This window comes from Pipistrellus hanaki (genome assembly GCF_964339955.1).
Source record: "Pipistrellus hanaki genome assembly, chromosome: 12".
Taxonomy (NCBI): Eukaryota; Metazoa; Chordata; class Mammalia; order Chiroptera; family Vespertilionidae; genus Pipistrellus; species Pipistrellus hanaki.
The window spans coordinates 48,621,451-48,765,629 of NC_140514.1; the positions used below are offsets into that span (position 1 = coordinate 48,621,451).

Consider the following 144,179-nt stretch of genomic DNA (forward strand, 5'->3'; position numbering starts at 1 on the left):
ACTCAGGACTGGCCTCAGCTGGCCTGTCCTCTCCCCAGGCCCGGGCCCCTCCCAGGGCTGTGGCCTTCCTCTGGCCAGGCCCTCGGTGGGGACTCATTTCCTCCTCCTCGCCCGCCCCGCCCCGTGCTCTCCCCGGAGCCAGCACGGTCTCCGCCGCCTGGACGCTTCCTCGGAGGCAGGGCCGGCCTCGGCTTGGCAAGTGCCTCCTCGCTGCTGATGAGACTTAATGACCGTGGGGACTTGCTTTCCTCCTGGCCCGGGTGACAGGCGCCTCCTGGGGAGCTCAAGGACACAGGGCACCGCATTGTTCTCCGGGGAAGCCCAGCTGCCCGCTGCAACTGCTCCCGGTCTGTCAGCTGCCGCCCGCGTGCTCCTCCTTTGCTCTCCGGGGTCGTCCCACTTCCCACCCCGAGGGGCTTGTCCGGGTGCCCACCCTCGGGGATCGGAGCCCTTCCCCTCCCGGCGCTGCCGCCTCCAGCCGTTCTCCTTCGGGGTGGCCTTGCTGCGAAGTCCACCGACACCCTAGTCCCCGGGACTCGACCTATGGGCGCAGTTGGCACCGCCCATCCCACTCCCTGAGCCAGAGTTCAGCCCCCCTGGCCGCCCCCGCTGCTTGTGGGCATGCCCGGGGGCTCGGCCCTTGGGTCTCTGTCCTTCTCTCTCCTTCCTCACTCAGGGTGCCCTGCCCTCCGTAGGCTATTGATTTCCAAATGCATGTCTGCATCAGAGAGATGGCTGGATCCCACCCAGAGCACAGCCACATCCTTAGAAAGACCCCCAAGGCCTGCACCCCTTGCCCCGTCATCTCCCGGACCTGCTGCCTACTCCGGTCCCCTCTGTGGTTCACGGACACCCAGACCCAGCCTGCCTCTCGGCCTTCGCATCGGCTGTTCCCCCACCTGGAATGCTGTGTCCCCGTGAACTGTCCTCTCCTTCAGTTCTTTGATCAAATGCCACCTTTTCGGTGAGGTCTTCCCTGATGACTCTCCTTGAAATTGCAACCCCCACCCCACCCCTCTTTCTCTCTCTCTCCCTTCCTCGCTTTATTTTTCTCCATAGAACTCAGCACCCACTGACAGGCTATGCCTGTTAAGCACATCCATTTGTTCACTGAGTGTCTCCTTCCTCTGGGGTTTTGGGTTCGGTTCACGGTCTCCCTGGGGCCCAGCACAGCGCCCGGGCACACAGGGGTCGATCACAAATATCGGTTGAGCAAACGAATGGCTTCTTCCATCGATGTCCCTGAACGGTCGTTTCCATGTTCTGGTGTTTTTGTTTTTGCAGAGTAGATCCTGGAAGTCAGGCCGTTCTGTCAAATGGTCGTACAGAGTATTTTTAACTTTAATAAACAACTCTAGATTATTTCTCAAGATTATTTTTCCAAGAGGTTGTAGCAATTATGCCCATTTCCCCACTGGTGCTGGATGTCCCCGCACTTGAACTCGGGCCAGCGTGCTGCGGGAGGGGGGCTGGCTCTCATTGTTTCAGGGTTCATTTTCCTGACTAATTAGAGAAGGACGTGTTTCTTGTTTATGGACCGCTTGGATTCCTATTTCTGTGAGTGTGTGTTGGTCTTTTTTTGCTGGGGGACGGGGGGAGGGGGTGTGATAGGGGACACAGCTGATCTTCCCTTATGACTTTGTAGAGGGCATCTTCATTTTTTAAAAGCAAACCCCAGGTGGTTCTATGCACGGAGGCTCCGAAGCTGCCGCTCCAGGGCGAGCACACAGGTTTGCACTGCCTGGCCCGCCCTGGGGTCCTCGCCTGCTTTGGAACTAACGATGTTTTAATGTTATTTCCCCCTGTTGGCTCTCTGTGTTTTCTACAATAAACTGGTGTTCCTTAAGAAAGGAAAGATATTTAGAAACCATCACCAGAAAATCTTGGCGCTATCATGCTATGTGGAAAGAGCATTCACAATTAGGGGGCACGTTTTGATGACAGCTCCATCAAAAGGCTCTCTGGAAATAGAAACGCCAGCAGCGAATCAACCAAAGAGAAAAGGGGGGATTGTGGTAGTTCTTTCTCACGATGGGAGGCAGGCGGGGAAGGTGAGAGCGAAGCCCTATGGTAGGGGTGTCGAACTCAATCAGAGAAGGGGCCAAAATCTAAAATCCAGCCTAAATCGTGGGCCGAATGGTTTACTGAACAGTCATAAACTGACAATGTCATAAACTGACAGCGGAGTGCAGTGATGACAGCGCGGTGCGGGCCACATCGCAAGGCCTGGCGGGCTGGATTTGGCCCGCGGGCCTTGTGTCTGACACATGTGCCCTATGGGGAAGGATGAGCTGTTGGGACGATGGGACTCTGGTTACAACCCAGGCGTCACTAACCCATCACTCTGGGGGTCCTCAGCCCAGGCTCCGCCTTTCTCAGGACGCGATCAGAGCCGGCAGGCAAGGTGCCCCATCGCCCAGGGCAGCAGGCAGTGCTTCCCGGCAGCATCGCGGCTGTGCTGGGGCTGCAGTCAGGCCGCTCTCCTGCCCAGCCCTGTGCCTGGCCGGGGCATCTGGGTCTTTTGAACCCTAACTGGCTCCCATCACTTCCTGGATTCTCTCCTCCTCCTCCACCTTGGGGCTTGTTGGAACCAGGAGCACTGTCTTCAGCCCAGATGTGACTTTGTCCAGACCCTGCACATCTCCCCCCCCCCCCCCCCCCCCCCCCGAGCACCACACCTTGACCTCCTGGCCTGACTCTCTAGCCTGACTTCTGTTCTCATGAGTCCTGGCAGGACCGCCCCCCACGGTCCCAGCTGTGACTTCGTGCCATGAGGTTGTGGCACATCCTGACTGTCTCACCAGGCCCCTGGCCCTGCCCCTCCCACCTGCCCTGCTTTTGCCTGGCCTCACAGCTGACAGACTCACCAGCAAGACTCACTGTAGGATGCTCAGGGACTCCTCACCAACCCTCCTTCTCTAGCCCAGCTTGGGGAAGTGGGTTGATTGGAAAGGATAGGAAGAAGTATTTTAAAAAATAAATCTTTATTGTTCAGATTATTACAATTGTCCCTCTTTTTCCCCTCCCATAGCTCCCCTCCACCCGGTTCCCACCCCACCCTCTGCCCTTACCCCCCACCCCCCCCACACACACTGTCACACTGTCCTCATCCATAGGTGTACATTTTTGTCCAGTCTCTTCCCGCACCCCCACATCCCTTTCCCCCTGAGAATTGTCAGCCCACTCCCTTTCTATGCCCCTGATTCTATTATATTCACCAGTTTATTCTGTTCATCAGATATTTATTCACTTGGTTTTTAGATTCACTTGTTATAGATACGTATTTGTTGTTCATAATTTTTATCAGGAAGAAATATTTTTAAAGCTTTTTTTGTTTGGGGAAAAACATATGGAAAAGCGACCAGTAATTCAGGCACCTGGAGGAACCAGTACCCTTCCAGTCCCCGCTGCCTCCACACCCGCTGAGCTGTGTGTACATACATGGTCTTAAATGGGATCATGCTGTTACTCAGCTGTGTTTTTCACTCACCCATATGTCATGAGTATCTTAGAGGATGCCAGTGATGGGAAACATGTTTTTCGTCTCCTAGAATGTAAATTAAATCCCACAGGATTATTTTCCCTCCCGGCGTATCGTCATTTTTGCTTCTTCTGAGGCGGAAACTTTATTCATTCCCGATTTCTCTCCCCTACTAAGAGGTGACGGGTTTTCAGTGGGGTGTACAGCCACTACAATAAAGACAACATATCCTAGTCCTCTGTGGACTCTGTGGTCACATGCCTGCGTCCTAGCCACCAGGGTTCAAGCAGATTCAACCTGTACGCACTGTGGTGGTTTTATATAGGTCCACAGGTTCTTGGACGCCCTTTCTTTCATTGAAGATGAAGCCTAACTCCCTATTATACAGGATATATATTCCCTATGCTGTGCTTTATATCCACATGACTACTTGGTAATTGCCCGTTTGGGCTTCTTAATCCCTCCACCTTTTTACCAGCCCCCTAAACCTCTCCCCTTTGGCAACCATCAGCTTGTTCTCTGTGCCTATGAGCCTGTTTCTGTTTTGTTTGTTTGTTTGTTTTTTTCTTTAGATTCCACATGTAAGTGAAATCATATGGTATTTTGTCTTTTTCTGTCTGACTTATTTCACTTAGCATAACACCCTCTAGGTCCACTCATGACAGGTGTGAGGTGACATCTCCTTGTGATTTTAATTTGCATCTCTTTGATGATTCGTGACCTTGAGCATCTTTTCATGTCCATTGGCCATCTGTATGTCCTCATTAAAGAAATGTCTATTCAAGTCCTCTGCCCAATTTTAAATTGGATTGTTTGCCTTTTTGGTGTTAAGTTGTAAAAGCTCTTTAAATATTTTGGATATATCGGATGTACCATTGGCAAATATCTTCTTCCATTTGGCAGGTTGTCTTTTTATTTTGGTGATGGTTTCCTTTGCTGTGCAAAAACTTTTTAGTTTGACGTGGTCCCATTTGTTTATTTTATTTCCTCCATCCCCTTGCCCAAAGAGACATATAAACACACACACACACACACACACACACACACACACACACATAATTAATAGCAATGTTGGAGAGGTTACTGCCTGTTTTTTCCTAGGAGTTTTATGGTTTGGGGTCTTACATTTAAGTTTTTAATCCATTTTGCGTTTATTCTTGCATGTGGTATAAGAAAGTGGTCTAGTTTCATTGCTTTTGCACTTAACTTTCTAGTTTTCCCAACATCATTTATTGAAGAGACTGTCTTTATACTCACTGTATTTTCTTGCCTCTTTTGTCACAATTTAATTGACCATGTAGGCATGGATTTATTTCTGGGCTCTCTATTCTATTCAATTGATCTGTGTGCCTGTTTTTATGCCAGCACCAAGCCGTTTTGATTAATATAGCTTGTAGTATAGTTTGATATCAGGTAGTGTAATACCTCCCACTTTGTTCTTCTTTCTCAAGATTGTGTGGCTGTTCCGGGTCCTTTGTGGTGCCATACAAATTTTAGAATTATTTGTTCTAGTTTTGGGGAAAATGCCACTGGTATTTTTATAGGGATTGCATGGAATCTATAGACTGCTTTGTATAGAACAGACATCTTAAGAATGTTAATATTCCTATCCTCGAGCATGGATATGCTTCTATTTATTTTTATCTTCTTCATTTTCTTTTAATGTCAATTTTCTGAGTACAGGTCTTTAATCTCTTTGCTTAAATTTATTCCTAGATATTTTCTTTATGCAATTGTAAATGCAATTATTTACTTAATTTCTCTTTCTTTTTAAAAAATATATTTTTTTATTGATTTCAGATACAAAGAAAGGGAGAGATATAGAAACATCAATGATGAGAGCAAATCATTGATCTGCTGCCTCCTGCAAATCCCCTACTGTGAAAGAGCCCACAACCCAGACATGTCCCCTTGACTGGAATCGAACCCGGGACCCTTCAGTTTGCAGGCTGACTCTCTATCCACTGAGTCAAACCAGTTAGGGCTAATTTTTCTTTCTGCTAGTTTGATATCTGAAGATTCAATTGGTTTCTGAATATTAATTTTATGTCCTGTTACTTTCCTTGAATTCACCTATCAGTTCCAATAGTTTTTTTTTGTGTGGAATCTTCAGGGTTCTCTCTATATGGTATCATGTCATCTGCGAATAATGACAGTTTTACTTCTTCCTTTCCAATCTGGATGCGTTTTATTTCTTCTTCTTGTCTGATTGCTGTGGCTTGGATTTTCTAAGCATCCATATATTTAAATACCAAAGTCACTCTTACATCTAGAAGCTGTTCCCGATATGCCGGCTTCCAGGATGGGTGTGTCGCTGTTAGGAATGCATAAAAACCACCCCAGTCATCGCCACTGACATTTCTGCCTCTGTCTTTTTGGTTTGTGGTTTTCACTGATCCATTGCTTTTTATCGGAAATCCCTGGGGCCAGGAAGTTTTTAAGTTTTTTTTTGTGTTTATTTTTTTTAAGGGTGATTAGAAAAGGAATATAGTACTATGGTGTTTATTATATAACCCCCCACCATCAGGGTGAGTGGCTGGCGGTTCCCTTTAATAAAAAATATTGAGATAAATATTCATTCATGCGATGTATGGATAGTCCCAGGAAATGGGATAAACACAGCTTAAGATTAAGTGTCAGTTCAAGCCACCAAGTGAGTTCTGTTCAGGTCAGACTTAGCCCCCACATGACACACGTGCGTGGACACACATGGCTGGTCTCCGGAGCGTTGGGATTTGCAGAGAGAGCAGTGATTGCGAAGTGCAGGCTGAGTACGTTACCATGGCTTCGCCGTGTGAGGCCCAGGCCCTGGGACACGCAGAGGGCTCCGTGCTCAGCGTGTGGGTGACCCTGGGAGACCCTGACCAGTCTCTTGAGTGTGGGTTCCCTTGGGGCTCTCTTCCCGCCCTGAAACACTCCTCTCAAAGGACCTGGCTGTGCAGTCCCAAGCCCTGGAGAGCCTGCCTCCTCCCGCGGGGAAGACCTTGCCTGCAGCCCAGGCTGCTCAGTCTCCTGCCTCCAACTTGCTGGGCGGGCGCTGACGCTGGAGCCTCGGGGGCTGGATGGAGCCCCCCAGCCCCTCATACAGATGGGGGGGACTGAGGCCCAAAGCGGTGAGCTGTACGGACTCACAGCCAGAGCGGGAGCCAGACTGGGTGGCTTCAGACAGGGCCCTGTGCTGGGGGCCTGCTTGTTAGAAACCCTCCCGGTACCCATCCACCCAATAAAGTGTTCGCGGTTTCCAGCCCCCACTTTTTTCTTGGGGCGCAGCGGGAGGACCGGGTCACACAATCCACTCTCCCCCGCCTCCCAGGTCCCACTGACCTCGGCCCTGGGTGGGTGCCCCGCTCCCCGCCCCTCCCTGCCCCCCCGCTGGAGCCGGCCTGTGTATTGGGGGGACCCCCGCACCCCCGCTGGAGCCGGCCTGTGTGGGGGGACCCCCCCTCCACCATCCCCTCCCCGCGGGCGGCGGCCCCGTGCGGGCTGCTCTGCGGCGCCGGAGCCGAGCGCGGCAAACCACGCCGCACTGGACGCCATTCAAGCTTTTACAGGCCCTCAAATTGGGGCTGGAGCCGGAGAGGAAACACTAAAACCCTGTGTACACACTCCCGTCTGCGCGCGGCGCCGGGAGCCGGCGGCGGGGGACGCGTTCGCTGCTCCGGGCTCCGCGCCTCCGCCTGGCTCCGCTTTAGAGGCGGCGCCGAGGCCGCCCGGACCGGCGGGGGGCGGGGGGAGGGGGCACAGAGGCAGGCAGGGTCCCGGGGCCCCACAAACCACGTTCTGCAGGCCTAGCTCACCCCGCACCCCCTCCCCCCTCTGCACCCCGCACCCCTCCCCTCTCTGCACCCCACACTCTTCTCTCTCCACCCTGCAACCCTCCCCCCTCTGCACCCCGTACCCCCTACCCCCTCTGCACCCCGCACCCCCTCCCCTCTCTGCACCCCGCACCCCCTCCCCTCTCTGCACCCCGCACCCCCTCCCCTCTTTGCACCCTGCACCCCCTCCCCCCTCTGCACCCCTCACCCCTCCCCTCTCTGCACCCCGCACCTCTCCCCTCTCTGCACCCCGCACCTCTCCCCTCTCTGCACCCTGCACCCCCTCCCCCCTCTGCACCCCGCACCCTTCCCCCCTCTGCACCCTGCTCGCCCCGCAGCCAGATGCAGCCCACCCGCCCTCTGCAGCTCTGGGACGGTGGGCTCTGCGGATGGCCAGCCGCCTCCCAGGCTCCCTGTGAAGGTGGAGGAGATGCTGGCGGCAGGGACACAGCCCAGAGGCTGGCCGGGCATCCCCGCGCTCAGGGGCCGCTGCTCTCCCAGGAAGCAGCGGGAACAGCCGGGCACACGCTGAGTGCCGCACCCCCTGTAATCTCATCCTCACAGGAGCCTCCGAGACCAGACTGGAACCGCATGTTATGGGCGAGAAAGGAAAGCGACAGGGACCGGCTGGCTCATGCAGGGTCACACAGCCGGTGAGGGGCCGGGGGGTGGGCGCCCAGGCAGCGGTGTCAGAGTGGTGGGTGCATCGCTGGCGCTCGGAACTGCTGGCCACCTGTCTGTGCCCCACGGCGTCCTCAGCCTGTCACCGAGCTCCCACACCCAGCACCCAGCCCGCTTCCAGGTTCACTGGTGCCTAAGCACCTCCTGCCGCACCCCCCCACCCCGTACCCCCCTCCTTTGCATCTCCCTGGCTTCTGAACCCCCGTCCCCTACCCCCTCTTGGCCTTAGCTCGGCTCCTTCCCCGGGGCGGGCGTGTCTCCTGGCTGCCTGTGCCTTAGGCCCTTCTCGCCACCCCTCCTGACAGGCTCCTGTTTTCTCTGAGCTGTGCCTCCTCCCTGCTCCCAGTCTCCTAACTGCCTGACCTTGGGCCATCCGGGTCCGAGGATGTGTTTGTCCCTGAAGCTCTGGCCCAGTCTCTTGTGCAGGGCAGGGTCCCCCATGGGGAGAGTGTGTGTGGGGGGGATGAATTTGCACAGATGGCAAATCTAGGGGGCGGGGTGACATCTCTGGGTGAAGGGAGCAGAAGAGAGGCCAGGCCAGCTTGCCTTAAGGAGGTGGGGGACAAGGTGGGCATCAGCCCATGCCCCTGGCACCGCGGCCAGCCCAGGAAACAGCCAGGACGGTGAGATGTCGCCTTGGCTCCCCTGCTCAGGGGTGCTGGGGGGCTCTCTGAGCCCTGCCGCCGTCACCCCCTTAATGGTCCTGTCAACAGGGCCTCCGGGGCCCTGCTCAGTCTCAGGGAAGGACAGACACCCCACAGGGGTCTGAGCTCCCTCTGGCTGGGCTGCAAAGGGCGTCTGTTCTCCAGGCCTGCCCATGTCCTATATGACACCAACCTCAGCTCGAGCCTCGCCAGCCTATACTCCGCTGGGCAGATAGCGCCCCCACCCTGCTTCCCCAAACAGCCCGACCCCCAGTGCCCACATGCAGAGACCTGGCCGTGTTGTAGGAATCACATGGCCGTAGGAAACGGGGTCTGGGTTCGAGTTCTTGCATGCAGATCCATGAGGTCTTGGCAAGTTGCTTCGCTTTCCCCTTAGCCCACGGGGGCGATATTACCGACTTCTCTCCAGACCCAGTGACCGGAGGGCGTGAGAGGCCCCGGGACGCTGTTAGGGCTCAAGTGTTGCTTTCTCCGGTGGGAGTCGCACACTTGGGGTGACCCAGACCCTCGAGATCATCTGGGGGCTGGGCCGAGGGGATGGTCCAGTCATCGGCCCCCACTGTGAGGAGGGAGGAACTGACGACGGGAGGCCCATGTCTCCTGGTCTGGCCCCTGCAGGGCTCAGAGCTGACGGGGAGAGTGTTCTCAGCTTTGACCCCTAGGGGAGGGGTCCATGTTCCGGTAGAAGCTGCTTTGAGTCTGAGGTGCCACAGATGCCATGTGGGACACCCCGGACGCCAGGCAGAGCTGCACTGGTGCCCTGTGGGTGAAGACTGGTTTGTGACCACATGGGAGCCACTCCAGGGCCTTCCGAACAGGACAGGGTGCTGGGCGGGGTGAAGATCTGTGAGTGGGAGCCTCAGGGGATGCCTACAGGTTGGCGATGCCCACAGTTGGTGAGACCTGAGGGTCTGGGGATGGGCACCAGCTGCTGCTCCAGGTCGCTGTGCCTTCCGAGGCAGGGACGGGCTGCACGGTGTGGCAGTGCCCTCTGCTGGCCATGCTGGGCCAGCACAGGCTGCTCCTTAGCACTAGGAGCGTCTCCTGGGCCCTGGACTCCAGCAGAAGGGACCCTGGGAGACAGAAGGCTCATTTCCATTTTGCAGGTGAGAACACGGAGGGCCAGAGAAATGAAGGCAGCTGCTCAGCGTCCACCGCTTCTGGACGCTGAGCCATACCCGCCCCGCTGGGCTCTTCCTGCTCCGGAGAGACTCATGTCGTGGAGGGTAGCAGGACTCAGGCATGCTGGAAATAGCACTCCTCGTGACTTCATTAAAATCAGATTAGGTCTCACTCCACGCTGCAGGGCTGTGGGAATGCCTTCTCTCTTGCTGTTGGAGGCGGGAGTGGGACTCTCCCTGCCTGGGTCTGTGCAGGAGCTCAGGAGTCTTACCGAATGCCAGGAAATGTGTGTGTGTGTGTGTGTGTGTGTGAACTCCTCAGTATATCACGACCCTTGTGGAGCTCCATGCCCAAGCCTCAGGGGCTGTGCCACAGCTTTGCCAACACTGGCAGCCCAGGTCACTTCTCCTCTGATGCCCACACAGCCCAGCCCTGCCACCCCACGTCCTGCCCGCTCCCTGGGGGGCACTTCTCCCCAAACCACCTCTCCCCCCTCTTTCTCCTGTCCCCAGCCCCCAGTCTAACCCCCTTACACTGCTCGAGATGCTGGAAATAAAGCAGGAAAGTAGGTTGACTCGGGGGGAGGAAAATCAAGATCAAACAGCCGATGATTATCTTCGGGTACGTTCCTCCCCGTCTACACTCCGTGCTGGGAGGTGGGGCGGGGCAGGGTGTGCTGTGTCCTTGGTGTAACCTTCATGATGCCGCTAAAGCCAAAAGGACATGGCTTAGGCAGGAAGTAGGCTGGTTGAATCCAGTTGAAGAAACCTGGGTGGAAGGGGATGAGCATGCTGGCTGCCCAACTCAACCAATCAGATTTGAAAAAGACGTGAGACAGGAAGTTGGATAAGGAGCTAAATGCCCCGAGAGCGTGGGCTGCAAAGCCAACCTTATCTGGAAGGAGTGAATTTGGGGTTCCAGGTGATGATCTGGAGGGTGCCAGCGTGACCCTCTGGATTCTGCAGCTCCCAGATCCACAATCCTGTCTGGAAGCTCTGAGCAGTAAGTCTCCACTCGTGGCCATAAACCGCCAGCCTCGTGCCACCAGCGCCCTGAGGGGGGCGCCCTGGGCCTGCAGGACCTGGAGCATCTGCTGCTTCCAGGCCCTATCCTAACCGGGGGAAGTTCCGGTTTAAGTATGAAGATGGCAAAACAAACGAAGCCCCAAGGACCAAACTTTTATGTTAACAGTGTAGGCGTAGCCTACGTATAGTTTATCTTTGAACTATTGCAATAGTCAAGAGAATCTAACATATTTATGACTGACAGGCTAACCTGCTGCTTCCAGTTTAAATATGTAATAGGACTTAAAATTGTGGTTTCAAGTTGGAAGAGGGGAAAAAATTGACTCCATTTTTGTGTACATTAATGGGATTTTAGAGAAAACTAGTGCTTTCGTATATTTTATTTCTTAGGCTAGTAAGAATGTATTACTTGGAAATATTGTTATATCTTATTATAATCTTGTTAGGATCGTGTTTCCTTTGTTAGGCCACTGAAGTGCTTACAAAGGAAATGCACTGTATTAAATGTATAAACACAGCTCAAAGTGTTTAGGAGGATTTAATCAATTAAGTTTGCAAATGATTCTTAAAGGAAGCTGAGGGCCTTTAAGTTGAGTAAATAGGACACTAATCAAAGAAAACGGAGGGCCATTGTCCTTATCTTTCCATGTTTATAGACAAAATAACAGGATTTGTAAACTGACCGTAACAGCTTAAGGAAAACTCGGTTATTTCTAGTTTAATGAATGGAACATTCATTAAAAACCCAAGTAGGTAGTTCTTTCTGGACTGTCCTCAGACATAAAAAAAAACCCAAACAAACAACCAAACACAATTCACAGTGACAGCTGTTAATAAAACAGCTAACGTTTATGGAGTGCTTTACACTGACCGCCTCCTTCAGATAAGAGGCTCTGGGAGGTAGGAGCCTGCCCAGTCCACACCTCTAGGGAGCAGTGCAAGCTGGACTTGAGCTGGCGCCTGAGTCCCGAGGCTACACTGCTAACCAGTGTTGGATCCCTTTTAGGGTTTGGGCTTCTAGAGTCTGCCCTTGGGATTCCTGGAGAGCGGACCACAACTCCCCTGACGTTAGATCAGTCAGTGCTACGTTGTCAGCACACCCACCTGCCCAGTAACACCCCCCTGCCCCGTCCTCAACAGAACTGGGGGGCTCTTGCGTGCTTGGATCTGAACCCTAAAGTACCATTTGTGGGACTGCCACGTGTGTGTGTCTGGCAAACACTGAAATTCTGATATCCGCCAAGGCCTTGTGAGCAGGTGTGCATGTTCTCTTCCTCGTTGCATACATTAACCATTTTCCCGCCCTAGTCATGTACACAAGCAATGCGAATGGTGCCTGACGTAACAATACAGTTTCTGGGTAACAGAAAATTCAGGGTGGGGGGTGGGGGGGGCGTGGTGACTGGACTAGAAGAGGAATTCGCATGGCCCAGAGACAAGGCAGTGCCTAGTGGGGTGTGTCTAACATTTTGTGCAGAGGCAGTGTGCCCTCATTCGTAGGAGGTTGCTTCCTGCTAGGCAGACACATGGGGCACAGTGGTTTAGTCACTTGGAAGGTTCCATGTGGGTGGTTTGGATGTAGAGAGGTTAAAGGGGTGGACTGTGTTGGGTCATGTCTGTGTCTCCCACTTGCCTGTCTACACCGTCCTCTAGACTGTGGAGGTTGCAAGTTTGAAAACCATATTCCTAGACTGTTAAGTTCTGCCAGTGAGAGGGGACGGTTGGAGATTGGCAGGGGGTGATGGGGGAAGCTTTTGGGGGGAGGGTGGGGTATCTGGCAGCAGCCCTCTCTGTTGCAATGGCAGCAGGGCGGCAGCAGTGACCACAGCAGCCACAGCTGGTGAGTGTGGGCTCTCGGTAACTCTGCTTCCTGCAGGTGCTAAACTGTAGGCATCCTGACCTTCCACTCCTGTTCCGGCAGCAATTCCAGCTCCTTTACCACAAAGCTCTGTGTTGAATTCCCTCTGCTGGAGATGTTTGCAGTGGTTTCCGTTTGGTGCAGGGGAAACTGGCTGACGGATCGCATCCTCTGGTTTGCTTTTTGTGCCCAGTTCTTGGATTTCAAGAGAGACCCATCTTGCAGCATCTGTGCCAGGTCTGTCACGTCTGACTGCGGGGTACCGAGGGGTGTGCATTGACCACATTGCACCTGCCCCGTCCCCAGGGCTGGCACCCAGAGGGCCACCCCACATGCTGTGTTAAATATTCTCACACACGCCCCCCCCCCCACCCTCCCCTTCTAAACTGTGTGGGGATTTCTCTGCAATAAAAGTATACATTCAGGAGTGAAATTGCTTTTGCCAAAGATCACAGGTACGACCACTACATTTGACTAAGTACTGTGAGATTGTGTTCCTCAATGGCTGCACCTCCCCCCAATGTCATTCTCCATATGCCATTTTGTAACGATGTCTCCCACTTCACATAAGACAAAAAATATAAACCGTTTCAACTGTGGTAAATGAAGGTATGAACTATAGTCAATTTCTATTGAAACAACTCAAACCATTTGTATATATAAAAGCTTAACATGCAAAGTGTCCCCCTCAGAAGTTCCACTGACTGGAAGTTTGATCACTTGCTATGACATGCGCTGGCCACCAGGGGGAGGTGTGAAACAAAGGAAGGCCCCTGGCTGGCAGCCTGCAGTCGCTAGCCTCTAGGGACCCGTGCATGAATTTTGTGCAGTAGGCCCCAAGTGTTTAAGATAACAGCTTCTGGAATGAGACTGAAATCCCAGTGCTACTGTGCACTCGTTGTGTGACCTTGGGACCATTGTGTAATGTCCCTGTGCTTCAGCCTCCATTTAAAAATGGAGGTAATGATAGTACCTACCTCATTCGGATGTTATAAGAATTAATATTAATAAGAAATAAATGCACAAAAAGTGTTCAGGTGTTTCCTGGCATTTAGCAAGAAGCCAAGGAACACTGGCCCTGATTGTTGGACATTTAAGTAATTTCCTTTTACTGCTCTTTCTCAACAATGTTTCCATGAGGTTTATGCTTCTCTTGTTATTATTATTGTTGTTGTGGTAAAAGACACATAGTGTTAAGTTTACCTCTCAGGCTGGGGATTCCTACGGGGCAGGGGCTCGGCGGCAGTGCCAGCCTGCGCCCAGCAGCCTTTCACTCGGGACACCTGCTCTCCACAGAACCACAGGCCCGCCCAGGCCGTGTGATCAAGGCCAGAGGCTGGGCGGGCCCTTCCTATGAATTCCTGATTTCTGCAGATCCAACGTCCTTCCCAGGGTTCCCCTGGGGTTGATGAGACTCAGAGATCCAACCGCAGGTCGGGCAGGGGAGTACCTGTGCATCGAACCCCAGGCTCTGCCATTGTGTGTGGCCCTCTGCAATGATGCCACCTCTCCGGACCTGTGGCCTCGCCTGTGAGGTGAATGCTGGCATCCAGACTCATCAGCAGTGCTCCCCTTGGGGCCTCAGGTTTGTTACCTGTGAATCCGGGGACATCACGCACCTTTGCAGGGTGATCGTGAGGATTGGTGAGTTTGCAAATTGGTTGGCCCAGTGCCTGGTGGAGATTTTTATTCCGTTTCCATACTGCATGTTCGGTCTGCCTGACCCTATAAGTGCCCTGTGCATGTGACTGGTTGGCATCCCACCTGCACACTGAACGTAAGGCCCGCAGAGCCCCGCCTGCTTGTGTTCCAGAGTCCGCTGGAGTCTGTACATCCTCCGGGGAATGCCCTGTGGGGACACCAGGCTGCCTCTGTCCCTGGTCCTGAGGCTGAGGCCAAGCTCAGGTTCGGCTGCCAGCCGCTGGGAAGCCAATAAGCAAGAGACAAGGGCTGGTGGGAGGGAAGTAGGTTTCATCAAGAGCCGGCAGTCTGAGAAGATGGCAGGCGGACGTCACAAAGTTGGTCGTAGCAACTTGACCCCAGCAAGGGCTTTGTTGTTATTCCTCACCTGAAGACATCTTTGGATATTTTTTTCCATTGATTTTTAGAGAGAGTGGAAGAGAGAGAGAGAGAGAGAGAGAGAGAGAGAGAGAGAGAGAGAGAGAGGTGAGAGAGACACATCAATTGGTTGCCTCCTGCACACGTCCTGACGAACTGGGAATGGAACCTGCAGCCAGGTACGTGTAGGTGCCCTTGACTGGGAATCGAACTTGAGACCTTTTGGTGCCTGGCCGAGGCTCTGCCCATCCAGCCACACCCGGCCAGGCAGAGCCAGGGTTTTTATAACGAAGGAGGAGGAAGAAACAGAAACAGGCCAAAGCAATCAAAAGGAGGGGACTACGTGCAAACCAACACGGTCTGTTCAGATAACTGGTCGAAGGTCAGCAATTCTCCCAGAGCCGGAACGTCTGGAGGTCCAAGTCTGCTTCTTTTGAAGTTAGCTCCTAAAATTCTTACACAGGCTGTTTATCTGCAGTCATGCGTTAGTTAACTGGTCATTATTTACAGGAACAATGTTAAAAGAATGGTGAGTGGGTTACAAGGCCACAGACTCGTATCCCTGTAGGAACTTTTCTCCTCTCTCCCTCTCTCCATCCTATCTTTATGTTTCACCCTCGGAAGGCAACTTTTCCCTCGCCCACACACATGACGAAGATACTGCCTCTGCCCACTCCTCAGGGAACCCCAGAGCTGGCTACGCTTTTCCCTTTCTTTGTTACTCCCTTTGGCTCAAAAAAGCTATCGGGGGATTTCAGCTCCAACATGGAAAGGTCTTAGAACTCATTTCTCTCATCCTCACAAGGGGAGAGCCGAGCAGACTGACAGATGCAGAGGGCGGAAAGTCAGTCATTACATGCTCTGAACACTTTCTGCTCAAGCTCACACAGACCGCTCACCATGTCTGTGTCCCCACATTCGGATGGTGAAGCCCTAACCCAGTGCCCCTGTACTCGGAGGTGGGATCGCTAAGGAAGTAATGAAGGTTAATGAGGTCATAACACGGGGCCCTGATCTGATGCACTTTGTGTCCTCAGCATGGGGCGAGCACGTGAGCACAGGGCAAGCAGACGGCGCTCTGCAGGCCCAGGGAGGGCCCGCGCCAGACCCGTCCCCGCTGGCACTTTGACCCCGGACTTCCAGTCCCCGGAACTGTGAGAAAATACATTTCTTTTTTCTAAGCCACTAGACCTACGACATTTTGTTATAACAGCCCACGCAGGCTAAGACACCAAGACACATTCTGGGCAATGAAACACCATAACAAATGAAAAGAAAACAGATACCACACCCAGGGCAGTTTAAGGTGATAGTGGAATTGGAGAGAGCCAGGGAAAAGTGAGGTCTCCACTGACTCCAGGCCAATCTGCTTCTGCTGTTGACCCCACTTCAGGCAAGACTGGTCAGCGCACCTGGGGTGGGTATCCTCTGCAAACCTCTCTCTCTCTCTCTCTCTCTCTCTCTCTCTCTCTCTCTCTCTCTCTCTCTCTCCTCTCTCTCTCTCTAATGAATAGCTGACCCGGCCTCTGGGGCCCAGCCAAGGTGTGACCTGGTAACAGAGGAGGTGTCTGTAGCCAGGGACGAGGGGAAGTGGAAATGGGGCTCATGGTGGTCCTGGGAGGCATCAGAGTCTTTCCCCCGGCCTTGGGGGCCCCATGCTGGCAGGTGCACAGCCCTTTCTTGTGTTAAAGGGATGATGTTATCTCCACAGGCCTTCTGCACTTCGTGGAGTCTGCAGGCGAGCGTCCACTCAGCCTCAGAGTGAGCAACATCGGACCAGACTGGAGGACATTGCCAGGGTGGACCATTGGCAGATGTGCTGTGGCAGCTGCAGAGCTAACTGTCTTCAGTCTTTGAGGGCCCAGGACACGTTTTAGAAGGGGAGTCTGGTCCAGGCAGCAGGATGGATAGCTGGACCATCCTTGGGGTGAGTGGGGCACAAGGCTGGGAGGTTGGCTACAGCTGGATGCAAAGGGACCGCGCAGCCCTGCTGTTGGACCTGCAGCACCTACAGGCCGCACAGGGATTCCCTGGGTTCCCAGGAGGCTACGGAGCCGACGGAAGGATGAAGAAGCACATGGACAATCTTTTTATCAGCTCTATTGAGATAGAATTCACATACCATATACTTTCTTATCCATAGAGAGCGTACAATTCAGAGGAGTATTATTATAGAGTTGTGCATTCATTCATCACAACAATGAATTAGAACGTTTTCACCAATAAAAACAACAACACAAAACTCAGCACCTTTTAGCCATCACTCCCACTCTGTCCCTCACCTCCAGCCCTGGGAAGCATTCATCTACAATACTTTTCGTCTCTCTAGATTTGCCTATTGCAGACATTTCACATAAATGGAATCACACAACATATGGTCCTTTTTGACTGGTTTCTTTTACTTCACATATGTTAGTCCATGCTGCAGCAGTACTCCATTCTTCATGGCGATATAATGGTTCATTGCATGGATATGCCACATGTTCCTTACCTGCTCGTCACTTGATAGAACTTTGGTTGTTTCTGTGTTCTGGTTATCATGAATATCGCTGCTATCAACATTTGTACATAATTTTGTGTGGATGGACACGTTTTCATTTCTTTAGGGTATATAGTTGGAATAGAATTGCTGACCGCATGGTAATTCTCTGTTTAGTCATTTGAGAAACTGCCAGGTTATTTAAAAAACCAATGGCACCATTTTATATTCTGCAGCACAATGGCACCATTTCATATTCTGGCCAATCTGACCAAAAATAGGTATAGTTTTATAAATTATCTTTTACACAGCACGGTTATTGATATGTTGACTGTTGTCATTTTTTAAATATATATATATATTTTATTCATTTTCTTACAGAGAGGAAGGGACAGAGATAGAGAGCTAGAAACATCGATGAGAGAGAAACATCGACCAGCTGCCTCCTGCACACCCCCAATCTTAAACATTGAATAGAGAGTACCTCTGGATGAGAACCTGGGTGATTTTCTTTTTCATATTTTTGTCTTTCTGTGAGAATATAGGTTCAAATGTGTCTCCAGTGACATGTATGATTTTAACCACAAAGAAAACCCACCCGTAGTGTTTCTTCCTGACGGCAGGCCAAGGAGCTGGGGCTGAGGGTGGGCAGAAGGCGGCGGGGAAGTCAGCGTCCAGGCAGAGCGGGGCCTGCAGGGGCTGTGGAGCTCCAAGCCACCCAGGTAACAGGGGACAGGCTGGACGGAGGAGACCCTGGTGAGGAGACCCCCCTGGCCTGCCAGCAGATGGACGGACGGGACTGAGTCGTGGAGCCTGGGAGACGCTGCCCGCAGAGAGAGCTGCTCTGTGTCCACACCAGGCGGGGCCCAGCATCGCTGCCTTGGAGTCTGAGGCTGGCTAGTGGGTAGCAGGGGAGGAGGCCACGTCCTGAAGGCCGACACCTGCACTGGGGCTCCGGACAGAGGGGAGGCCCCCTGCAGGCCGGCCGGGGTATGACGATTAAAGGGGGCAGCACCAAAGCGGGTAGTTTGACCCACAGGAGTGGCTGACCTCTCAGGAAGAAATGGTAGCAAGCAGGGAAGAAAGAAGAAAACGGTGACCAAGGACAGAGGCTTGGGAGGAGGGAGGGAGCCCGGGAGAGGTGGCAGGCCGAGTGCAGGAAGGAAGGGAGCGCCCAGCAGCCAAGGGGGACCTGGGCCCCAGGACTGAGGCCGTCACGCCCCAGCACACTCCTGGGGGCACACTCCGCACGGACACTAGGTGGCACTGTGCCCACTCCTTTTAGCCTTGGCCGTTCTCTTTTTGTTAAAGAGAAAAACCCATGTGTGTGGAGGGAGGCCCTGAAGTGCCCTGTTTAACAGAGAGAAGCCGGAGAGGGGCATGGCTAGCCCCAGAGCACGTATGGGGGTCACAGGCCTACCCCCTCGCCTCCTGGTTCCCGTCTCAGGGCCTCTCTCCTGTCACCCCCAGAGACGAATTCAGAAAAATGCTGGCAGAATCCCGAAGGAAGGAAGCCTGGGGGTCCTGAGGCCCAGCAGACCGAGCCTCCCGCACCACCATGCTTCCGTCCTGCGCAGGGAATCACCTTCCTTTTCCCCACGCTCCCCCCACCGGCAGCCACGCGATGTTCCCCAGTGCAAGCCGGGCCAGAGCACTCCCCGTTCACCCCACAGTGGCTCCCCATGGTCTTTGCCCCATTGTTTCCCTGAGCCTGGCCTGGGGGCCGTCCCTCTGGAGGCCACCTGAGCGTCTGGCTCTTGGGGTTTGGCCTGAGGGTGAAACAAAGATAAGATGCCTTGACCGGTCCATGACTCAGAAATGACTCAGAAGAGAAATGCATTTGGGGAACAGACCAAGGACAGACACGCTTTGATTTTGCTGCTGCACCTGGACCTTGACCCCCACAGGGAGTTTTTCTCGGGACGCTGACCACTCTGTGGTCCCAGGAACGGGCTGAGCTGTGTGTAACAACATACACAATTAGTCACTTTTATCAGGCTTTGAGCTCCTGCAGACGCTACCCTCCCCTGTCCCTGTTACACCTGTAGCTGGCAGCTGCACATGGTATCTTCTCCCTCGTGGGTATAGAACCAGCCATCTGGCAAGGGGGCTCAGAGCAGGTTTTTATGGGAATAAACGCTCAGAGGTGAGTCAACCCTCTGCTTCGTGGGCTCAAGTGGTGACAGGCAGCCCGGGCCCCTTGGTTGTCTGGTTACAGCTCCATCCCCGGCCTCTCTAGCCCCTCTTACCGCCACAGTGCACTCCCCTTCACTCTCACACCTACCAGCCTCATGTTTACTTCTCTTCTCTACCCTGCCCTGCAGGCGGGAGGTAGGACGGGCCCATTTCGTTAGCAGCCTGTCCACCGGGGTCCAGCGGTGGCTCTCGGGACTAAGGACAGCCGCGCTGGCCGAGCAGGAGGGCAGCTGGTGCTGGTGTGACAGGACAGCGTCTTGGGGACAGCCCTACTGGGTACTGCGACGCGGCCACGTGTGTCTGTCGGGCACCGGGGGCAGAGCATCCGCGTTTGAACAAACGACGTTCGGAACAGAATGTCTGCCAGATGGCCAGGCAGAGCTACAGAGCGAGTCCTGCCCATGGGCTCTCATGTTAGCCTCCCGCCCACATTCGGAGACCTGGTGTGGCCTAATGCAGGGGTCGGCAAACTCATTTTTAAACTTAAACTTCTAACACCACTTCTTCAAAATAGACTCGCCCAGGCCGTGTGTGGTATTTTGTGGCCAAAGAGCCACATGTGGCTTGCAAGCCGCGGTTTGCCGACGACTGGTCTAATGTGTTTGCAAATAGAGCCCCCTGGGTGGAAGCTCAGTTCCAAGTTTTTGGGGAAAAAAATGAGCAGGTGGGCCCTGGCATGGCCTCTCTTCTGAGCTGGTCAGAGCTCTTCCAGCGTTGGGACCTACAGGCCCCTGAGCCAGACAATGACAGCAACGCTCCGGGACCCACCGAGCTGAGGGTGGACCAGCAGCCCAGTGTGGCGCCCCGTTTGCACACACAGCCGGATCACAGAACCAGCACTTCAGAACATGTCCCTCCCCTCCCTCTCCTACAAGGCAGCTGCATCAGTGCGCCAACCGAGGGTTGTTACTCAAAGAAGGTCACGTGCCTTTATTCACAAAGACGTCAAAAAGGCTAAATAAAGGGAAAATGACCTACACCAGCCTCTCTCCTTTCTATTTTATATCTCAATGCCGAATACTATTTTAAATCTTACATTTTTTTTCAGGAGTGTTTGACATTGGACGAAAGGAATTGGAGTCCCCCGTGTCTGCAGGAGGTTCTGACGCCGGGCAACTCGGAACACGGCGGTGGCCCCGGCCGCTGGCCAGCACCTGCCCGTGTAGCCCATCCCGCCGTCTTCCTGAGGAGGAAGGGTGCTTCTCGTCGGAGGGAAGCCGAATCCCTGTTCACACTCCCGCACGTGAGCAGAGATGGGATGGGCAGAGGGAAAGGAAGGGAGAAAGCCAGGGCGAGCTCTGGATGGAGGACAGTCTGGGGAAAATTCTGGAAGCTTTGAGGTTGCTCAGGCTGAGGGAAGTGGTCTCTCCTGAAAGTGACTCCAAAGGTCGCTGCATCAGCACTTTAAAAACACACAGAGCCATAGCAGGTTTGGCTCAGTGGATGGAGCATCAGCTTTCGGACTGAAGGGTCCTGGGTTCAATTCGGGTCAAGGGCACATGCCCAGGTTGTGGGCTCAGTCCCCAGGAGGGGTCACGCAGGAGGCAGCCAATCAATGATCCTCTCTCATCATTCATGTTTCTCTCTCTCTCTCTCAAAAAAATATATTTTTAAAATAAATAATAAAATAAACACACACACAACATAGGTCACCAGACATTAGCATATAAAGCAACGAGTTAGGGGGCTCTATAGTCCAAAGCCAACATCAGAACACTTGACCTGCTGATTGGACAGGGTAATTGGAACCGAGACTGCCCACCCCTTCCAGACGAGGGGTGCAGGCTAATGGGCGTGAACCCCAAAAGGAAATGCGTGTCTGTGAAGAAGAGGTTGCACCGGAGGGTTCCTCATTCCCTGTCCGTCTTCCGTGACCGGTGGTGGCCGTGTGGGGAGAGTAGGAGAGGTCAGCAAGAGGAGAGGGTGTCCCCCTGCCCCCTCCCTGCCCCGGGGCTCGCGGTGCACCCACCCCTGCTCTACACTCAGGCCAGGTCTGCAGGCAGGGCCGGGGGGCACGCGGCTGCTGTGACATTCCTCTCAGCCTTCTGTTTAGGACGGGACTCTTGGTTTAGGCGAGAACCGAGCTTTGCTTGTTCAGCGTCGTGTGTGTGTGTGTGTGTGTGTGTGTGTGTGTGTGTGTACGTGCACGCGCGTGTTGAATCTCCCTCATTCTTCATACTGAACGCTTCCCTGGAAGAGAAAGCAGCTCCAGAACAAAGCCTGTCAGAAGGTTTTTCGTCCACCACTATTTTATTTTATTTTTAAAAAATATATTTTATTGATTTTTACAGAGAGGAAGGAAGAGGGATAGAGAGCTAGAAACATCAATGAGAGAGACACATCGACCAGCTGCCTCCTGCACACCCCCTAATGGGGATGTGCCCACAACCGATGTACATGCCCTAAACCGGAATCGAACCCGGGACCTTTCAGTCTGCAGGCCGACGCTCTATCTACTGAGCCAAACCGGTTTCGGCAGTCCACCACTATTTTAAAGACAGGGCTGTGTACTTCAAAACGATCAGCTCTTAAGCATTCCCCTCTTTTAAAATCGGTTTTTATTGAATAAACTACGTGTAGCAAAAAACCAACAACAACTCAGACAAATATGTAGGTGCCACCGTGGTGTTATCTCGGTTTCCAAATGCCACACAGCAAACTCGCTGACTGCCTTGAACACAAAACAGAGGTTTGATGCGGGAGCTACCATTACAGTCTGAAACTCACCCTCCCTGGTACCGTGGCAGGTCTCTTGTGTTTGAGCACCCAATTCCAATGTGAGTGTGTGTGTGTGTGTGTGGGTGTGTCCACACCAAGCAATGCTCAGACACCATTGGGTGGTAGAGAATTCAGCTCAATTCTGACACCATCTATCCCGGATAGCATCAGCTTCCACAGGCTAAGGGCTCCATCCACCCCCCTATCAGATGCTAATTCCAAGGCCAGGCTTGTACTTCTGACCAATGGGCTGCCTCCAGCTCAGGATGCCAACCGCAAATCCAGGTTGTCACCCACACTCCTGACGGACTGCTCTCTATTGAGGTTCCCAAGATCCCCCCTTGGGTCCAGCTAATGTACTAATTGGAGATTGGCTCACAGAACCAGAGAAACACGTTACGAGGCCCCTGGCTTATTGTAAAAGGATGTGACTTGGGAACAGCCAGATGGAAGAGAAACAGGAGGCAAGGCAGAGGGCAGGGCACGGTCCTTCTATGTCTCTCCCATGCTCTGTGTTCCCGTGTCTCCATCACCAGCCAGAGCTCTCTGAACCCCGTCTTTTTAGGGACTTCGTTACATAGGCATGATACAATCATTGGCTGTTGGCAACCGATTCAACCTCCACCTCTTCTCCCCTCCCCAGAGGTCAGGGGTAGATTCTAGACCCAATCTAACACATGCTCGGTTCCACTGGCAACCAGCCCCCATCCTTGGAGGAGTTCCAAAAGTCATCATTAACATAGCAACAGACACCTTTATCACTCTCACTACTTAGGAAATTCCATGGTTTTGGGGTGCTCTGTGCCAGAAAAGGGAGGAAGACCAAATAAATATTTCTTATAAATTACAACACGGCAGGTCTTTAAAAAGATAAGGTACACATCTATTTTGGATACTTCAGCAATAAGTTTTTTCTTTCTCAAAATGTATGGATAATATATTCAGCCATTAAACAGGCCTGTTCCCCTTTTGGCATATTCTTTTAAAATATCATTTATATCACTAGGACAATTACACACAGGAAAAGTGGCTGAGTTCATTTATTGCTTTAGTTACCTGTATTCTGTTCCTCTTAACAAAAGACACTCTTCACCCAGTTTCTAAACTCAAGAGCTCCCCATGATAGTCAAGCTTAGACTATCAGCTGCCCATCCTTACCTTCCATTGAAGAGAGCCAATGAAATCAAAACATGTTTAATACTTACAACAGACGATGGCTTGCTATAAATTCTACAGATGGAAGAAAGCATAAAATCCTGTCAGTAGAGTTTATAACTTGGCTATGGATGTACTCTCAAATTCTCATTGCTGTAGGCCTGATGGTCAAGTTCTTCCCACCCCAAAGGAGCTTGCCTGACAGCCCATCTTGGGTCACGACTTTTGCATTTGACTATTGCTTTCATTGTTGTTGTTAATCCTCACCCGATGATATTTTTTTTTAAACATTGATTTTTAGACAGAGTGAAGGGAGGGTAGAGATACAGAGAAACATTGATGTGAGAGAAACACAGGGATTGGGTGCCTCTCACACAGGCCTGGACTAGGATTGGGGACAGAGCCTGCAACCGAGGTACGTGCCTGGAATCAAACCCAGGAACCTTCAGTTTGCAGGTCGACACTCTACCCACTGAGCCAAACTGGCCAGGGCCAACTGCTGTTCTTAATCGCCCTTAACTGGGCCTCGCTGCACCTGCTCCGTCCTCAGTCATCTGTCACATTCACATCACTGTTGGGGAATTTAGGGTGCTCTTTTCAAATCAAGGACCTAACTCATCGCTTTTAATATCCATTTCTCTTGGCACTGGTTTTCTTCAATCAGTCAAAAAACACAAGCCAGGGAGCAGGAGGTAGTGGAAACACTGCTCTTTCAGAAGCTGCTGATAGTGCACAGTGACTGGTATTGCTGCCAGGAGGCATCTATTGAAAAGTCAGCTTCTCTAATATTTACATTTTCTGAAGATTCCCTGCATTACATCCTCCTCACATCCTCATCGGCACAACAGCCACAGCGGCTCCACCGGCCACAGCGGCTCCACCGGCCAGGTCTTGGATGGCAGGCGACCTGACACCAATGCAGCGCTTGCCACCTCCCTTCTCCCCGACAGAAGGGACTTCATAAACATGTCTTCCTCTCCACCTGCCTTTGGACACCGCTCGCCGGGAAGTCGGCGTTTGAAAACGTTGGGACTGCATCTCAGAGCATGCCTCATCTCAGAGCATGCCGCTCATTCACTCCTGCTGCACCACAGCCGACCACTGTGATGCTCTTCTTGCTAAATGGGCTGAAATTTAATATTGCAAATTAGTCCAATCTAATCATTTCACTAATGAAGGTCAAACTACTCAGACTGTAATTTCCTTTAGGGGAACATTAATTTCTGGTCAATAAAATGTGAGTGTGTTTGCTTAATGAATAGTTCTTCCCAATATACTTCAGTCTTACATGGAGTGTCGGTTATAGGCAAATCCAGATAAATGCCATGTTGTTTTTTAAAAAAAATATATTTTTATTGATTTCAGAGAGGAAGGAAGAGGGGGAGAGAGACAGAAACACCAGTGATGAGAGAGAATCATTGGTTGGCTGCCTCCTGCATGACCCCCACTGGGGATTGAGTTTGCAACCCGGGCACGTGCCCTTGACTGGAATTGAACCTGGGGCCCTTGAGTCCACAGGCCGTGGCTCTATCCACGGAGCCAAACCAGCGAGGGCCAGATAAATGCCATGTTTTGAGAAGACAAATCTCAGATGCCTTGGGCAGTGGGAAAGGAGCGAATAGACCCAGAAGGCTGTGCCTCACCCTCCGGGGGCCTGTTTAGGAGAGGGGGGTGCTCTCTCTACCGGACCTGCTTCCCTTGTCGTCTGGGTCCTGAGCTGAGAGCTGAGTGTTGGTCATGGAGGGTCAGTGTCTGTGAACAGGGCATTGGTCACAGGGCAGAAAACATGGCCCTTTGAGGGAGGTTTTGCTGTGTGTGTGTGTGGGTGCGTGTGTGTGTGTGTGTGTGTGTGTGTGTGTGTGTGGTGTGAGTGTGTGTGTGTGTGAGTGCGTGTGTGTGTGGTGTGAGTGTGTGTGAGTGCATGTGTGTGTGTGAGTGCGCGTGCGCGTGCATGTGTGTATGTGTGTGTGTGTGTGGTGTGTGTGTGTGAGTGTGTGTGTGTGTGTGTGTGTGTGTGGTGTGTGTATGTGTGTGTGTGGTGTGTGTGTGTGTGTGTGTGGTGTGTATGTGTGTGTGTGTGTGAGAGTGCGCGTGTGTGTGTATGTGTGTGTGTGGTGTGAGTGTGAGTGCGTGTGTGGTGTGTGTGTGTGTGTGTGTGTGTGTGTGTGAAAACAAGCCCGGTGTCACGCGGCTCTTGCTCGCTAGTCAAGCATACTAACGGGAGCACTTCATGCTGAGGGGGATCCGGCTCACAGGTGCTGTCCCTTTTCCTCCTCCTCAGTGGACACAATGAAGTGTCCCAAGCAAAAGGTGAAACAATACCCCACATTCGGACGCTGCGAACCTGCCGAGGAGGAGACGGAGTCACCATTTCTCAATCTTCCTACCACGCTGGTCTGCAAATTTCTCGAGCCAGTCCCGCTGACATCACGTCCCAGAGCACTGGAGACAGAGGCTGCTAAGACAACGTGGTCCTTGGTTTTAGAAATCTTTAATCGCTGGGGAGACTAAGGTGTGGCCACTATTTTGCTGTTTCTCTTACAAGGAAGCCCGTCCACCCCACAAACGGACTGGACAGCTGACGGCTACGAGGAGCAGTCCAGCCCAAAGCTGGTTTGACAGTTTGACTGAGGGGTCCGACAGATGATGAGACACTCCCTCCCCCCAATTCTGTGGGAACAGACATTGTCAATGCCTTATGAATACATTGTTTGGAAATGAAAAAAAAATCAGTGGGGCACCCTAAAAGGAGCAAGGAAGCAGGCATGGTAACACCTAGAAAAATATGATGTTGTCTAGATCTCAATTTAGCTTTTGCCTAAAAACATGAGATATATCATTGGGAAGTACCCATCCCAGTGCCACAGCCGTTTCCTAAGGCCGGCCTAGGTTTCTGGAGAGACCATGCTTTCTACAGGAGGGGAAAACCCCCCCCAAAATAAAGGCAAAATAAAACCTAAAGTTCACTAATATTTTCTGTGGCTCAGAATTCCAGTAAGAAGTATGTCACGCCCTTGCTGGTGTGGCTTAGTTGGTTGGTGTCGTCCTGTGCACCGAAAATTCACTGGTTCGATTCCTGTTAAGGGCACGTGCCAGGTTGTGGGGTCGATCCCCAATGGGGGCCCATGCAGGAGGCAGCTGACCAGTTTTGCTCTTATCTTGATGTCTCTCTTCTCTTCCTCTCTCTCTAAAAAAAAAAAAAAAATCACACACAGAAAAGCTATCACAGGACAACTGTGGTCTGTCTCCCTGAGTCTCCATCTTCAAATCTCGAGTCAATTCAAAAGCATTTTCTCTTAAATAAACAGTGTCTTATATAGTGGAAAGCAAAATCCATGGGAAATGGTAAGACACAAATCGGAGAAACAGATTTTGTTGCGCCTGCCCAGAGCCCCGAGAGCCAGAGGGAATCGGCTGCAGTGCTATGACCTGGTTCTGACCCGCACCGGCTGGGAGGCGGCAGGAGGAAGACATGAGTGGGCGGGAGCCCATGCTGCTCTGGAGCTGCAGGCGCAGGTGAGAGACTCAAGAATGGAGATCTGAGGGAGAGGCAGCAGCAGAAGCCAGGAGAGGCAGGTGGATGCACAGGAGAGGCGGGCAGAGGTGCAGCAGCTCTCACACTAAGACTGGAGCAATTAAGACACAAGGGCTTCACAGGCCTGCTCTCTGGAGGAAGCCACGGCCCACCATCTCTCTGGAGAGCTCACAGCTGCCCAAGGCGAAGCCCCTTGCAGGAGAAGGCAGCCTTCACCCTCGGTCCCTTGGTCCCTCCATAGGGAGGTCTCCCTCTAGCAGCATCCAAAAAGGACATCTCTGGTAGATTATATATATATATATATATATATATATATATATATATATATATATGAGGCTCAGTGCACAAAATTCGTGCATGGAGGGGGTCCTTCACCCAGCCTGCACCCTGTCCAGTCTGGGACCCTTCGGGGGATGCCCAACTGCTGGTTTAGGCCTAATCCCACAGGCCTTATCAGCCCTAACGACTCTCTCCTGCTGGCCTGATCGCCCCTAACCACTCTGCCTTGGCCCCCACCACAGTGGCTTTGTTGGGAAGGATATCTGGAAGACATCTGGTCTATTCAGTCTAATTAGCATATTATCCTTTTATTTTATATATATATATATATATATATATATATATATATATATATATATATGAAAGCACTCAAATTAACTATACTGTGAGAACTCCTCAAAAACTTTTATTCTTTTTTTTTCTTTTGACCAGCACACTGCCTGGTACATACTGCCGGGCAGGCATTCAAAATTTTTAAAAAATAGGCAATTGCTAATACTGGGAGAATGTCACTTTAATGTTTCAGAAAACATATCATTCTTGGAAAGGGCTTGCTCTTTTACGACTTTGGAAAACAGAGGTTTTGTCCTAACTCTTGTAAGCCTCCCGGGATGGGCAGTGTAACACCTTAGTAGGGGTGTCGAACTCAATCAGAGAAGGGGCCAAAATCTAAAATCCAGCCTAAATCGCGGGCCAAATGGTTTACTGAACAGTCATAAACTGACAATGTCATAAACTGACAGCGGAGTGCAGTGATGACAGCGCGGTGCGGGCCACATTGCAAGGCCTGGCGGGCTGGATTTGGCCCGCGGGCCTTGTGTCTGACACATGTGCCTTAGAGGAACACAGAAGTGCTTTGGAAGGCGGTTAAAAACGCTCAAGAAATTCACAGTTGTCCTAATGGCAGGGAAGACGGTGGCCTCCGCAGCCCAGGGCTGATTCGCTGCGCGGACACGGGACATGTCTTCTGTGGCTCTCCCTGGCGGGACCCTCAGGACAGCCCCCTGCCCATCCCTGCAGGCCGCCTGGCGGGACCAGGCCAGAGCAGGTCCTCCCAGCAGGGCCTCTGACCTCGTCCCAGATGTCGGGGTAACAGAACCAGAACCAGGGATCAGGGCTCTCCTCAAAGGCCGACTCCCCTCTCCCTCCACTGACCTGGCATATTCCCTGTACGCTACACGTGGGCAGCGTTCTTAAACTATAGTAAAACGTCATTACACCCAGTTCTCTACAAAAAGTCTTTCCAATTCAATTCCCAAAATCAACTTACAAAATTTTGTGCAAAAACACCAACCTCAAATAAATACAGGAGGGGAAGGAGGGGGTAGCGGGAGGGGGAGGAGTGGGAAGAGCGAAACTGGTTTTTGTCTTTTAAATTAAAAGTTAAAAACACCAGCTGCATCTCAAAGTATTTGTAGGGGAAACGCCTCAGGGCCAAGAAAAGCGGCCCTCGGAGTCCGAGGAGCATTCCCAGTGAGGTGGTCTGTGTTCAGAACTCGCAGTGGATGCCGCCGCTGAGGTCCTTCACCACGCCCGCCTTGGCCAGCCGCAGCAGCAGCCTGGTCTCCGTGGTCACGTTGTGCATGGTCTGGAAGTTCATGGCCTCCATGCAGAGGTTGTCGAAGTAATGCAGAGGTGTTCTGGGTTGGCTGAGGTCATAGCCAAAGCCGGCCAAGCTGACTTCGTCACACAGGTGTGTGGCCAGGACAACGGCAATGACACCGACCGTGGGGACGTTCTGAAAAAGAAAGAAGACCCAACCGTCTGAGCACACTTCGCCGCTCCCCACGTGACACACATGCTGTGCCGGCAATGAAGGCCGCGATCTTAAACACCCCACCGATGTACAGAACACAGCACAGGCCAAGTAAACCAGAAGGTCTGGGCTGGGACCCAGGCATCACCTGAGAAGCACTGCTCTGGAGCTGATTTTATTTTCACCCCTAACGTGACCAGAAATGTCAATTCTCACCTCCGTGGCCCACAGTTAAAATGTAAAGAACTTTCCCTATCACAGTGCCTTCAACTGTCCTGCAGTTAGTTATGAATATCTGTGTATATAAAATAAAAGGCTAATATGATGAATACTTGACCATCTGACTGGTCACTATTAGCACACTGACCACCAGGGGGCAGACGCTCAACACAGGAGCTGCTGAGACGCAGTGACTTGGCAGCGGCCATTCTCGGTGGATGCACCCTGAAACCAGGGAGGAGGGAGCCTGATTCCTTCAGGGCCACGCGGTTCCACCTTCGGCTGTGGGTTATATTGTTGCTGGGGCTGTTGGCCCAAATCTGGTTTACTGCACACTGTGTTTGCCTTCCACACCCTGTACAATAGCAACTTAGCAGAGTGCCCTCTCACACTCCGGGACCCCTCGGGGGATGTGGGAGAGCCGGTTTTGGCCCGACCCCACCTGCTGGAGGGACCCCGCTCACTCCCCAGACGCCCTTCGAGCCACGGTGCCACCCCAGGTGTGGCTGGCCAGGGAGGGACCGTGGGAAGTTTGCTCCAAGGCGTGTCTGGCCCATCTCGCCCAGTCCCACCCCGCTGGCCACCGTCTAACTAATTTCCTTTCAAAGAGCACAAATCTGTGCACCAGGTCACTAGTCTAAAATAAGATCTCAGTGACCTAAGTGCTAATGTGCTGACTCTACTAAAGAGATGAGTCACCAGGGACGACCAATGAATACTGAGGAGCCCTGAGCAGTGAATAACAGATTCAGCTTCTCATCATGGCCTAGATTTCCCCACTGGAAGATGCATCTGTGGACACAGCTGAGCCTAAGGGAAATATGTACAGAGGTCACCCCTCAGATGCAGACAAGAATAGTTAAAAATAGCAACAACAACAACAACAAAAATACATACCTTATCTCGGCCCCAGAACCTGGACTGCGGCTCTGAATACTGAAGGATGTCAAAGGCAGTCTCTTTGATAATAACTGGATTCAAAATCCTGAAATGTTTTGGCTGTAATGGGATTTTTTCTGCCACCTGCTTCCAAAAGAAGAGTCGTACCCAAAATGGCTAAGGAAAGAAAGCAGGCGATCATTAGGGAGGTGTAACAGTCTTCCCTCCCTGGAGGGGAGAACGCATCCCCGATGACCAGGCCAAGCGTGGTTGTGACCCCTGGCGGGCAGGCGTTCTGTAGCAAAGTCACAGATCTCTGCAAAGTCTCTATCTTAACTCAAAAACTGACTCTAACCAACCTGTTTTGTTTGTTTGTTTTTATTACAAAGGCCTTTAGTTTATTCTCACCAGTGTTACTGGTGTCCTCATGGTCACATTTCCCAGTGCGCTCCTTCCTTGTAGTAGTTAATGTGCAATCTCACTTACAGGTGAGCCCAGAGAAGGGCAGGGGTGGGCACTCCACGTGGACACAGCAGCTGGCCTGTCCTATGGGAACAGGGCGGCCAGAGGCCTCTGGTCTTTTTTGCGTTGGTGATTCTCCATTCGGCTCTTTCCTGGCTGCCCGGGTGGGGGTGGGAACCATGCAGCTCAGAGCAGGGCTGGGGGGATGGGAAGGAGAGGGGAGGGGAGGGGAGGAAAAGCAGCAGGCCACCTGAAAGGGCAGGGTGGGTGGGCACAGGGGTGGCTCCCAGGGTAAGGCACAGCCCTGTCTTTGGCTCTCCTGGTGAGGAATTCCACCCCCTGCCCTAGGACCTGATTTTTGAAGGTGGCATTGGACAAGGAGAGAAACGACAGAACCAGCTCTTGTTTGCGGAGGTATAGCCTTTTTAGAATTGAAAGCCACCATTCTGCCCAGGGAAGACGAAGCCAACAGCGCCAATTCAAGGGTCTTAAGTGCTGTGAGTGCCCGCTCTGCCAAGCCCTCACCCAGGGTCTTCTCTCCACTTACTCTGTTTCCTCGTCCTGTGAAGTCTCTTGGTAACTAACTCATTTCGTACGTGCTTCATGTCCCAACTAGAACAACTTCTATTATATTCAGTAGAAAGCCCGGAAGACCATGACAACCTGCACGGAGTCAAGCTCCGGAGATACAGTCTCCACCACATGAAGCTTCTCTATGTCCCATTACTTGTGTGGACAGCTAGTTTGTGCACGTGACTATAAGGCACACACACTCCACGACAGCTGGCCTCTGAAGTTACTTTCATCATAACGGGTGGGACTACAAAGTATGTGATTGATGGCCGTAAAGACAAAGAACAAGACCAGGTGAGGCCGTCTCCCCCAGCCTGCCCCCCTGGAATGCTGGGAATTTACTCCTGTGACTTTACACCACCCATCAGAGCAGCTTGGGAGACGCTCCCTGAGAAGACTCCCCAGAGATTTTATGTACATCCTTTTGCATGTCCCCAGTAATGGTTTCCATTAATCCATGGAAACCTAATTTCTAGAAAAAGCCCAAAAGCTACGGAAGTTCCTGTCTCGTGAATCAATTGAGTCATCAACCTTGGTAATAACAATTTTTGTCCAAAGCTTGGTATTCCCATTAAGTAATGATCTTAATATCCAGCAAGGAGGGGTTCCCACAGAGGGAGTGGCTATTTAAAACACAAACAGGAGTATGCATTCCACCGTGTCTGCTTCAAAGTAAAAGTCTGCAGTCACAGTTAGAGACCCCAAGACACGCTCGCAGGCTGGGTTTCCAGGCTTACCAGGGTTTCGTTCTGCACCATTGCGTGGAGCCAGTTGAAGTCCACACTCTTAAATAAAACAGCGACAAACAAGTCAGTGGAATAATATTCCAAGTCAGACAGCGGGGCGCCCTCTGGGTAAGTCATCCTTATAGTTGTTTTATTTCCAACGTGCTCTGAGTACCCCTCAACCGGCGCGCTGTTTAACCTATATTATACAAAGGACAAGGTAAACAGACAAAGCAGGCCATTAGCTACCGTATCACACCACCAGAGAATTCCCTCCTCGCGTACCCCGCTCTCTTTTAGGACTGGGCCTTCGTAGTGGTTGGGGCCATGGTGTGCCTCCCAGCAGCCTCCCTGCCCCCATGCCTCCAGCCTTTCCAGGTGCTGGATGCATGCAGCTCTCCTAGCCCTGCAAGATGCCCTGTGAGGGGTGCCCCGAGCTCATCTCTGAATGTCAAGCAATTCGCTCTCATCCTGTCATATTCAGGCAATCCAAACATATATTTAGGGCTTTTTTCTGGGCAGTGATGTTTCCTTGAAAGTCTCCCATTGGGCTCAGATACGTGGCTCTTGCCAGAATTTCTAAAAGGTAATCAGAGAGGAAAACCTTGCTTGCAGCCTCCAAGCCTGGCTCCTGTCCTATTGTCTCCTGCCTTCAGTCAAATCCACATCCTACTCTTGACAAGTTTAATTAAGACACAACTTCCATCAGGCTCCTGGTTTTGCACATCCTTAAGATCGAGACAGTTCACTAAAGTGTGTCAGGAGCCTTAAAAACCATTCAAATATCACCAACCCAACAATTACAGGAATTCTTTGCATTATTTCCAAGGAAATAGTCAGAGATGTACATAAAGACACACACGAGAGCCGAAGCCGGTTTGGCTCAGTGGTAGAGCGTCGGTCTGTGGACTGAAAGGTCCCAGGTTTGATTCCGGTCAAGGGCATGTACGTTGGTTGCGGGCACATCCCCAGTAGGGGGTGTGCAAGAGGCAGCTGATCGATGTTTCTCTCTCATCGACGATTCTAGCTCTCTATCTCTCTCCCTTCCTCTCTGTAAAAAATCAATAAAATATATTAAAAAAAACAAGACACACACGAGAATGTGCAAAGCGTTTTCACAATAACAAGGAAACTGGAGACATTCTAAGTGTCCAACCATAGGAGGGTGCTAAGTAACGTACGATATGCTTGTTTAAAGGGACACTTGGTCAAGTTTGTTTCCCAAAGACACAGAACGACCTCAGAAACTATTCACCACACTGTGTTAAAAAAGCAAAACACTTCCTAAGAATATAAATGCACTCATCAGTACGTATGTAGAACAAAAGTGAAAAAAAAAATACAGCAAATTAATAGCGGTTGGTTTTTGTGCCACAAGTGGCGTTTTCTTCCTTATAGTTTCCTGTATTTTTAAATCTTCAAGAATAAACGTAATTTACTTTTATCATCAGAGAGCATCTTAACCAGCTATGCCAAGGATCCAGGCTGGCTCCTTATGGCCTGTTGTGTGTGGTTTCCACAGCAAGGCCAGCGGCCTGCAGGGCTCACCCACACCAGCCCAGCTCCCAGGCCAAGCACCCCACCCACTGAGTCTCCGGTCCTCCTGTCCTCGCCTGGCACAGCCTTCCTCCTTTGCTGGCTTATCTGAACCTCTCCATCCTCCTAAACCTCACCTCTTCTGGAAAGTGTTTTCCCAAACTGGGGTCAGTACCGCACAGTTGGGAGCATCGAATCACATCAGGTTTCTGTCTTGATTTCTTCAACAGTCAACCCCCCCGATGGCAGCAGGCGCGTGCAGGGGGCCCACAGCGGTGAGCTAGCTCTAGGGGAGGCAGGCCGGTCCCTAAACCAACGTACCTTATCACCACATCGAACTGGTTGAGGGCCGGGCCCAGCTCCAGTCCGTGGAGTATCCCGCCGCTTCCGATGACCACGCAGCGCCTGCAGCTCTTCGCTTTCAAGTGCTCAGGAAGGTCGTGCTCGGGCAAGAGTTCGAGGAGGCTCTGCACCTTCCCGGAGAACTGCCGGAACCCGAAGGGGGGGTCGTACTTGTACTCGGCCTCGCTCGCCCGGGGGCCCTTCTTCACGAAGGGCGGCAGGTCCGCGCTGTACCTGTGCTCAAACAGCTGCGCCATGGCCTTCCTGGCAAACCCGGGCCGGCACTCCCTCTGCAAGACTTGCTGCGCGTATTTCTGAGCTCTCTGCAATGGAATCACACCGATCCGCGTTCACAACACGGTCAGGCATCGGAAATACACACTTAGAGGCGACACTCCCCTTCTGATTGTTCTCTTTTAACACAGAGCATCTGCTTTTAAGAGTTAATTTATGTGAGAAACTTGAAGGAAAAACCTGGGAGGATCACCTGGTACGAGATAGACTTAACAAGAGTATCCTATCTAATAAAGAGAGAATATGCAAATTGACCATCACACCGTCACAAATTTGGCGGCGCCCAGTCCCCTCAGCCCTGTCAGAGTCCCTCAGTCTTTTCAGCCCAGCCCAGGGTAGGGGGGTGGCAGGTGCATGGTGCGGCTGGACCCACCCTTAGCCCCCCAGCCGTCCAAGGCCACCTGAGGCTCAGGTAACTAGGGCCGGCCAAGGCTTGCGCTGCCGGCAGTGGCAGCAGCAGAGGTGTGATGGGGGCGTCGCCTTCCCCTGATCTCCGGGTCACCTCCCACCCCTGAGGGCTCCCAGATTGTGAGAGGGGACAGGCCAGGCTGAGGGACCACCCCCTCCAGTGCATGAATTTTCATGCACTGGACCTCTAGTTTATTTCATAAATAAACTAGGGCCGGCCAATACAATTTATTGTTGTATATAGTTTTAAATGTTTGCTCCAGTTGTGTTTTTTCTCAAAGCAGGAAGGACCCTCCATCTCCTACCACCCGAAGCCTAACCCTATTCAAGTAAATTTGGGGGGATAGACATACTTTGAGGTGTTTAAGATTTCATATAAAATCCCATCACACCTTACCACATGGATGAAGCTTGAAGACATTATACCCAGTGAAATAAGCCAGTCACAAAAATGCAAATAGTGCATGATTCCACTATATAAGGTGTCTAACGTAGTCAAATGTATAAAGCAGAGTGGTGGTTGCCTGAGTCTGGGGGGAGGGGAAAGTGTGTTCCATGGGTAGTTCCAGCTTTATAGGATAAATCTGTTTCACAACGTGAGCTTCAGCTTTGTAAGATGAAAAAGTCCTAGAAATCTGTTTCACCTTGTGAATATGTACGTAGTGCTTAAAAAATGCCCAAGAAGGTAATGCTATGTTATGTGTTTCTTACCACAATTAAAATTTATTTCCATGTTTCAGGTCCGAATCTGTGCAGGGTGAGGAAACAGGCTTACCTATCAGTTGGGGCAATGAGCCTGGAAATCACTCTCAGTGTCACCAAGGAATAATGTCATGTCAACACAGAAGTAGCCGTGGTGTCATATACCATTTTCCCTGTAGATTAGCATTTTGCATCGACAAGGAACAACGATCTGATGCCAAGTGCACTAGCCCAGCTGGACCCACAAGGCCCGGAGACACTGCCCACGCCCACAGCCTTCCCCCTGGCTTAGTCCGGCCAAATGCCTCCTCGGGATCAATCGCTGGGCGGAGGTCCTCCCTTGTCAGAGAGCTTTTTGTTCTCAAGTCCACGCTCGCCTGCCTCGGCCCTGCCTTACCCGTCCCACCTCCAAACCACTTTCACGTGTGTGTGTGTGTGTGTGTGTGTGTGTGCATAGTCCTATGTTTTCTGGAATATTTTTAGGATTGAACATGTCCTTTGAACTATGACAATACTGGATTACATGGATTATTTATTGCTGTATATAGTTCAAATGTTTTCCCCAGCTACATTTTTTCTCAAAGTCTTATTATTTTTACTAGATTTTTGTATAACATGTTTTTGGCAAGGTGGTATTCCCCCCCCCCCCCCGCCCCCTCCCTAGTTATACTTGGCATACAGCATCATGCTAGTTTCAGCTATACAACACAGTGATTAGACATTTATATAACGTATGAAGCGACCCACCCAGTAAGTCTATACCCATCTGACACCATACAAAGTTATTACAATATTATTATGTGCCCTGAGCTGTACCTTACATTCCCCGTGACTATTTTTATAACTGCCACTTGTACTTATCAATCCCTTCACCTTTCACCAGCCCTGAAACTCCCTCCCATCTAACAACTGCCAATGTGTTCTTTGTATCCATGAGTTTGTTTCTATTTTGTGTGTTCACTTATTTATTTATTTATTTTTTAGGTTCCACAGGTAAGAGAAATCATGTTATTTGACTTGCTCTGTCTGACTTTTTTCATTCAGCATAATATCCTTTAGGTCCATTCATTCTGTCACAGATGGCAAGATTTCATTCTTTTTATGGCCCAGCCATATGCCATTGTATGTATGTATGGACCACATCTTTACCCAGTCATCTACTGATAGACACTTAGGTTGCTTCCATCTCTCGGTTATTGTGAATAGTGCTGCAATGAATAGAGGAGTACATACACCTTTTTGAATTAGTGGGAGAGGCAGGGAGAGAGAGGCTCTGGCCCTGGTTCTGACAAGGGAAACTCAGATGAGGCTGCAGACACTACGCATGATCACTGTGTCAGGTCACATCATGATGCCTGAGACACCTGGCAAGACTGGCACTAGCGTAGGCACTTTGTGGGCTCAAGGAAGCATAACCATAAGGGCAGAGCTGGCATAACCTGGGCTAATGATTACCTCCCAAACTCCAAAACCACAGCCTCTACAAACAGAGAGGAGCACACCAACACCGGGGAACAGGAGTCTGAACACGAATCAGGATCTTCATGAACAGCCAGTGGGAAAGCCCCAGAGGAACTGGTCCCTCCCGGAGCAGCCCCAGAACTGAGGACCAGTCCCCACCCCCACCTGCTCCCCAGCAGGGCCTCAATGCCCAGCCAGAGGGGGCAGGCCAGAGGGGCTGTGCATACCAGACGAGCTTGTCTCTAGACTCCGGGTCTGAAGGTTAGAAACAGCAATCTTTCGAGGAAAAAGTCTAGCTCCTCACTACAGAGCGACATGGCGAGCATCTGGTTTTACACGCTCCGGGACAGAGCGCCACGGAGACCCAGGGAAGCGGGTGACTGACGCGGGACTGGAAGGAGAGGCGGGTGTCCAGGCTACCTGTTGGGCGGCCGCCTTTTCTCTCCAGAAGCTTCGTTTGGAAAGAGTGACATTTCATTCTGTTTCCATGTTGGCCGAGTTCCATTGCAGGCTTCAAACGTAATCTTCTAGACGGCGAGCAGAGCACAAGGCCTAGCACTGTCTTCTGACCGGGCCCTGGCCTCCGTCACAGTGGGTGCCGTCATCAACCCCCGGCAACTAAATGCTCCCAATGCCAGCAGACAGGCCGAAAGCAACAGCAATTCTTTTTCTTCTTGTGTTTTAACTCTTCAGAGACACACAGCCAGCTCTGAGGAAGCCCCGAGGGGCAATTTCTTCTAACCAGGAACTCCTAGCCCCTCGCTTTTTCTTCCAAATTATAAAGCCTCGGAGGAGGAGAATCTCACCTTTCTCAGAGAGGATCACCTTGCGAGGATGTGACAGAGAGGAAGGCCCTCCCCTCTCTGCAGACAGCTCCCAAGGACACGGAAGGGTCTGGATTGCATGCACCGGGGTACGCAGAGCATGGGCGACCCTCAGAGATACAGGATCTCCCAGGCCCCTCGGGTCAAGGTGTGGGAATGAGGGCTTCAATTTTTAAGTTTTCCAGGGTCCTGGCCAGATAGCTCAGTTAGAGCACTGTCCTGATACACCAGAGGTGTGTGTTCGATTCCCGGTCAGGGTACACACAAGAATTAACCAGTGAATGCCTAAATAAGTGGAATACAAATCGATGTTTCTCACCCCCCCTCCCCAGCCTTCCTTTCTCTCTATAAAAGTCAATAAAGTTAACAACAAATACCATCTTCCAGGCTGAACTTGCTGGCTGCCCACAATTAAGAATACAGAGACAGCCGAAGCCGGTTTGGCTCAGTGGTAGAGCGTCGGTCTGCGGACTGAAAGGTCCCAGGTTCGATTCCAGTCAGGGGCATGTATATTGGTTGCGGGCACATCCCCGGTAGGGGGTGTGCAAGAGGCAGCTGGTCGATGTTTCTCTCTCATCAACATTTCTAGCCCTTCCTCTCTGTAAAAAACCAATAAAAAAAATATATATATATTTTTTAAAAAAGAGACAACTGGTAGTTACAAATGTCAATGCCTGATGATTTGCCAGGGAAAACCAGGGTGTTTTGGTCTCTGTGTTTTTTTTTAATCAAAGTATGTTGCTTTTTGTTTCATATCCCACATATAAGTGAGGCCAGGCCACAGTTGTCTTTCTCTGTTTGACTTATTTCACTTCACAAAATGCCCTCAAGGTTCATCCACACCGTTGCAAATGGCAGGGTTTCCTTCCTTCAGATGGCGGAGTAGTATTCCCTTGTATGTATACATACAACATCTTCCTCCAATCAAACCACAGTATGGTGGTTCCCAGAGGGGAGGGGAGGGCCATGTTGAAGAGGAAAGTGCAATTTCACCTCTCAACCATGCTTTCAAAGTGTCCGAGCATTCCTGCAGAGACCACTGTTAACAGCCTTTAAAAGAAAAAAACTAAAACCTAACAAAACAAAACCACAAGTAGCACACTGAGAGCCACCCCATCTTTAAATAGAAAAGAGAAAACCCACAACCTACATAGCGGCACACCTCCGTGTGACTGCAGGCCAGGCCCAGCGCAACAGGGGCAGCAGGGCCCAAACACTGCGAGCTGCTGAAGGTCATCCACTGAGCGAACAGGGCCCCCCTCAGGGCTTGGAGACCCCCTTCTGCTAACGCACGCCCATAATCGCTGAGATCTGTCCGATCGCTTTGGACTCACCCCCCCCTCCCCCCCCCCCCCGAGAGCCCGGGGGCAGGGCTGTCTTTGGGGGAGTTCTCATTGAACACCACCTCCCAGCCCTGAGAAAACCATGGCCGCACCAGCCGGCTTCCTCCACCGTTTCCTCTATTCGGTGTTTCTGTTCTTTGTTCAGTGATGCATGATTTCATATCAAATGTAGGAGCTGCTCAGAGTGTGGCATTTCAGGCCTTGCTCTCTGCACCTACCGCATTTCAGTCTCACATTCTGCTATTCCCACCCCGAATCCTCAGCCATTTCCAACTCTTGCCTGCCTCTCATTTGGAAGGCCCTGGGAGGCATCTGCCTGTTGCTCCCTCTGTGTGGGACGAAGCAGGACAAGCTGTGAGGACCACTGTGGCATTTCAACAGGGTCAACAATGCTAAAAAGCTACATTAAAAAAATCTCAATAGAATAAAACACACCCCTCTTTTCACCATGGTTACAGGGTGGCTTTACTTTTTACGTTAATGATTCCTGAACTGAGACTTTCACAAATGTGTGAATTATTTTTAAAATATATATATATTTTATTGATTTTTTTTACAGAGAGGAAGGGAGAGGGATAGAGAGGTAGAAACATTGATGAGAGAGAAACATCGATGAGCTGCCTCTTACACATCCCCTACTGGGGATGTGCCCGCAACCAAGGTCCATGCCCTTGACCTGAATCGAACCTGGGACTTTTCAGTCCGCAGGCTGACGCTCTATCCACTGAGCCAAACCAGTTCAGGCAATGTGTGAATTACTTAACTGCCCTCCTATGCCTCCCTTTCCCCACAAATTACAGGGGACTTTCCACTGTGGCCATTTCTGTATTATATGAATTTTGGGTGTTATTTTCATAATTGTAAAAAAGCAATCTTGAGAACTGGGTTGATGTGGTGGTCACGGTGGGCTGCCTCGGGGGTTTCCACACCTTCTCTGGGGAACTGCAGTTGTATTCACCCTTTCTCTACGCAGGCAGTGGGCTTGGGAGGCTGGCCCTGCCTATCAGGTACCTCCATCATCCTCATCAGTGATTGGTCAGGAACCCTCACTGGAGCCAATAAGGGCACGGTACTGGCAGCTATCAGAGTCTGTTACTGGCCCAGCAGTACATGTTGGCCCCATGAGCCTCAATGGAGGACTCATATTCCATGTTTCAGGAGGAATTTTCCTGTTTCTGTCTATTGGTAGACATGGAGAGTTGAACAGGAAGTATCTGTCCTAGTCCTCCAAGGAATTTTAAACTTTCCTGAAATTTCCTGTTGTTTAACTGTGGATTTTCTGTACAACGTGGAATTCAAAGATAAGAAAAAAACAAACTGTGGTTTAAGAAATATCTCCCTCTCCCTCCGGAGTTTAATATAGATAAGTACATATTAATTAGTGTAACACATTAGCACACAATCCCTATCTCTCAAGGGCTTGTTTGTTGAATGGTGAGGAAGACAAATAAATAGTCAAAATACCACAGCGGTGGCTCAGTTGGTTAACCCATCCTCCCATACACTAAAAGGTTGTGGGTTCGATTCCCAGTGAGGGTACATACCTAGGTTGCGGGTTTGATCCCAGTCAATGCACATGGGGCAACCAGTTAAGGTTTCTCTCTCACATCGATGTTTCTCTCATTCTCTCTCTCTCTGTCAAGTCAATAATAATAAGAAAAAGAACGTACATCCACACATTAGATTAGTGGGGCGTGCCTGCATGCAGAATGGCAGCGAAGGAGCTTTCCCAAGTGGCTGCTGCAGATGGCAGAGAGGCAGGCCCCGTGCTTGATGGCCGAGACCATCTCCTGGGCACCTGGTGGCCACCATGGCCAGGCAGGTACTGCTGGGCCAGAAGGTGGTGGTTGTGCACTGTGAGGGCATCAACCTTTCTGGCAATTTCTACAGTTGAAGTACCTGGCCCTGCCACTTCGAGCCCCCAGCCACATCTTCCATCAGACCGAGACTGTGTGGAGCCTGCTACTCTGCAAGACCCAGCAGGCCAGGCCGCCCTGCGAGCCTCCAGGGGTTTGACGGGATCCCGCCGCCTACAAGTAAAAGCGAGTGATGGTTCCCACTGCCCTCAACGCTGTGCTTCTGAAGCCCACACAGAGGGCTGCTGCCTGGGGTGCCTGGCTCACAAGGCTGGCGGTCACAGCTGCGCTGGAGGAGAAGAGGGAGAGGGCCAGGCCCGCGGCCAGGAGGAGAAGCAGCTCCTGAGGCTGCTGGAATGGGCCCAAAGGAATGTGAAGGGGAACTGACAGACACACAAAGGTCCTGGAGACCATGGACTCCTGGTCTGAGCCCCATTAAAAAGAAAGAGAAGTGGGGCAAGGAGACATCAACCTGGGGCAATGGGTGAGAGCACGGAGTTCCAGAGGGCAACCTTAGGTCATGATTCCTTTTCCTGATTTCCCAGAAACTACATATTTTCATAAACACCATCTCTGTTCTCAAATAACTTATGCTTTAGATGGGACAACAAAGGCTTACATAAATTATTGTAATGCCAGGTGGAGAGTGGCACGTTTCAGAGGAGCTTCAGGCACCGCTGAAGTCCAGGGGGAGGTCACTGAGCTGGGGACTAGCGGAGCCAGGCCAGGGAAAGCCCCAAGTCCTGAAACCGGCCCAGCGCGGCAGCCGGGCGCTGGCGCGCTGCCGAGAACCACAGGGTCTCAGGGCGAGAAAGAACCTAACGGCCCCTGGGCTACCCGCTGCCTGATAGCTGAGTCCTACCCACCGAACCTCCACCACAGCGATCCTGGCTTTGCTTAGAGACCTCCGGAGACTTGCCACAAAGGTGGCCCATTTATTCCACCTTCGGCCGCCTGGGACCGCCAGACCCTTTTCAGCTTGGCCGCCATCGCCTGGTCTGCAGCTCTGACACTGAGGCCACCCAGGCGGGGCAGCCCTCCATGGCCCAGCACTCTGGCTGCTGACAGTAGCTGCTATGTGGCCTGTACCAGGTCTTCTCTCCTTCAGGTCCCCATTCCTTCCGAGTCTCCTCTCTGGTCATTCACAGACGTTACTAAGATTCCTGGGGGGAGCCTTAGAGAGTGACGGCCATAATGTCCAGAGCACTCATGTGCACCCCACAGGGACAAGCAGACCCTCCCGGCCTATCACTGTAGCTCACGGGACACGGCTGTAGGCAGCCACGGCACATGTTGGTGCAGATGGTGCCGGCCTGGCACTAAAACCACCAAGCTGATTTTCACCCCACGTGTCCCTCCCCCACAGGCATCTTCCCCATCTTGTACGTATAAAGTGGTGTGCTAGAGCCTGGCACAAGAGAGCTCACCTTTCTCAGCTAATCCCTACTCAAGAGCAATTACCTTTGCAGCTGGTCAACAGTGTGCAGAAGGACGCACCGAGTGTGGAGAGTGCAGCTCACAGAAAGGGAAGTGCTCACAAATACGAGCATTTAGGCTTTTCCCAGGAGACAGACAGACGTCTAAAAACACTACCCGAGAGAGCTGCGGAGGGCCTTGGAGCAGAAAGGGACTTGGGGATGTCTGAAAGTCAGCCAGATCGGGAGGAGAGGGAAGGCCCGAGCAGTGGCTACTGGACACATCCTGCTCCAGCCAAGCACACGTGCTCATGCTGATGAAATGCTGAATCAGCGAACGTCCGAGGGCGGAAGCAGCGCGGACAGGAAGGCTCCGTGATCAGCAAGACCCCTGAGACACAGTGTCTGCATAGGCCAAGCTGTGTGTCTAACCACACTCTCTCCATTTACTTTGGTGTCTGCACCACTAAGAGTGTGAGGCACTCAGGATAGAGAGATTAAATCGGAACCATGGGAAGAAAAACCAGGATTAGAAGAGGAACGCGTGGATATTATCTAACTCACCTTGAAGGACCACCCTACCACACCGATGCTGTTCTCTACATTGCACAGCTAAGAACCCTGGGTCTCAGAACAATGCAGTGCCTTGCCCAAGGTCACCTTGCTCCTAAGTGACATTTACATTTGATTCTACGTCAGGAACTTCAGCTCTCTCCTCTCTGCCCCACACTGTCCACCTCTTCTGGCTTCTTCTCCTGGACTCCTGACCCAGGCAGAGCGCAGGGTCGTCGGGAGCTCAGACTCTGAAACGATACTGCTGGGGCCAAGCCCTGACTCCACCCCTTACTCGCCATGGTAACCGTGCACAGGTGACCGTCTCCTGTCCTCCTCGGCCTCAGCTGGGGGATGGGATTAATAACAGTGCCTATGTCCCAGGGCTGTTCAGAGGGCTAAATGAGTTTACATGACTAACGCACTTTTACAAGTTACACAGTGCACACTAAACTAGATGAGTTAACTAAACTAGATGAGTTAACTAAACTATAATAGATGTGAACTTGGGCAACCAGCTTAACCTCCCAGGCCTCATCTGTAAAATGGGGAGAATACAGAGAAATCTCCCAGGCACAGTAACTAACTACCACATGAAAAGCACCTAAGTATGCTTGGTTACCATCATGCTACCTTACTTAAAATCATCTCTTTTTTCATCCAAGGTTGGACGTTACTGGATAATTTAAGCACTCATATAATCAGGGAAATGAGCATTTAATAGGTCAACTGACTTAGAAAAATAAATTTAAGAAAAAATCTTGAAATACAATGTGAAATCATTAGAAAGAAGATGAAACACAGGAATGACAGAAGATCCTAAAATAAATCCTTCCCATTCTGTTTTAAGAATGTGACACTGACAGCACTGGAGCATGCTAACCACATGACAGGTGTCCTCAAGTTCAGTGAGTGGATTCCCCCTGACCCCGTGACCTCGGGCTAGGGCGCAGAGTCTGTTGTGCTTTAGGCTGGGTTGTCCCTGATTCTGGTTTTAGAGTGCTAAGACTAAGTGCTAAGTGTTTTCCCCTCTGTTTATAATTTTAATGAACATTTACTTATAATACGTTAGAGATGATACTACTGTTTAAATGTGTGTTTGGAAATGTTTTCATTTAAACCACACCAGTGGGATATCTAACCTTGACGCGGTCAGGATCCACATAATGCACTTTTTTCATATCACATTCTTCATTAATATAATTTATCTTGAGGATATAAAGGATCCACACTCCAAACACAAGAAGTATACACCTAGAAAAGAAAAACCAATTAGTTGTATGATGCAGTCACGTGACAAGCAAGAGTGATCATGGGAAATAAGTGAAAACCTAACCCAAATTCAGTTTGTCTGCTGTGCAGCGCCAAAGTATTGTCTTTACAGTTGACCTCAGGGTGACCCCTTAAGACACTACCTATTCCCTGAGAAGATAAATTAGTCATTTATCTGGACTTTGTTAAACTTTGCCAGGTTACTGAACATAACAAAACAAAATCAAATCAAGTAATAGATTTTTTATTCTTATTTTTTATTGACAGTGAGGTTCTAAGTAGGTCTCTCTCTCTCTCTCTATCTCTCTTTTAAACATTTTTATTGATTTCAGAGAGGAAGGAAGTGAGAGATAGAAACATCAATGCTGAGAGGGAACCATTGATCAGCTGCCTCCTGCATGCCCCCTACTGGGGATCAAGCCTGCAACTGGGGTATGTGCCCTGACAGGAAATCGTGCCATGACCTCTAGGCTTGATGGTTTTGTGTTGTTTTTAAAAAAAAGGGGAAAAGGGTGTTAAAAGCAGGCCCAGACCCCTCAGTACTGTAACTCCTGGTCATGAGCCTGTCTTGCCCACACTGGGAGGAGCACGGGGCGCAGGTCTAGTCTATTCTATTCACTGCCACATGGCCTGCACTCAACACAGTGCCAGGCATGTGCAGGCCTCAATAAATACTGGTTAAATGACTAAAACGAGAAGGAAAGTGGTATACAATAGTAAGTATTTATGAATGTACATTTCCTTTCCTCACCTTTTTAAATCTGTTCCTTCTAAATCAGTGAAGTGAGATGTGAAACCAGATTTCAGAGCTCTGTTTCTACAGTTAGACATGAAAAAGGGGGTAATTTTCAACTTGGTTCAGCTGCTACCGTACATATAAAACCAACAAGTTCCTCCTTTCACAATCCCAACACTTATTAGGATGTAAAGGTGACCTGGCTGAGACAGCTGCCATCCTTTTCATCATTCAATATTTAATGCTATTCAAATGCCTTTAGGGGTTTTTAATTAATCATATTTTAGATTAACTTAAATAGCTAAGGGAAAAAGCCCTCTTTTGTTATATAACGGCAGGAAGAGCTGTGCACGGTCAGAGCTGCCCTCGTGGGCATCCGAGCTCAGGTGCAGAGCCTGAGGGCCCTGGCGGGGCACTGCCCTCTTACCAAGTGCAGTCTGATGCACAAGAATCCAGGGCACCCGCACGGATGCGCTAATGAATGTGCCTTTAAGTGATCCTCTGACCAAGTGTGATCACGAGTAAAAGTCATCGGTAGGGCTCTTATTGAACGGTATTCCCAGTTCCACACAGCTGACCCAAATTGGGGGATCTTTTGGCCCGAGGGCTCATACTTACTTGAAAATGTCTTTTAACAACATGTTGGGTCTTCGCATCTTGTTCTGAGCTCGGGTGTACCATTGCAGGGAGGGTCTTGTGTAATCGCTTCTCAGTTTCGCACGGTGGTACTCGCTTGGCATCGCTGAGAAGAGGGGGGAAGAGAGCAGGAGGAGGGAGAAGAGGGACCGTTTAGGTGAATGATACTTTTAAAGAGCCTTCATGTGGCACATCCATACCAAGGACTGCTACTCAGTCATAAAAGGAGTGATCTACTGATACATGCAACAGCCTGGATGAATCTGGGAAGAATTATGCTGAGCCAAAGACTAAGAGGTCACATATTGTACGATTACGTTTATACAACGTTCTTGAAATGACAAAATTATAGAAATGGAGAACAGATTAGTGGTTGTCAGGAGTCATATAAGGAATGGTGGGTACGGCTATAAAAAGGCAACATGAAAATGTTCTGTAACTTTGTCTGTATCCCAGTTGTGATATGTACTATGGTTTTGCAAGATGCTACCAGTGGGGAAAACTGAGTAAAGATTACACAGGATCTAAAAAAAAAAAAAAAGCCCTATCCAGTTTGGCTAAGTGGATAGAGTAGGGGTGTCGAACTCAATAAGAGAAGGGGCCAAAATCTAAAATCCAGCCTAAATCGCGGGCCGAATGGTTTACTGAACAGTCATAAACTGACAATGTCATAAACTGACAGCGGAGTGCAGTGATGACAGCGTGGTGCGGGCCACATTGCAAGGCCTGGCGGGCTGGATTTGGCCCGAGGGCCTTGTGTTTGACACATGTGGGATAGAGCATCGGGCTCCAGACCAAAGGGTCCCAGGTTCAATTCCTGTCAAGGTCACATACCTTGGTTGTAGGCTCCTCCCCTGGTTGGGGTTTGTGCAGAAGGCAATCAATCAATGTGTTTATCTCACATCGATGTTTCCCTCTGTCTTTCCCTCTCTCCCACTCTCCCTAAAAATTAATGGAAAAATATGCTCAGGTGAGGATTAACTAAAAAAAAAAAAAAAATACACAGGATCTCACTCTATTATTTCTTACAATTGTATGTGCATCTACAATTATCCCTAAATAAAAAGTCTATTTTTTTTAACAAGCCTTTACCTTTTAGAGATACATGTGGAAATATCTATAATAATAAAAGCGTGATATGCTAATTAGACTGGAGAGCCAAACGACCTCTGGATGACCTTCCAGGCGAAGCCGGGATTGCAAGGGTGGGGGGCAGCCACTGCGGCTGCGAGGGCCGAGCCCCTTGCACGGATTTCGTGCATCGGGCCTCTAGTTTATAGATAAAAGAAGAGAAATGAGATTTGCTTCAAAAAAGTCAGGAAGGGGCTAAGCGTGTGGTGGGGAAACAAATGACACAAGACTAGCTTTACACTGGTTATTGTTGAAGCTGGATGATGGGTACACGAGCTCATATAAATCTCAATAACCTCCTACTTTTTAAAATCCTCACCAGAGGATTACCCCCCGACCACCCCCATTGATCTTTAGAGAGGGAGTGGAAGGGAGGAGAAGGGGGAGAGAGAAACATCGATATGAGAGACACACAGACTGTTTGCCTGCTGCAGGTACGTGCCCTTGACCAGGAATCGAACTGCAACCCTTTAGTCAGTGGGCCGACGCTCTAACTACTGAGAAACCGACTAGAGCTCTTACACTTAAAAAAAAATTTTTTTTATTCTTCTTTTTAGAGGAGAAGGAGAAGGGGAGGGGGAGGGGGGGAGAGAGAGGGAGAATTAGTGGAGCAACAAGAGAGAAGGGGCCTGGGTCCTTGGACAACCCCAACGGCAGAGCCGCCATTCCACTTTGGACTGCCTGCCTCGGGCTGGGACATGATGCAGAAATAAACTTCTGTCTTGTGCAAGCGATTGTTAGTTAAATGCAGTGACAGATCTCAACCTATCGCTATAATAAATTTATATATGGATTTAAGAAATGTCTTTACTATACTTAGTCTCTCAGCCAGGAGGAAGTTCTATCTCATTATTCACTTCATTTTCCCCATTGGGATTGTGCCATTTTGTTTGGGGGGAAAAATTATCAAACTGACATTCAAGTATTTATTTATTTTTATTAGTATAAACAATCTCACCCTCAAGACCAATTCTGTGTAGCATAGAGTGTAAGAATTTTCACAGATATGTATGATTCTACTTGAGCAATTTCAGAAAGATGGTGCCCAGGACTTCACTAGTAAATCCATGCTGAAGAACCTACTGAATTCTTTCTTAAAAAAAAAAAAAAAAAAAAAAAAAATATATATATATATATATATATATATATATATATATATATATATATATATATTATTGATTTTTTACAGAGAGGAAGGGAGAGGGAGACATCGATGAGAGAGAAACATCAATCAACTGCCTTTTGCACCTCTCCTTTCTCCCCCCTTGGATGTGCCCGCAACCAAGGTACATGCCCTTGACCGGAATCGAACCTGGGACCTTTGAGTCTGCAGGCCGACACTCTGTTATCCACTGAGTCAAACGGGTTAGGGCCTTCCTGAACTCTTAAATGAGAAGTTAGAGCTGAGACCCTGGAAGGCGGTCAAACGCTGCTACGTGTGGTTACGGACATTCATGCTCAGCCAAGTGGAGCTCCAGAGAGCGAGGCTGACGGTGGTTCCAGAAAGAGCCTGGCCTCCCCTGCTGCCCATGGTGGTGCCCTTGGCTCTGTGCTCTGCCCCTCGAGCTGTAAGCCTGTGAACGTGTCCCAGACCCGCTGGCCGGCGGGCGGCCGTGAGGCCATGCTGTGGCACGGACATCCCGGAGAAAGACTGGGAGACAAGAGGAAAGAAGCCGCCTTTCCACTCTCCGCACTCGCTGGCGCTTCGGACAGGGCAGCCACAGTAGCGGGCGAGGGGGCTGAAATGTGACTCCAGCAGGGTGGTGGGCACCTGGCACCCTCGGTTTCGACTGGACACAGTCAGGGCATGTCTGGGAGTTCTCTGATAAATGTGCGCGTCTGCCCAGGGTGGCAGCAGCTTTTCGATCGGGACTAACGCTGCCTCCTCACTTTGGCGTCTGTGTAATCAATGCCCAGCAGGAGAGCCCTCTCCGCCTCAAGTGTCTGCGTGGTTTCTGGTTTCCTGCTGGGCATGACTGGTACATCAGGTGATCCTCCTCTGCACTTTCAGGAAGTGACTCGAGCAAGGAAAGGAGGGGCTCCGGGGTGACAGGAGGGTCTGCAGTCCTGAACACAGTCCTCTTCTCACCATCACTGCCATGGGACACGCTAAAAAAGAGTTGTGGGTTTGGGGTTTGTTTTGCACGAGATCTGCAGCCTGACACTGGGCTCCGCCCCTCCACCACCAGCTGTGAAGCGCTGAGCAAGTGCCTGACTCTGGCAGCTCAGTTTCCTATCTGTGCAATGGGTGTAACATTACCCACCGCAGAGGGCTGACTGGGGAGCAGTGGAGGCGCATAACCGGCGCTACCTAAGTGCCGGCCGTGGCTATTGTTACCGTACAGGAGGGGAAGTTACAGGCAGCGCCCAGCTCTGTTTTTCACAACGCCTCTGGCAGGGCTTGAGGGCACTTGCCGTTCTGCAGGTACCCTCACTGCTGGCCACAGGCGTGGGTCCTCTCTCCAGTCCACTCCACTTCCTTTCCGGGATATCTCTGGAGAGGCGGCCTCCTCCGCGAGCCGCTCATGCACTCGGCCTAGGTCAGGCCTCGGTCAGGATCCTCTCTCCCCGCTCACCCCTTTCTAAATGCTTGGCTTCCTCCACCGGCCTCTTCTCCCCAGCGTCAACGCTGACGGCCTGAGTCCTGTCTTCCTTCACGCCGTCCGCACCACGCGTGGGAGGCCGGGACACGCTTCCTTCACGACCTACAATCTTCAACCCCCACGCGCACATCTTGTGACGACAGGGCCCCGGTTTCCATTCTCAGCACAGTGTTCTCTTTGTCCCACACTAGTCACTCAAGATTTAACCTTTTGCCTTTCACGCTCCTCCGCTCCAGGGAGTGCACCTCCAAATCCGTATCTCTAGGCAGACCCCTCCCCCCAGCTCAGACCTGCGTCTCTATCGCCCTGCCTACTCCCTTCATCTCAGGCCAAGCAGCACCCGGCACCTCCCTCCACCACTGCTGCACCTCCCCCTCAGCCATCCACGCCGAACACCCGCAGGTTAACCCCAGACTTCCCCCTTTCATCCCCAGCCCCAGTCACTCCCAGGGCCTCTCAGTCATGCCTTCTTGGACGTCCCATGCCCACTGACATCCCCCTAGTGGAGGCCACGTACCTGGCTCCCCACCTCAATGCTGTCCCCTCAAAGCCGCCTTTCTGAAATATAGTATCCGGTTGGTAGTTTCCAGCTCACCTCAGGCCCCAGGACGCCAGGTGACACGCCTGCCTGTCACACTCTAGCCTCAAAGTTACCGCTGGATCCTGGGCGCGCCCGATTGCCTCCGGGCCCTGGCACGTGGCCTGCAGCCCCCGGGGGAATCCCATCCACCATCTGCCTGGTGAGCTACTTTTCATCCTTAAACACCTTCCTCTGTGGAGACCGTTTATCTTATGCCACAGCTGTCTTGCCGGGCACTCGCGCGCTATCTGTGTACCACAGTGAACTGGAGCTTCTGTTCACATGTGGGGTCTCCTCTGTCTTTTCACCAGCTCCTGGAGGCTGAGCTGCCGGCCAGAACTTGGTTCGTCTTTGGATCTCCGATGTCTAGGACAGGGTGCAGCACCTGGCAGGCCCTAAGAAGCATCTCCCATTGAGTGGAATGTGTATTGCACGCCTTTTGCCTGTCACTGGATAGGATACCCACCCCCAAGTCCCCAAAATGTATTTTCTCAATTATACTTAAGATTAAGACTGAAAATTAAATGTTAAGGGAAATTATAATAGCGAAGAATAAAGCATGTGCTCTACTGAAACATCTAAAATACCCTACAAGAGCCGAAACCGGTTTGGCTCAGTGGATAGAGCGTCAGCCTGCGGACTGAAGGGTCCCAGGTTCGATTCCAGTCAAGGGCATGTACCTTGGTTGCGGGCACATCCCCTTTGGGGGGTGTGCGGGAGGCAGCTGACTGATGTTTCTCTTTCATTGATGTTTCCAACTCTCTATCCCTCTCTCTTCCTCTCTGTAAAAAAATCAATAAAATATATTTTAAGAAATAAAAAATAAAATAAAATACCCTGTAAGAAAGAATCTGTTGGTAAATTATGGTACAAACCATATGGAATATGTCACTGTCCCTAAAGCCTGGCTACACGAAGCTAGCATCTCAGGAATCATACATGTGAGCCTCTTCCACTCAGACTGCCAGGGTGACAGCCCCCACACCAGTGCTTCACGAACCACCTTTATGCAGAAGAGACCTGGGCTCAGAATTACACATGTCCACTTGCACATAAAAATGTAACCGGTTCTTCTTTGATGCTCGCACGCCTGAGGAAGACACAGTGCTTATCAAGGCCCGATGAAGACGGCTAAGGGCGAGGCCCCACCTTCCCGTCCAGGTGTAGCACGGGCACGAACATTTTCAAAATTAAGAATTAACTTTCGGTGCCCGACCGGCGTGGCTCAGTGGTTGATTATCAACCTATGAACCAGGAGGTTCGATTCCGGTCAGGGTACATGCCTGGGTTGTGGGCTCAATTCCCAGTGGTGGGGTGGGGTGAGGAGAGGGTGTATGTGCAGGAGGCAGCCAATCAATGATTCTCTCTCATCACTGATATTTCTATTTCCCTCCTCCTTTCCTTCTCTCTAAAATCAATAATATGTTTTAACACACAAAAAAAATAATTAACCATTCAAGACAAGAGTAGACACCACAAGGCGATACGATGAATTGCCAAATTCACTGCACACACCCTTACTAGTGCAAAGGTAGGCATGGCACTAACATTTGGGGGAGGAATAAGCCTACACATGGTGTCACTAAGCCTTGAAAACAATTGCTTCATTGGCTTGCTAGCTGCACTTAACCTGCCAAAGGCCACACACGACTAAGAAGCTGAGAACTCCAACCCTCAGCTACTCACCTCTACGGCCATGCCCTTCCACCTGTGGGTGCTTAGGAAAGGCAGGTCTCAGAACAGGTGGGTATACACATATGTGAAGGGATTTTTTGTTTGTTTTGCTTTTTAATAATGAAGGCATGCCAAGGTGCAGATCATTATAAACAAAAACGTGAAGTTGAGAAAACAGGGGCTGGGTAACTCTTTGTTGTAGGAGTTTGTCTGTGCATTATAGGATGTTTAGCAACATCCCTGACCTCCGCCCATGGGATACCATAGTATCTCTGGTCCTCCTCCTCGCCCAGTTGTGACAATCAAAAATGTTTCTAGATATTGAAAATGTCCCCCAGGGGAAAAAATCACCCTGACTTGACCCACTGGGATAAAGTCATCTATATTTATAAAAGGCTAATATGCAGAGTGTCCCTCGAGAGTTTGACCAGGAGACCGGGGGTTTGATTGACCACTATAACGTGTACTGACCACAGGGGGTTGTGTGAAATGAAGGAAGGCCTTGGCCAGCAGCCAGAAGGCCCCATTCAGCCCTGATAGCTGGCCAGGCCGGTGCACAAATTTCATGCACCAGGCCTCTATTGTATATATTAAAATCCCAACATTGCCGTATTTTTAAAGTATCAAAAGTGTGAAAACTAACAAAACCAGAGCCACTTTAAAAATGGACGTCCCAGAGAAACTGCTTCAAATCTTAAAATGTTAAAACTGGGCAAAATAACCTTGGGACTGGGCCTAAAGCAGCAAGGTATTCCAAACTACTGTTTTGACTAAGGGACCAAAGATCAAAGGCATTCTTTAGAATTAGCATCACTACACTAGCTAATCTACACCTACAGAAATTCCTTCTTTCTATTCTTTTAATTATTCCCCTTCCCTTTCTCATAAATACCTCTGGCCATCACCCAATCCAGTGTTTCCCAAAGTGCGGTACGTGTACCCCCAGGGGTACGGGAAGCGTTTGGTGGGGGTACGCGTTGCACCGGAGTTCGGTGGGGATATGCACTGCACCGTGCTTAGCTGCGCCTAATTCTACGTCCTCATGAGTACGAGGGGTACTCAGCATTACGAAAATTATAGAAGGGGGACACATATGTCAAAAGTTTGGGAAACACTGGTTCTGCCTGAATCAGCACTTCGGGAGTGAGTATTCCTTTGGATCTCAAATGAACGCTTGCTGCCTCTCATTTTGGCCTTCTACTTACAGGTTAACAAAGGTAATTAAACTTAATGCAAAAACTGAAGACCAAAGACTGTGGTTAAAACTTGATGATGCCTGAGCTTCAGTATCTAACCGGGGGCCAACAGACACGCACAGGCCTGCATTCGCACGCCACCTGCCAGGCAGAGTTCACAGGTGTGCGGTGTGTGAGGGGGGGGGTGGGGGGAGAGGATGACAACATCCCTGGATCCATGCAACTCAAGCAGGGCCCCTTTATCCCACTCCACTTCCACCCCCTACGGGGGGTGGGAGTGGAGGGTGCACTATTTCTCCCTGTTTCCACTGAGTAGGCAGTGTCTCATTCCTCTTTTAAGATGGTGGAATTTCACCCTTGATATCAAAATCATCAAGTGCTGGCAGAGCACTGGCTGAGACCACACCGTCAGTTCTGACACCTTATTCACCCACCAACACCTCCGCGGAGCTCTCAGCCAGTGATTCTGGCTGAGACCACACCCAGTCAGTTCGACACCTTATTCACCCACCAACGCCTCCGCGGAGCTCTCAGCCAGTGACTCTCCCGCCGGACCGCACACGAGAATCCCTGGGGGAGGCGGTGATGTGCTCAGATTCCCAGACTCATCCTCAGGACCTCCCACCTGGCAGGACCAGGTAAGGGCATGAAATGAGCAACGTGAGCAAGTTCCCCCTGAGTTATGTGGGTGCAGCCCTTGAGTAACCCTGCTCTCCAGCCAGCTCCTCGCAGCTGTACTCACCACAGATTTTAGCCTAAAGATTTTCAGATCCTACCTACCGTGCAACATCAAGAGGACCTGTAACTAAAAATAAGAGTGTTTCTCTGTGAACGCACAGTCTACGTTCCACTCATTTTGGCCGCCAACCAAGACGCAAGAAGCACCTCAATGATTCTGAGGCATGCTGTTTAAGTCTAACCAAGCAGTATTCCTCTAATGTGGAGAATACATCATTTACTAACATCCAGCTGCCTGCTTTTCACATGTTTAAAAGTGTGAAGGCACCCTGACCGGTGAGGCTCATGAGTTCGATACCCGATTGGGGTGTGTACAAGAAGCAAGTCATAGATGTAACTCTCTCACATCAATGTTTCTCTCTCCCTCTCTCAAATCATTTTTTTTTTAAAGTGTTAAGACCATTAATCCTGAGTCCTTGGAATAAAACACATTCTCCAAAACTAGACCATGCCCAGAACTGCAGACGGTATTGCTAAGATTTCACCGAAGTGGCCAAGATGTTAAGAAGATGGCAGCACCCTGTGCAGGGTCAAACCCAGAGCCATCTCCCCGCCCCCCCACACACCTTTCTTACGCTCTCTTCCTCCTCACTCCACTTCAGCCTCGCAGGCTTCCTACTGCTCCTCACACCAACATCCCCCCGTCCCCACCTCAGGCCTCCACCTGTCTCCTATGCCCCCCTCAGCACTTTGATCTCGGTCTTTGTTGAAAAGTCACCTTCCTTGGCCACCCTCTGTAAACAGCATCCCGTCCCCCAAGCCCTGTTACCCACTTCCCTTCTTTACTTCTGAGCACTCACTGCTGCTCGAACATCGGTGCCTCCTGTCTGTTCTCCCTGCTGGAAGATTCCTAGAGAAGGGGCCTAGAACAGCGCCTACCATGTAAAAAGCACTTGTTGAAGGAATGAACTGAAGAATGAATGAATGAATGAATGAATGCACTGACCTCTCTAGGGATGCCGATATCACAGCTCCTGGGTGTGTAGGGAGTGTCCACAGTATGCCCGGCCCATGGAGAGCAGGGACGCGGATCCTCTCACAAACAAGGATCACTGTGTGTGTGTTGAGGAAGGAGATGAATGAAATCAAATGACGGTCCCTCCCACCACCGTGAGGGTGGCAGCAGGAGCAACAGAACAACTGGATCCGTTGTTATTTCCTTTTTCTTTCCTTCCCAATTTATTTAGCAAGAAAGAGGAAGGGAGGGAGGGAAGGGAGGGAGGGAAGGGAGGAGGGAGGGACGGAAAAACATTGATTTGTTGTTTCATTTATTTATGTATTCACTGATTGTTTCTTGTATTGAAGGGGAAAATAAGACATGTGGGGGGGCTAGCTATCTGAATCTGTGCCAGTAACCTGCCTTCTGACGTACACCCTTGCTTGCCGATAAACGTACCCTCTTGCTTGCCCATAAACTCCATTCTTTTTTTTTTTTTTAATATATTTTATTGATTTTGTACAGAGAGGAAGGGAGAGAGATAGAGAATTAGAAACATCGATGAGAGAGAGTCATCAATCAGCTGCCTCTTGCACACCCCCTACTGGGGATATGCCCGCAACCAAGGCACATGCCCTTGACTGGAATCGAACCCCGGACCCCTCAGTCCCCAAGCCAACGCTCTATCCATTGAGCCAAACCGGTCTCGGCCATAAACTCCATTCTTATAAAAATTCCTTTTCTGTGATGCCTGTCCTGCCTTGCAAAACCTGTTTCCTGGCATACTCCCATTTTACAGAGGCCATAAACCACAAACCATACACAATCCCCGGAGGGGCTGGTGCCAGTGCTGGCATGCCTCTGGGGGTGGTCTCACTTCCCCATCCCAACTCTCGGGGAGGGTGGGGGTCTGCAAAGCCCACGAAGTACCCAGAAGCCTGACCTATATTTTGGGACCAAGGAACTCAGGGTATAAAGGGAAAGCTTCGTCCACATCCATCACTCAGGGTTTGGAGACCGACTGCCCTGAGTCACGGCACCAGCGCGATCTGCAGTAAAGGCAACTTTTCTGAGCTTTCTCTGAGTGCCCGGCTGATTAACTCTGAGTGCCTGGCAGCTTATCTGCAACAGTATGTGCTCCTGAAACCACAATGTGGGGTGTTCTGAGTCAGAATGTGTTGTCTTGAAAAACCGAAGAATGGGTTCGAGGACAAAAATGGCTAGCGGGGGCCAAGTTTATTGAGAGAAGCCAGTCCTGGAAAAGGCTCAGCTGGGGTCCAGGAGTAGCCAGTGTCCAGGGCTGCGGTTCCATGTTACAGCGGAGTGCAGTGCAGCATCCAAGTGAATTAAGGTTTATTAGTCCACGTCAGAGTCCCACTCGGCCATCAGCCATGTGGGCACAGGGGGCATCCCCCTCCGCAGGAGCCTGGAACCTAGCACACGGGGGCGAGAAAGCGTGTGTTTTTTTTAATATACATGCTTGCTAGCTTTTGATTGGTTCCTTCAAAAATAATTCTGCCTTCATAACATCATGCCTCGCTGCCTTGTGGCTGGTTATCTGCAAGCTGCTTGTCTTAGCAACACTTTCAAGTTCACAGCTCCCAAGCATGCCCTCCCTTCCCCGCCCAAATGGGTTGCCTTAGTAACTTTCACCAGCTGAGTCCTCCCATGGTCCCAACCCTGTCTACCCAGCTTCCTTCTGTTTCTCCCCCGGACCAAAGATGGAACCTACAACCTGGGCATATCAGGATGGCGCTCTAACCAACTGAGCTACCCATCCAGGGCATTATTTTCTTTTTTTAAGAGGAGAGGAAAGAGGAAATATACTCACTGTCCCGCTGTTGGCTAGTTGACTCGGGCCACGTCACCTCTGAAGATGTTTGCTCATCGTAAAGAGCAGGGCTGGGCGAGAACACTTTATTGCCCCTTCCTCCACTAAAATCGAGTCTCACGTACCTACTTTTCAAAGAGCAGGAAACATAAAACTTATCTTATTCAACGGATGCTAACACTTGGTGGTCATTTAGGAGTCAGAAACAGGAAGCTGGAAGAAGCAGAAGGAGATAGGTTTAAAACGATGAAAGGGAAGACACAGAGAGGAGAGAATGGGTGTGCGTGTACGTGTGCGTGTGCGTGTGTGTGTTTGTGTGTGTGAAGGATAGTGTGTGTGTGTGTGTGTGTGTGTGTGTGGGTGTGTGTGTGTGAAGGATAGGACTTCCTGGGAAAGAAGAGCTGGAAGGGAAAGAGAAAGGAGGAACAGAAACAGGGAACACCATGCTTACCATGTTCTGTTCCCCGGGGTGACAAATTCAGAGGAACTCCTCTTTGCAAATTCAGATTAGCAGACCCACCCACAACCAACCTCAGCCCCCAGTTTACAGCTACCCTCCTGAATCCAGGAACTGCCCCTGCCACCCCCCCTCCCCCACCGGAGAGATTCCAGCCAGAGCTCAGAAGGTTGCCCTCACCTCGATAAAAATGAACTGGGGGCTGGAACAGGATCCCTCACCCCATGCAGAACACAGTACCTGCAGGATTTCTACCACAACATACAACATGAGGGTCTGTCAGGCAGGAGAGGGGGCCATCTTTAACTGCCAATGCCAAGCTCTGGGCAAAACGCACCCGCTGGGGCCCGGGGCCGTATTTGCTGGCAAGGGCTCTTCAAAAGCACCTTGGTGTGGACGAATAAAAGGGGCTCTTTGGAAAGGAAACTCAAAGGTGATCTGATCATAAATTCCTAACTGGGCAGGTCATGGTGGTTAGTCACACCCCAGGCCTGTAAGTTCTTCAGTGGAAGGTTTTAAGCCAACCCAGCCCCATTGTTCCTGTGCGTCGAGGTTAACACGCCTTTGAAATATCAGAAGTAATAATCCCCTAAGGGGGTGTGAACCCTCAAGAGAGCATATGGTTTTATTAACTGTCCTGTAATCCAACGCCTGCCTTGCTTTCTCCAACTGTCCTTATGTCCCCTCCTTAATTTCAAATGCATAAAAGAAGCTGCAAAACTGTTACTCTCCAGAGCATTTGAGATCTTGCTTCCTGGCACGCATTGTCAGTTTGGCTCAAGTAAAGTCATAAAAATTCTCTACAGGTCTGGGCGTTTCTTACATTGACCCTGGTGGAGTACACTGAATTCATGCACCAACACCCTCAACTGCATCTGAACGTATTTTCAAAGTCACATCCTGCCTGGGACGCTGCTTTCACGGGACAGGTGTAGGCCTCGTCTAAACCAGGTCAGTGTGTGGCTCCGAGACGGCTGACCTGAGGACAACCAGCAGGAGTGACGTCTCGAACAGCAGCCACCGCCGCTGCCGCCGCCACAGGCAGCTGAAGGAAGAGACCTTCCTGCCAGTGACTGTCCACCTGCTTTCTACCGATGCCAGAGGAAGCAAAGCCCTCTGGAGGAGAGCTCAGGCTGTGGGAAATCACTTCAGAACCGACCACTGGAAGGGCAGGCTCTGCAGGGCCCTGATCCAGACTGGCCTCAGCACCATGACCCGGAGGCTTCTGAGCTTTTAAACTTCATTTTTTGACAAAACCTCACACTTACAGAAAGATTGCAAGAAGAATACAAGGAATTCCTTTAGTAGTATACCCTTTACTCAGACTCCCCAACTGTTAACGATCATCATATTTGCCCTGTTACCATGTTCTATACAGTACATAACCCACGTATTACTTTATTATTTTAAATATATATTTTATGAATTTTTAGAGAGAGAGGAAGGAAGAGGGGTAGAAAGATAGAAACATTGATGACAGAGAAACATCATCCATCAGCTGCCTCCTGCACGCCCCCTACTGGGGATCTAGCTCGCAATCCCAGCAAATGCTCTGACCAGGAATGGAACGGACGACCCTTAGGTTTCTGGGTCGACGCTCACCTGCTGAGCGACACCAGCCAGGTCACATATTACTTTTTCAACCATTTGAAAGTAAGCCGAAGACATGATACTTACACCTATGTATTTTAGCATTCCCTTATATGATAACCAAAGGCTATTGTTTTAGATAAAAATCGGGAAATTTCTTCTCCTTCAGGAGTGTTATCTACTCTAAAGACCTTACACAAATGGCCCTAGTAGTCCCCCAAACAGCCCGAGAGCGAAAGCAAGATCACATGTGGCATTCAGCAGTCACATTTTTTTCAGCTTCCTTTCATCTGAAACAGTTACTTTATCTTTCATGACATGGGCATTTTTTGAAAAGTACAGGTCAATTGTTTTGTGGAATGTCCCTCCTTTGAGGTTTGTCTGTTTCATCATGATTAGATTCGAGTTGCCCATTTGGGGCAGAAATAGCCCAGAAGTGATTCTGTGACCTTCTTGATACATTTTTCCCCAGGACACATGATGCTGATCTGGTGTTAAATTGGACCGATTGGTTAAAGTGGGGGTAAGGCCGGTCTCTGGGCTGTCCAAGTTGCAAAGTCCCTTTGTAAACTAATAAATAACTTGATGGGAGATACTTAGACTAAGCAAATATCCTGCTCCTCACCAAACCTACTTGTTGACCACCCACTGGTGGATTCTTGCCTGGATAAGGATAAAAATCTGTGTGAGGTCAAACAAGGTCAAACGTCGGGGGAATACAGGAATGGTCCCCGCGGCAGCTGATGAGCATGCGACACTCCTCCATCGACTTACTTCAAACAACTCCGGGTTGTGTCCACTTTTAGCTAAAGAGAAAAAACACACACCGCCTCTGGATTTGCTTGAGAGCAGCCACGAATATGCCAGTGTCTCTCACGGTGAGCCATGCCTGCTGGGAACTCAGCCCTTCAGTCCACAACGTGCCCAGTGGCTGCACAAAGGGCCACCTGAGAGCTGACCATCCTCGCACGGACGCCCCGGTCTCCAGGGGCAATGCTGAGGCGCAGCTCCGTGCCGGCTGGCCCGCTGCGGCAGGGCCCGGGGAGCTATATTTAAAAACAAAACCGCCAACTCTCCACCACCCTATACTGGGTCACCACCAAGTTTGGGAACTCCGATTTCGCTGATTCGAGAAACGTTTTTTAAAACTCGGTTATCACAAAGTTAGAAGCCAGAAATTAGGCAGAAGCAGAGAGAACACTTTGAAGTCTCACACTGGTTGTTAACACTACAGCCCGGTGATGTCCAGCTGGCATTCCAGTCCATCTTCCAGGGCCTGTTCTCTCTGCACATGCAAACTCTGTCAGGATGGAGATCATGCTGCCCCACCAGCCTTCTGCAGGCGGGTCTGCGCCGGGCAATGAAGGAAAAGGGTTTGAGTGCCTTGGTTCTCCCAAGCATGGTCTTTTTAAATTCATTCCGGAGGCAAAGGAGGGAAGTTATTCATAACGTGCAATGGCTGCCTTTGAGTCTCAGGGCTCAATTCTCTTGTAGAGCCCAAGTCTACAAGGGCTGGTCGGTACTGTTGTGTAACTGGATATTTACCCAGTAATCCATTAAGTAAGCATTTAACAAGCACTTTCCACACACAGGCCCTAGGAGAATAAAGATAAACAAGACACGGCTCCTTTCCTCTGTAAACGAAGAACCAGGCAGGGTTCTTCATTTACAGAGAATACCCCAAATACTGACTAAGGCCACGCTAGAGGCGCGGGTGCACCTGAGATGCCCCGGGCAAGGACGTGCCAGCTCCATCTCAGGACACCGGGGAGGCTTTGCTGGGAGGATGTGTAAGACTCCGGGCAGGGGTCTTCAAACGACGGCCCGCGGGCCACATGCAGCTCCCAGGGGAGTCTGATCCTGCCCGCCAGGTTTTTTGGGCAGTGAGCGCAGCCAAGGTGTTACAGTAGGAATTAGTAGTTCATATAGTCCGGCCCTCCAGCTCTCTGAGGGACCGTGATCTGGCCCCCACTTTAAAAAGTTTGAGGACCCCTGTGTAAGAGGGTCCTGGAGGGACGGAGATAGAAGAGGCATTCCTGACGGTAGGAAGGGCACACCCAATGCCCAGAGAGGCGTGCTCAGGCCAGATCACAGGGAGATCCACTAAGAAGGAACCAGGCCTCCAAACTGGCCCCAAAGGAGGCCCGGGGCGGCCGCGGTGGTGAGCTCACCCTAGGACAAAGGTGACAGAGGGAGAGGGTGGGCGAGAGGCTGCTGAGATCACCGCAGCCAGAGGAGGGCGGGGAGCGGAGCCAGAGCAGGGATGGCCGAAGGGGTACAGGAGACGTGCAGGAAGAAGATGCGCAGGACTTGGTGATGGAGCTGGCAGGGGCTGTTCTTATAGCACCAAGATCAGCTGCTTAATAACCAGTTCAGGCCACTAATGGGGGGTGGGGGAAAAAGAACATGCTAGAAGGCTCCACGTACTGCCACCATTCTGAGATGATTTAACCGCAGAGGAGGGGCCAGAGGAAAGAAGACATGACATTGAGGTAAACTGAGGAAACTGCTCATTGAACTGCCCCTCCTCTTGGGTCCTCCCAGCTCTAACACAAGGCCTTATATTACCGCTCTGGCCGTGGCCCCGTAACAGCAAATGGCATTCGCAGAGCATGCTGCACCCATGACAGCCACAAAGAGAGCCAAGCCTAGAAGCTACCTCTTTACGGAAAGATTTCACTCTTACTGGATGGGAAATACAAGCAGTCCGGCTGAATACATAATTCTCAGTGGGGGAAAGTGACTGTTAGCAGGATTAAGGATTAACAGAAGCCACTCTGGGACCCAATCCAAGCAGCCTCCAGCGCAGGGACCTTCCCCAAACCCTAGTCTAACGGGAAACACAGGGAACGAGATCATGGGGCAGAATGTATGCAAATTCTGAAACAGCCACGTGTGGGACTAGGAAGCGGTACTCCGCAGGGGTACCTGGCTCGGTGGACGGATGGCTACGGGAAGGGGGAGGATTGGACAGGCAGCTTATGCAGCCGTCTGGTTGCATGACTGAATAATCCTATTTTCCTATAGGAACGGAAGAACCAGACTGGTTATGTCAAACCCCAAATCAGCAAGTGGTAATGACCCGGCAAAGGGACGGACACCGGTCACGGGCAGCAACCTGGAGTTTGACAGGCCCTGGCAGCTGGGAGCCTGAAGGAGAGGGGACAGTCAGTAGAGAGAGGAGACAAAGGAAAGTACTGTTAGGGCCACTTCAAGCTCAGAACAAGTGGAACACGTTTGGATTCCTAAAACCAACCACATGTGTTTCGGTCTGTGGAAGGTACAGCAAAAACATCCAGCTTCCTTTTATACGGCAAATAGACAGCCCTTTTACTCTTTGCTCCAAACATTTGGACAAGCGGCACCTGGGCAGGCTCCCAAACAGGGCGGCACCTGGGCAGCTCCCAAACAGGGCGGCACCTGGGCAGCTCCCAAACAGCCATACCTTCCTGCCCAAACCCGGTTTTTAATCACGTGGGGAGCATGCACCTGGGGAGACAGAAAGAAGCAACACGGGCAGCCTCTTCTTCAAAAAGCTCTCACAACCCCATCTTTAAAAACTGGACAAGTAGATTTATGACCAATTGCCATTATTTTCATAGTATTTCTTCTTAACTTACTCTACGCTGGACATGAAGGCAGTGTCAGGAGAAGTTTTAGATTTGGGGTGCGTGTGTCTGTGTGTGTAGGAGGGGACTTAGAAAAGGCTCCGCCCAGGAAGGAAGGATAGGACTGAAGGGGGTGGGCGGGAGCGGCAGGTGCCCCCTGAGATGGGCAGCAGGCCCAGAGGATGAAAGCTCCCAGTGGAGCGTCCGCAGGTCTGGCCCAGGAGGACACAGGGCACCGAGAAAGGCTAGAAAAGGAAGCAGTGCAACGGCGGGAGGGGACTGTATCCCCACAGGAGCCGCCGGGGAAGGGAGAACTGAAGATGGAATTGGATTTTGGAGAGACTTCTCTCGAGGCTGGACCGGTGCGGAGAAGTCGTCTTGTGCGCTGAGATGAGTCAGGAGGTGTGCCTGCGAACGCAAGACCTGGACCAGGGAACACGCCATCTCCCCCACCTCAGCTCTACCCTCCCAAGGACCTCCACAGGAGCCTTTCTGGAGGAGGGGTAGAATGCACTAGATGCTAAGAAGATGGGACATATTTACTCATCTACCCCCTGCAGGCCAGACTGCCCCCGTCTGAATCCCAGCTCTCTCCTCCAGAGTTTCTTAAGCTTTCTGAACCTTGGTATCCTCATTTGTAACATCGGGGGTGACAACAGAACGAATGGCCTTTGTGAAAATTAAATGGACTGACACATATAACATGTCTAGAACAGGTGAGGATGAAGTGAGTCGGTGTTTACCCCTTTTCCTGTTCTGCCTATGTTTTGTAGCGTGTGCGTGTGTTGCGAGGGAGGGGTTGTTTAGTGTCAAGATTGTCCCAAAGAGCCCACTCTCTCTGCCAACCACAAAAACACTGCTAGGTTACCAGGACTCTAGAGCAGTGGTCGGCAAACTCATTAGTCAACAGAGCCAAATATCAACAGTACAACGATTGAAATTTCTTTTGAGAGCCACATTTTTTAAACTTAAACTACTAACGCTACTTCTTCAAAATAGACTCGCCCAGGCTGTGGTATTTTGGAGAAAAACCACACTCAAGGAACCAAAGAGCCACATGTGGCTTGAGAGCCGCAGTTTGCCGACCACAGCTCTAGAGTCACTGGGCAGATAACTGAATCCCACCGATGTTAGCTCTCACTCTTCCTTTATCAAGACAAATCAGCTCACTGTTTACTGGCGAAGGTTTAGAGCTGTGCTGTCTGCTAACCACATGTGGTCACTGAGTACTTCAAATATGGCCAGACCAAATTGAGATGTGCTCTACATAAGTGTAAGATACACACCAGTCAGGCTTTGAAGACGTAGTTGAACAGGAAATTGTAAAATAGCTCATTTAACAATTTTTATAACTTGAGTTGCAATATACTGAACATACTGAGTTAACTACAATATATTATTAAAATCAATTTCACCTGTTTGTGTTTTTTTTTAAATTGCTTCCTTCTCATCCATTGGATTTATTTTAGTTGCTATGTTCCTAACTTCTTACTTTAAGTGATTAGCTTGTTTTTTCCTTGCTAATATGAACAATTAATACTGCATATTTCTCTCTAAAACTGACTTAGTTGCATCTCAGTTTTTTTGTTTGTTTTGTTTGGTTGGTTGATTTTTCTTATTAATTCTCACCTGAGAACATTCAATTGATTTTTAGAGAGTGTGAGGGAGCGGAAGAGACACAGAGAGAAACATCAATGTGAGAGACAGATAGATTGGTTGCCTCCCGCCCTTGTCCTGTCCGGACCTAGCCTGTAACTGAGGTACACACCTCTGACTAGAATCGAACCCACGGCCCTTCAGTCTGAGGGCTCTATCCACTGAGCTAAACCAATCAGGGCTCCCACAGTTTTTTTAAGTCTACAATTCATCCAAAAGTTTTAACATCTATTTTCATTATTACTTCTCTATCTTTCAAATGTCAATACTTTCAAATTCAAATTTTTTAAAAGTTTAAAAATGATCTCTTAAAATTGTCATATAATTTAGTTGCATTGTGTTCAGAGAGAACTTTGTATAATACTGATTATTTTAAATATGTTAGAACTTACTTATTTTATGACCTGGTTATAAAATTGAAAGATTATACCTTCAATTTTTGTGAAAGTATAATCTTCCCTTGCTATCTCTCTCCCTCTCTCTTCCTCTCTGAAATAAATTAAAAAATATATTTTAAAAATTGACGTTTTTATCTTTCTGAAAAATTCAAACTTTAATTTACTTATTTATTTAAAAAATTTTAAATGTAGCTACTTGAAATTTTTAAATTATGTGTGTGGCTTGGGTTATATTTCCACTGGACAGCGCTGGTTAGGGAAGGATAAGCAAGAAGCCTGCACCAGCCACCAAATCCTGGATGACTAAGGAGTTTATTACTGAAAACGATAAGCCAAGAGGAGTGTATTGGCGGCCTTGATAAAGTTCAACACTCTGTTCTCCCTGCTGCCGCCCTCTAAATAGGAAATGAGAACAAGATGTGAAAAGCAGAATGGAGGTGAAGAACAGATAGAAGAGGATCAAAAAGCAGGAACAACGCAAGCAGATGCTGAGGAGAGAGGGCGGCCAGGGCAGAAGGAACACGCTGAGTGTGTAATAGAAAAACTGCTCCAGTTTAAATGTAACACAGGTAAGCCTGAATTATGAAAGTGACACCGAGTCTTAAAAACAGCCCTAACATTCAAAAGGCAGAACTCCTATTTCAGCAAGTAGTTTTCATCAATTTTCCTTCTTTGAATGAATTGAATCATATCATACAATACTTAACTACTATGATCCCAGATATTAAAAACTTAAAGGGGGAAATTCATGGGTATAGAAGTTGATGAACCATTGAATCACTTAATCCTGGCTATTTTTCCATGGCATGTAAGAGGAAAACAAAAATGTCTTATATGGCCCCAAATGACAAAACAAGAAATGGGCTTTTTCTTTCTTTCTTTTTTTTGAAAAAATATATTTTATTGATTTTTTACAGAGAGGAAGAGAGAGAGGGATAGAGAGAAACATCGATGAGAGAGAAACATCGATCAGCTGCCTTTTGCACATCCCCTACCGGGGATGTGCCCGCAACCAGGGTACATGCCCTTGACCGGAATCGAACCCGGGACCTTTCAGTCCGCAGGCCGATGCTCTATCCACTGAGCCAAACCGGTTTCGGCTGGGCTTTTTCTTTAGGGCAGAGATTTTCAACCTTTTTCATCTCAGGGCGCACACAAACTACTAAAATTCTGTGACACAAACAAAAACATTTTTTTTTTTGTCAATCTGATCCAAAAACATAATTTTCATTCACACCAGATGGCTATTATTGTGTTGGCTGTTGTACTTTTTAATTTGTCAGTCTAAGGGAAAAGAGGTCAGTGCCCCTGCCTAATCAGGAATTGCATGTTTTACAAAGCAGAAATGCAGAGGAGCAGGGAAGGCAGGCCAGGGAAGCAGAAACAAAGTGTAGAAAGCTGAATGTTATAAAAACAAGGGAGAAGGGGTTCCCGAGCAGCCTCTGCAGGAAGAGGCCAGGGAGCGGAGACAGAGAAAAGCAGTTTGGCCAGGAAGTTCTCGCCTGGAAGACACAGACTCTTGGAGTGAAGGGTCCCCACAGCTCAGCCTGTGCCGCCGCCTGACCCAGGGGGGACTGGGGCCTAGGAGTGACTGCACTTGCCGAGAACCTACAGGGCTCAGCCAGGTAGGAACTGATGTGATTCCCAATCCAAATCCTGCCTCAGGCATCTTGGTGAAAAGTGATGCTGCCATCATCATCTACTAGTGAGGAGCTACCAACGTATTTACCGAAAAACTGGGATAGAATAGCTTTATCTGTAGCTCTCGAAGCTGAGTAAGCACGCACCAAATTGCAATGCGCTCTACATGAGTGTAAGATACACACCAATCAGGGTGGAAGGGACAAAAGCTGTATCCATCCATACACGCGGGAGCCCCACGGATATGAAGCCTGAAAGGGCAGCCAGGTGATTCGCATCCTCTTTCACGTCCATTCACTTCCCAAGAGCCAACCTGCTTGGATAAACGTCCCTTCTTGCTGACAAATAGCCCAGCGAGGAAAGCAGGGGAGAACCGGAGGACGCAAACCAAAGAACAAAGGGTTTGTTCTTACTCTGCCTTAGAAAATATCTTTAAAGTTCAATACCAATCTGTTTTTGATAACAAGGGACGATTTGGTAGTTTGTGGCAAAATTACAGGCGTTTTCAAAATAAAGCCATGCATGTAAGTTTTTTTTTTAGAATGTCTGCCTGGCCGCCTCTCTTTCTCTCCTCCACAACCCCCTGCATGCCTTCTTACCTCCCCCGCTTCTTTCTGTGCCTGCAGGAGGAAACGGCTCCCCTTTATGAGCATGGCTCCCTGCGCCTCACCGGGGCAGCAGCGCTCAGGGAATGCGCAGACAGGCAGGAAGACCCAGCCATTTGGCTACAGCTCTCCCAGCTCGCAGCAGGCTCTCTGCCCAGCCAAGCACTGGTGGGGATTTCGGTGATCCCCAGCTCTACCAGGAGGGAAATAAACACACCTTCAAAGCTGTCAACCTGCAGGATATTGCAAGTGAAACCACAACCCTTCTTGAATCAGTGCCCTTCGCTGGTTCAACAGACAGGGATTCCTCTTCCACAGCTTCAGGACAGGCGTCCTTCTGAGGAAGAGGAACAGCAGTCACCAGCTCAGAGCAGAAGATGAGTCTCCTTCATCTTTATAACGCCAACACCCCGCACCGCACCGTGCTTGGCACAAAGAGCAGGCGACCCACAGGTGCCGGATAAAGCACGGCATGGGAAAACCATTTTCTCTTTTAAACAGAAGAGCAGAGGGTCCCACAGTACACGAATTGAGGCACGAGGGCATAACACTCGTCTTTCAAGTCGGCTGGTGATGCTGCAGCACCTTCTTCACTCCTAAACACATGTTGGGGTCAGAACCATGGGACCACGACCCTGGAAGTGACCTCGACCATGAGCAGGTCAAGCCTCCCAGCACAGCGCGGGAGACTGAGCCCCACAGGGACACAGATGTCGGCCAAGGTCACCCAGCTGGTGTGGGCTGGAGGTAGCACCCCCCCTCTCCCTATTCTCCCAGCTCCTCAAGAGATGCTCCCCGAAACCCTGGTGTCACTTACACACTTAAAAGGGCGCATCATCCATGCACACCCGGGTCAGCCCACTGCTTGCAGTTAGGAAGAAGCCAAATACCACCCGAACACGTCTCTGCCGCAGGGCTGGACGCAGGGTGGGGGCAGGAAAGGTCACTGGCGAATGTCTACCGCGGACATCACACACATTACGCCCTCCCGATGGGCGCAGAGGGTCGTTTCTCCGGGAGCTACTCGTTACCGTGTAAAAAGGGTCCGCCAAGCCCGTTCCCGGGGAAGCGAGTTAACCGGGCTCCGCCGGCTGGGAAGCTTCCAGCAATGCCCTAAGCGCCACCGAGCGGCTGCAGGACGCCGGGGAAAGGGCCACTGCGGCTGGACGGACTCCGCACCCCGGCCGCTCCCCCTGCGCCTCCCCAGCAGCGCCCCGCGGCCCGAGCCCCCGTCTCCCTCCGGGGGAGCCGTGCCCCGGGCCGGCGCTGTCCGCGGGGGCGGGGCCGCCAGACACGCCAGGCGGGGGCACAGAGGTATGGCCCCCGCCGCCCCCCGCCCGCGGGCCCCGCTGCGCCACGTACCTCGGCCGGCAGGTGCCGCCGCCGCCGCCTCGGTCCGCGCCCGCAGTGGCCGCCGCTCTCCGCCGCGGGCCGCCCCCGCGCGCATGCTAGGGAGCGGGCGCCGGCCCGCAGCCAGCCCCCGGCCCCGCGCGCCCGCCCGCCCCCGCCCCCGGCGCCGCGCTCGCGCCCATTCAGCCCGGACCGGCGCTCGCCGCGCGGATGCGGAGGAGGGGCGTGGGGGGCGGGGACGTGGGGAGGGGGATGAGCATCACGAGGGCCTCGGGAGCCAATCGGAAGGCGCGAAGGCTGCCGCGGCGGCCTCGCCCCCGGGACGCGCAGCCCCGCCCCCTGGCGCTGACTGGGGGAGCTGGGCGCCCCGGCTCGGCTCGGGATGCGCCCAGGGCGGTGGGCAGGCGGTCCTGCTGCCGCCTCTGATCTGCGCTGCGGCCAGAGGGCGGAAGGAAGTCCGTGCGCTCTAGCGGAGGAGCCAGTGAATGAAGGGGCTTTGCAGGGCCGCACCCCAGGCCGACGCCGGTCCTGAGCCTCCACGGCCCTCCAGCCCAGCCCGGGCTGCACCGGCACGTCTGGGAGCTTTTGGAGCAGCCTTCCCTGAATAGAATAACAGAGAGAGACGAGGCTGGTTATCCGCCAGCTTTACAGATGGGTGATGGAGGTCCAGAGAGCAAGAAGTGGGTCACCCTAAATCATTTAGAGCAGCCGCCTGGGTCAGTATGAGAACCCGAACTCGGAGCGCCCACTTCCATGCCTCCGGAGTCCCCTTGGATTCTAGACTTTAAATCAACATCAATATTAGTGAACCCTAGAATTCTGAAGTTTGAAAGAGTTTATAACGTTGGTAGGTTATTTCTGTAACTTCGTATTATGCGCCTGCGACATATTTGTGCCCCATGATTTGACTCTTCCGTGAAGTTGGTCTGCTTCCAGAATGTCCTTTTCATGATAATGAATTCAAAACATCGTGGCTAGGTGCCTGTAGTACCACTTCCTGTTTGAAAAGAAGATCCTAGACTTAGATCCAAATATATTTGCCTAAGCCCCAAGTCTTATTGCTAGGAGTTCTACACGATTTGCATAACTCCAAACAAGGTTTGAAGGTGTGTGTTCTTCCCCGGGGACAGGGGTGGGGGTTGGGGAAATGTATCCCTGGGTAACTGAGGTCACGAGGAAAGTCTCCGAAAGGAAAGGGTTGGAGGACTGCCTCCACACCTCTCAGAGAGCTTTTGTCGTAAAAATGCTTCTGGGTGATTCTAGGGTGAGGACACGAGCATTTTTTTTTTTTTTGTGGGGGGGGGGGGGAGCGCGGATAAAGGAAAGGCTGTCATGGAGATCTAATCCAGAAGGTTGGCCAAGGCTGGCCAGGCAGAGCAGCTGCCTGCGTCAGTGACAGCTGCGGGGAGAATGCTCAGCACCTCGCCCCTTCTCTTGGAGACCAGCCTGAGGCCTGCCTGCTTGGTGAGACACGTTACCTCTTTGCTTCAGCGACTCTTCCCCTTTTCTCCCAGTTTCTCCTTGTCCATAGAACTCGGCCCTGAAAACACTGACTGGCTGGGAGTCCCCAGCCCTCTAGCTTGGAAGGTGGTGTGATGAGGAAGAGGGGGAACTTCTAACTGATAGGACAGCTGTTTGGCTTCTCTTGTACCCACTCCCTCATCCAGCCCACTGACAGTTACTAGGGAAACAGGCTGACCCACTTGTGAATCAAGACAAGTCCTGACACAAAACATCCTTTTCACTGGCCACAGAGCCATCTTTAGCTACCGTTCCGGATTAAGACAGAGATTTCCCAAACAGTAGATTAGGATCAGCCACTAGATTTCAAAGCCTCACCTGGAATCTCTTCAAGTCAGTGGCTAGTGCTAGCAAGAAACTATAAATCCAGGCCAGGAACCAAGATTTTTAAATTCTTCAGTTCCTTATGCTCATCGTCACTTTGGCCATTCTTTTAGCAGGCATTTGGTTGCCCCCAGCATCCATGCCACCGCTCCCCAATTAGCTCTGTGAGTGGGGCTTAATTGGCCTAAGTCAGTGGTTCTCAGAATATGGTCCATGGACTTCCTCGTGGTCCCTGAGGACCTTCCAGGGAATCTCTGAAGTCAAAATTAGTTCATAATAATCTACTATTCTCAGTGATGGTTCAACAGCAAAGTTGTGAAAGCCAGTGCCTTCACAAATCAATTGCACCAATTGCACTAATATTCTCTACCACCACATACTCATGTGAAACACACGCAGTTTCTCTTAAAAACGTTCTTACTGATGCAGTAAAAACTATTAACTTTGGTAAAATCTCAGTTATTGAGCATGCATCTTTTTAATAAACGACAAAATGAAAGCTGCACACAAAACACTTTTGCTACAAATGGAAGTGTGATGATTATGTAAGAAGTGCTTATGGAATCATTTGAGTTGCAAGCTGAACTAGCTGTTTGTTTGATTTCCTGAAACACCATTTTTTACTTGAGAAGACATCTGACAAATTATGGTTATTCTTAACTTGGGTATTTGGTAGGTGTTTTCTTGGAAATGAACTAAGTGAGCCTGTCCGCTCAAGGAAAACAATTGATCATTGCCAAGGATGAAAAAAAAAAAAAAATCCCAGTTTTCAAAAGAAACTTAGAATTTTGGAAAATGAATATCATTATGAGTTAGACAGCTTCTCTTTCTGATGGTGAAATTAAGAGATGTGATTTTTGGATAGTGGATAATGTATAATGTGTCAACATTCGAAAGACTGGCATTTACTTGGCAAGTCAATGTTTTCCAAATGGCTAGTGCATGATGTTCCAAACTCATTTATTTTACATGTAAGTCAGACAATGGATTTTAATTTAACAAAATGAAAAGTTTGTAGATAAGGTTTCAGATCCACAGTGCGAGCAATCTTTATGAAATGACCTCTTGGAGAGTTTGGGGGTAGTATTAAAGAAGAATATCCACAGTTTTCTTAAAATGTTATTAACATACTCCTCCCTTTTCTATTTATACGTTTATGTGAAGCAGATTTTCTTCATGTACTTTAACCAAAACAATTTGCAATGGGTTGAATGCAGAAATAAATATGAAAATTCAGCTGTCTTCTATTAGCTCAGTCTAAAAGAGAATTTAATTTCTCTTTAAATATTTCTTTTTAATTTATTGATTTGAGAAAGAGAAGGAAGGAGAAAGAGACAGAGACAGAGACAGACTGATTTGGTGTTTCATTTATTTATACATTCATTGGTTGATTCTTGTATGTGCCCTGAGCAGAGATCAAGCCCCCAACCTTGGTCTATCCAGATGACACTGACCAACTGAGCTACCAGGCCAGGACAGGAATTGAATTTTAATTTGGCAAATATCAAAAGATAAAACTTCCATTACAAATTTTCTCTGGGATCCTCAGTAGTTTTTAGAAGTGTAAAGGGGTCTTGTGACCATAGTTTGAGACCTGCTGGTCTAAGCCACCCAGAGGCATCCCATCCTCCCTGCCTCTAGGATTGGTTCATGGGTGCCCATAGAAACCAGACTGGTCCAATCAGAGGGAACCTCAGGAATTATTGGATGGTGGGAGAGAGATGCTTTCATTTCCTGGTAGACTGGAGCCAGGCAGTAAATAGTCTCAGAAGCTGCTGATACGGCAGCAATTTTAAGTATTGGAAGAGGTTATCTTAGAAAGAGAATAATGTGTGGGAAGTAGGGAGAGAGGTTAGGAAGAAACCATTTCCTTTTTGACATTTTTGAGCCATCAGATCAAACCACCCCACAGCCCATTCATTCTACTGCTTCCTACACATTCCAGTTTTATGAGCCACTGAATTCCACTGAAGGTTAAACCAGTTAACCTCAGATGCCCCAACTGATGCATTGTGACCTGTTTGTGCATATTTCTACCTAAACCAAGTACCTAACGTCTCAGATAATATACTTTGTAGGGTTTACTCATTCAGCCTTTGTCATTAAAACACGAGTTAGCTTTTGAAGTAAAGTTGGAAGGCAGAACGGGGTCTTTGAGGAAAGACTAGCAGAGACAAGTAGGGTCAAAAGTGCTAACATTTTTGAAAGCAATAAGAAAGTGTGGCATATGATATTGAATAGCAAGATTATAGCAGATTTTATATATATATATATATTTAAAAAAAAATTTTTTTTCAGAGAGGAAGGGAGAGGGAGAGAGAGGTAGAAACATCAATGACTAGCTGAAACCGGTTTGGCTCAGTAGATAGAGCATCGGCCTGCAGACTGAAAGGTCCCAGGTTCGATTCCGGTCAAGGGCATGTACCTTAGTTGCCGGCACATCCCCAGTAGGGGGTGTGCAAGAGGCAGCTGATCAATGATTCTCTCTCATCAATGTTTCTAACTCTCTATCCCTCTCTCTTCCTCTCTGTAAAAAATCAATAATATATATATATATATATATATATATATATATATATATATATATATATATTTAAAAGAAACATCAATGATGAGAGAGAATCATTGATTGGCTGTTCCCTGCATGCCCCACACTGGGGATTGAGCCTGCAACCCAGACATGTGCCCTTGACCAGAATTGAAGCCGAGACCCTTCAGTCTGTAGACCGATGCTCTACCCACTGAGCCAAACCAGCTAGGGAAGCAGATTTTTTTTTTATTTCATTGCGTTTATGTATTTCTCAAATTGGACAACATAAGTATGTATTGCTTTTATTTTAAGGGAAAACTAGAACTATATTATTATTATTACTGGAGGCCCAGTGCACGACATTCGTGTGCTGGTGGGGAGGCGGGGGGGGGGGGGGAGGAGCTCCCTCAGCCTGGCCAAAATGGGGAGCAGGTGTAAGCCAGCAGGTGGACATCCCCCGAGGGGTCCTTAGCACTGTTGCAGAAGTAGGAGAGACTCCCGCCACCACCATTGCGCCACCAGCCATAAGCCCAGCTTCTGGCTGAGTGGTGCTCTCCCTATGATAGCACACTGACCACCATGGGACAGCTCCTGCATTGAGTCCCTGCCCCCTGGTGGTCAGCATGGACATAGTTACCAGTCGTTCTGCCTCTGATCAATTTGCATATTAGGGTTTTATTATATAGGATTATTATTGATTGATTTTAGAGAGAGAGAGATCAATTTGTTCCACTTATTTATGCATTCACTGGTTATTTCTTGTATCTTTCCTGATCAGAGATCAAACCCCTTGGCATAAGCAGGATAACGTTCTAACCAACTACTCAGGCTAGAGCTACCTGGCCAGGGCCTTTATTATTATTATTATGTATTATTATTATTAAATATTATTTTTCTAGATTTTAGGAAGGGAGAGGGAGAGAGAGAGAGAGAAAATCATCAATGACAAAGAGAATCATTGATTGGCTGTTTCCTACATGCCCCACACTGGGGATTGAGCCCACAATCCAGGTATGTGCCCTGATTGGGAATTGAACCGTGAACTCTTAGTTCATAGGTCAATGCTCAACCGCTGAGCCACGCTGGCTGGGCTATGTTATTATTTTTTAATAGCCCACTGAATGGGCTTAGAGAGCAGCTGGCTTGGGGATATGCCAAGAGAACTCTTAGGCTAAAATTGCTGGCAGGGAAGAAAGAAGACCTGTAAGGGATGCAGTGTGCTCAGAAAACTGAGTTCTTTCATTTACAGTTTGCCAAGAGCCAACCTCAAAGATTCAAGGGGATGAGCAGGAATCCCAAGGGTTAAGGAAGCATTAATTAAGCCTCAGTCAAATCAGCTGGAATATTTGCAATAAAAAAAAAGAGGATAGAGGCCAATGTGAAAATTATGTCAACACTGGAAAAGGCTTCAGATATAATATTAAGTGAAAACAAAAAAAGAGGACAGACATTATATGCAATCGTCTATCATGTGGTCAAACACTGGAAGAGAGCTTAAAGAAAAGGAAACCTGTGGTGTTAGGATGGTGGGATCATGAATAATCTTGCCTTCCTTTTTAAGAAATGGCCTTTCATGTTGTTATAATATTGGTTTTTTACAATAAATAAAAATGAGTGGAGTCAGTGGTTCAAATTTAAGTCTTGGAGTCCTCTCCAGATGGCCTGTTTCTTTACACCAGCCAAATGGCTCTCATCAGACACCCAAAAATAAAAATTAAAAAAAAAATGCTATGCCTTCCCTGGGACCTAGTATTTTCAAAGCTATTAGGGGTGGCACTGATGTGGCTATTTTATAGGTGGACAGAAGGAAAGGAAGGAAAGCAGTTGTAGCAGCCAAAATTGAGGATGTGTGTGAAGCAGGGGATCAGGGATCCCTGGCCCTCTACCATCACCTTATTGTCTGTCTTTTTCCCCTGGTGGGCTTCACCTTGAGTCCAACTCCTATTACCTTCCTGAGACGCAGTCTTTCCCCAGTCCCCAGGGCGGGGGGAGCACAGCTGCAGCAGCAGATCACAGACTGTCTGCTGCCCCGAAGCACAAAGGAAGTCAGTCCCTTGAGGTTTTTCTAGGAATGTTTCCTGTGAGCAATCACGGGAGAAGCAGGAGTAAAACAAACAAAGAAGGGAAAGAGGCAGGAACATCAGGGGAAGGCTTTCTGTTGGCAGCGGGCGGCTCCGATGGAAGAAACAGTCCCACGAAGACACAAAAAAGTATTTTTTGGGAGCTGTGGGACGCATCTTCAGACACGTAGAATCGGGCCCTCATTCTGTCTATTATATCAAATTGCAGAAACATTTGCCGAGTGCCTATTATGTGCCAGGTATTATGCTAAGTGCTTTACATAAATTAATCATTTTATCTTCAAAACACCCATTTGCGGTAGGATCTTCTCATCCCCAGATCTTTTCTAAGGAACAAGAGGCTTGGAAAAACTTAGGGAAATGAAGTGCACTGCCCAAGGTCTCATGGCTAAGAAAAAGCAAAGCTAGGATTTGAATCTATAGGCCATCAGACTCCAGAGCCCACCTAAGACATGGTCCTTGTCCCGAAGGACCAAATGGTCTAACTGGAGAGAAGGATATCTAAAAACTGATTAACAAATAAAACCAATAGCATGGTGAGATATAAGAGAAGAACTTTTAACAAAGAACCCTGGGAGCTTTAAGGGAAACATGGCTGGATATTCCTCAGAGTTCAAGGACACCTCAAGTCTGTGGAAATAAAATTTTTGACCAAGAACTGCAAGACAAACAAAAGCTTTATTTGTGGGTGTTTTGTTTTGTTATGTTTTGTTTTTAAGAATTGCAATCCAGGAGACACAGATTTGGGTAGAAACCTAACTTGTGCCAAAGGGAAAAGGGACACAGTTTAGAAAGACAAAAAAGAGGGGGGTTTTCAAAAAGGATTACAAGTTGCTTTGAAAGACCTGTGATTGGTGCTGACAAGTAAACTTATTGTATGTGATACCTGATTAATTGCTTATGTCTATTGCTAGGTGAAATTTTTATTTTTGAATAGAAAGTTCAATAACACAGAACCATTTGTATCGGAATGCACTCATTTGGTTTAGCGCAGTTCAAATGTTCACTTTTGACTTCCGGTCAAGATGGTGGAGTAGGTAAACTCTGTGGTTGCTTCTCCTATGACCACATCAAAATTAGAACCACTACCCTGGAGAAGCATCTGAACACTAGCTGGACAGAGCTCCTATAACTAAGGATATAAAGAATAAGCCACAAAAATCTCATTGAAGGGTGAAGACAGAAAATGAGCTGGTCCCACACCCATGTATAGTGGTTAAGAATCAGAGAGAACCCTAGCTGGTTTGGCTCAGTGGATAGAGTGTCGGCCCATCGACTGAAGGGTGCCTGGTTCAATTCTGATCAAGGGCTTGTACCACAGTTGCAGGCTTGATCCCTGGCCCTGGTCAGGGCACATACTGGAGGCAACCAACCAATTGGTGTTTCTCTCTCTCTGTCTTACGCTCTGTCTAAAAAATAATGGATGGAAAAATATCCTTGGGCAAGGATTAACAACAAAAAAAGAATCAGGAGGGATATCTCAGCTTCTGGTGTCCCCCCTGAGATCAAGGCGTCCCAGTCCCACAGCAGACTCCACAATTCAGACCACCACTGTATCTGGTTGGGTAAACCGGCGGGTATTCCGTCCAGGTGGGACGGAGGGCTGCTGGAGTCCCAGGCATTCCCTCTAAAGGGCTGAGCAAGGATCTAGTTGCTAATGGACTCACTTGCTTTGAACTCCAGGGCTGGGAGTAGCAGCTTGCAAAGGGCCAGGGACATACAAAAAGGAGCTGAATTGTCTGGCTTCTGGGTGAGGGCTGGAGGGACAGCTCTCTTCAGTTAAAGTGCCCGCAGGTGCCATTGTGCTCTTGTCCAGCTTTCACCCCTCTGAGCCTTCAGGCACAGGCCACACCAAATCAGAACTCTCCACTAATCTGCCTAATGCTACTCTCACCCCACCCAATTCACACACCTAGCTGGAACCTGTTTCAGAAGCTAACCCAGCCAGCCTTGGCTGTGCACTGATAATTTTCCTAAAATCTCTCAAAGGCCCACAGACTCCCAACAAGCAGCAGCTGGCTCAGAGTTCCCTTGCTAAATGCCCCCAAATTCAGCACTGGTGGAAGCCAGCCTTGGTTCACAGGATAACCACTTCCAGGTGCTTCCAAACCCAGCACAGACAGCTACCAACCATAGATTACTCTGTAGCTCCCACCAGGTGGTCTCAAGTAAGACACAGAGATAAGTTGACTTTAGCTTGCATTGGAGCTCCTCTTAAGAGTCTCCAGAACCAATACACTTGGTTGCTATCTTCAGAACTTAACAGAGTATCACCCAATTAGTGCCACAAATGACAAACCCAAGGGGTGGACTCCACAGACACCAGAAACCAGCTAAAGTAAATCTTGCTTCATGAGGTCATCCCTGGAATAACAGCTTGTCCCCTGTAGTCAAGGCTAGTCCTTATAGCCAGCCAGCCTGAGCATCAAACCACCCAGTGACATACCTACACCAATCAAGGCTCAGCTACAATGAGAGAGCATACGCAATGCACACAGGTAAACAGGGAGACTGTGCCTCTGGGCCCCACAGGATCCCTACTACATAAGGCCACTCTGCCAAGACCAAGAGATGTAGTTCTACCTAATAATAGAAACAAATACAGAGAGGTAGCCAAAATGAGGAGACAAAGAAACAAGTCACAAATGAAAAAAATAGGACAAAATTCCAGAAAAAGAACTAAACAAAATGGAGGCAAATAAATCACCATCAGCCAAGTTCAAAACACTGATTGTAAAGATGATCAAGGAACTTAGTGAGAACTTCAACAAAAAGATAATAAGCATAAAAAAAGAACATAAAAACCATAAAACAGAAATAAAGAATACAATAACTAAAGAGCACATTATGAAGAAATCAACATCAGGTTAAATGCAGCAGAGGATCAAAGAATTATTTGAGAAACAATGTAGCAGAAAACACCCAATTGGAGTAGCAAAAAGAAGAAAGAATTAAAAAACCACCACCAAAAATAAATAAATAAATAAATAAATAAATAAATTAATTAATTAATTAATTTTAAAAAAGCCCAGCACCATCACCACCAACAACAAATGAGGCTAGTTAAGGGACCTCTGGGAAAACACCAAACATAACAACCTTTTCATCATAGGGCACCAAAAGAAGAGAAGGAGCAAGGACAAGAACCTAGGTGAAGAAATAATGACTGAAAACTTCTCTTTATTAGGGAAGAAAACAGACACACCAGTCTAAGAAGCACAGAGAGTCCCAAATAAAATGAACTCAAAGAGGCCCACACCAAGACATACTGTAATTAAAATGCCAAAAGTCAAGGACAAAGAGAGAATCTTAATAGCAGCAAGAGAAAAGCAATTAGGAAGATGGTGACAACGCCTTGCAATACTAGCAGACAGCAGCTGTGTGTCCCTGAAGGATGCCCAGGACCAAACCAGAGATGGTCGGACCTACATCACCACCATTTGTCCATCAACCAGATCTGAAATATCATGGCTGACATGTACACATAAGAAACTGTTTGACATTGAAATTGGGACTCAAAAGAACTGTTGACCCAGAAAGGAATTCACTACAGACTGATTCATTTGCCTCTCAGCATAACCATTATGGCTTGTCTCAGTTTCGGTTCTTACAAGGGTATTTCTTGGATCACATGATCTCACACATCTAGGGGAAATAATGAACAACATAAACTGATGAACAAAAACAGACCCAGAGAAAGAGAAGCAGCGATCAGACTCTCAAACCTCAGAGGGAAGGTAGGGGAGGGTGGGGATAAGGGAAAAGATCAACCAAAGGACGTGTGTGCATGCATATGGGCCTAGCCAGTGGCCATGGACAACAGAGGGGTGGGGGCATATGGAGGGAGGGGTTTGGGATGGGAATGGGGGGATGAGGACAATTATGTGATACCATAATTAATAAAAAATGAAAATTTAAAAATAAATAAATAGATAAATAAATAAGGGAAAAGCAATTAGTTATCTACAAGGGAGCTCCTATAAAATTTGTCAGCTGACTTCTCAACAGAAATTTTGCAAGCCAGAAGGGATTGAATGAAATATTCAAAGATGAAAAGCAGACCTATAATTTAAAATTGATGGAAAAATAAAGAGCATCTCAAACAAGAAAAAACTAAAGGAATTTGTTGCCAACAAAGCAGTATTACAAGAAATGTTAAAAGATCTTCTTGAAAAAGAAAAAAAGATAAATATGAATAATAAAATTGCAATAACTACATATCTATTAACAATTATTTTATTTTAAATATATTTTTATTTATTTGATTGAGAAAAAAGGGAGAAGGATAGAGAGATAGAAACATTGATGAGAGAGAAACATTGATCAGCTCCCTCTAGCACGCCTCCTACCAGGGATCAAGCCTGCAACCCGGGCTGACTGGGAATCAAACTAGTGACCTCTTGGTTCACAGATCAATGTTCAACCACTGAGACACACCCACGAGCCTAACAATTATTTTAAATGCAAATGGGTTAAATACTCCAATTAAAAAACATATAGTGTTTGAAAGGATGAAAAAACAGGACCCTTATATATGCTGTCTATAAGAGACTCAATTCAAATGGAAGGACACACACAGACTGAAAGTAAAGGTACAGAAAAATATTTTTAATGCAAATGGAAATGGGGAGAAGGGAGCTGGGGTAGCAATACTTAGACAAAATAGAGTTTAAAACAAAGGCTATAAAAGAGATGAAGAAGGACACTACATAATGATAAAGTTATCAATCCAACAAGAGAAGATAATCCTTGGATCCAACATACAAACACCTAAATATATAAAGCAAATATTGATGGACATAAAAGTAATATAGTCATAGAAGAGGATATTAACATCCTATTGTCATTAGTGGATACAAAATCAATACAGAAACAGTGCCCTTAAATAACAAATTAGTCAAGTGGATTAAACTGATTTTTTAAAGAGCATTTCACGCCAAAGCAGCAGAATATACATTATTTTCAAGGGCACATGGCACATTTTCCAGGCTATCTCACATTTTTTAAAGGTAAAAACACAACAAAACATAAGTCTCAATGAATTTAAGATTGAAATCATATCAAACATTTCTTCGAACACAATGGAATGAAACTAGAAACTAATTACAAGGAAAAAATTGAAAAACAGACAAGCACTTGGAGGCTAATAACATGCTACTAAACAACAAATGGGTTAACAATGAGATCAAGGAAGAAACCAAAAGATACCTTGAGACAAATGAGAATGAAAACATAGTGATCCTAAATCTATAGGACGCAGCAAAAACAATCATAAGAGAGAAATTCGTAGCAATACAGGCCTACTCAAGAAACAAGAAAACTCTCAAATAAACAATAAAATCTTACACCTAAACCAACTAGAAAAAGGACAACAAAGAAAATCAAAAGAGAGTAGAAGGAAGGAAATAATAAAGATCATAACAGAAATAAACAAAATACAGTCTAAAAAGATAATACAAAAGGTAAGAAAACAAGAGCTGATTCTTTGAAAAAATAAATAAAATTAATAAACTTTTAACAAGATTCATCAAGAAAAAAAGTGAATTGACTCAAATAAGTAAAATTAGAAACACAAGAAGAAAAGTGGCAATGGACACTACAGAAATATAAAGGCTTATAAGAAAATACTATGATACAAACAACATCATGCCAACAAATGAGACATTTGGGAAGAAATAGATAAATTCCTAGAAACATATCTTCAAAGACTGAATCAAGAAGGAACAGAAAATCTGAACAGACCAATTACTGCTAATGAAATCAAATCAGTAATTTAAAAATAACTTTCAATAAACAAAAGTTGGGACCAGATGGATTCACAGGCAAATTCTACCAAGCATTCGAACAAGAATTAACACCTCTTTCTCAAACTATTCCAAAAATAATTGAAGAGAAGAGAAGGCTCACAAGCTCCTTTTACAAGCCCAGTGTTACCCTGATTCCAAAACCAGACAAAGACAATACAAAAAAAGAAAATGATAGGCCAATATTCCTGACAAACATAGATGCAAAAATCTTCAATAAAATATTAACAAACTGTATTCAGCAGTACATTAAAAAGATCAGACACCATGATCAAGTGAGATTTATTCTTGGGATGTGAGGTTAACTATTTGCAAATCAATTAATGTGATATACCAAATAAAGGATTAAAAAGAGCATATATTGATAGATGCAGAAATAGCACTTGACAAAATCAAGCATCCATTTATGATAAAAAACTCTTAGCAACTCTTGGCAAAGTGGAATAGAGGAAACATACCACAACATGATAAAGACCGTATGCATAATAAAGACCACAGCTAGCATCAGAGGCAACAGGAGTAGCTAAAAGCATTTTCTTTAAGATCAGAAACAAGACAGGATGTCCACTCTCACCCCTTTTATTCAACATAGCTTTGAAAGTCCTAGCCACTGCAATCAGGCCAAGTAAGTAAATAAATAAATAGATAACATCCAAATTGTAAAGAAGTAGTACTGTCATTATTTGCAGATTCCATAACACTATATAGAGAGAACCCTAAAGATTTTACCAAAAAAATTATTAGAACTGATAAATGAATTCGTTAAAGTATCATGATACAAAATTAATATTCAGGTTGGCTGTATTTTATGCACCAATAAAAAAAACTATCAAAAAGAAAAATTAAGAGAATAATCTCATTTATGATATCATCAAAAAGTAAAATAACTAGGAATAAATTTAACCAAGAAGGTAAAAGATCTGTACTTGAAAAATTATGACATTGAAGAAAGAAATTGGAGAAAATGCAAATAAATGGAAGCATACAGTATACCCTGCCCAAGGATAGGAAAATTTAACATCATTAAAATGTCCAGACATTTTATTTATTTATTTAACAGCCATCAAACTACCAATGGCATTTTTCATAAAATGAAAACAAATAATTCTATAATTTATGTGGAACCACAAAAGAATCCAAATGACCATAACAATATTGAGAAGAAAGAACAGAGTTGCCCTAGCTGATCTGGCTCAGTGGACAGAGCTATGGCCTGCATTCTGAAGGGACCCAGGTTCAGTTCTGGTCAAGGGCACCTTCCCAGATTGCAGCTTGATCCCCAGGAGGGGGTGTGTAGGAGGCAGCTGATCAATGATTCTCATCATTGATGTTTCTATCTCTCTCCCTCTCCCTTCCTTTCTGAAATCAATATATATACATATATACATATACATATACATATACATATACATATACATATACATATACATATACATATACATATATTTTTTTAAGAACAGAATTCGAGGTATCATACAAACTGATACAAAGTATACTATAAGGCTATAGTAATCAAAAGAGCACGTTACTGGCATAAAAACAGACGCATAAGTCAATGAAACAAAATAGCCCAGAAATAAATGCACACCTGCATGGCCAATTAATCTATGACAAAGATGGCAAGAATATACAATGGGGTAAAGACAATATTCAATGAATGTTATTGGGAAAACTAGACAGATACATGCAAAAAAAATGAAAGTAGGCCACCTTCTTATATCATATGCAAGAATAAACTAAATATGAATGAAAGGTTTAAATATAAAATCCCAAACCATAAAACTCCTAGAAGGAAACATAGGCAGTAAGCTTTCTGACATTGCTCTTAGTAGGTTTTTTGTTTGTGTTTTTTTTTTTTTTATATGTCTCCTTGGGCAAGTGAAACAAAAGAAGAAATAAACAAGTGGGACTACATCAAACTAAAAAGGTTTTGCATAGCAAAAGAAACCATCAATAAAACCAAATGATAACCTATCAAATGGGAGAAGATGTTCACCAAAGGTGTATCCAATAAAGGGTCAATATTCAAAATATATAAGAAGTTTATACTATTTAACACCAAGAAGAGGACCTGAATAGAAAATACTCCAGAGAACATGCAGATAGCCAATAGACATTTAAAAATATACTCAATGCTATTAGTCATCAGAGAAATTCAAATTAAAGCTATAATGAGGTATCACCTCTCACCTGCCAGAATGGCTATCATTAATAAATCAACAAATAAGTGTTGGTAAAAATTTGGAAAAAAGAGAACCCTTGTTCATTGTTGGCAAGATTGCAAATTGATGCAGCCACTGCAAAAAACTTTATGGAAGTTCCTTAAATAAATAAAAAATATTGGGTTATAATAAACCTCGGGTGTTTTCTATATATTTGGGTTAGGATTGAAAGATTAGCATGGGTTTGGTTGTTCCAAGTTTTCCACCTGGGATTCCCTGAGAGATAGATTTCATTTATTTTTCATTAAACACTAGGTTTTTGTTTTTTTGTTTTTTAACCTAGTCTGGAAATAGTATTTGGGAGTGGAAGAACATCTGCTTTACAGGATTGAGTGGTATTATAGCCTGAATTTCTCCGCATTAGAGTGAAAATGCAAGAAGTAACATGGTAGCTGCTTAATGCCCATTGAGTTGTAGACTCATGCTCATCGGAATCATACAAGAGAGTGTAGATACACATTTTCAAAGGGACAAAATCCCAGATTCTGCCTGAACCATTTATTTTTTTCAAAACAGATAAAGTTATTAGTAAGAGTCCAGATTGTATTTATGGGTATTCCCTTGTGGGATGGGGGAAACTTATGGATGAATCTGGCTACAGGAAGATCATATCAACTCTTTTTGAGGTTTGAGACTTTAAATCCAGCTTTACTAGCTAGGTTTACTAATTAAGTTTTGTAAGTTTTCAAGGCTTAAAGGCCAAGCCACTACTTCTGGTTTGATTATCTTGGGTGACTACCCAATTAAATTGGTGCTGTTGTATAATGGTTAGATGACAGTAGCAGAAGAGTGTTGAAGGGGAAATACGGTAGTCATTTTAGGAAGCAGACATAAAATTTGAGTTGTTTATTGGAAGATAGTATGTTTTCTCAAGAGTTTTGTTCAGGCAAAACTCAGATTATGACAGCAATATAATCAGTAAATGAGAGAAAAGTGGTCAAAAGGAAGACCAAGAGCAAGGGTTTCTGGGTGGAATCGTATATGACTGGCCTGGCCTGGGTCTAAGGAGAGCCATGGATATCAGACGCTGTCTGCTTTGATCCTGGAATGAGAACTAAAGTGTTGGTCTCAGGTTGTTTAGAGATATTTTAACTTAAGATCTGCAATAGGCTGAGATGACCATTCAGGTGTGACTGTCCTTTTTAAGTGAGAAATGTGAACGCATGGGTCAATACTCTTAAGTTTAGCAGCATAAGGTTTAGTATGTAGTGCCTGATGTGGCTTCTTCCATTGGGACCCAAGGACATCTTTATGGAGATGGTGTTTCCAGGAGACATTATTCTGGGATTGGAGATCATGATGTACATCTTCACCTCCTGGGAACATGCGATAGAATGATTGTTCCATGAGCTGTTAGTCTTAAGGGTCCTTATGAATTCACAGTAAATCAGGAGATCTGCTTTCAGCAGTGCAGGTTCACAGATTCCCTGATCCACTCTTATGGGTTTGCCAGTAATAATTTCAAATGGAGATGACCTATATTTGCCAAAGGGCGATCTAAGGTTGAGTAATACCAAGGGAAGAGCCTTAAGTCAAGGTAGATGAAAAGACTCCATGACCCAGCTGGTGTAGCTCAATGGTTGAACATAGACCCATGCACCAAGAGGTTGCTGGTTCAATGTCCAGTCGGGGCTCATGCTCGGGTTGTGGACATGATCCCCAGTGGGGGCTTGAAGGAGGCAGCTGATGGACGTTTCTCTCTTACTTTCCCTCTCCCTTCCTCTTTCTCTATCAAATCAATTAAAAAGGCATTAAAAAACAAAAGACTCCATGAGTTGTGCTAATTGAGTTTTTATTACCTCAGTCCATTCTACAAGATCAGAAGACTACGAATGATAAGCACAATGATCATGTTGTGCAATTGGCCGGATCTTACAAACAGATTGTACAATTTGTTCTGTGAAATGAGGTCCCCAGTCACCACTGAGCTCTGAGAAAAATCCCCCAAGGATGAGAAGGTCTTTTCTAGGAGTGTTTTACTCACTGCTGAGGCTGTGGCTCTGTGGCATGGGTGTGCTTCTACCCAATGAGAAAGCAAACAAATCATTACCAACATAGACTTGTACCCTTCAGAAATGGGGCTCCTGAACACATTCTATTTGCCAGACCTAAAAGGGTCCTAAAGGCAGGAGGAAATGCCCCATAGAGTTATGAATGAGCTTTCCAGGGTTGTGTTTTGGGCAGATTTGGCATTTTTTGTACACCTGGGAAGCTGTCTTTAGAGATGGCTTACAGTAAGTAGTATTGTTTTCCCCATGAAGCCATTTTGTCGGTGTTTTCGTGAGTGAAGTCATATACATATTGTGACATGTGATGTGTGCAATTAAGGAGGAGGGGTCAGCCATTTGGACCTACCCATTGGTTTCTTTTAGGGTCAAATTTATAGCTTCGTTCTAACCATTACTTTCTATTTTGTTGAGCATCTAAATGCTGTGCTTCCGTAATATGATCTTTTCAATCTTCAATTACATCAGCGACTAGCACAGGTGCTTCCATTAGGGGCTGAGATTGTTTTAATGCCACTAATTTAGCATCAGTGTCAGCCAAATGACTACCTCTACTTCCTTCTGTATTTGCCATTAAATGTCGAGGGACTTTTATGATTGCTAAAGACTTAGGAATCAGATAGCTTCTAAAACAGAAAAACTGGTTTTTATCTTTTGTCCAGAAGTTGAGAATTCTCTTTGATACCAAAACATAAATACATGAACAACACCAATAATAGATAATACTATATTATGCCCATATTATGTTATGTACGCCCATATTATAAAAGGTAATTTATATTACCTTTTGTCAATATAAATGTTAGCCATAACATAAATTGATGAACAAAAATAGAACCAGAGACAAAGAAGCTTCGAACAGACTGTCCAACCTGTGAGGGAAGGCAGTAGGGGGGAAGGGGTTTAAGAGATCAACCAAAGGACTTGTATGCATGCATATGAGCATAACCAATGGACACAGATAGTAGGGGGGTGAGGGCATGTGCTGGGGGGTGGGGGGAAGGGAGCAGCCAGGTAGAGGTCAATGGGGGGAAAAGGAGGCTCATGTAATACTTTAAACAATAAAGAATTTAAATTAAAAAAAAAAAGTTAGCCATTTTGCCTTTGGACAAATTGCAAGCTCAATTAATACAAAGAGCTCTGCTGGTAGAGCAGGAGTTGCCTGAGGCAGCAAACTGGTCTCTGCGGTTTTATTTAGAAAGACTATTGTGTGGCCTGCTTGACAGTGGCCTGTCTCACCTTCTATGTAAGAACCATCAGTAAACCAAACTAATGCAGCATTTTCAACAGCGTTTTCCTTACAATAATAAACTCAAAATGAATTAAAGACTTAAAAGATTCAAAACTCCTAGAAAAAAAACATGGACAATAAAATCTTGGACATTTATCTTAATAATATTTTTCCTGATATAGCTTCTCAGGCAAGATAAACAAGAGAAAAATAAACAACTGGGATTACATTGAAATATAGAGGCAACCATACTTTGGTAAAAACTGCTGTTTGAATTTTAACCCTTCTAGTTTGGCTCTTGCACCTGATTAAACACGGGAAAAAATAACACAACTATTTACCTTAGCTTTCAGGTGGAGACTTGGAGGTTAAGGCAATTTTCCCTTGCCTGGGACCAGGACCACAGGAGAGTAATTCCCACTAACTCAGTAACCTTCAGAGATAGAAACTGTACATAACCTCTAGCTCTGCTTCTGTGTTATCGGCTATTGCAAGATAGGGCCACATTCCAATGTCCAGCAGGATGTGACTAGCCATGACCCTGCTGGGCTGACTCCAGTCTTTAGAATATAGTCTTTAGGATTTAGAATTTAGAACAAAGGAAAATTCCTGTGGTTTGAACCTTTAAAAGGGACTTCCTACCCCAGAAACAGTCGTGTGGAGACCACCTGTGCGTGGTGCTCTCGCATCTAACCTGGCCAGATATTTCAGATATGTTAATTTTTTAAATTAATCATCAGCCTCCGGTGGTCTTATTCTGAACCCAAGGTTTGACCCCACAACAACATCACACAAAAATGTTTTTTGTACAGCACAGGAAGCAATCAACAAAATAAAAAGACCCACTGGAAGAGAGAATATATTTGCTAGTGATACATCAGATAAAGGGTTAATACCTAAAATTTATAAAGAACTCATACAACTCAACATCAAAAAAAAACCAAAAAACAAAAAAAAACCCAATACATTTTAAACTGGGGAGGCCCTAGCCACAGCAATCAGAATATAAGAATAAATAAAAGTCATCCAAAAATGGAAAGGAAGCAATAAACTGTCATTATTTGTAGATGATATAATGCCATACATAGAGAACCCTCAAGATTCCATCAAAGGACTACTAGAACTAATAAATGAATTCAGCAAAGTAACTAATAAATGAATTCAGCAAAGGAGACAAAATAAATATCCAGTTGCATTTTTTATACACCAATAATAAACTATCATAAAGGGAAACTAAGAAAATAATCTCATTTATAATTTTATTAAAAACCCCACAACAACCTAGGAATAAATTTGACCAAGGATGTTGAAATTATAAGACACTGAAGAAAGAAACTGAAGAAGATATAAATAAGTGGAAGCATATAACGTGTTCATGGATAGGAAGAATTAGCATAATTAAAATGTCCATATTGCCCAAAGCAATCTATAGATTCAGTGCAATTCCTATGAAGATGGCAATGGCATATTTCACTGAACATGCACAAATATCCCAGAAATTTATATGGAACCACAAAAGACCAGGAATAGCCACAGCAGTCTTGAGAAAGAAGAACAAAGTTGGAGGACTCATACTACCCAATATCAAACTATACTACAAAATGAAATGATAACCCATTGGATGGGAGAACGTATTGGCCAATGATACGTATGATAAGGGTCAGTTCCAGAAACTGTGTGAGGATGTAGCCGTTGGAAGGGTTGAGTTAGCTCAGCTTCCCAGAGGCCTCCTAGCTCCTTTGTAGATTTCTCTCTTGGCAATGCCAGCTCCATTTTGCTGTTACTGTATTTTTTCACAGGTGAAACTTCAATTTGAAGGATAAGGTAGAGACATATTGGTAGGTATATTAGTTTAAGGCTATCTTTGTTTTTTAATGCTGTGTAACATGTTACCACAAATATAGCAGATTGAAACAACACACATTTATCATCTCACAGTTTAAATCTGTGAACACTATGACTGGATTCTCTGCTCAGACTCTCACATGACCGAAATCATGGCCAGGGTTGCAGTTCTTATGTGGGTTCAGGGTCCTCATTCGAGCTCACTGGTTTGGGCAGGATTTGTTTCCTTGCAGTTACAGGATTGAAGTCCTTATTTTTTTGCTAGCTGTCAGCCAAGAACCACCCTCAGCTCCTAAGGACTACCCACAATCCCTTGCCATGTAGCCCATGGGAAGTTCACAACATATGTGTTTGCTTTTTTCCAGGCGGGCTTGAGCACAGCTCCATGACTTTCTCTTCTGTCTTCTGCCACCAATCAGGCAAAATTCTCTGCTTTTGAAAACCTCGGGGGGTCAAGTCAAGCCCAGATAATCTACTAATTTTCAAATCAACGTATTTCAAATCCACTCTGCAAAATCCTTTCTTTCTTTTTAAAAATATATTTCATTGATTTTTTACAGAGAAAAAGGGAGAGGGATAGAGAGTTAGAAACATCGATGAGAAAGAATCATTGATCAGCTGCCTCTTGCACACCACCTACTGGAAATGTGACTGCAACCAAGTACATGACCTTGACTGGAATCGAACCTGGGACCTTTCAGTCCGCAGGCCCATGCTCTATTCACTGAGCCAAACCAGTTTTGGCTGCAAAATCCTTTCACTTCAACACAGAGATTAGTGTTTTATCGAATAACTGGGAGAAAACATGCATGCACCAGAGGCTAGGAATTTGAGGAGCGTTCTTAGAATTCTGCCTATAGTAGGCAGTACGTCTTAGCAAATGGAGATGATGATGAAAATCAATGAGGAAGAGGAAATAGGATGAGCAAAAGGTTCTGGGAGACGGCTGGAAAACGAAGAAGGAAAGGTAAGTGTCATGTTTCCAATAGCATAGCAGACTAGATTCTGGAGAAATCTGCCAAGTAAAAAATCCCAAAGATGCTGGAGAGACTATTAAAAACATGCTTTCACAGCAAGGCTGAGCTGGTAGGAATGGGAGGATACTGCTCAGAGGCAGAAAAATAAGAAAGTGTAAATCCAGAGAGGTGAGCAGGAGCCAGAATTTCCCCTGGAAGTTTTGTTCCACCCGTACAGTGTTCATCTGCACTGCAGTTCGAAACATAACTGTGTTTGTTGCTTAACTTTTAAAAACTGAGACAATTGATTTTTAAAAATCCACATTTCCTAGCCTCTCTGGAAAAATCTGAAGTTCTGGCAACACAGGGTGCTCAATTTCCACATGGTAGCCATGGGCAAGAGCTGTCTGTCCCCTTTATTTATTTGTATTTTTAAAAATATGTTTTTATTGTCCTAACCGGTTTGGCTCAGTGGATAGAGCGTTGGCCTGGGGACTGAAGAGTCCCAGGTTCAATCCGGGCAAGGGCACGTACTTTGGTTTTGGGCACATCCCCAGTAGGATGTGTGTAGGAAACAGCTGATCGATGTTTCTAACTCTCTATCCCTCTCCCATCTTCTCTGTAAAAAAAATTATATATATATATTATTGATATTAGAGAAGAAGAGAGAAACATCAATGATGAGAAAGAATCATAGATCAGCTGCCTCCTGCATGCTCTATACTGGGGATTGAGCTTGCAACCCAGGCATGTGTCTTGACCAGGAATCGAACTGTGACCTTGTGGTACATAGACCCCTGAGGCGTGTCAGCTGGTCTGACCGCCCCCTTTAGATGGTCTCTCCAACTGCCATAGTCCCCACATATTGGTTCCACTTCCTATTGTCTCACACCCAGCCTTCTTCACTCATTTAAGTTACTTTCTCCTCTCCCCTCCCCCAGTCATCTAATCTCATCCTTTTTTTCCCCTTAATATAAAAATTCAATTTCTTTCTCCTGCCAAGAGAATAAAGGCCAAATGCCTCAGGCTAGTAAATCTTTCAAAATCTGGCCTGGAGGTTTGTGACCTCTGGACTGAGAAAGAGGATGATGTGGAAACTTGAAAGTTGGTCCCAGGTCCCTTCTGTCTCTTCAAAGATGACCTTGTCCAGTCAGGTTTGGCTTTGTTTTATTCAGGGAGCCCTGTCAGGTCCTCAGAGGCAGAGACCTCCTCTTCTCTGAACATTCTACAGGATAGAGCATATTGCTTGGCTTTTAGAAGGTAGGACAGACAACCTGGTGAGAAATTAGCTCTCTTGCATTATGGTAAGTGAAATAAGTCAGTCAGGGAAAGAAAAATCCCACGTGATCTCACTCATTTGTGGAATATAAAGAACATTATAAACTGATGAACAAAAGTAGAAACAGAGGCAAAGAAGCATCTAACAGACGGTCAAACTACAGCGGGAAGGCTGAGGAGGGCTGTGGGGGAGGTAAGAGATCAACCAAAGGACTTGTATGCATGCATATAAGCCTAACCAATGGACGCAAGACACTGGGGGAGGGCATATGCAGGGAGCGGGAGAGGGCGGGAGGGAGAAGGGAGGCTGAGGGAAGGTTAATGGTGGAAAAAAGGAGACATATGTACTACTCTCTGTAACCCTTTAAATAATAAAATAACATTAAAAAAAATAAATAAGCTTTCTTCTTCCCCCTCCCCAAATTTCATTCCCCCCCAAAAAATGGAGGCACTGTTTCTTCTCTCCACCCCCTCAGGATTGCTGTACCCCAGGGATCTGGGTTCCCCTGGCCTTAGCTAGTGGATGGCCGCCCAGAGAGGCTCCCTGGCCTGTGGTCGGCACCACTGTAACCCTTCACCTTCAGGCCTTGGCGCTGCACACCTGCTGCTCCAGGCCCACAGAGATGCCTCACCACACAGAGCTCAGCAGTGGTCTGGGCCACAGGACTTCCTGCTTCCTGCACAGCTGGGGGATTTAGTTCTCAGTCCCTGGGCATCTGCAGAGGCTCCTGCAGAAGGTTCTCCACGTCCTTGGGCATTTGAGAACTGGCATAAGTCTCAGCCCCTCTAGGAAGCCATCCACTCACACCCAAAGTCTGGACATTTAGATGAGGACTTGAGGTTAGGATTCCCACTGTAAGTCCCACTTTTCTTTTCCTGGGGCACCTTTTAAAATAACCACTTAGAGGTAAGTAGTGACCTCTGACCCAACCACCTTATAAGTCATAGGTGATTGCTACCCTGCTCTCTATCTCCTGCTCACTCATGACCTAGGATGGAAAACTGACCTTCCCCAGGTTCATCCCCCTCCCACTCCTGTCGCTCTACTTCCTTTGCATGAGTGTATTGAAACTTTGATTTCAACCCAAATGACCCTGTGGCTTTCACTTCTCAAAGTGGGAGCACATGTGCTGAGGGAGCCACCTGAGGTGGCTTGTGCCCCTCATTCAGCAGGTCATAATGTGATTTTTTTTTAAGAGAGAGAGAGAGAGAGAGAGAGAGAGAGAAACATCAATTGGTTACCTCCCATATGCACCTGATTGGGGATTGAACCCACAAGCTAGGTATGTGCCTTGACTGGGAATCAAACTCACACCCTTTAGGTGCATGGGATGACATTCCAACCAACGGAACCACCCAGCCAGTGTGTAATCTGAATATTCTTAATTCAATTCACCAGCTCCAGCTTCTCAACACACACGGTTAGGCTAATTTCATTGGCATTTGTGAAATATTTCTGGAAGCTCCACCAATAATGGAAATTGAGGGAAGTGGGGGAAGGGAGTTGGTGGAAACGGGAGACTTACCAAGCCTTCAATCACCAGGGACCTGTCATCTATGCTTATCCCAGAAGGCCACTTCTTTTGTGGCCAATCTTACTAGGGCCAAGGGCGGGGAGGAGGATGGTGCGGGGATCACAGCATTTCCATGTTTTGTGCACTTAAAATACATTTTTTACTGAAGTATGAGACCTACCACAAAGTTTAAAAACCACAAATGTATAGTTCAATGCATCATCGCTCGCTGAACATACCACATCAAGAAACAGCACTGCCTGCTTCCCAAAGCCCGCCTCCTGGCGCCTTCCGGTCACCATCACCCTCCCCCTGCAATGGAAGCCACTCTTCTGAGCCCTTGGATTGGTGTAGCCGGGGTTTGAACTGTATGTAGAAGACATTTTACAGTCTGGATCTTTGTGTCTGGTTCCTTTCACTCAATGTTGGGTTTGTGAGTTTATCTGTGTTGCTGCATGCAGTTTAAATTTGTTCATTTTCATTGCCACGTAGTGTAAATATATCAATTTTTTTATCCCCTCGACGGACATTTGGCTTGTTTCAAATTAGACTATAACAAATAGTGCTGCTGTGAATGTTCTTGCTCATGTCCTTGTGCTTTTTAACTTTCAGGAAGAGGAAGAAACAATCTTAAAAGAGTCGTGGGAAGGCTAGGGGTCCCGGGTCATCTGACCATATCACTCATGATCATAACATTTTAATGAACTTAGGTTATCTAAAAGTACACTGTCATATTCTTGGCGTTTCCTATGTACAGTAAGTCCTCACATCATTAATAGGTTTTTGGAAATCACGATTTTAAGCAAAACGATGTATAGTGAAACCTAGGACAATTGATAGAAACAAGAGTTCTATATTTCATCACCGAACTTCTGAAAAGATCCAAAAATTCTAATATTAAACATTGAAACCAATGTGAGCTATACATACATTTTAGAGAGATTAATAAAAACAAGTAAGATCATTCTTTTCCAGACCCCTGATTTCAGCCCAGGGTCTCCGGTGGCCGAAGCCTCGCCGGGCAGCTCAGGCCACAAGATGGGACCCACCCTGGACAGGACCTGCTTCCATGGCAGGGCCCCTCACACCCGCACACAGTCACTCCGACTGGGACAGCGCAGACACGCCAGCTCCTCTCATTGCACACCTCTGGGAGGCGGGAGGAAACCGGAGTGCCCAGAGAAAGCCCACGCAGACATGGGGACGCTGTGCCAACTGCACACAGAGGGTGGCCCCCGCCCAGGATTGATTTTCCCCCCTCATCAACATTATAACAAAATGAAGTTATTTGAGGTCATGCTGTTCTCAATTTAGACACATAGAAACTCAGAGCCAGAGATGGAAGAAATCTCAGGTTATCACCCAGCCCAGAATCTCCTGAGCTTCAGTTTGACAAATTCCGTCTCCCAGAATTTTGCCCATAGTCTTGTACCATCTGGACAACCACTTAATATTTTTCTTTCAAGTGTCTAACTTTCAATCACTCCCAAGTCAGTCTTATCCTAGGCAATAATAGCTGTGAACTCGTAGCTTTGATGTGCTAGCTGTGTTTTTTTTTTTGTTACACATTAAAATAGACAGATAATGACTCAAAGTCTGCCAGCCTGCTACCTATGTGAGATATTCTCTGTTGCCTCCTTCCGGCCCGTTTTCTGGCCTGCCATGTCTGGGAAGCTGACCTCTAAACTATCTCAACCTGCTCTCCGGCGTTGGCTTGTGTTCAGCGGAGCGGCACTGGAGGGTGGCTAGAGGTCAGGGTATTTATTCCCTGGGCCTGTGCCCTGCCCTGTCACAGTTGGCTGTGGCTGCATTCCCTATCCTAGACTTCAGGTCTGGTCAGACAGCCCTTCTCTCAAAGCGAATTGTTTCATCCCCTCGCACCTTCAGGTCAAGGAGTGATAATGGCTTCCAGATGTTGCAAGTCCCTGGCATTTTACCGTCTCTTGTTGGCTCCCTACATGGTGCCCAAGCCTTCATAAACAATCTTTCACTCAGTCCTCCTCAGCAGCCCCTTCATGGAGCCACCTGTTTCCTGCGGCGAGGGATGTGATGGCCAAGGCCGCCATTGGTAGGCACACCTTCCTTGCACCTGCACAGGTGCTAGCTAGACCAGGAGGCAACGTACTTATCCAACGTCCCCGGCCAAGAGTGCTAAAGCCAGGAAGGTCTCCCTCATTCTATACATTTCTCGCCATAGATGTTGCTCCTCGGGGGAGGGGGAAATTAGTTTGTTTCAATAACGTCCTCCAAATGTTCAATATTGCAAGTCCTCTTACTAATCTCTCCCTCTACACATACTCACCCGTCCTACCCATTTGTTGCTGGGCCCAGATCTAACTGAGTGACAGCTGGCTCAGTTCTTCCCGCCCCTAACACAATACTCACAAATGTCCTGCTCCAGTCCTCCCAGAGCACTTCTCTTCCCTCAGACACACCTGCCTTTCACCTCTCTCCTTAGATCACTTATCTTTCCTGGAAACAGCCCAACAACCCAACCTCCTTCTAGAAGCCTGTTGCCTAACTTCTCCCCTTTATCCAGAAATAATCATGGCCTCCCCTGTTCTCCCATTACTCAATCTTAGCACCGGCCTGAATGCTAACTACTGGTGTATGCGTTTTCTCGACTACACGGTGACTGCTTTTATGAATGACCACCCGGAATTCAAACCCACCACAGAGCTAATCTCAAATAGGCCCTCATAGTGCTATGTTGAATTAAACTGCATTCATTAGGCCATCAGGAACATTAAAGCTTGGAAGATGTTCTAATGGGTGATAGCTGAATTCCTATCCTGGCCATTTTTTTAATGATTGTTTGTTTTAAAATAAGATATTGGGAGACATGATCTGAGCCTAGAGGGTGGGGGAGGGGCCACTTCCCAATCTCTTATTCTTTCCCTGTGAGGCCTGAGGGAAAGGGGGTGGGGGGGAGTGGTTATCTAGTTTCATCATGGGCCTTTCAGCTGAAGACCTTAGATGGGCAGCATTGGACCCATAGGCCTCAGTAATCATGTGCAAACTGTTGAGTACGTGTGGTCAGGAGGGGAGTCTCTGGGGAAAGGGTTGGGCGGGGTGGTGGTGGGGTACTCAAAGCTCTCCTTGAATCTCCAAAAGTATCCAGCTCCAAAGAGCATTTTGGACAACCTCCTTCCTTCTTTGACCTTGAAGATAAAGGAGGTCTTGATGATCCCACATCTGAGGTTGGGTCAAAGCCCCCGCATGTTATAAATTATCCTTTCTGAGCATGGATCTCCCACAGGGACCTTGAGGAAGGGTAGTTTGACCTCAAGAGGAAACTTATCTGGGATGTAGGTGCTTGAATCCAGAGTTAAGGCCACATCATTGTCTCTCTCAGATATAGTTTCTTTTTTTTTAATATATATATATTTTATTGATTTTTTACAGAGAGGAAGGGAGAGGGATAGAGAGCTAGAAACGTCGATGAGAGAGAAACATCGACCAGCTGCCTCTTGCACACCCCCTACCGGGGATGTGCCCGCAACCAATGTACATGCCCTTGACCGGAATCGAACCTGGGACCTTTCAGTCCGCAGACCGACGCTCTACCGCTGAGCCAAACCGGTTTCAGCTCAGATATAGTTTCTACGAGCCTGTGTTCGGGGGCCTGAGCTTTGGAGGTAAAGTTCTTTGTGGGAGCATCAGCTCCTACACCGAGAGCAGCCTCTGTGCTCACCACTGACAGTGGGCTCCCCACAGGCATCGACTCCCAGCCTCAGGCACCTTAGGGACCTTGAGCTAAGGTGGTCCCATGCACAGGGGGCGTGTAGAGTTCCCCAAGAGGGGCCAAGCTCTTACACGGCAATCTTGCCTCTGGTGGTTGTCAGCTTCCCCCAGAGGAGCAAAGAACTAGGATGAAGGTTGAGTTTTAGGGTTGATGGGTGAAAGCAGAGTTTTCTGCCCACTATCCTCTTCTCTTTATGGCTCTCAGCCAGAGCTGAGAGAAGAGGCCTGGACAGTGGGTGAAATTTAGAGGGGCCTGACTGTGGCTTCAATCCTATCCGTTGGTGGTGTGCCCATCGAGTTCCCAACTCTTGTTCTTGAGGGTCTTCTGGTGCCGTCCCTGCCGCACATCTCCCTGGGAAAGTGCGCCACACCCCAGACTATCACAGCTCCCACCCACACCCAGGAAAGGGCATCCACTGGATGTGAGGAGCCCTGGCTTCATGTCCCAGCCCTGCCAACAACAACGGCCTGTGCATTCTTGGGCAAGTCACTTAGCTTCTCTGGGACTTAATTCCCTCAGTTGGAAAAGGGAGATATTAATCCTATCAGGCCCTCTGTGCTACTTTGAGGATCAAGATGATGAATGTGAAAGTCTTCAATGTACCCTAAAGTGTGATCAGTATTTATTATAACTTGTCCTGGAACTTCTTTCCTCCTTGGGCTGAGATACAGTGTTTAGTCATGAACTTCTGTTTCCCTTCCAGACAATTATTTGTACTTGTAACCACGACCTCCCATGCCTTTATTTAGAGAAAAGAGTAAGGAATGACCGTAGTTCACGAGCATGCTGGCGAAGGGTGACTTCTGAGCAGAAGGCCTGCTTCCTTCACTGGGGACTTTGTGGGTGTTGCCATTCTCCTCGGGAAAAGGGGACCTTGTTATTTACTTCAGGGAAGTCCTTATGCAGAAGCTGGTGGGGGAAAGAGGACAAAAAGCCCCATGGCAAACCCAACCTCACACGCTTCCTTCAGTTGGTGTTTCTATGAGGCTGTTCTGAGCTGAAAACACCACAGCAGTGTGATGGGGAAATATTCCCTCCTGTGCTTCCCGGTGTTAGATTAAAGGGGAGAAAACGGCCAAAGAGTTGAGCAATGTTTGAAGTCTCGCACCAAATTCAAGGTGTTTGTTTTCAGGCAGATAAGTTGGCAGCTGCATTCTTTCTCTCTTGCTCCATCCTTCCTTCGGCATACCACCCAAATTCTTGTTTCCCACCCAAAGGGCTCAATTCCTTTCTGAGCCAGATGGGTTTTCCAGTCTCCCATTTCCTCCTCCTCCTCCACATATGGCCACTGCTCCATCTCAGAGTTTCCCACTTAACCTCGGTGTGGCCACTCAACGCCTCTCTCAGCATCTGGCTCATAAACGAATTCATCCTTCAGTCTAACTCAATTCTCTGTGTCACTCTCCTGTTCCCAAACTCTCATCAGGCTCCTCATTATCTACTGAATTAATGTCCATCTCCGACACCTGGCCTCTGAGGCCTTCTTCCATCTGGTCGCAGGGCAGCAGCCAGCACAGACCCCAGGGCCAGATGTACCATTTCCATGGGCTGATACAGTCCCAGGCCTAGGCAGGGTGCATGGCTTGGGAAGGGGAGTTAGACCCCCATTGAACCCACTCACCCTGGTGCCTTTGTCAGGCGCCCATTGGCCCCAGATACCCTTTTCAACCTCATCTCCTGCTTTTCCTTTACTTCTACCCAGCTCCCTGGCCCAATGCCCTACTCACTGCCTTTCTTAAAGACCCACCCTGTCCTGTGTCTGCACATTTGTTACATTATGACGTCCACCAGATTCTTTAATTTCTCTCTTAAAAAAAAAACCCCAAAAAACCCCCAATTCATTTCTTTTTCTTCTAAAGCTTTATGAATTAAAAAAAAAAAAAAAAAGATTGAAGTTTACAGACTGTTCGGTGCAGACTAAGGTGAGACCCTGAGCCACCTCGGCCACTGGGTGTTCGCCAGACGTACACTGGCATCTGTTTGTTTCATCGCCTTCAAAGATGCTGCAGCCCTCACACACCATCTCACATGACATACTTGGCTCATTAGTCAGAGTCACTGGAATGGTACAGAGGTTTTTTGGGGGGGAATTTTTTTTGGGGGGGGGGGCGGGGAGGCTCCTGCTATAGAATGAAATTGTCCGTTCATTTCTGAAACATAAATTGGTCAATAAATTCACTTTGTTCTGCTTTTACTTTACACAAAGCTTCACATTCAACCCAGTACCTTTTGAGCTGCATTTTCTTCTCTGCATTCTCTTCTCTGGAGTTGCTGCTGTCAGGCTTCTCTCTGCTTTGCGATAGATTTGAGCAAGTTTCAAGCACCAATGGCCTTTCGCCTGAGCTCATAGCAAAATCTCTTCCTTTATCTTTCCATACTATTGGTTGAGAAATAGTAACAGGTAGTGAGGAACAAAAATGAGCCTATTTTATCTAATATGCATTTGTTATACATTTAAGATACCTGTACATGTTTTTGGTTTTTTTAATTAATACACTTCTTTTTGAGCAGTTTCATTTTAGGTTCACAGAAAAATTGAGAGAAAAATACAAAGTTCTTTTATACTCCTTCATCCCTATTAACTTCTTACATTAATGTGATACATTAGTTTTAATTAATGAACTAATATTAATACATTATTTTATAATGGTTTCCACTCGAGATCACTCTTTGCGTTGTTCATTCTGTGAGTTTTGACAAATGTCTAATGACATGTGTCCACCTTTACTGTATCATACAGAATCCCCTATGTACCAGCTTTCATCCCTTCCTGCTATGAACCTCTGCCTGTGTTTCTTAATCCTGAGTTCTCTGTTTCCTCCACACCCTGATGCTGACAAATCCACCTCAGCGCCCCTTGTCCGTGTGGTAAAGTAGAAAAGGGAGAACTGGGTGGGGCGGGGGTGGGGGGGTACAGGTGCTGCAAGCTTCTCTCTGAGGCCAGCATTCCTGGGGGCTTTGTTCTTTTTCTCTGCTCACTCAGTACCCCTCCAGGAAGGAGGGTAGCTACCCAAATCAATAAAAGCCAAACCTACTACTTTTCTTCCCTTCTTCTTTGAGCTACCTCACATTAGACCCAGGGAAAATGAGAGAAAATTGGCACTCATGAAAGAAAAACATCCAATGGCTCAGTGGTTGAGCGTCAGCCTATGAACCAGGAGGTCATGGTTCCATTCCGGGTCAGAGCCCATGCCAGGATTGTGGGCTTGATCCCCATTTGGGTGCAGGAGGCAGCTGATCAATGATTCTCTCTCAGCATTGATGCTTCTTTCTCTCTCTTTCTCTCTGAAATCAATATAAATATATTTTAAAAATTATAAAAGAACAGTGAAACATATCCTGTTATTTTGTGGTGATGGATTTAAACGTTTCTAAAAAACACATTTTATCTGAACACATTTTTGGTAGAAAGCATCTCTTTCATTATACTGGCAAAGTTCAAGTGTTAAAAATAGGGTTTGGGAATATTTTTGTACCTTATGTAATTTTGAGAATTTCCAGTAACAGTCTAGCAATGTTCTTTCCAAGAAAACAACTCTGGTTGTCCTGTTTGGGTGTCAAGGAGACAAACACAAGGGCAAGGTGACAGTCAAAATATGTAGGAACTTGTAGGTACTGGTGCATATTGGTCAGGATGCACTGAGTTATGCTGCACTAACATTCAACCCTGCAACATTAGTGTCTTAAAATAGATTTATTTCTTGGTCACATTTCATGCGCCTCCTGCATTGGTGGAGGTAAAGGGTGTGCTTGCTTAAATGCTCTGCTGTTACCATCTTGAAATTCTTAATACTTTTTAAAGTTTTTATTGAATTTATTGGGGTGATATTGGTTAATAAAATTATATAGGTTTCAAAAGTGTACAATGCTATAATACATCATCTGAATATTGTATTGTGTGTTGACCACCCAAAGTCCAGTCTTCTCCCATCACTATTATCCCCTCTTTATCCTCTTCTGCCTACCCCAACCCCTTTCCTTCTGGTAATCACCATGCTGCTGTCTGTGTCTATTGGTCTTTATGTTTTTTGCTTAATCCCTTCACCTTTTTCACCCAACACTCTAACCCCTCCCCCCTCTGACAGCTGTCAGTTTATTCTCTGTATTGGTGAGTCTGTTTCTATTTTGTTTGTCAGTTTATTTTGTTCATTAGATTCCACATATAAGTGGAATCTGCATTAAAGATGTGTTGGAAGGCTGTGGAAAACATTCTCATATTATTACTAGAGGGCAATTTGATTAATTTTGCAGTATTTATCAATACTGCAAATTTCACTTTAAGAATTGAACCAAAATGACATTATGTTTCCCAGGCAAAATTACTTATTATCATAACAAAAATATAGACAAAAACCCAATGTCCATCCAAATCATATGGTGTGTGTCTTTCTCTGACTGGCTTATGTCATTTAACATAATACTCTCCAGGTTCATCTATGCAGTTGCAAAAGGTAAGATTTCCTTCTTTTTTATGGCTGAATAATAAATGTACCACAGCTTTTTTACCCACTCATGTACTGATGGGCTGCTTCCAAATCTTGGTTATTGTAAGAAATGCTACAATGAATATAGAGATGCACATATTCTTTTTTCAATTAGTGTTTCGCGTTTCTTTGGGCATATTCCCAGAAGTGGAATCTCCAGGTCATAAGATAGTTCTATTTTTAACCTTTTGAGGAATTTCCATACTGTTTTCCATAGTGGCTGCACCAATCTGCATTCCCACCAACAGTACACAAGGGTTCCCTTTCTCCACATCCTCACCAATGCTTATTGTTCATTGATTTATTGATGATAGCCATTTTAACAAGTGTGAGGTGATATCTCATTGTGGTTTTAATTTGCATTTCTCTAATTATTAGTGACATTGAACATCTTTTCATATGTCTATTGACCATGTGTATGTCCTCTTTGGAGAAGTGCCTATTTAGGTCCCTTGCCCATTTTTTAATTGGATTATTTGGGTTTGGTTTTTTTTGGTGTTGTGTTTCATAAGTTCTTTATAAATTTTGGATATTAATTCATTATCAGATGTATCATTGGTGAATGTGTTCTTCCATTCATTGAATTATCATTTTCATTTTGTTGATGGTTTCCTTTGCTGAACTTTTTAGTTCAATGTAGTCCCTTTTGTTTCCTTGCTGGAGGAGTTATATCAGAAAAAAACATTGCTATGAGAAATGTCTGAGATTTTACAGCCTATGTTTTCTTTTTCTAGAATTTGTATGGTTTGAGTCTTACATTTAAGTCTTTTAATCTTTCTAAATTTATTGAGACTTATCTTGTGGCCTAACGTATGGTCTATCCTAGAAAATGAGCCATGTGCATTTGAAAAGAACACATATTCAGGTACTTTGGAGCAAAATGGTCTGAAGACATCAATGAAATCTATTTGATCTAGTGTGTCATTTAGGGCCACTGTTTCCTTATTGATTTTCTGTCAGGAAGATCTATCCATTGATGTCAATGGCATGTTAAAATCAGACACTGCCTATGACAGGCCCTGGGCAACATGTTTGGAGCTACAAGTTGGTGGTTGCCTCTGCTGGGCCTTGGGGTGAGTGGGAAGGACAAAGCTGCACTCCAAGGTCAACTCCCACCAGCACTCAGCCCGGGGGCAGGTCAGCAAAAGGCCCACAGCACTCCAGTATCTGCCTCTGCCTGCCAGCCAAGTCAGACCCCGTCACTGAAAGAGCCCCTAGCAGGATTCCAGTTGCACGAGGCAGGTTCAGTGAATCACCAGGTAGAGGTGATTAGAAATCACCAGATTGGTACAGGTTCACTCTCAGTGCCAGAACTGGGTCTGAGGTCACTCAGCAGAAGTCTCATGGTATAGCAAGTCCGGCGGCTCTCCACTGGGCGCCCACAGATTTTTGTGGTGTTGGGATGGGGTCTCATGCAATCAGCAGGGTGGGGCTAAGAGTTCATCAGTCCCAAACAGACCAGGATTTGGCTCTGTGAAGGGAGGCTCCGCCTACTCAGGTATGTGAGGGAGAATGGCCCCCATCCCTAGAGCCACATAACTCAGTCGGTCCCGGATTCTGCCAGGAGCTGAGCTCAGCAGCACGGTGCTGCCAGGAATCATGAGTCACATTGGTGGGGCTAGTGGAACTCCTGTGCCAGTCAGGAATGGGGAAAGTTGGGGCGGTGGCCTCCACCCCAGAGCCACCCAACTCCCTCTGTTCTGGATTCTGCCCAGATCTCCCGGGGAGCCCATGCCTGGCAGAGCCCAGAGGTGGGGCTAGCATATCTCCCATGAGGTCAGGTTCACAGGAAAGTGAGGAGAATTAGCCCTGCTTCAAAGGCACACAACCCAGTCACTGACACCCCCGGCGTCTGCCTGGACCTTTGCCCTGGCTCAGGCAGCTGACTCCTCAGCAGGGCATGTGCTCCTCAGGATAGGGTGAGAGGGAGTCCAGAGGGTGGGGCTTTGCATTCCCCAAGCTTGTGGCAATACCACAAGGAGGGAAGTGCTCCACCCAAGAAAGTGATTGTCTCCAGTGAGGGAGAGGAACTCAGCACAGGGATCCTGGTCCCTTCAGCTCTCTCCCCAGAGCCACAAACCCCAGTCTCTCCTCACACGACTCGAGTCCACCTCGCCCTCAATAGACATTTTAACTAGGAAAACATACAGATGGCCACCAGGTACATGTAAAGATGTTCAACGTCACTAATTATCAGGAAAATGCAAATCAAACCACAATGAGCTATCACCTCACACCTGTTAGAATGGCTATCATCAATAAGTCAACAAATGACCAGTGTTGGTGAGGATGGGAGAAAAGGGAACCCTTGTGCACTGTTGATGGGAATGTAAACTGGTGCAACCACTGTGAAAAAACAGTATAGAGGTTTCTCAAAAAATTAAAGACAGAATTATCATATTTTACTTCCGGTATTTATCCAAAGAAGTCTAACGCACTAATTAAAAAAGACATATGCACCCTTATGTTCATTGCAGAATTATTTACAATAGCCAAGATAGGGGAACAGCCTAAGTCCCCACCGTGAATGAATGGATACAGAAAATGTGGTACAGCTCTGGCCAGTTTGGCTCAGTGAATAGAGCATCATCAGTCCATGGACTGAAGGGCTGCAGGTTCCATTCTGGCCAAAGGCACATACCTTGGTTGCAAGCTCGATCCTCAGCCCTGGTAGGGTCATGTGCAGAAAGCAACCAATTGATGTGTCTCTCTCACATCGATGTTTCTCTCTCTCCCCCCCCTCCCTTGCACTCTCTCTAAAAATCAATGGAAAATATCCTTGAGTGAGGAGAAAGAAAGAAAGAAAGAAAGAAAGAGAGAAAGAAAGAAAGAAAGGGAGAAAGAAAAAGAAAGGGAGAAAGAAAGAAAATGTGGTACAGACATGCAATGGAATATTACTCACTTTTAAACAAGAAGGAAATCTTGCCATTTGGCAACATGGGTGGACCTTGAGGGTATTATGCTGAGAGCTAGAGCTCTGAGTCAGGTGACATAAATCTGCAGTGGTCAAGGAGCTGAAGACTGAGTTCAATCATGTGGTCAGTGACTTAGTTAATCATGTGGTCAGTGACTCAGTTCATCATGCCTTGTAATAAAATCCCTAGGAAAATCTGGACACTTAGATTTGGGTGAACTTCCTGGCAGGTGACCACATCAGTGTGCTAGACTTATGATGTAGCCTGGATTCGGCATGGGAAGGACCTGGGAGCTCTGAGTTCAGACCCTCCCAGACTTCTCCCTATGGGCCTCCTCATCTGAGGGACAAGCAGGGAAGTGGCTAGAGTATGGACCACATGGTAAGAGCTGTACCTTAACCCCCCAAATTTTTAGCCAGTTGTTAGAAATGTGGGTGGCCTGAGGACCCCTGAACTGTGGCTATCTGAAGCATGACAGTTTTGTTGGAGACTGTGGCCGAAATCTGTGCAGTCTGGGCAGTTAGTGTCAGAACCACAATGCAGTATTGCAGAAATGAAGGGCAGGAAGGAAGCCATACTCCCCACGGTTGCCATTGGTAACAAGAGTGAAGGAGAGGAAGAGGTCTCCATGGGCCAAGCAAGCCTTTCCCAACTTCTGCTCTTGCAACCAGGGCATTCTCCCTCCACTTCCAACTTCAGAGGAGCTGGGTTTTCGTAATGAAGTATGTGAGTTTTCCCAGGCCTTATAGGTACAAAGGAGGTTATATTTATGTCCTTATTTCTCAAGTTCTTCCCACATCCATCCCTAAGTGCCAGTGCCCCATGACAATTTCTGGAATGCGCAGGATGGCTTGTGTATGCTCACAACAAGCATAGTCAGCTCTTTCTGAGGACCATAGGGCACTGTAGCTTCCACTGGATGGGACTGCGTTGGATAAACTCTGCTTGCCCCTCCGGGTCCCCTCCCCACCTTCCTCAGCCAGGCCTGGTGTCCTGCAATGCTGACCTTTATGAATTGCATTATCCAGGCCACTTTGCCCTGGTTTATGGTCAGGTTCAGCCAAGGAAGGCGCTAGAGGATGGGGGAGGGTGTGGCCAGGGTGTTTATTTCCTGCTGCCTCCCAGCAGTGGATTGGCTGATTCCCCTAAGAAAGGCTACAGCTCTTACACAGGTGCACGAAGCAAGCACACAGCTTAGTATGATCTCTGAATGCATAATGATCTGGCCTCTAATATATATATTAGAGGCCGGGTGCATGAATTCATACATGGGTGTGGTCCAGCCAGCCTGGCCATGGGGAGGGGACATGGGTGGTTGACCTGTCTGCCTGCTGGTCAAACTCTTGGTTGAGGGGACAATTTGCATATTAGCCTTTTATTATGTAGGATATACACTGAGTGGCCAGATTATTATGTGTTCAGAGATCATAATAATCTGGCCACTCAGTGTATACTGTGCAGGCGTGTGTAGGTCAGTATTGGAGTATGTTACTGACCAGCAGGTAGTGGGCTTGGAGGAGGCTGCTTAGTGAGGCTGTAGCTCTAAGAATGGCTCCTGTATAGCTCCTATGTTGGAGGCTGCTGCGACTTTGCAGGAAAGATGTATGGTTGCCCAGCTGGTGTACGGCTACTTATGGGGCTTCGGAGAACTGCTTTGTCTAATAGCTCCTGTCGTAGCAATGGCTACATGGCCACTGGCTCCTTCAATAAAGACTCTCTTATTGGGTCGGCAGCTAAGTAATTGCGGATTTTTTAAAGAAAATCAAAGACAATTTTTTCATGGAACTAAATAACTTTATTCTTTAATGTATTGCCCATTTTGATCAATGACCTTTTGCCATCTTTCAGGCAGCATCATAATCCCACGTTCAAAAAACTTCTGTTTTTTATTAGCAAAAAACTGAATCAGGTACGATTTGACATCATCATCATTATTGAAATTTTTACCATTCAAGGAGTTTTGTAAAGATCGAAACAAAAAGTAATCAGATGGTGCAAGGTCAGGACTATATGGTGGATGTGGCAAAACATCCCAACCAAGCTCCATTAATTTTTGCCGAGTGACCAAAGATGTGTGTGGCCTTGCATTGTCATGATGGAATACAACACCTTTTCGATTTGTCAATTCGGGCCGCTTTTCTTCAACTGCATTGTTTAATTTCGTTAGTTGTTCAATGTAGACATCAGAATTGATCGTTCAGTTGGGTGGTAAGAGTTCAAAGTAGACAATTCCTTTGTAATCCCACCAAACTGATAACAAAACCTTCTTTTGATGAATATCAGCTTTTGATGTTGTTTGAGTTGGTTCACCTGGCCTGCTCCACGATCTTTTCCGCTTGATATTGTTGTAAACAACCCATTTTTCATCGCCAGTTATCAGTCGTTTTAAAAATGGATCATTTTCATTACGTTTCTTTAGCAAATCGCAGCTGCTAATGCGTTGCGTTAACTGTGATTCTTTCAGTTCGTGAGGAACCCATGTATCGAGTTTTTGAACATAGCCAAGTTGTTTTAAGTGATTTTCAATGCATGTATGTGATACATGAAGCTTCTCTGCAATCTCACGTGTTGTACTGTGACAGTCCGAATTGATTATTGCTTTGATTAGGGCGTCATCAACTTCAACCGGACGACCAGAGCGTCTTTCATCTTTGAGTGAAAAATCACCAGAACGAAATTTGGCAAACCAATTTTGACACTGCCGTTCTTTTAAGGCTTCGTCACCATAAACAGCACATAACTTTTTATGAGCTTGTGATGCATTTTTCCCTTGCGGAAATAAAAAAGCAAAATATGACGAAAATGTTCCTTTTGATTTTCCATTTTTCAACGAACGCCAAACAAAAACTACAAAACAGATCAAAAAACTTTTTTTACTGATTAACAGCTGAATAGCCAACTATCAAATACAAAATGTGTTTTACATTTGTACTACGTCTGCAAACCTAAAAATTCAACTGAAGCCATATATGTGTGAAACCCGCAATTACTTAGTTGCCGACCCAATATATACCCACGACTTGTTATGTCTTCGCCATTGAATACCTGGCATCTCAGGAGGTCCAGTCTCTGGCAGAGGGGCTCAGACCTGACACTCCTCCTTGACCTCATGAGCGAAGTACAGCCAATCAGGACCTCCCCTTGGGTTGGTCACTCACCTCTCTGAGTTTCAGTTTCCTTATCTGTGAACTGTGCTCCCCAATGCTAGTGTTCTATGGATTGTTGGGGAGTTTAAGAATGCATTCAAGCACTCTTCAAAGTTGCTGGTTCAGAGGACACCTCCCATAAGTGTGTGCTGCTGTCAGTTGAACGTCCCAAGATGCAGGAGCTCCGAAGGAAGGTGCCTGACACCTCCAGCCATCCTACAGAGGGGAGGGGCATTTGAGAGTTGGGGGAACGTGAAAGGAACTGCTTGCAGTCATGTTATACAGGGCGAGGCAAAAGTAGGTTTGCGATTGTTCATATGGAAAATAATACAATAATTAATACAAAATAAATAATACAAGGTCAAACAGTGACCTACTTTTGACCCACCTTAAATGTTGGTTTATCTCAGTCAAATATTTTGTTTGTTTGTTTGTTTGTTTCTTGGCAAGAATGCTTGTCAAAGAGAGTGGGCAGGGGCCCTGAACAGCCAGGGTAGTTGGCATATGAGAGAGAGAGTGACTAGAGGGAAGAGGGCACCAGGGGAAAAGGTTCTAGAAAGAAGAACTGAAAACAAGCTGAACCCATAGCTCAGTGTTGTCCAAATAGTCCTGTGTGCCATCTCCTGGCGGCCCTAGAGTGGGGGTGGGGTTGTGTGGGTTGGAAACACACTAGAAGGGTGGGGTGAAAGCAGCGTGGGTGCTGGTGTCAGGAGACCTGAGTTCCAGTCTTGCCCCTGACGTTCATGAATGAACTGGGAGTTCTGAGTCTTATGTCATGTACTGAGACACAGAGAAATACCCGTGCCTGCCTCACAATGGTGTACACAGTGAATAGGCCACTGATGCTTTCATAGTTTATGATTCACATGCCATAAAATTCACCCCTTTAAAGCACACGCTTCCACTGCTTCTCACACTCACAGAGTTGTGCAGCCAGCACCACTCTCTCGCATTAGAGCATTCTTACTGTCTGTACCCATTATCAGTCACTTCCTATTCTTCCCCCAAGAGTTTTATTTTTAAACTGTGTAGTGCTATTCCCATTTTGATTGGTATAGAAAAGTTGATTAGTAATAGCACTTGATCATGGCTGTACAATAATCTGCTTCTAAAGTTGTATCACAAATGCTTTATCAGGATCCGTAATGCATGGCTTGAGAATTGTGTCAGGAGTAAGCTCAGCAGCAGCTTAAGAAACACAATTTATTTGTCTATTATAGAATAACCTAGGAAGCTGACTATTCCATCTTCCCTAGGCTCTGGCTTTCTTCCTCAGGACCCGAAATCTCAGCAAGAGCTCCAGCCATCACCTCCTTGCTCCAGATAGCAAAATGCAGGAAGGGGTGACCAGGGCATGTCACGGGCCTTTAAGGAAGGGCAACACAACACTTCACAACACTTCACACAACACTTCTGCTAACATCTCATTGGCCAGAACTCAGTTAAATGGCCACACCTCGCTGTAAGGAAGGTTGGGATATCTAGCCTTATTCCAAATAAGCTGTTAAAATTTGAGGTTTGCATTGGTATGAAAGAGGGGAGAACAGTATTAACACCAGGCAGCAAAATGCTATAATAATTCTGAATAACAAACAACAATGGCATCCAACCGTGAGCATTTCTTTTCTTGCTCTTAGGTCTGTAGGTTGGCAGGGAAAGTGCTGCTTGAGGCTACATGTCTGCTGGGCTAGGACTGAAGTTCCAGTTGGCTCAAGTCTACGTATCTCCATATTTTCCTTGGACCAGCCCTACTAGGACATGTTCTTTTCATAAAATTGCAGGAGCACAAGATGCCTCTTGAGACCTCTTGAGTCACTCCTCCCCACATTCCACTGACCAAAGCAAGGCACATGGCCACTCCAGTATCCATGGCGGGAGCTGTCCTCCACTCACAATACTAGGGAACACTGTAATGTCATATGACAAAGGGTGTGTGTGTAAAATTCTAATACAGGAAGTGCCTGAAGAATGGTGACAGAGGACAGCCAACATTCCCAGGAAATGCAGTATCAGTGGCCGAGATCTCCTAGGGGCCTCTTGCCGCTGTTCTTAAAATTGAAGTCTCACCCTGCTGGTGTGACTCAGTGGTTGAGCTTCAACTTATGAACCAGGAAGTCATGGTTCAATTTCCAGTCCGGGCACATGCTTGAGTTGGGGGCTTGATCCCTAATGGTGGGCATGCAGGAGGCAGCCTCTCAATGATTCTCTCTCTCATCATTGATGTTTCTGTCTCTCTCTCTCCCTCTCTGAAATCTATAAAGATATATTAAAATAATATATATATATATATATTTTTAAATTGAAGTATCCTGCTTTGGCTTCCTACTTTTGATGGCCCCACTTTCCAGGTAAGGACTGTGTTAGTGTAGACTCTCTCATGGACTTTCTAAGCCAGAATTCCTAGTTCCCAGCCTCACCAGCTACCCTACTATTTCCTCTGAGATCTCACCAAGAGAAGCAGGGCTTCCAGGGGTTCCGGACACCCCACCCCCAACCCAGGACGAGCTGTGGTCAGAGACCCTTCTGCTCCAGTTCCCAGGGGTCCAACCAAGGTCAGGGCCCTTTCTTCTGTTCAGTCACCCAAAAACAAAAGTGTTCTGTGCTGCTTTCTTGTACAATATGGTTGGATGCTAAATCTGGTAGAGAGTGAAGGCCCTCAAGTCACAGAGAAGCTTGTTTATCTTTCCTGGGGTAGGGCAGGAGTCTACAGCAGTGAAAATTCAGAACTCAGCTTCGCTTTTCAAAGGGTGACCTTTCCATAGTTTATGTTCTCAATAAATCACCCTGCTAAATTGTAATTGGTTGAGCTTAAGGCAAAATTCCAAGAGGCTTCAGCAGCATTGTAGCGTAAATAACTTTCAGTGTGTTTCAGTACTGCTATCCTGCTTAGTCCATTTCCATTAGTAATGTGAATAAATCATTTTCTTGGGTACAGTCCAAAGTTAGCACCAATTATGAAACCTACTCGGGAATTAGTTAATGCAGAAGCTATTGAAAAACAGCTTTCTTCAATAAGAGCTGTCCCCTCTCTGCTACCATCTTTCCTCCAGGAAGGTTGTTTTGGTGTCGTCTTTACAAGCTGAATTCTAAACATCCTCTCAAGAAGGTTACATAAAACAAATAATAAGCCACAAATCTTTTATAAAGTTAAACATACACTTATAACCAGGAGTTCCATGACTAGGTATTTTCACCCCAGACAGATGAAACTTCTATCCCACACAGAAACTCACACATAAATGTTCATAGCAGCTTTATTCTTAATAGCCCCAAACTGCAAAAGACCACATGTCTATCAACAGATGATGGCTAAACAAATTGTGGAATCTACGTACAATTGAAAACTCTTCAGGAGTAAAAAGAAAGGGACTGCCCGTACATGTGACAACATAGATGAATCTCACAGATATTATGTTAAGTGAAAGAAGCCAGACACAAGAGATCATGTACCGTTTCATTCCATTTATATGACACCATCTTAGTTAGTTTGGGCTGCTTAACAGAATACCATAGACTGGGTGACTTATAAGCAACAAAAATGTATTTCGTTAGGTGGGAAGTCCAAAATCAAGGGGCAGGCAGATTTGGCATCTGGTGAGGGCTGTCTTTGTGGTTCATAGATGGCTGTCTTCTCAGTGTGTCCTCACAGAGAAAAAAAAAAAAAAAAAAAAAAAAGAAAAAGAAAAAAAAAGGCATAGGAGCTCTCAGGAATCCCTTCTTTAAGGGCACTAATCCCATTTGTGATGGCTTCATCCACATGACGTAGACTCCTCCCAAAGGCCCACCTCCTAACTTTCACATCGGAAGGTGAGGTTTCCACATATTTAGGGGCAGCAGAAGAGAATTTCCCAATCTCCCCTTCTTTAGTTCTTATTGCTGGATTAGTTATCCTAATATATATTAAAACCCAGGGACCATAATGACTGACCAAAGGCTCAACTGAACACCAAAAATCAGTCCTGCAGTCAGTTCTGGGTTGCTGTAGTGATCCAGCACTGACTGCCGCCTGCGTAGGTGCAGTGACCCAACACTGACTTCTGAGGAGACTCTCTCTCTGGGCCTCTCTCCAGAGAGAGAGTCTCCTCAGAGAGAGAGGCCCAGAGAGAGAGGCAGGGTCTGATCTACAGCCTCCTGGCAGCTGTTAATCAGCTGTTGCCTCGCTTTCTTTCTGAACTTTGCCAGTAGCCATGCCTCTGTTTCTCTCTGGGCCTCTGTAGGGGCTGCTGATCAGCCCCGCCTCTCTGATCAGGCCCAGAAATAGACCCAGAGTCACTGACTGGCATAGAAACTGACTAATAAGAACCAAATCTGGGTGAACTGTGAGGAGTCAATGGCTGCCTAGGAGGTGGAGCTTTTGATGCTGACTGGCATAGAAACCTACCAATCAGAACCAAATTGGCTGGCAGAGAAAAGCAGTTGGGGAAATCAGGCCAGGAGGGGGAAGGTATTTGGGGGTGAGATCAGGCCAGCAGGGGAGGGCAGTTAGGGGCAATCAGGCAGGCAGAAGAGTTAGGGGCAATCAGGCAGGCAGGCAGGTGAGTTTTGTGCCTTAGGCCACTAGTTAAATAATAAAATTGACACAAGACTAGACTAACAGAAGAAAGGAAACAATTTAATACTTGTGCACCGGAGAATTAGTGTGATGCTTAGATCATAAAATGAGGCTCAAAAGGTGATTAAACTAGGCACCTTTTTATACTTTTTAGATAAAGAAACAGTAAGTGTGTGAGCCATTGACAGGACAAAGAAAGTTAGTGCTTATTAGAAAGTGCTCTAAGCAGGTTTGGTTATTTGTAAGTGAGGAATCTAAGCAAAGTCTGGGCCCAGGTAGTAAACTAGTAAAGGCATTATGAGATTTATTTAGACTCACTTTTTCTACTCTGGATTTTATAAGATAAAGTTGTGTCTCAGGCCTTCAGGGGTGGAGAAAGCAGCTGTCACGGAGATTTAGTTACTGTTTTTAATGGGACAGAGGAGAGTCAGCGAGCTCTTCCTGCTCTGGCTGCTTCTCAGGTGATTTTAGTTTGAAATAATTCATGTGCCGTAGTGGAATGTCTTGGAACAGCCTGCCCTGGGCTCTGGCAATATGAACTTTGGAGGGACACAAACATTCCGTCTGAAACAGATACCCTAGAAAAGTTAAAAACAATCTATGGTGATGGTAGTCAGAACAGTGGGATTGATTGGAAAGAGGGGAGAAGGAATTTTCTGGGTGATAGAAATGTTTTCTGTCTTGATTGGGGTTATGGTGACACCATGTATATATTTACCAAAATCATCAAACTCTGCACATTAGATCTGAGCATTTCACTGTAATAAAAATTATACCTCAATGAAAATACTTTTATAGCCTTAGCCAGTTCGGCTCAGTGGATAGAGCATCAGCCTGCAGACCAAAGGCTCCTGGGTCCTATTCCGGTCAAGGGCAAGTCCCTCGGTAACAGGCTCTTCCCCGGCCCAGGCCTTGGTCCGAGTTCGTGTGGAAGGCAACCAATCAATGTGTTTCTCTCACAAGATGTTTTTCTCTGTTTTTTCCCTCTCTCTTCCACTCTCCCTAAAAAAAAAAAAAAAAAAAAAATCAATGGAAAAATGTCCTTGAGTGAGGATTAACAAAACAAAACAAAACAAAGCAAAAAAACTTAAAAAATAAATCAGACTATTTTCTCAAATGTCCCAAGAGCAAACTTAGGAGATCCGTGTCCTGAATATTAATGGAGACGTCGGTGACCTTCTAGCTAAGAGAGGTGGTTTGCAACATGCGATCAACAGCCAACTGGCAGCATTTTCATTTTGTGTCATCAATCATTTACAAAAGTGTAAGATCCTCCCTCCCCCAACTGGTGGGCAGAGTTATAACATTACTGGCATCTGCCCAGAGACATCCCCAAGACATTGAACCACCAATCAGAGAGGGCCAAAGTGCATGGAGCCCACCCCTTCCTGTTCCACCCTGGTTCCAACCCTTTCCTGTTCCTCCCCTCAAAAAGCTCCCCCTCCCCTCCACGTTCTGCTGTTCTCCATCTCCATCTGTGGAGTCAGCCCGGTTGGGTCCTTTCTCCTCTCCCCCCTCCTTTAATTCTGAGTTCTCTACCTCCGGAACGAGTCCCGCTCGTTACTGGGGAATAAACCTTCCTTTAATAGTCTTGATGTTCTCCAACTCCAGTTTCCTGCGCCTCAAACCTTACAGAATTTTCTGAAAATGGAGTATGAGGTTCATCCAAACAGGTCCTTAAAACCATTTTTCAGGTGGATCTCTGTTCAGTAAACTTAAAATGTCCTTTTGGGTGGCTTTGACATCAAGGCTCCATGATGGTCCCTAGCTGAGAAGCAGGGCTTGTCCAAGCCTTCAGACCATGGGTCTAAGGAGACTGTGACATACAGGTCAGGAAGAGCAGCTCTCTAACCCCAGACAAAACATGAGATTCTGGAGGCCATGGGACTGTTTGCTGGGGTGGTGGAAAGAGCTCTGGACTTGGAGTCCGGGAGCTTGAAGAGAAACTTTGACCTTCCAATAACCCTCACTGACCAATAAAGCTATGTGGGGTCCTGTGGACACTCAACCAGGGGGGGACAGTGCTGTGACCTGGGGCAAGGCGTTTGCTGCCCCTCCTGCAGCCCATCCGGGGCCTCGGGACTCAGAACCGGATGTTCATGATCACACTCCCATGTCTCAGATCCTTTCTAATCCCCATGCTCCAGTCTCTGGCAGGAAGGGCAACAGTCTTCCTTGTGTTGAAGGCCTTGCTTTGTTTAATGTGGCCTGGGCCGGACACCAGCTGTGAGTTTTCTCCCACATGCTCATTGGGGCAAGCTCTTTTGACACAGCTCTACTGAAAAAACAAACAAAACAAAATACACCCTCTCTCCCCTCTCCCCCTCCCCCTCCCACACACACACATAAGCTGCAAAGGAGGACAAAGAGCTCCTACCCCCATTCCAAATTTTCTTTGAAATGCATTTTTCTTCCCACCCTGGGGGGTGGGGGGAGGATCTCTGGGTGCTGTCAGTTGCTGAGTGGCCTAGCCAGGCTCCTGCTCATTTGCTGCTGGGATGATCATGTTCAATGCACTTCAAGGGCCTGGCTAAAGGTCCCCTCCATTCTTTTTTCTTCATCACCATCTTCTCAGTCTCATCAAGACTACTTGCCTCAGCACTTTCATAACATGTGCACAGAGGTATGTACACCCAACCACACCTAATGAACCATATCCATGGCTCACAGCACAGAAACACACACACACACTACACACATAACTCCACATCACACACACACATATAGTGCATACACACACACACACACACACACACACACACACACACACACACAACTATTGTTCCATGATGATCCCTTGCTGAGAAGCAGGGCTTGTCCAAGCCCTCAGACCGTGGGTCTGAAGAGACTGTGACATTGACCAGGAAGAGCACCTCTCTAGCCGCAGACAAAACAGGAGATTCTGGGAGCACCACAGAGTTGTAGGACAGATACCAGTGAGAGGGCAGGGTGGGGCGAGGATGAGCTCCCAACTCCGCTCCGCAGGGCAGAGTTATCCCTAGCCCTCACCCAACCAATCAGGGTTAGCCGAGGCAGTGACATCACCACCGACCAGAGTAAAACCCCTGGACTGGGCGAAATTCGCTCTCTCTTCCGCCATGCTGCCGGCGTGAGTGGGACGGAGCCCATGCTAGCATGGAACAGGCTCTTTTGTTTATTGCATCGGACTTGGCTCCCTGGTGGTCCTTGGGGATCACGAAGTCTGAGCATAACACCAGCACCCACAGCCTCCAGCTTCTCAAACCCCAGGTTACAGGGAAATGATGCTGGGGCTGGTGGTCCCTCTCCCCATTTTTATCAGGCACAGTTTGCTGATACCCACCAATAATGTTATTTTAGGCAACTAGCAGACAAGCTGACTTTCAGTCATTTTAACCCGCTCCAGTTCTGTATAATCCTGCTCATGACTGCTGCCCTGGTCACTTCAAGGAAGCCATTGGTGGAATAAGAAATGCACACGGTGGCCCTACTGGTGTTGAAATATGTCTGTACCAGCTGCTAAACACCTGCCCTCAGGAGCCCCTGAAGGCCACGCCCCCTGCAGCTCAGGCCCCTCTCCTGGGCCTTCTCAGATTCAGCAACTTAAAGGGCTAGTGCTTTGCCTTTCAAGGGAGCCTGGGACGCTGGTCCTTTGGTGTGATTAGTTGTGGTCCATGATGCACTCGTTATTGTACTTCAACCATTATCCCAGTCCCCAGGAAATGGGGTAAGGCTGCCTTGCCTGCTTCTAGGATTTTTATGATTGTCCAACATATTTTGTCCAAGTACAGAGTAAGCCCTTCTCTGTGAATGGGGCCGTCATTAGGGACTCAGCAGGCTGTGGCCCAGTTGGTGGCAGTGAGAGTCCCAGGAGGAACCACAGCCAGGCAGACCTGCTCACCAGGCGGGGAAGCCACGGGGCTCAGGAGGACACCCAGTCCCGCGGAGAACGAGGGTCTGGTGAGTAAGACAGCAGCAGCAGCAGTCAGCACGCCTGTCCCCCGCCCCGGACAATACCGTGGGATGCGATTCTTCAAGTCCAATGGCCTTATGTTTGTGAGGACTTTTCCTTTCTAACTAGGCAAGTGGGCTTGATGCTGCTGAGCAAGTTTTAATTCTTAAGCAACTCTCCTTTCCCTGAAAGGGAGGCCCTGCAGGAGGACATCACAGGCTGAGACAGGCAGGCTCTGCACTGAGGCCCCAGGAGTGGTCGCCGGAACGCTTCCTATCTGCAGGCTGAGTCACATGCCGAAAGGCGGACGCCGGGCTTGTGTTCACTTATGTGGTTATGTCAACCACACTGACATGTCAACCACACTGACATCCTGCTTTGAAATAACACGCATTGCCATGCCTAGAAACTCAAGATAAAAGGTTTCTGCTTTGAGTGACATAGTTTGCTTGAAAATTGCAACGCACCTATCGTTTACTCTGAAGCCTTTATGTCAACCTTTGGCCCAAAACACAAACGTTCTGGAGAATATGATGAAATAAAAGTTAGTGTCTTCATTCATGTGCTTAGCACTGTGCCTAAAGCAGAAAAGATGTTCAACAGATGGTTCATTCTCTTTCATTAATTTTTGACAAACATTTAAAAATTTTATATCTAAGCCAAACAAGTTAGGGGAAGGAAAAAAAAGAAGAAAAAAAGCAAAAAAAAAAAAAAAAAAAAAAGCAGTCACCTCTGTTCTTGAGACTCCTATAGGAAGATTGTAAAGGACAATGCAGTCCTCACTGGTTTGGTTCAGTGGGAAGAGCTTTGGCCCTCAGACTGAAGGGTCCTGGGTTTGACTGCCAAGGGCATGTACCTTGCTTGCAGGCTCGATCCCTGGTTCTGGCCTGGGCATGCAGGAGGCAACCAATCGATATGAGACACATCAATATTTCTCTCTGTGTGTCTCTCCCCCTCTCATTTACTCTCTCTAAAAAATATAATAAAATATGGGAAAATATGCTCCAATGAGGATGAACAAAAAAGGCATTATGATTATTGTCCAGGGTTTTCAATCTTGACACTTGGGGCCAGATAATCTTTGCTGTTTATGTATAGGGTGTTCTGGACACTGTAGGATGTTTAGCAATATCTTTGGCCCCGCTCCCAGGATGCCAGTGGCATCCCCTTCTCCTCCTTCTCGACTGTGAAAACCAAAAAATGTATTCAGACATTTGCCAAATGTCCTCTGGGCAGAAGAAAGGTGCAAAATTACCTCCAGTCAAGAGCAACTGATCTTCAAATTCTCTGTATGAACTGTATCTGAGGGGAACAAATTCTATGCTCATCCACATCTATCGTATTAAAAAGTAGCCCTGGCTGGTTTGGCTCAGTGGATAGAGCATTGGCCTGCAGACTGAAGGGTCCTGGGTTCGATTCCAGGCAAGGTCACATGTCTGGGTTGTGCCTCGATCCCCAGTAGGGGGCATGCAGGAGGCAGGCAATCAATGATTCTCTCTCATCATTGGTGTTTCTATCTCTCTCTCCCTCTCCCTCTCCTTTCCTCTCTGAAACCAATAAAAATATGTATTTTTAAAAAAGTAAATCTGTTGTGCAATTGGCCTTTTTGGCTAGCTCTAGCCCGCTGACAGTTTGGGACATGCTCAGATCAGCCTGCAGCTAAATTTGTGGAGAAGCAGCATCCAGAAGTGCTTATTCCCAGCAGGGATGTCAGAGAAACCTTGCCAATGAAGAGTACTCATAGAAAATGAATACAATATTTTTTAAAAAAAGCTTTTAAAATGTAGGGCTAGTGTTAGGTCTGATCAAATTATTGAATTGATATGCCCTTCCTAGGAAACTGACTGTTAGGTCATTTTGCAAGTGGCATTCTGCAAGTGACATTCCCTTTCACTTAGATCAACATTCTATTTGCTAAGGTCAGTAACTTTTCTCTCCGGACTTGCCCAGGATCTGGACCCGCCCAGAGAATTCCCCACACAGAAAAAGCTTGCCTAGAGTCCTTTAAAATCTCCGACACCCCGTCCCTGTGTGCTGGCTCCATTTTGGGGCTCAGCCCATCTGGTTCCCGGATGACCTAATAAATGTATAATTCTTTACCACTTTCAGCCTTGTGCATTCCTCTTTTGATGACCCTAACAGTTAATAGTGTGAAAGCAAGGGAAATCCTCAGAGGCCCACGTTGAGAAAACTCAAATACAGAAGTAAGCAAATGCTGAAGTCAAAACTCACCCTGAAGATATGTGCCAATCCCGTGGGGGCCTAGAGCTGGGAACAGGAGCCAGACTCTGGGACTATGTGGGATAAAGGTAGCATCAAGGACTTCTTCTCGGGCCAGTACCTCTGAAAGGTAACTGAAACAAAACAAAACAAAAAAACACTCACCCTCAAAGTTTTGTCTAGGCCGTGGCTCTGGGTTGAATGAAAAAAATTTGAAGAATTCCTAGTCAAAAGCCTACTCATATTTGTTTTAAGGGCTGGAATTCACACTCCTTATGTAATTACAAATTCAAAGCTAAACATTCAGTGTATAAGAATACCACGTTGGTAGTGCCCCAGGCACCTGGCAGAAGAAATGCAAATCCTCCTAAGAGGAGCACATGCCAAACTCACATCTCAAAACATCACAAGAGATAAAACTCAGAAAAGCATGGGACAACACTAAAGAAATCATAAATATTTAAAGAGAAGAGCTACCATGATTTAGAGTCAGCAGAAACAACAATGTGCTGAATCAGACCCCCAGAGACAATAGATATGAAATAATTGGATACATGTAGAAAATAAATATGTTTAAAGAAATAAAAGAGACTAAGAAGTGTGACAGAGAAGTAAGAATCTATTAAGACTGACCAAACAGAAAGGAAGAAATACGTGCTCTTTTTTTGTAGGTGATACATTTATGTGCATAGAAAATTCAAGAGAGCCCTGGCCCGTGTGGCTCAGTTGATTGGAGCATCATCCTGTATACCAAAAGGTTGCAAGTTCATTGCACAGTCAAGGCACATACCTAGGTTACAGTGCAATCCATGGTCGGGACACAGATGGAGGTCAACCAATCAACACTCTTTCATCTCTCTCTCTTTCCCTCCCTCCCTCCTTCCTTCCCTCCTTTCCTCCTTTCCCTTCTCTCTAGAAATCCTCACGTGAGAATTAAAAAAATCCAAAAGAATTTTTAAACTAATTATTAAAATTAAATAAATTTAGCCTGGCTGGTGTGGCTCAGTAGTTGAGCATCAACCTATGAACCAGGAGGTCATGGTTCAATTCCCAGTCAGGGCACATGCCCAGTTGTGGGCTCAATCCCCAGTATGGGGCATGCAGGAGGCAGTCAATCAATGATTCTCTCTCATCGTTGATGTTTCTATCTTTCTCACCCTCTTCCTTCCTCTCTGAAATCAATCAAATATATATTTTAAAAAATTAAATAGATTTAGCAAGGATGAGGGATAAAGGTAATACACCAAAGCCAATTATACCCAGAATAGCCAAAATAATAAAAAAGAAGAAAAAAGTGGAGCACTCACACTTTTTAACTTCAAAACTTACTACAGAGCTGCAGTAATCAAGACAGTGTGAGTCCTGGTTGCAACAGTAGACAGATCCATGGATTAGAATTGACAATCCAGAAATAATGGCAGAAAACTTTGCAAATAATATGTTTGATAAAGGATTTGATTTAGAATATATAAAGAGCTTCTACAACTCAGTCATAATGTGGCAAATAACTTAATTTTTAACAATGGGCAAAGAATCTGAAAATACATTACTCTAAAGAGTAATGTATATCCAATAAGCACATGAAAAGCACATCCTTTGCCCTTTCTCCACCCCCCCCCCCCACTGTCCTCATCCATAGGTGCACAGTTTATGTTCAGTATCTTCCCGCATCCCCAATTCCTCTTTACCCCAAGAATCGTTAGTCCACTCCCCTTTCATACCTCTGATTCTATTATATTCAACAGTTAATATTGTTCATCAGATTTCTTAATTCCCTTGGTTTTAGATTCACTTGTTGATAGTTACATATTTGTTGTTCATAATTTTTAACTTTATTTTCTTCCTCTTCATAAAGAACCCCCTTCAGCAATTCATATAATTCTGGTTTGAACTCCTTTAGCTTTTTTTTTATTTATTGGTGAAGCTCTTTATCTGGCCTTCGATTCTGAGTCTAGCTTTGCTGGGTAGAGTATTTTTGGCTGTAGGTTCTTGCTATTCATCACCTTGAATATTTCTCACCATTCCCATCTGGCCTGCATGGTTTCTGTTGAGAAATCAGCTGACAATTGTATGGGTGCTCCTTTATAGGTAACTACCTGCTTTGCTCTTGCTGCTTTTAATATTCTCTCTTTGTCTTTTGCTCTTGGAATTTTAATTATGATGCGTCTTGGTGTGGTCCTCTTTGGGTTCCTTTTGTTTGGGGTTCTGTGCACTTCCTGGTCTTGCAAGTCTATTTCTTTCATCAGATGGGGGAAGTTTTCTGTCACTATTTCTTTCAATATGTTTTTGGTATCTTGCTCTCTCTCATCTTCTGGGACCCCCATAATTCTGATGTTGGTTTGCTTGAAGTTGTCCCAGAGGTTTCTTACACTATCTTCAACTTTCTGGATTCTCTTATCTTCTTGCTTCTGCGGAGGAGTGTCCTCTGGCTCTTTGTGTTCCAAATCTTTGACTTGATTCTTGTGATCTTCCATTCTGTTTTTAGGGCTCTGTATAATATTTTTTATTTCAGACAATGTATTCTTTATTTCTAGTTGATCCCTTTTAATATTTTCATAGGTCTCGTTTATTTTATCAGCCTTTTCTAGGAAATTCTTGAAAAACCTTATAAGCATGGTTTTGAACTCTATATCCAGTCGCTTTTTGTCCTCCATTTCTTTTGTTTGTGATCTGTTTCCTTCTCTTGGCATTTTCGCTGCTTCCCTGAGTTGGTAGGGTGGCTTTGTGTGTTAAGGTGTCCTATATGATTCAGTGGGTCAGCCTTTCAGTTATCTGAGGTAGACACTCGTGGTGCCCCCTTTTGTGGACTGTGTGTACAGCCTTTTGTAGTTAAGTCTTAATTGTTGTTGGTATCACTGGGAGGAACTGACCTCCAGGCCAATTGGCTGTGAGGATCAGCTGTGTCTATGCTGGGAGACAGCCTTATTCAAAAGCCTCTGTGTTCACCTTGGATGGGGCAGAGTTTCAGGGTGGAGCCTACAGCCTTGGCTTCCTGTCAGCCCCACCCTATGAAGTTACTGAGTCTCAGTATTCCTCAGTGTCCTTTGGTACTCACTGCAAGCACCTCTAAGATAAAGGTGCCCTCGAGTTTATTTGGGTTGGCAATGTCAACTGCTAAAGTTACATAATTTCCAGCCTCCATTGCACGTAGGTATGGCCATGCAGTAAGTTCTGGGAACTGAAGTATAAATAGAAATGTGTAAGACTTCTGGGAAGATTCCTTATGGAAAACAGAGCAAGCCCTCCTTCCCTTGCACCATATATGATTTATGATAATGAAAATGTCAGAGCTGGATCTCCAGAAGCTAACTTGGACCTTGAGAAGGGAAGTCATGGGCTATAGGGCAGCAGAGTAATGAGATAAAAGACCTATAACCTATAACAGCCAAATATTGTCTAGCATCTAACCACGTATATGTGAGACATGATCTTCTTTTACAGATTACTATTATTTTGAGATTTCTGTCACATGTGCTTAACCAAGTTCTAACTAGTATAGACATAAATTGTCAGATCCAGAATGACCAACAAATCCCGTGCAATAAAAATAAAAAGAAATTTATATTTAGATAACTTTGTTGTAAGATTGCAGAAAACTAGAGACAAATCATAAAGACAGAGAGAAAAGACAAAGAATGATAAACTATTGATGTGCATAAAAACAAAAGCCAATAAGTAGTTCAATGATATCTTCAAAATATTAAGAGAAAATAAATAACATTTTATATCTAGAGAAATTCTGATATGGAAACAAAAGAAAAATAGGTATTTTCAGCTAGAACTTTCCACCAATAGACCCTTGACTGATAGAACTTAAAAAAGATATACTTTAAAAATAAAAATAAGCCCTAACTGGTTTGGCTCAGTGGATAGAGTGTTGGCCTGCAGACTGAAGAGTCCCAGGTTTGATTCCAGACAAAGGCACATGCCTGGGTTGCAGACTCAATCCCCAGTTGGGAGCATGCAGGAGGCCGCCAATCAATGATTCTCTCTCATCATTGATGTTTTTATCTCTCTCTCTCCCTCTCCCAAATCAATAAAAATATATTTTAAAAAAAATGAAAAAAGTGAGTTCAGAAGAACAATGTAAGGTGCCAGAAGGAAAAGTGAGCAACAAAATTTATAAACATATGGAGAAATATAAACAAACACTTGACCACATAAAATCATCAGCATCTCTAATTGTGTGGTAAAAAAGAACTAAATTCTGGGCAAACATAGCATATAATTTAGGAGAGAGTGATTTGAGTGAAAGTGTTCTAAGGCCTTTGTAAAATTAAGGTATTCTAAAGCCTTTGTATTTAAGGGAGGAGATTAAAGACATTAACTGTACAGATGCTATCAAAGTACAGAACTAAATAAATAGCGAGATATTCCATGTTCATGGATAGAAACGCAATATTGTTGAGATACCAGCTCTTTCTAGTCTAATCTATAGATTAAATGCAATCTCAATCAAAATCCTAGCAAGTTATTTTGTAGATATTGACAAACTGATGCTAAAGTTTTTATGGAAAGACAAAAGATCCAAAATAGCCAACTTAATATTGAAAAAGAAGAACAGAGGAGAATCCAAGATGGCTGCTCGGGTAGAGGAGAATCCAAGATGGCTGCTCGGGTAGGCAACTAGCCGCAGCCGCACACAACAATTTTAATAAAATACAACTAAAATATAAAATGGACATTACCCAGAACTACAGGAAAGTCGACTGACTGGAAATCCTACAACAAGAAGCAAGGAGAAAACCAGAAGGAAGCGCGGAGGAGCTGTAAAAGCCCAAGGTACGGAGACACGCGGCGCACGGAGAGGAAGGAGCAGGAGAGGAGGGAGGCCGAGTGCCTGGCGGGCGTTCCCTAGCGGAAAGGAGATAAAACTCCGACTGTGCTGGGCCCCTGACTGCTCTGAACCCCAGTTCTGGGCCAGACCCCGGGGACTCAGGCTCAGCCATAGGGAGCTGGGCTGTAAGTCGGAACCCCGGGGTAGCGGAGAAAGGAGGTCCCGGAGGCGCGCACACTGCCCCCAGAGAAGGGACGGTCGGCTGTGCCGCGGGATTGCCCTGACGGGAAGGAGACTGGGGCTCCAGACTGCTGTGAACGCCACCTCCAACTCCACTTCCAACTGAACTGAACCCCAATACCGGGCTCATTGTGGGAGAGCATAGACTGTTTGGCAGCAGGCGAAAATCGAGGGCACCTTTCTCTCAGAGGCGCCGGCAGCGAGCACTGAAGGACCCGCAGAGGGCGGGGCTGACGGAAGCCAAAGCTGCAGGCTCCACCCTGAAACCCCGTCCCATCTGTAACTGCGAAATGCGACAACAAAATAGATCACAAACGAAAGAAATGGAGGACAAAAAACGTCTGGATATAGAGTTCAAATCTACACTCATAAGGTTTTTCAAGAATTTCCTAGAAAAGATGGATAAGGCCTATGAGGATATGAAAAGAGATCAACTAGAATTAATAAGGAGTCAACAAGAAATGATAAGGGATCAACAAGAAATAAAGAATACATTGTCTGAAATAAAAAATATTCTACAGAGTCCTAAAAACAGAAGGGAAGATCGCAAGAATCAAGTCAAAGATTTGGAACATAAAGAGCCAGAAGACACTCCTCCACAGAAGCTAGAAGGCAAGAGAATCCAGAAAATTGAAGATAATGTAAGAAACCTCTGGGACAACTTCAAGCGAACCAACATCAGAATTATGGGGGTTCCAGAAGATGAGAGAGAGCAAGATATCGAAAACATACTGAAAGAAATAGTGACAGAAAACTTCCCCCAGCTGGTGAAAGAATTTGACTCACAAGTCCAGGAAGCGCACAGAACTCCAAACAAAAGGAATCCAAAGAGGACCACACCGAGACACATCATTATTAAAATTCCAAGAGCAAAAGATAAAGAGAGAATATTAAAAGAAGCAAGAGCAAAGAAGGTAGTAACTTATAAAGGAGCACCTATACGATTGTCAGCTGACTTCTCAACAGAAACCATGCAGGCCAGAAGGGAATGGCAAGAAATATTTAAGGTGATGAATAGCAAGAACCTACAGCCAAAAATAAGCTACCCAGCAAAGCTATCACTCAGAATCCAAGGCCAGATAAAGAGCTTCACTAATAAAAAAAAGCTAAAGGAGTTCATCACCACCAAACCAGAATTATATGAATTGCTGAAGGGGGTTCTTTCAGAAGAGAAAGTAAACAAAGATAAAAATTATGAACAACAAATACGTAATTATCAACAAGTGAATCTAAAAACCAAGGAAATTAAAAAAATCTGATGAACAATATTAACTGTTGAATATAATAGAATCAGAGGTATGGAAGGGGAGTGAACTGACGATTCTTGGGGAAAAGGGGAGAGGGGAATGTGGGAAGAGACTGAACATAAACTGTGCACCTATGGATGAGGACAATGGGGAGAGGGGAAAGGGCAGAGGGTGGGGTGGGAACCTGGTGGAGAGCAATGGTGGTGGGGGGGGGAAGGAACATTTGTAATAATATGAAAAATAAAAACTTATTAAAATAAATAAATAAATAAATAAATTTAAAAAATTAAAAAAAAAATAAATAAGAAGAACAAAGTTGGAGAACAGACACAACTCAACTTCAGGACTAACTATAAAGTTATAATAAATAAAACAATACAGTATTGGCAAAAGAATAGACAAATAAATTAATGTATCAGAAGAGAGAGCCTGGGAATCCATCACATAAATTTAGTCAACTGATTTTTGAAAAAAAAATAAAGACAATACAGTGAGAGAAAGAAGTCTTTTTTCAACAAATGGCGGATTGGACATCTATATGCAAAAACTGGTTGCAGATACGGTCTTACAATCTTTATAAAAATTAACTCAAATGGATCAGAGACCTAAATGTAAAATGTAAAACTATAAACCTTTTAGAAGATAACATAAAAGAAACGGTAGGTGACCCTGGGTTTGGTAATGACTTTTTAGATGTGATACCAAAAGTACGATCCATGAAAGAACTGATAAGCTGGACTTCATTATAATTAAAATTGTCTGCTCCAGGAAAGACACTGTCAACAGAATGAAAAGACAACCCACAGCCCAGAAGAAAATATTTAAATATTTGCAGAAGACACATCTGTTATTCGAAGGACTGTTATTCAAAATATACAAAGAATTCTAAAAACTCAACAATAAGAAAATGACCCATTTTTAAAATGGCCTTATCAGACACCTCACCAAATAAGATATATATCACACACACACACACACACACACACGTGTGTGTGTGTGTGTGTGTGTGAAACATATGAAAAGATGCTTCACATCATATGTCATCAGGGAAATGTAAATTAAAACAATGAAATACCACTCCACATGTTAGAATTTTCAAAAACCGAACACTGACAACACCAATTTCTGACAAGGATGTGGAGCAGCAGGAACTCTCACACATTGCTGGTGAGAATGTAAAATGGTAGAGCCACTTTGGAAGACAGGTGGCTTTTTACCACGTAACTTAACGTAAACATACCCTTACCATGGAATCAAGCTATGGTGCTCTTTGGTATTTACCCAAAGTAGATGAAAACTTATGTTCACACAAAGGCCTGCACAAGAATGTTTATGGCAGCTTTACTTATAATTTCCAAAACTTAGATGCATCCTAAATGTATAAACAAACTGTGGTACATTCCAGATAGAATAAAATGGTAGAGCCACTTTGGAAGACAGGTGGCTTTTTACCACGTAACTTAACGTAGATGCATCCTAAATGTATAAACAAACTGTGGTACATTCCAGATAGAATATTATTCAGTGTTAAAAAAAAGAAAAATGAGCTGTCAAGCTATGAAAAGAAATGAAAGAACCTTAAAAGCATATGACTAAGGGTACACACTGTATGATTCCAACAACATGACATTCTTGAAAAGTCCAAACTATGGAGGCAGTAAAAAAAAAAAAAATCAAAAAAAAAAAAAAAATCACCGGTTGCCAGGAGCTAGGGGTGATGGGGGGATAAACAGGTTGGAGCACAGAGGATTTTTAGGACAGTGAAACTACTCTATCAGATACTATAAGGGTAGATACATATCATTATACATTTATCCAAACCCATAGAATGTAGACCAATAAGAGAGAACTAATGTAAACAAATCAGTATAAAATCAATAATTGTACCCCTTTGGTGGGGGGTGCTGATATTGGGGGTGGCTATGCATGTGTGGGGTCAGTGAGTATATGGAAAACCCCTTTACCTTCTGCTCAATTTTGCTGTGCATTTAAAATTTCTCTAAAAAATTGTTGATCTTTTTTTTAAAAAAAAAAAAAGAGAGAGAGAGAGAAAAAATTATAAAAGCAAGGAGAAATTAGCTCATTCATGATCATAATGGGATATGTTAATACACCTGTGTGTAATTTACAGACCAAGCAGATAAAAAACAAAAGTTAGTAAGAATATTGATGATTTGAACAACACAAATAATGCTTGACTTACATAGAACTCTGCACAAATCAAGTTAGGAAAACATTCTTTTCAAGCACCCAAGATACATCCCGTAAAAATCGATCACCTACAAGTATATAAAGCAAATCTAAAGAAGGTTGAAAGCATCAAACATACGGATCACATAGATTCATACAGATCCCATTGTCTAGCAAGAACAATGAAGTTAATCAGTAACAACAAAAAATCCAAAGATTTGAAAATTAAAACAGATCGTCTAAATAACTCATGCCGTAGGTCAAAGGAAAACTGAGGGTCTGAGGCTCCAGACTTTCATGGGTGGAAACAACTAGTGACAAATCTCTGATGGGAGGACTGAAGAGTCTGTAAGAAAAGAGGGCCTACTGCTGAATTTGAGCTGCTTTTACTCTTTCAGCATTTTCTGGATAAAGAGGACCCTTCTTATCCAATACTCATCTGTCAATCATGATTGGCCCTGCTTAGGTCCCATGTCCATAATCGAATCAATCCCTCTGGATAGAGAAACAGGGACTTGATTGGCCAGCCTGGGTTGGGGTCTATCTCTGTGTAATGAAAACAGGGGTGGGAGTGTTTTTTAAAGTGTGTGTGTGTGTGGTGTGTGTGTGTGTGTGTGTGTGTGTGTGTGTGTGTGTGTGTGTGATTATTTCAGAGAGAGAAAGGGTGAGGAAGAAAGATAGAAACATCAATGGATTGCCTCCTGCATGCCCCCTCCTGGGGATCAAGCCCACGACCTGGGCATATGCCTGACCAGGACTAGAACCACAATCTCCAGGTGCAGGATAAGATGCTCAACCAACTAAGCCACAAATGGTGGGGTGGGTGGGAGTGTCTTGACTGCTAGAGTCTCCAAAAGCTCATGGAATTAGAAGGAAATCCTCCCTGGGAAGATAGCTTGACAAACAAAATCACTCTTCCTCCCATAAATAGAATGCTATAAACGCCCCTTGATTAGTATAACACAATGACTTTATAAACAAAAGCTATAAAAGCCAAAATCATGCCCTTCATGGATTTGGCAGCCCACAGCTAAAAGATAAGTTTAACCACCCTCACATTCCCAGGACCCAGTGACAAAGGGAAAACAGAGACATTGCTCTGTCTCCCATTAAGCAACAGGGAGAAGGGAAAACTCAAACACTCCATGCTCTGCAGCACAGGGACAGGGACAGCCCCAGGCAGAGCGGTCAGTCTCTGGGTCAGCCCACCTACTAGGACACCCTTGCCGAGGATTTCCACGGCCATTTCTGGGGAGGGTATGGAGGATGGAAGACTCCCCATCAGGGGTTGGTTGAGTGGCCACTTCCTCTCAGCAAAATTGCAGGGCCTGGGGCTTGCCTTGGGGTCTGGAGCAATCACAGACCCCTGTTCATCAAGCTTGGGAGTTTCTGGAAATAGAATATCCCCACAATCCTAGTGGATGGATATTCTATTTGAGTTTACAAACTATTAGCTATTGACTAACTCCAGAAGTCTCTTCGTGGTCACGGTCCTTGAACTGAACTTGCCCTTGCGGTTTCTGAGATAGGCACAGTTCCTTTGGCCTTGTGCTCAAACTGAGGGCTTTCTTCTGGACTTGAAATGAGAAACAGAGCTAATGGGACCCCTACCTCCAGTCTACATCCCAGTGCATCTGGGAAAAGAGAGTTTATTAGCTCCAATTACAGGCTATATCCAGGATCTGGCTTTAGGCACAGCTAGGTGTTGTGACAAATAATACTGTCAAGGTTCTGTCTTAATCTCTCAGCCTGCTCACCTCTGCTTGGCCTCCTGCAAAATAAGTCTGTGTCCTTATGTCGGGAAAGATAGCTCCTAGAGCCCTCAGATTTATACCCTTTCAAATAGTAAACAGCTAAGAGGACATCTCTCCCATATTGATCACAGGTAACTCTCTTATTGGTTCCTCTTGCGTTACAGAGCCATGTCTGTGGCCATGTGGGTGTGGCACTTTGGCCAGCCAGAGTCAGATACCCGCCCGGTTGTGAGGGTAGGAGACGGTCCTGGGCACTATGATTGAAAGCTCTGTAGGGGTAATCTGGAGTGGGGTGAAATGCTCCCAAGGAAGGGATGCTGGTTAAGCAAAGGCAGGAAAGGTATGCCATAGAGGTGCAAGCATGGAAATGAAAGCCAGAGAGGAGGATAAAGCCTGGGGAGAAACTCTACAAGAGTTCATTTATCATAAGGGACCTCCAGGGTGACTCTGAGTTTCCTGACAATGAAAGCCAAGACGGAAATATGATCAGTGATGCAAACCAGATGGGAGCTGAGGTCCCCAGGCCTGGGGGAGGTTCAAAGCACATCCCGAGTTCCCTCCGTCTCCCTGGAGGCTCACTTTCTCAGAGTTCATGATCCCACAGGGCTACCTCTGTTCCACATCACATGGCTCCCCGATGGGAGGCCTACTTTTCCTTTGGCTTCTACGCACACAAAGTAGTTAGTGAAGATTTTCAGAGGAAGACAATGCCATAGGGGTGGAGGGTGGTCTTTCAATGTCCTTTGGCTCCTGTTACAGGCTGCCCTGCGCTCCCCCAAAACCTATCTGAAGTCCTATCTCCCAGGACCTCAGAAAGTAGCTGTATTGAGAGAGAGAGAGAGTCTTTAAAGATACAATTAGAATGAGGTTGGTGTGGTGGGCCCTAATCCAGTATGACGGCTGTCCTTATGAGAAGAGGAGATGAGGACACAGACAGCACAGAGGGAAGACGTGGTGAGGATGCAGGGAGAAGCAGCCATCTACAAGCCAAGGAAAGAGGCCTTAGAAGAAACAAGCCCTGCCGACACCTCGAACTTAGACGTCTAGCCTCCAGAACGGTGAGAAAATAAATTTCTGTTGTTTAAACCCCAGTCTGCGGTGTTTTGTTATGGCAGCAAATTAATCCAGGCCCTTGCCTGCCATTTTACAGGACTCTCTTCCTACTCTTCCCCTGGCTTCCCTGAATTTCCTCTCCTCCTTCTCAGAGGCCAGATTCTCTCTTGCTCTCAGGCAGAGCTGGCTGCACCTTATCTTGAGTGCGTGGCCTACAGAAACACCCAGTTCTCCCGGCTCCTACTCTGGTGCCTTCAGCTTATCAAAATATTTCCCTAAACAAGGACTGCTTCCTGCCTAAGAAAAATCCTGCCACCCGCAATTAACATCAAAACATTTCCCCTCGTGTTCGCAATGTGCCTGTGCTGGAGACCATGCCTGGGTGAGAGAAGGACTCCCGAGATCCTCCTGGAAACCCTCAGGAGAAGTATTTTTGTGACAAACCAGAAAGATATCAAGAGCAAGAAAAGTCAAGTCGTTTTTTAGACTCAACAGAGCACGTTAAAGTGGGAAAGGTTCCAATAAATCCTATTGTTTAGGAAATAATCTAGTAAAGAGCTTCTAAATCAAAGGAAGGAAAGGAGGGACAGGAAGAGGAGGGGAAAAAGGAGGCTTCTTCCCCAGGGGTCTTACGGGAGCGTCTGGAGCCGCCCCTCAGTGCCCGAAGCACCGCCCGAGCCTTCAAGCTTGGAGCCTCCTTTGTTACCCTTTGCCGGCCAGCCGTGGTCCCTGACACAGCCTTCCTTTTGCTGGAGCTGGTGTTTTCTCTCCACCCTGAGCTGGTGTTTTCTCTCTGGCCAAGTAACCAGACCCAGCCTCCAGATGTCCCTTCCTCTTCACCCTGGGACAATCCCACATTCCAACTAACCTCATCTTCTTGTCCCTCAGGTTGTCCCTCTGGACACAGGGCATCAGCGACCAATGATATGCAAAGGTGAGACTGGTGGCACCTATGTCACTGGGAAGTCCCTGCCAGGGCTGTCTGTGCACACACAGCTGTTTATTGCAGTTGTGGCAGCAAATCCTTTCTCTCATGTTTTTGGTTTATTTTTCTCCCCAAATGCCAAGTGAAGTATGGTAACAACCATACTTAGGTAAAAACTGCTGTTTGAATTATAGCCCTGCCGTTCTGGCTGCTGCACTCACTTACTTGCTTAAACAATAGCTTCCAGATTGAGACCTGGAAACTCACAAAGGTAACTTTCCTGTGCCTGTGGACCAGGACCACAGGAGATTGATTCCCATCGACTCAGTAGCTCCCGGAGTTGGAACTGCAGATAACCTTTAGAGATTAACTTTGCTCAGCTCCGCTTCTGTACTATCTGCTATCACAAGATAGGGCCACATTTCAATGTCCAGCAGGATGTGGCTGGGAACTACCCTGTGGGCTGTTCCCAGCCTTTAGAATTTAGAATTTAGAACAAAAGAAAATTTTTGTGATTTAGACCTTTAAAAGGACTGCCTACACCTGGAACGGTGCAGTGATGAGTGTGGACTCCACCTGTGTGGTGCTCTCGCGGCTGTCCTGGCCAGTTCAATAAATTTTTATCTGTTTTTTTTAATCAATTAGCAGCCTCCAGTGGTCTTATTTTGACTCCAGGGTTCGACCCCAAACACCAAGCATAGAGGCAGTCACATAAGAATTGTCTCATAAGCCGAAACCGGTTTGGCTCAGTGGATAAGGCGTCAGCCTGCGGACTAAAGGGTCCCGGGTTCAATTCCGGTCAAGGGCATGTACCTTGGTTGCGGGCACATCCCCAGTAGGGGGTGTGCAAGAGGCAGCTGATTGATGTTTCTAACTCTTTATCCCTCTCTCTTCCTCTCTGTAAAAGATCAATAAAATACTTTTTTTTTTTTTTTTAAATTGTCTCATGAATGTTTGCCACAAAAACACTACCACCTATTTTGGTAGAGTCTCTGCCTCACCTCTAGGGGCCCCGTGGTGGTGGTGGTGGTGATGGTAGGGGGTTGAGGTGAGGCCATTTGGTGGTGGCTGGGCTCTGACTCCAGCCCGGGACATGTGATGAGAAGCTGAGGCAGTGTTCTTCCTGTTTCCTTCCTGCTTCCTATTTCCTTCTGCATGCCATAAACACATGCTTCTGAGTTGCCTTCCTTCTGTTTCACAAATACTGGGAGGTTTCCTGGCTGACCTGTCAGTTCTCCCTCCGCACACAGGGGAGGAACCCCTGGAGTCCAAGGTAGCAACGCCACTTTGGATCCCAGACAGAAAACCCCAAGAACAGCTCTAATGACCTTGATTTTGGGTCAAGGTAATTGGCTTCATTGTTGCGCCTGGTAATCTGACCCAGATAGACCATCCGCTTCTTAGCCCGGGACACAGACCACAGCTCTCACAGGCTGTGACACCCCACGGGATGTGGAAGGAGAGTAACCACACAAACCTGTGCCGGGCACGGCTGCCTGTGAGGAGGCTCTGTCGCCGAGAGCTTGCTCTCGTTTCCTCTCACTGCTCTCCAGGATATTTGGCCACCTTTAATGAGTGAAGAAAGGGCCTGAGAGAGCCCAGGGGCTTGCCCAATACCACACAAAGTGGCCTTTGTGCTCCTGGTCAGTGCTCTTTCCACACACAGGCCACGGGGTCAGGAGGGGTGGGAACATCTTGTGCTCTCTTGACACTCACACCTTCCCAGTGGGTCCCGCTCTCCCCCGCTCCTGGACACGGAGGGCAGCACTCACCTGCCACCCTGCTGGCACAAGACTCACTGGGTTTGAGTTTGCAGAGGAGAGACAAGACCACCCCTGAATGTGTTGCCCATTCTTGGTCCTGAGAAAGGGCCCTTGAGGCAGGAGCAAGGCCTACGGAGTTCTTGGCACAGGGTGAAGGGGAATAACTGGGTGGTGGGGTAGGGTGCCTTATCCTTGCCTTGAGGAGTCTAAGTAGCTCCTGTTCTGAAGTGTTTACTTAGCCAGGAAAGTGTGCACGAAGAACAAAAAGGCAAAAGTAAACAGCGGCTACACTTACACACAGTTAGGAACTTGCCCATCTGCAAGTTCTGATGTTTCAACATAGTTTCAGATGCAAAGTAGGATTTTAACCCTCATTACTTCCCCCAAATTGAATGGGAGGGCTGCCTTTTTCGAGAACAAAGCTCTGGCTTTCGGACCTCCTGGGGCCCCGTAATGAATGTCTTCTGTGTCCATTGGAGGACTGCTCCTGGCACGCCTTCTCCCTGCTTAGATTCAGCTCGCATCGACTGGCACAAATTAGGGGTTTTCACCCACACCACCTCATGCAATTCTCCCAGCCAGCCCATAAGACTGGTTCATTCTCTCGACTTCAGAGATGAAGAATCTGAGGTTTCCGTGGTTCAGTCACTTGTCCAAGATCAGCAGATAGCAAGCGGTTCCCACGGTGCTAGCCAACATCACACTGACATGTGTAGACATGACACGCGTAAAACAAGGTCAGGACCTTTCCTAGCCCCAATGATCTTGTTTATGTTTTCCTTACTACTCCCCAACAGCCTAACCACATCTTTCAAGTTATTCAGTCATCCGTATGTTTGATTGACCTGCCTAGATCTTCTTCGGAAGGGCTGACCTCCCTCAACATCCCTCCTCATCCTCTCAGGACAAGGAGTTCCATCACAGGCTGCAGACGCTCTCTGAGGCTCTGTTAAGAATCGTCTATTCTAGTCCTAACCGGTTTGGCTCAGTGGATAGAGCACCGGCCTATGGACTGAAAGGTCACAGGTTTGATTCTGGTTAAGAGATGTGCCTTGGGCCGGGACCGGTTTGGCTCAGTGGATAGAGCGTCAGCCTGCGGACTGAAAGGGCCCGGGTTCGATTCCGGTCAAGGGCATGTACCTTGGTTGCGGGCACATCCCCAGTAGGGGGTGTGCAAGAGGCAGCTGATCGATGATTCTCTCTCACTGATGTTTCTAACTCTCTATCCCTCTCTCTTCCTCTCTGTGAAAAATCAATAATATATATATATATATATATATATATATATATATATATATATATATATATATATATATATATAAGAGATGTGCCTTGGTTGCAGGCACGTCCCCAGTAGGGGGTGTGCAGGAGGCAGCTGATCGATGTTTATCTCTCATCGATGTTTCTAACTCTCTATCTCTCTCCCCTCCTCTCTTAAAAAAAAAAAATCAATAAAATATATATTTTTAAAAAAGAATAGTCTATTCCCAATGCCTGACTATTCCTTCCTTTGTTCCAGCTACTCCTGCTATACTAGATAGAGGTAGCTAGAAATTCTGTTTGCTTAACAGGTTTTCTCATCCCTAGTCTTCCGGTAACAATGCTCTTCCTTTTTTTTTTTCCTTTGAGGAACTTCCTCTCCCCTAGACCTAATCCTCAGCTGCCCATGATGATTCTCTATTCCCTGTAATAGAGGAGAGATGAGTGACTGAAGTTTGCCCAGTCAGAGGACTTGATCCCTCTAGCCATCCTGATTGGTCCAAAAATGAGCATGTGACCTGATCCACTGATTACAAGCAATGATGCAATGAATCTACTATGCTGGTATTGGCATTTTTTTTAATTTATTTTTTTAAAATATATTTTATTGATTTTGTACAGAGAGAAAGGGAGAGAGAGAGTTAGAAACATCGATGAGAGAGAGTCATCTATCAGCTGCCTCTTGCACACCCCCTACTGGGGATCTGCCCACAACCAAGGTTCATGCCCTTGACCGGAATCGAACCCGGGACCCTTCAGTCCCCAAGCCGACGCTCTATCCATTGAGCCAAACCGGTCCCGGCCATTTTTTTTTTTTTTTTCATTTGTCCAATTCTTCCCATGGCATAAATACCTGGTTTGGAATTTCTGAGTCATATGTATGTACATTTTAGATATTGGCACATTTTGTGAGGTTACCCTACAGAAAGGTTGGCCCAGCAATGCATGAGAGTCGGCTCTGCACAACTAACAGCAGCTGGCGTTGTCAATCTTGACATGTGTGCCCTTCCGGAAAGTGTGGACAGCTGTTGAAATCTGTTCCCAACTCAGGCCCTCTTTTTGAGTCATGTTCCTACATGCCTGATCCTAAAGTTACCTACCCCTGACCTTGCTTCTAAATTTCTTGCCTGATCCTGTGTCCAAATCCATTGGTCTGGTATCCTAGTCTCACTCTACAAGACTAGAAAGTGAGTCTTTATCAGTCATACCCCTTTCCCCTTTGAACTCCTTGCAGGTGCTAAGAGCAGTTTGGAACCCAGGAATTACTTGTTGAATGAATGAATAAATGAGTAAAAACTCTCCTGTTAGTCACTCATTCCCTGCTCAGTTCTGCCATTAGTCAGGTCAGAGCTGACCTGACAGATAAACACTTAAGAACATCAGATTTTAAGAATCCGGATAGTCTAACGGGATCACCTCTTTTATTTTATTTTTTAAAATATATTTTTATTGATTTTTTACAGAGAGGAAGAGAGAGGGATAGAGAGTTAGAAACATCGATGAGAGTGAATCATCGACCAGCTGCCTCTTGCACACCCCGCACTGGGGATGTGCCCGCAACCAAGGTACATGCCCTTGAACGGAATCGAACCCAGGACCCTTCAGTCTGCAGTCCGATGCTCTATCCACTGAGCCAAACCGGTTTTGGCATAGGATCACCCCTTTTATTATCTCTATCTTTTCTTCATTATAATGAGCCTCATAACCCTTAAATTAGGATGACACACATTGCCCTGTCCCCAGAGTTCTTCCTTGGCTCAATCCTCACCTGAGGATGAGGACATTTTTCCTTTGATTTTTAGAGCGAGTGGAAGGGAAGGAGACACACACACAGAGAGAAACATCTATGTGTCAACTGGTTGCCTCCTGCATGCGCCCTGACAAGGGCTGGAGACTGAGCCTGCAACTGAGGAATGTGCACTTGACTGTAATGGAACCCGGGACCCTTCAGTGCATGGGCTGACACTCTATCGGATAGAGTCTATCCACTGAGAAAACTGGCTAGGGCTTTCTTGGCTCTTAAAGCACCTTGCCACTGTGGTTGTAATTGGTTTTTTATTAATGGATTGATTGATTATTTTTATTGTTGACAGTATTACAGCTGTCCCCATTTGCCCCCCTTCACCCAGCCCCCACCAAATCCCAGACCTCCCCCATGCTATTGTCTGTGTCCATGGACTATGCATATATCCATATATGCTCCCTGGCTAATTTCTTCTGGTCCTCTTCCCCACCATACTCCCCTCTGAGATCTGTCAGTTTGTTCCATGCATCCATTCCTCTGATACCATTGTAATTAACTTAGTTATTAATAACAGGAAAGGAGCAAAGGGGTAAGCCAAATATTATAGGCGGTCAGTTAGGCAACTTCACTAGGAAGCTACAACTCTGCACTCCCCAGGGGTCCAACCAAGGGGCGATAAACACACGCCCTGTAAAGGTGGGGGGATCAGTGAAAGTACTTGTCAGACACACTTGAGAACAAAGGTCAGAATGGGCGTGGCTGATGCAAGGACTCAAAATTTGGGATATTTAATCCCCTGAACAAAAGAACTCGCCCTTTGTGCTCTCTTACTTTCTTTTGCTGCTCTTAGGGCTTGTGTGACTCTGGGCTTGTGGACTCCCTTGACCCACAGCCATGCAGACCCCACACACAGTGGACTCATGTGTTAGAAATAAGGCAAGCTCCCCAAGTCAAGGGTTCTGGTAGAATACAAAACATACTTAGGAGCCAGGCAGAAAGGCAAACATCTTTACTTCTACGTAGAAGCGTGCGCACACATGGTCTGGAAGCACACACACCGAGCGGGTGGTCTGCTCAGGTTTATAATCCCTGACGCACGTGACCTCTCCTTTGCTCTTGATTGGAGCTCAAGCTTACAGGCTTTCGAGATTGGCTAATTCAAAGGGAGGGGTTGGCCTTTTCTGTTTCAAAATGGCGGCCCCCAGGGGAGCTGCAAGCCATGTGGCCAACATGGCGGCTGCCAAGTCACCGAGTCCAAAATGGTGGCTGTCTACACTGTTCTTTGACAGAAAAGATGACTTGTTTATTCTCACGCATGGACTGCAACTAGCCTGATACTGAACTGGACCCAGCACTAACATGGAGAGGACACTCTGGACTCTGCCTCTGCTCCTGGCTTTACCGAAGGGATGCAATGCCACGGAAATAAAGTGATCTACCATTTCATCCTCTAGTTGGGGCCTCCAGAAGTGTTTATTTCGGTGGTACCCTAAGAACCCCACTTCTTCTGATAGCACCTCTGGACCCATTCCTCAGTTTTTAGAATTCATTCATCACATTCTTCTCTGTCCCTGTGGTGTGTGCTTACTCTTCTAGAGGAAATCCCCATGGCCATTCCTGAAGTGGGGTTTGGGGTGCAGTGGATGCTTGGCAGCCATAGTTTAGACCTCAGTTTATGTCCGTCAGTAAAATTGTTTGGTTTTAAAATTTTATCCTCTGGGCAGTTACATCCCAGGCCGGTATCTTCACTGACAAGGCCAACCTTTACCTTAACTGAGCCTCTGTGTCTTTTTGTATCTACGTGTAATAACATACCCTTTGAAATGTCTGGGTAACTGGTAACTTTCCTTTTTCTGGACCCCTTGGGGCACAACCTAATGTGCTGGGCACCAGGACAAATACCACAAATTCCTGCATTGTTATCATATTAGTTGTTCCTGCACCCACCTCAGTATGTGTCTATCATTTTAGTTTTTATCCAATCCCAGGGGTTTCCCTGCTTTGCTTTCTCCCACCTCTCTAGTCCATCACTGATGGAGTTCATGTAACTCACCTATGTCCCTTTCCTTTGATTGCAATGTATAAATACAGATGTAACCCACCATTCTCCGGAGCATTATCTCAATTCGTTGAGGTTCTGCTTCCTGGCATATGTCGAGAGTTTGGCTCAGATAAACTCACAAAAGTTCTTTTAAAAAAATTGTTTTCTACATATCTTATTAGGTCTATTCTTGGATGCTTAATCTTTCAGCGTATAATATATGTGTTCCTTTTTGTTCTTGGCCACCTGTCTAGAGTCTCTCACTTTTATGAGTTTTTAAGTTTATTCTCTTTGATTTTCTAAGTGGATAAGTATCTTCTAAATAGTAAATATCTTATATAAGACAAGATGATTTTTTTTAACAGCTTCGTGGAGATATAATTCGTGTCTCATACAATTTACCTACTTAAGGGATACAATTCAATTTTTTTTTTAGGATATTCACAGAATTATACAACTATCATCACAATCAATTTTAGAACAGCAAATAGCAATTTTTAAATTACTTTTCTAAGAAATTGAATTGGGTAGAGTTACTAGTGGACTGCTAAGTAGTAATGGTGACCATAGAAAACCTTGTCTCATTCCTTACTTTTCTGGATTGCTTGATTTTTCACCACTGAATAGGATGTTTGCTAACTGTTTGATCTTTGTCGTGGTAAGAAAGTTTCCTTCTGCCCTGGCAGGTTTGGCTCAGTGGTTGGAGCATTGGCAGGTGGACTGAAGGGTCGCGGGTTCAATTCCAGTTCAAGGGCATGTACCTCGGTTTCAGATTTAGATGATCCATGCTCTGTTTCTTCGCCCCCTTCCCTGCCTCCTCCCTCTTTTTCACTCTTTCTAAAAATCAATGGTAAAAATATCCTCGGGTGAGGATATTAAAAAGTAAGTTTCCTTCTACCTCCAGCTGGCCAAGAATTTTATGTTCTTGTTTAGAAATAGGCACACATTTTATCAAAACCACTTATCAAAGCATTTATTGTTGTGGGAATATCTTTTCTCCCATTCAATCCATTAATGTAACAAATTAATAGATTCTCTGCTTAAAACATCTTTGCATTCTTTATGTATAATCCTTTTAAGATACCATTAGATTCAATTTGCTAATAGACTATTTAGAATTTTTGCCTTTCACTTTGTTAGTGCTAGTAGCCTATAGTTTTTCTTCCTTCTTTCTTCATTTTCTTTTCTTTTCTTTTCTTTTCTTTTCTTTTCTTTTCTTTTCTTTTCTTTTCTTTCTTTCTTTCTTTCTTTCTTTCTTTCTTTCTTTCTTTCTTTCTTTTAACATGTTGTGGTAAGCTAAGGTCACGCTTTTCTCAGGATGTGTTCAAATAATGACTAAGCAAAACTGAGGAAGGTACAAGGGCTAAGCTATTTTTGCCCAATTCAGGGCTCCTCTATCGGGCAGCCTTTGCCCTGGAGCCTCTTGCTGGGCAAACAGAGGTGTGGACAGCCCTGCCCGCAGCTCTGACAGTTTCTCCTGCCAGTCTGGATGCCACCGTTTCCCTTTCGCAGGTGCTGTTCACCAATAAACTGCCTGCATGCTCACCTCCAGTCAGCATCTGCTTCCCACAGCCCCAGCTGATGCATAGGCCACCCTTTACATTGTGGCAACTAGACTTTTGTTTTCTATACTCTGGAAGAATTTATGTACCACAGAAATGATCAGGTCCTGGGAAATTAGATGTAATTCACCAACAAAAATCATCCTGAGCCTGTTTTGTTTTTAAAGATTTTTTTTTAAATTGATTTTTAGAGAGAGAGGAAGGGAGAGGGAGAGAGAGAGAGAAGCATTGATATGAGAGCATAACATAGCTCGATTGCCTCTTACATGTCCCCTACGGGGGATCAAGTCTGCAACCTGGGCATGTGCCCTGACCAGGAATCCAACCGGCCACCTTTTAGTGCACCGAAGGACGCCCAATCAACTGAGCCACACTAGCTAGGGCTTTTTATTCTTTTAAGGGAAGGAACTTTAACAATAATTATAATATCTGCTGTGGTTTTTGGCTAATTCTGGTTTTCTATCTCTTTTTGTATAAATGTTAGTAATTTGTATTTCCCAAGAATTCTGTATTTTGACCTAGATTTTAATTTTTTCATTAAGATTAATTTCTTTAAATATTTTAAAATTTCATTGATAGTATCCTGTCTCATTTCAAATGATATCTCTAAAACTTTTATTCAGATATCTTATTTATGATATTTAATTAGATTCATCTATAATAATTGTTTTTTCAATGATTAACTTTTTGTTTTATTTATTTTTATGTGAGTGTTCCACATCATTAAATTCTGTCAATTTTTATACTCCATCCCTCTACTTTCTTTGGGTTTATTTTGATGACCTTTTATTCTAGCTTCTTTTTTTTTTCACCCGAGGATATTTTTGCCATTGAACTTTAGAGAGAGAGTGTGTGTAAGGGAAGGAGGAGGGGAAGAGAGAGAGAAAGAGAGAAACATTGACTGGTTGCCTCCCACATGCACCCCGACTATTAAATTTCAGCACTCTATTGTGAACTGCACTGAGGCATATGACTAGTATTTTTTTTTTTTGTAAATTGTTGTTTTTACCAGTATGAACTAATCCTATTTGCTGTGGTCCTTTTTAGTTATTTGATTTTTTTTTTTAAGTTGTGTTAAAACACATAGAAGAGCCCTGGCTGGTTTGGCTCAGTAGATAGAGTCAGCCTAAGGACTGAAGGGTCCCAGGTTCGGATTCTGACCAAGGGCATATGCCTGGGTTGCAGACTCAATCCCCATTAGGGGGCGTGCAGGAGGCAGCTGATCAATGATTCTCTCTTATCATTGATGTTTCTATCCCTCTCCCTTCCTCTCTAAAATCAATAAAAAATATATTTTAAAAAAAAATAATAAAATAAAATACATATAACAAAATGTGCCATCTTAACCATCTTTAAGTGAACATTCACATTGTTGCATGACCATCCATCGGCAAAACTGAAGCTCTGACCCATTAAACAATACCCCCTTCTCCCGTCTCCCATCCCAGGCTGCCACCATTGTACTTTCTATAAATTTGTACTCTAGGTCCTGCATATAAGTGGAATCATACAATATTTATCTTTTGTTGCTAGCTTGTTTCACTGAGCTTAGGGCCCTTAAGGTTCATCTATGTTGTAGCATGTGTCAAAATTTTCTTTCTTTTTAAGAATGAATAGTTTTCCCAAGGACCAAACCAGAGATGGTTGGACCTGCATTACCACCATTTGCCCACCATCCAGAACTGAAATATCATTGCTGAGATGTACACATAAGGAACTGTTTGACATTGAAAGTGGGTCTCAAAAGAACTGTTGGCCCAGAAAGAAACTCACTACAGACTGATTCATTTGCCTTTCAGCATAACCTTTATTGCTTGTCTCATTTTCAGTTCTTATAAGTGTATTTCCAGTAGGACATGATCTCACTCATCTAGGGGAAATGGTGAACAACATAGACTGATGAACAAGAACAGACCCAGAGACAAGGAGCTATGGATAAGACTATTGGGAGGGTGGGGATAAAAGGGAGAGATCAGCCAAAGGACTTGTGTGCATACATATGAGCCTAACCAGTGGTCAAGGACAATAGAGGGCTGGGGGCATGAGTGGAGAGGGGTGGGGAATGGGAATGGGGGGACGAGAACAAATATGTGATACCTTAATCAATCAATAAATTTTTTTAAAAAAAGAATGAATAGTTTTCCACTGTGTGTATACATACCACATTTTATTGCTTATTCATTAATCCATGAATGGACACCTTTTAGCTTTTGTGAGTAATGCTCTGAACATGGGTGTGCAAATATCTCCTCCACTCCCTGCTTTCAATCTACAAGTGGAGTTGCTGGGTTGTATGGTAGTTCTATTTTTAATTTTTTGAGAAAAGGTCATGCTGTTCTCCATAGCAGCTGCACCATTTTACATCCCCACCAACAGGGCACAAGGCTTCCTACTTCTTCACATCCTACCGACACTTGTTATTTTATTTTGTTGTTGTTCATTTAAAAAAAATATTTAAGGGGACATATGCTGATATCTGAAATTTACTTGGAAATACATCATCTTGAGAGGCACTGCTGGGAGGATTCCTGGGGTTCAGTGAGGTGGTAACAGCCTCATTGTGAGTGGGACCTGGGTTCAATCCCTGGGAAAGTTAGTTAATATCTCAGCTGGGTTTCCTCACAGATACAATAGAGATAACATCTTCCTCCATAGGGTGTCCATTGTTTTTTGTTTTAATATATTTTATTGATTTTTTTACAGAGAGGAAGGGATAGGGAGTGAGAGCTAGAAGCATCGATGAGAGAGAAACACCAATCAGCTGCCTCTTGCACACCCCTTCCTGTGGATGTGCCCACAACCAAGATACATGCCCTTGACCAGAATCGAACCCAGGACCTTTCAGTCCGCAGGCCAACGCTCTATCTACTGAGCCAAACCGGTTTTAGCTGGTGTCCATTGTTTATTAAGGAGTAGGACCCAGTAAGTGCTTGCTCCAAGGAAACCACTGCTATTGTTGTCACTGGTAAGTATACTATAAGAGACTCTGAGAAACCAGATTTGGGCTCTGGTGCTACACATACGAGCTGAAACTTTCATTCTCACAACAATCCCCAAACGGGTAGTATTTCCCATACTTACAACTAAAGAAACTGATATGCATGTTAAACATCAAGTCTTCAGATCTTGATCAAACACAGATATTATTTTCTAACTAGAAGCCTGGTGCATGAAATTTGTGCATGGGTAGGATCCCTAGAGCTGGCTGGTGATCAAGGCCGATCAGAGCCTTCTGGCTGCCAGCTGGGGCCTTCCTTCATTCATGCCACCCCTTGGTGGTCAGCATATATCACAGCGAGTGATTAAACTCCTGGTCTCCTGGTCAAACTCCCTAGGGGACACTTTGAGTATCAGCCTTTTATATATATAGACTAGAGGCCCAGTGCATGAAATTTGTGCACTGGGGAGGGGTTTGTCCCTCAGCCCAGCCTGCATCCTCTCCACTCTGGGACCCCTTGGGGGATGTCTGACTGCCAGTTTAGGCCTAAACCGGCATTTTGACATCCCTCTCACAATCCAGGACTGCTGGCTCCCAACTGCTCACCTGCCTGCCTGCCTACCTGATTGCCCTTAATGCTTCTGCTGGCCAGCCTGATCACCCCATAACCACTCACTTGCCAGCCTGATCGACGCCTAACTGCTCCCCTGCCAGTCCAATTGCCCCCAACTGCCCTCCCCTGCCAACCTGGTCACCCCTAACTGCCCTCCTCTGCCAACCCAGTCACCCCTAATTGCCCTCCCCTGCCAGCCTGATTGCCCACAACTACCCTCCCCTGCTGGCCATCTTGTGGCAGCCATCTTGTGACCACATGGGGGTGGCCATCTTGTGAAATGGTATGATAGTCAATGTGCATATTACCTCTTTATTATATAGGACTAGAGGCCTGGTGCATGAGACTCGTGCACTGAGGGCCGTCCCACAGTCCAGGACCCTTCGCTCCTTACTACCCGCCTACAGCTGAGGTGGGAGAGGCTCCCACCACCACCACTGCACTGCCAGCCGTGAGCCCGGTCTCTGGCTGAGCAGTGCTCCCCCTGTGGGTGAGCACTGACCACCAGGGAGCAGCTCCTGTGTTGAGTGTCTGCTGCCTGGTGGTCAGTGTGCATCATAGCATCCAGTTGTTCAGCCTTTGGGTCAATTTGTATATTATGCTTTTATTACATAGGATAATTCTTTTGGCAGGTATGGTGGCAACAAAAATTACCATTCGGCAAACTGTATTTTAGCACTTCCTTCATTTTTCTTTCCTTTTTTTTTTTTTGAATAGAGAGAATATTTTTTTCAATTTCTTTATTGATTAAGGTATCACATATTTGTCCTCATCCCCCCATTCCCATCCCAAACCCCTCCTCACATATGCCCCCAACACCCCCGTTGTCCGTGATCTCTGGTTAGGCTTATATGCATCCATACAAATCCTTCATTTCTTTCCAAGCTTCTCCCTACCAAGTTGGTGTGAGGAATAGAAAGTTGGGGGCAACCTGAGATTCCTGGGTGATAATAACACCCTAGGGACATTTCCTAGGACCCCTCAGGACGATCTAAAAAGCTCTTCCTTCTTCTAGCTCTGGCTGACAGATGCAGCCAGTAAACAGAGAAGATTCACTTGTGATTTCCCTAAGGGAGGGCCACTCAACACCTGGCACACTGACCAGGAGCATATGTGTAGGGGAGAGAAAAGTTTTACTTGACTCTTAAGTTTACTTGACTCTTTCCTAGCTCATTCTGAAAATTAAACTGACACAGGCTAATAGGAAAAAAACTTAACTCTTCTTTTTATTTTTTTTATTTTTACATGTATACGGGAGCTTTCACAAGAGAATGAACACCCAAAGCAGTGGCCAGAGCAGGAATCTTTCACACCTTTTAGACAAAATAAATTTGTGAAGAGCTGACCAGTCTGGGCTAGGGGTAGTAAGGGGTGCAAAAGTAACTAGGAAGTCATGAGCTAGTCTAACAAGGCTTGTTGATACAGATTTCTTATCCCTGGAGGGGTATATAAAAGGACTTTTCACAAAGGAATTTCACAAGGGAATTCTTATGATCTGTTAGGGGAAATAGAGTGACCTTTGCGATTCCACTGTTTTCTCACACTCCCTCAGCACTTAAGATATTCAACATGCCAAAGTGCTATGTTTTGGGGTAATGGGTCTGAACCCTATCATATACATTATCTGTGAGTTTGTCACAAATGACAATTCTGCCCCCACCCCATCCAGGCCTACTGAAACAGAATCTCTGGAGTCGGGGCCCAGGATCTGCTTTAGCCAGTTCTCTCAGCAAGAGATTCTTCAGCAAGGTGTGACTCCTCTGTTCTGCTGAATGGGTCACTATGGCCGCGCCCCAGAGTGGAAGACTTGGGACACTGCCTGTGAGCAGTACTAAGAAGGGGACATGGGAGTGGACCAGCCTCTGTGAACCTGACTGCTATGTGCTGGGGGTCTTTTCCAAGGAGGAAAAAGACTGAAAAGGGGAAATTGCATTTAAAAAAATGTTTTCTCATGTTTCTTATTCTCAAAGCATTCTTTACAGCTTGTTTTTTGTTTTGTTTTTTCCACACAGAAAAGCTATTTCCATATTTCTGCCTCCATAGAAATGCCGTGTGTGGTGTGTTTGGCAGCATGGAATAAATCAGAGACGAGAGCAAAGTGGATTCATTCCCGACATGACCAAGACAGGCAGTAAAGCAGCTGGGTTAAGAGGGTCTTGGCAGGGTGCTATGGAGCCTCCAACTGAAGGCGGACCCCAGCCTGAGCTTTAATTTTTTTTTTTTTTTTTTTTTTTTTTGTAAAAGGCTTCTTATCACACACTAGCCTGTCAACTGCTGCCTTGCTGTGCATTCACCAGCTGACCTTGGCTGAGTGTTAAAGTGCCTGGTACCTAAGAGACTATATAGTTAAAGCAACCTCACTTTGGGTCCTTGTGAAAGGCAGTGGGGTACAGAATGGAAGCCAGGAGGTCTTTCTGCTGGCCTCCATCACATAGAGGGCACCTAGAGTCCCTTGCGCCAGGTCTTCCCATAGAGAATCCATGGAATCAGGGTTTGGTGTGACTCCTCTGTTCTGCTGAATGGGTCACTATGGCCACGCCCCAGAGTGGAAGACGTGGGACACTGCCTGAGCCACCTTCTTGATGAGCTAAGACCACTCTCGCATCCCCCAGCGTCTCTCCTCTAGCTCTCCCCGCCCTCCAGCTCCTTGGCACGTTTAATGCATTACCGCTGAGCCTGGCCTTCAGTATGGGTGGCCGGTCCTTCTCAGACACATTTGGTTCTATGGGCAGGGGAGGAGGAGGAGGGGTGGTGGGAAATTCCTCTGGATTTGGCTAGATCTTAAAATGATGATCAGCTTCAGGGTGGTGCATCCACAGCATCAGATGTTCCGTCTACAAAGAGCAGCCCTCCTGGCTGCATTCCCGCTCTACTTTGTTATGGCTAAAGCGATAGTCTCCTTCCCAGCCTGCCCTTGTTGCCAGGTTCCAGGAGGGGGACGCCAAGGTGGGAAGAACTCTGGCCGCTCCTTGCTTTTATTGTTGATGGATGTTTCCCCCAGGGCATCCTCAAAGGCGCTAGTGGGCCTCACTTTGGAGGTTTCTCCCTTTCATCTCACTGGAGCTCGTAAGAACTTGGATGCTTAAATGAAGATTCTATCGTGTACTCAAGAGCCTAGGCCCTAGGAGATGGCCTGTGATGACTCATGGCTGAGACACCGTGCTTGGAAGGCTTTCAAAGCTGCCTGACCCCACAGGAGGCTACAAAATTAGCCATGCATCTCCTCACAACCACCACCTCACTATGCTTTGATATGAAACTCATCATGTGGTATCAAGATGGACACCGGTAGAACTCTCAGAGCCAAGTCTAGTCCAGACAATGTTTGCTAGAGGATAATGGTATTAAGGGTTTAGAAGACTTGAGAGGCTTCCAACAGTTTATTTTCTCACCCCCCTGGCCAGACCCAGCTCCCCTCACTGCCCTCACCTCTGTGTTATTTACACCTTTTTATTACAGCTCCTGTCCCTGGTCACTCCCAGTTCAGATGACCTCTAAACTCCATCCCCAGAGGCAGAAACTACCAGAGCCCTAAATGCAGCTAGAAAAACATCCTAGAGGCAGGGAATATCTCACTTCTTACCGAACTTGATCACTGGCAAGAAGAACCTCACTCCACAGCTGGCCCCTTGCCCAGCCGGGTCGGGTGCCAGGGTGTGGCTGGCATGAGATTAAGGTCTTTAATGTATTAACAATAGTGCTGCATTTAATAAAAGCCGAAGAGCTTCTGAACACACATGTTGGAGGAGAAAAAGAAGCAAAGTCGAGCTCAGGAGCTAAGCAGAAGCAGGCTATGTGGTTGGAGGGTGTCGGTGGGGTTGGGGGGTGGGACGGGGCAGGAAGGATGATGTCACTTAAGACCAGAAGCCCAAGGCTCTAAGGACCATGGGAGAATCTTTGTTCTATTAAGGGAATAACAATCAGTTAATTCATTCCACAGACATTTATTAATTCTAGAAAATAAAGATCAGCACCAGAGATGGCTGAGTAAAAGGCAAGGGTATTTTTCTGAAATTTTTCCTTCAGAAAAGACCAATCCATGCAGTCTTACACTGGAATCCATAGCCTCCTTGCTTACATGCATGCTACCTTCCTCCCACCCTTCCTTCAGTCCTTCCTCTCTTCATCCCTCTCATTCTTTCTTCTGCTTTCCTTCTCTTTTTCCTTCCTTCTTTTTTTCCTTTCCTTTCTTCCTCTTTTTCAGTAGTCACAACTGTTTGGGGAAGATTCCTTAGCCTGAAATGACCTCACTGCTACTTTATTTGTTTGTAAAGGTTATGTGATGACACTGGTGAAAAAAAAAAAATGAGTAAAGAAATTTGAACACAGATTTTGTAAGTCTTCCTAATGAAGAGCTACATGTTTTTGTAAACAAGGCTTTCAAAGGTCACTGTAAAATTCAAGCTCTGGCGATGACAAGTATATACTTCTGAGTAAATGGGGAGAAAAACTGTCCTAATGTTACGCTAACGGGTAATTGTGGTTTGGCTAAAATTTTCAATGTCAGCACCACATGCGAGTTCAAAGAAGATTGTCTTTCAAACTACTGTCTGAACCCTCTTATATAAGGGCATTAATCTCATTTATGGCAGCTCCACCCTCATAACCAAAAGCCCCACCTCCAAATACCATCACATTAGGGGTTAGGTTTCAGCGTATGAATTTGGGGGAGCACAAACATTCAGTTTATAGCACCCAGCCTCTCAGTTCTATG

General features: G+C 46.7%; 1 protein-coding gene and 1 long non-coding RNA gene across 11 annotated transcripts; one reads left to right on the top strand and one right to left on the bottom strand.

Annotated features, from left to right (window-relative positions):
* Window positions 1-16,319: 16,319 nt before the first annotated feature.
* LOC311630839 lies at window positions 16,320-25,581 on the top strand. The gene is made up of 3 exons (XR_014796466.1): window positions 16,320-16,632; window positions 20,429-25,056; window positions 25,381-25,581. It is a non-coding gene; the product is annotated as an uncharacterized lncRNA (long non-coding RNA).
* A 1,975-nt stretch (window positions 25,582-27,556) lies between these two features.
* On the bottom strand, window positions 27,557-67,224 carry ST3GAL5 (ST3 beta-galactoside alpha-2,3-sialyltransferase 5). 10 transcript variants are annotated; one of them, XR_014796464.1, is made up of 9 exons: window positions 67,066-67,186; window positions 45,893-46,000; window positions 45,041-45,164; window positions 43,557-43,668; window positions 33,539-33,882; window positions 31,694-31,880; window positions 29,940-30,098; window positions 27,902-28,805; window positions 27,557-27,694 (listed from the first exon to the last, which is right to left on the bottom strand). XR_014796464.1 is itself a non-coding variant. In XM_084900258.1 (8 exons), the coding sequence occupies exons 3-8, from the start codon at window positions 45,160-45,162 to the stop codon at window positions 28,557-28,559; spliced, it is 1,173 nt and encodes a 390-aa protein (XP_084756384.1). In that variant the 5' UTR covers window positions 45,163-45,164; window positions 45,893-46,000; window positions 67,066-67,186; the 3' UTR covers window positions 27,557-28,556. The 10 variants fall into 10 exon arrangements, 7 of the variants coding, with proteins under 7 accessions (XP_084756384.1, XP_084756388.1, XP_084756386.1 ...); XR_014796465.1 differs by lacking the exon at window positions 45,893-46,000 and adding an exon at window positions 55,749-55,961 and having other exon boundaries at window positions 67,066-67,171; XR_014796463.1 differs by lacking the exon at window positions 45,893-46,000 and having other exon boundaries at window positions 67,066-67,224.
* Between the last annotated feature and the right edge of the window lie 76,955 nt (window positions 67,225-144,179).

Bases quoted from the DNA above. Each gene is read 5' to 3' on its own strand.
- ST3GAL5 (XM_084900256.1), bottom strand. From the start codon at position 67,150: ATGCGCGCGGGGGCGGCCCGCGGCGGAGAGCGGCGGCCACTGCGGGCG. The intron at 43,669-45,040 runs GTAAGTATGAGC...TTTCTTTTCTAG, and splicing joins TTGTTAAAAGACATTTTCAA to GTGTATACTTCTTGTGTTTG. The intron at 31,881-33,538 runs GTACGTTGGTTT...TGTATAATATAG, and splicing joins CAGTTCGATGTGGTGATAAG to GTTAAACAGCGCGCCGGTTG.